The sequence below is a fragment of the Malaya genurostris genome, chromosome 2 (assembly GCF_030247185.1).
Source record: "Malaya genurostris strain Urasoe2022 chromosome 2, Malgen_1.1, whole genome shotgun sequence".
Classification (NCBI taxonomy): Eukaryota; Metazoa; Arthropoda; class Insecta; order Diptera; family Culicidae; genus Malaya; species Malaya genurostris.
The window spans coordinates 341,655,983-341,800,161 of NC_080571.1; the positions used below are offsets into that span (position 1 = coordinate 341,655,983).

At 37.1% G+C, this 144,179-nt stretch overlaps 11 protein-coding genes and 1 long non-coding RNA gene across 18 annotated transcripts in view; 4 read left to right on the forward strand and 8 right to left on the reverse strand.

Annotated features, from left to right (window-relative positions):
* The first annotated feature begins 8,723 nt into the window (after nucleotides 1-8,723).
* Nucleotides 8,724-23,412, forward strand: LOC131431844 (uncharacterized). Of its 3 annotated transcripts, none has more exons than XM_058597752.1 (4): nucleotides 8,724-9,293; nucleotides 22,058-22,335; nucleotides 22,516-23,150; nucleotides 23,238-23,412. In XM_058597752.1, the coding sequence occupies exons 2-4, from the start codon at nucleotides 22,075-22,077 to the stop codon at nucleotides 23,284-23,286; spliced, it is 945 nt and encodes a 314-aa protein (XP_058453735.1). In that variant the 5' UTR covers nucleotides 8,724-9,293; nucleotides 22,058-22,074; the 3' UTR covers nucleotides 23,287-23,412. The 3 variants fall into 3 exon arrangements, with proteins under 3 accessions (XP_058453735.1, XP_058453734.1, XP_058453736.1); XM_058597751.1 differs by having other exon boundaries at nucleotides 23,272-23,384; XM_058597753.1 differs by having other exon boundaries at nucleotides 23,234-23,374.
* Nucleotides 23,413-30,014: 6,602 nt separating this feature from the next.
* On the reverse strand, nucleotides 30,015-32,295 carry LOC131431845 (malectin-A). 2 transcript variants are annotated; one of them, XM_058597754.1, is made up of 3 exons: nucleotides 32,234-32,295; nucleotides 31,863-32,079; nucleotides 30,015-31,544 (listed from the first exon to the last, which is right to left on the reverse strand). In XM_058597754.1, exon 3 carries the CDS (start codon nucleotides 31,497-31,499, stop codon nucleotides 30,657-30,659), a length of 843 nt encoding a protein of 280 aa, XP_058453737.1. In that variant the 5' UTR covers nucleotides 31,500-31,544; nucleotides 31,863-32,079; nucleotides 32,234-32,295; the 3' UTR covers nucleotides 30,015-30,656. The 2 variants fall into 2 exon arrangements, with proteins under 2 accessions (XP_058453737.1, XP_058453738.1); XM_058597755.1 differs by having other exon boundaries at nucleotides 31,863-32,182; nucleotides 32,234-32,249.
* Nucleotides 32,296-42,232: 9,937 nt separating this feature from the next.
* Nucleotides 42,233-42,667, reverse strand: LOC131428005 (uncharacterized). The gene is made up of 3 exons (XR_009229332.1): nucleotides 42,546-42,667; nucleotides 42,379-42,492; nucleotides 42,233-42,306 (listed from the first exon to the last, which is right to left on the reverse strand). It is a non-coding gene; the product is annotated as an uncharacterized LOC131428005 (long non-coding RNA).
* A 5,113-nt stretch (nucleotides 42,668-47,780) lies between these two features.
* LOC131431846 (putative leucine-rich repeat-containing protein DDB_G0290503) lies at nucleotides 47,781-50,387 on the reverse strand. Of its 3 annotated transcripts, none has more exons than XM_058597757.1 (5): nucleotides 50,275-50,387; nucleotides 49,886-50,217; nucleotides 49,432-49,601; nucleotides 48,082-49,376; nucleotides 47,781-48,022 (listed from the first exon to the last, which is right to left on the reverse strand). In XM_058597757.1, the coding sequence occupies exons 1-5, from the start codon at nucleotides 50,290-50,292 to the stop codon at nucleotides 47,906-47,908; spliced, it is 1,932 nt and encodes a 643-aa protein (XP_058453740.1). In that variant the 5' UTR covers nucleotides 50,293-50,387; the 3' UTR covers nucleotides 47,781-47,905. The 3 variants fall into 3 exon arrangements, with proteins under 3 accessions (XP_058453740.1, XP_058453739.1, XP_058453741.1); XM_058597756.1 differs by having other exon boundaries at nucleotides 50,272-50,353; XM_058597758.1 differs by lacking the exon at nucleotides 50,275-50,387 and having other exon boundaries at nucleotides 50,101-50,217.
* Nucleotides 50,388-52,421: 2,034 nt separating this feature from the next.
* LOC131431848 (uncharacterized) lies at nucleotides 52,422-56,870 on the reverse strand. The gene is made up of 2 exons (XM_058597759.1): nucleotides 55,673-56,870; nucleotides 52,422-52,730 (listed from the first exon to the last, which is right to left on the reverse strand). The coding sequence occupies exons 1-2, from the start codon at nucleotides 56,664-56,666 to the stop codon at nucleotides 52,684-52,686; spliced, it is 1,041 nt and encodes a 346-aa protein (XP_058453742.1). The 5' UTR covers nucleotides 56,667-56,870; the 3' UTR covers nucleotides 52,422-52,683.
* A 3,462-nt stretch (nucleotides 56,871-60,332) lies between these two features.
* LOC131428006 (glutamate receptor ionotropic, kainate glr-3) lies at nucleotides 60,333-63,027 on the forward strand. The gene is given in 4 exon segments (XM_058591641.1): nucleotides 60,333-60,717; nucleotides 60,769-61,285; nucleotides 61,339-61,577; nucleotides 61,749-63,027. Coding segments are annotated over 4 exon segments (1,866 nt in total). The 5' UTR covers nucleotides 60,333-60,466; the 3' UTR covers nucleotides 62,608-63,027.
* A 2,793-nt stretch (nucleotides 63,028-65,820) lies between these two features.
* LOC131431850 (ubiquitin-conjugating enzyme E2 E1) lies at nucleotides 65,821-72,712 on the reverse strand. 2 transcript variants are annotated; one of them, XM_058597763.1, is made up of 5 exons: nucleotides 72,568-72,712; nucleotides 69,874-70,320; nucleotides 69,663-69,810; nucleotides 69,514-69,598; nucleotides 65,821-67,449 (listed from the first exon to the last, which is right to left on the reverse strand). In XM_058597763.1, exons 2-5 carry the CDS (start codon nucleotides 70,285-70,287, stop codon nucleotides 67,437-67,439), a joined length of 660 nt encoding a protein of 219 aa, XP_058453746.1. In that variant the 5' UTR covers nucleotides 70,288-70,320; nucleotides 72,568-72,712; the 3' UTR covers nucleotides 65,821-67,436. The 2 variants fall into 2 exon arrangements, with proteins under 2 accessions (XP_058453746.1, XP_058453745.1); XM_058597762.1 differs by lacking the exon at nucleotides 72,568-72,712 and adding an exon at nucleotides 70,866-71,032.
* A 6,860-nt stretch (nucleotides 72,713-79,572) lies between these two features.
* LOC131431852 (A-kinase anchor protein 10, mitochondrial) lies at nucleotides 79,573-82,680 on the reverse strand. The gene is made up of 3 exons (XM_058597764.1): nucleotides 82,503-82,680; nucleotides 81,325-82,298; nucleotides 79,573-81,265 (listed from the first exon to the last, which is right to left on the reverse strand). Exons 1-3 carry the CDS (start codon nucleotides 82,525-82,527, stop codon nucleotides 80,282-80,284), a joined length of 1,983 nt encoding a protein of 660 aa, XP_058453747.1. The 5' UTR covers nucleotides 82,528-82,680; the 3' UTR covers nucleotides 79,573-80,281.
* Nucleotides 82,681-119,019: 36,339 nt separating this feature from the next.
* On the forward strand, nucleotides 119,020-122,616 carry LOC131429369 (putative uncharacterized protein DDB_G0294196). Its single transcript, XM_058593446.1, has 4 exons — nucleotides 119,020-119,033; nucleotides 121,836-122,328; nucleotides 122,385-122,484; nucleotides 122,549-122,616. Exons 1-4 carry the CDS (start codon nucleotides 119,020-119,022, stop codon nucleotides 122,614-122,616), a joined length of 675 nt encoding a protein of 224 aa, XP_058449429.1.
* A 7,070-nt stretch (nucleotides 122,617-129,686) lies between these two features.
* LOC131431853 (ribosome biogenesis protein WDR12 homolog) lies at nucleotides 129,687-131,486 on the forward strand. Its single transcript, XM_058597765.1, has 3 exons — nucleotides 129,687-129,900; nucleotides 129,958-130,892; nucleotides 130,949-131,486. Exons 1-3 carry the CDS (start codon nucleotides 129,833-129,835, stop codon nucleotides 131,227-131,229), a joined length of 1,284 nt encoding a protein of 427 aa, XP_058453748.1. The 5' UTR covers nucleotides 129,687-129,832; the 3' UTR covers nucleotides 131,230-131,486.
* On the reverse strand, nucleotides 131,462-132,318 carry LOC131431854 (uncharacterized). The gene is made up of 2 exons (XM_058597766.1): nucleotides 132,044-132,318; nucleotides 131,462-131,991 (listed from the first exon to the last, which is right to left on the reverse strand). The coding sequence occupies exons 1-2, from the start codon at nucleotides 132,290-132,292 to the stop codon at nucleotides 131,521-131,523; spliced, it is 720 nt and encodes a 239-aa protein (XP_058453749.1). The 5' UTR covers nucleotides 132,293-132,318; the 3' UTR covers nucleotides 131,462-131,520.
* A 9,382-nt stretch (nucleotides 132,319-141,700) lies between these two features.
* The window catches only part of LOC131431855 (uncharacterized), a 3,689-nt gene continuing 1,210 nt past the window's right edge, over nucleotides 141,701-144,179 (reverse strand). The window contains exons 4-6 of the mRNA XM_058597767.1: nucleotides 142,443-144,179; nucleotides 142,189-142,388; nucleotides 141,701-141,990 (exon numbers count right to left, since the gene is read on the reverse strand). The exon at nucleotides 142,443-144,179 is cut by the window's right edge and continues 41 nt beyond it. Coding sequence (XP_058453750.1) covers nucleotides 141,884-141,990; nucleotides 142,189-142,388; nucleotides 142,443-144,179 — 2,044 coding nt within the window. The 3' untranslated portion in view covers nucleotides 141,701-141,883. The remainder of the gene's footprint in view (nucleotides 141,991-142,188; nucleotides 142,389-142,442) is intronic.

Genomic DNA, 144,179 nt, shown 5'->3' on the forward strand with positions numbered 1-144,179 from the left:
GAATAGGATTTAGACAAAATAGTTGATTCATTGCCTTGACATATTCTAAACAGTTGTTATAAAATCATTTTAAATCACCAAATAAAGGTCAACAGATTTCACGCGATTTTTTTATTTATAAAAATTATTAATTGATTATATTAGTTGATCTGGGCAGCCGGCCAGCGAGAAAAATATTTATTTGTTGTTTGAAATATTAATATCAAATGTTTTTTTACTATGTATTCAATATACCGATATATTCTATCTCTGTTATCAACTTTCTGCAATAGTTGATTTTTATCATTCAATTTATAATCCTGAGAGACAATCAATAACATGAAAGAAGAAAACATTACAAATAAAACTTTTCTCCGAAGCTAGACGGAAATTGATTGGTTGAATGAAGAGATAATTTAGTAAAATAGAGTAATCAGAAATGAAACATTGAAAATATCTGCTAACTGAAAAGAAAAAGAAACTCCTGCAATTGTCGCCTTTTACGACATGGAATCAGGAACCCAGTTGATCTATTCATGGTTCATTTTTTCCCGCCGGATTGCACACGGCATCTAGGCTGGTACTGTCCGGAGAGAGCCAATAGGTTCTATCAATCTCCTAGTGGACCTCAACCCCTGCTGTAAAGTTCTTTTTTTTGTGTGTAACAAAATCTAAGAAATTGAAGACGTTTTAAATATTACAATAGAACTGTTCGAATACACTAAACTATAACCGCTTGTTTATTTGATATACGTTTGTTTCAGTTTCCGTTCTATTATCCATCTCCCATCATAGAATTTCCGGCTGTTGAACTTGTTTCCAACATTTTTTAAACAGACGAAATAAAAGGTAAAATATCAATTAAAAATGATTTTAGCACACGCTTTGAATTTGGAGGTTATGTTAGTTATTTATTTATTTGTTGAAACCCTACCGGACAAGTGTTTACTTTCTGGTTGTCCACAGAGATTACCCAAGTAACCATGACGCATTATAACTTTAAATTATTCCGGCTTTAAAAATTCACGTAAAGAAATTAATTAAATGCAGCGGAGTTACACATGTTTTTACAATGCTATTATAAAGCTGAAAAGAGCGATTATTAGACACTTAAGGGATCTGATAGCTAAAGCAGGAATCGCACATGTGTGCAGTGATATAACATAATGCATATGGCTACTTGGGTAGAGCTTCAGGGATTTTAAGTAAGTGCGTATTATTAAATTTACTTTTTTGAAACCGACCCTTTCTAAATTTGCAGAAAAGGTAAATGCACATAATAGACTGACTCTTCTCAGGAAAGGAAGTATAGATTTTTCGACCGTATTTTCCTCAATCGCGTGGCATTTCCACAGCACAATCAAAAGTATTATGAATATAATTTTTAATTATTCAGCTGAGTTTTGATTTTAAAGAAAACCCAAAGAAACCAGAAAAATACTATTTCTCATTATCAATGCTTCCAGTACCTTTTCTTACGAAGGTCATTCGATGCGATCTATTGACGTAAATTCTGGAGCACACTCGCTCACCTTCTTGCATTTTTCGTTCTGTTTCAATCATCAGGCGCAACAACGCGAGAATCCGTTATATTTTCTTTGCTTTTGGGCCATGTAGTTTAGTGATTTTCTATTCATTATTTGTTTTTCTCTGCGTACGCGTTGTTTCTTTACGTTCGCGTACTCTTCATCGGCACGTCAATAGATAAAACCCAATTGCACGGTCGATTGACTTTAATGACTTTTTTTCGCACAAAGCTTTTATGTTTGGGGGGTGCTTTAATTCAGTGTATATTAATAACACTGGGATGGAAAGGTAATTTAATGCTTTAATTGTGAAATAAAATGAAAATGATGAAAATATTGCCTTGATGAAGCTGCAAGATGATTTATTTTCAAAGGGTTTTTTTTATACTCATACCTAATAGCTTCGTTAATAATCTCATTTTAAACTAAATGTGAGAGAATCGGGCTTTCCTCCAGATTGTATGATTATATTTTTACCATAAACCGAATTTCATTAATTAGAAACACATATTTAAAGATTTAGGCCTACTTTGAAATTGCTCTGCTTGCTCTTGCTTTTTAAATCTTGCCATCAGAAAAAAAAAAACGTTTGAATGTAATGTAACTCTCATCACATAAGTACTGTCTTATCAGATGAAGTATCCTAGGTATTGATACATTGATTAGCAAACCTAAGCAATCAAAAGTTCCACAATAACAAGTAACAAGAACAATTTCCGCGTGAACTTTTTGTTAACAAGAAATATTGATTCATTGTTTTTAAAATTACAAAAGTAGCTCATAAACGTCATATGGATTGAACTATGACAGATCCGAGTTCCAAAGTTACGAGTTAATGAATATGAGCAACAGTGAAATGATCTTTTGTTACTATAGTTTGTTCACGCCTAATGAAGTTTTGATCTGCAATCATGTGTATCATTCGATTTGGCTTCTAGGTTTTGATTGTTAACGACCAATAGAAGACTCATGTGTCTCCTTGATTATCGAAAATCTCGTAATTTTTACTCAAATAGTATCACTGTGAAATCCGACTTTGAAACCGAGAGTCGAAGGTCCGAGTGACATATACAGGGTGATTTTTTAAGAGCTTGAGAACTTTTTTAAACAATAAAACGCATAAAATTTGCAAAATCTCATCGGTTCTTTATTTTAAACGTTAGATTGGTACATGACATTTACTTTTTGAAGATAATTTCATTTAAATGTTGACCGCGGCTGCGTCTTAGGTGGTCCATTCGGAAAATCCGCTTTTTTATCGACAAATTTTGTTCAGCGATGAGGCTCATTTCTGGTTGAATGGCTACGTAAATAAGCAAAATTGCCGCATTTGGAGTGAAGAGCAACCAGAAGCCGTTCAAGAACTGCCCATGCATCCCGAAAAATGCACTGTTTGGTGTGGTTTGTACGCTGGTGGAATCATTGGACCGTATTTTTTCAAAGATGCTGTTGGACGCAACGTTACAGTGAATGGCGATCGCTATCGTTCGATGCTAACAAACTTTTTGTTGCCAAAAATGGAAGAACTGAACTTGGTTGACATGTGGTTTCAACAAGATGGCGCTACATGCCACACAGCTCGCGATTCTATGGCCATTTTGAGGGAAAACTTCGGAGAACAATTCATCTCAAGAAATGGACCGGTAAGTTGGCCACCAAGATCATGCGATTTGACGCCTTTAGACTATTTTTTGTGGGGCTACGTCAAGTCTAAAGTCTACAGAAATAAGCCAGTAACTATTCCAGCTTTGGAAGACAACATTTCCGAAGAAATTCGGGCTATTCCGGCCGAAATGCTCGAAAAAGTTGCCCAAAATTGGACTTTCCGAATGGACCACCTAAGACGCAGCCGCGGTCAACATTTAAATGAAATTATCTTCAAAAAGTAAATGTCATGTACCAATCTAACGTTTAAAATAAAGAACCGATGAGATTTTGCAAATTTTATGCGTTTTATTGTTTAAAAAAGTTCTCAAGCTCTTAAAAAATCACCCTGTATTATTCGACTCAGTTCGTCGAGATCGAAAAATGTCACATTTGCGCACTGTGATTATCGAAGTAGGCTCAACCGATGTTCACAACCTTAGATTTAAGTGGAAGATGTCAGAATTTCCTAGCAAATACCTGAGTTTTATTTATATTCAAGTGTAAAAAATTAGTACAAAAATTTCTATTTCATGTGTCTTAATGATTGACTGACATTATAAAAACTGACTTTTGAACCAAGGCTCTAAGGGCCGAATGTCATTCGTCATTCGCAAACTGTCTGTGTATGTGTCCATGTAACATTTTTTGTGTGCTCATTATTCTCGAGGATAACTGAACCAATTCTCACAATCAATTTCACAATTTTTCTCAGACGTGACTGGAAGGATTACAAAAAATGGATGAAAAAAAAATGAAACTAAAATTTGATATAGACCCGGCTTCCGCTAACAGGGTGAAACGTATAAAAAAAATCGATTTTCAAACTTTACTATGCGGGACCATGCACAAGTCGTAAATTGCTTAATATGTACTTTGGTAAATAAATTCTTCTAGTTTACAGATCATGTTAGCAGATGACCAAACGAACTCACTTCGATTAGTACCGGTTGTCAAAAACATCTAAATATAATTTTTTATATATTTTCTACTATTTTTTACGTTTCGCCTTCGATTCATCAGTGTGTCAGTAGTTTATGTTGAACTAAAACCAATGATAAACTCAAGATGGAATGCTATGTGATTTTTCATGTACCATTCAAAATAGAGCAGGGCAAAACTGTTCATTTAAAAAACCGTTCAGAACATGACAGTTCTACCGAAAGAACTAGTTCTTCGTTCATTCGTTCTTCAGAAATTTTGGATGTTTCTTCAAACACCGTACTTTTTCAGAGGTTGCCAAACAAAATACAAATTTTGCTGGATTATTAAAAACTACGACCGAATAGTTTACAATCTGCTTCGAAAATTTCGTACTTTTTTATGTCGTCAACTATAAAGCTTGCTTCAGATAGAATTGGAACAAAGACAATTGCCTGTATTTCAGATATTTATTATTGAATTCAAGATCTTTTTTTTTACAAATGTAGCGTTTTCATCATACTTTTAAGAAAAAATACGGATAAAATTATTCGTCACGGTTTTTTCCTGTAACACGGCTCATTAGGCGGCGCACACCTTCTTCGTCTATCGTTTTAGCTATCTTATTCCACCAGGTTGTCATTTGAATGAAGTCTTTGACAACCTTTCCCTTTGCCTTGAATCTCTTCATGATTGCCCAGTATTTCTCAATAGGGCGGAACTGGGGGAGCTGGGTGGGTTAAGGTTTTTCGGAACAAACTGGACCCCTTTCTCTGCATACCATTCTTGAACGACTTTGCTGTAATGACAGCTTGCCAACTCTGGCCAAAACATTACGGGATGGTCGTAGATTCGAATAAACGGCGAAATTCGTTTTTCGAGACACTCTTTTTTGGTATAATTCCGATGCCATTCACCCCGATTCTGCAATCCGACGGATTTGTGATACGAACGAATCTACACTTTCGTTCGAGTTCGAATTTTGCATTCTTGATTCCGTTCGACTTGTATGATTCGATCGGCTCTCGTTCGGGAACACTTGAAATTTCGAACACTAACCATCAAAGCTGTCAACACTAGTTACACGTTCTATATTATTTATATTATTCATTCCTTGGTAAACGAAACCGTCACACTTGTATAAACAAGTTAGAACGATTCTAAACCGAGCAGAAGTCGTACGTACGCAAGTCGATCGAGTAATGTTCGAAAATTTAACAACTCGAACGAATGATATTCGAGTTCTTACCCAACTCGAACGGAATGCAGAATGGAAATTGCACATTCGATCGGAATATTTCGAATCGATCGACGTACAGAATAGGGGTGATTGTCTTATTTGTAGCGAAAACTTTCGTTTTTTTGCCACAGCTGAAAATGCCCTGCCTAATCAAAAATTTTCTTGCAAATTTGTCGGCAAAAACAAATTTAGATTTGGCTGGAACATCCCCCCGAGCCGTTGCCAAGTAAAATTTTTGACCTGGGATTTGCCCGAAGTCAGCCTTGACATAGGTTTCATCGTCCATCAGAAGACACCAGTCGAACTTGGTCAGCACCTGGTCATATAGTCCCCGAACACGCATTTCGACCACACTATTCCGTTTTATGGTCCGATTTGGCTGTTTGCTAGTTCGATACGACTTGATTCCTTCCCGGAGTCGAGTTCTCCTCACGTTACTATGGGCAGCACCGAATTTTCTGGCCAAATCACGGTCCGATAGATTATGTTAGGATTCCTCTTAATCGTCTTCAAAATCTTACCACGCAGTTTCCGGTCAACAGTTCCACTCCGACGATTGGCTTGAGGCTTCCTAATCGTCGTCAATGTTTCCTTATACCGTTTGATAACGCGCCATACGGTATTTATGGGCAATTTCAGCTGTTTAGCTAGCCTAGATGCAGACCACAATGGATTTTCCAAATAACTGTGCATAATTTTCGGCTTCCATGTTGATTGTTTACAAAGTACAGTCGATTTGAGGAATGTCAAAAATCAAACGTGAAGCTGACGAAATTCCCGACACGTGGGCGCCAAGAACTTCCAAATCCGTCCACCAGGAGCGCCACATTATGAGCAAAAGTTTGTTTCAATTCTAAATGAAGCTTTATGAAGGTTAGACATTTTTATCTTTCATTATTCTGGATGTGGGATCCGGACAAAATTCAACCTTTTTCAATAGGATAGTAAGACAACTATTTGAATCAAAGAAATTCAGGTGATAGGACATTATTTGAGATTTTATAAGTTGTGGCCACTTTTTTCGGCGCTTCCGGAACCGGAAGTCGAGGACTGGTATAGCAGGAATGGATACGTTTGACCGTCAACTGACCAGGCCTCCGTAACCAGAATCCGACTCCAGATGAAATTCAGAAGTTTTGTAACACATGGGCTGAAAAGTGCCGGACCTAACACATAGATGGCGCTAGTTTTATTGCAGTCACCTTTTTTCAGTTGAAACTAACCTTTGAAAGACAGCTGTTAAAATTTCATAATATTCTATTCATTAGTTTGTGAGTTGTTGTGTTCAGTTCAGAACAATGGATCAGAACCAATTTCGTGTTTTACTTTTACACTGCATCTTGATGGGGAAACATACCGTTCAAGCGAAGCAATGGCTTGAAAAGTGTTATGAAGACTCCGCTCCATCAGAAACAATAATAAAACGTAGGTTTGCTGATTCGAACAGGTTTGCTGACAAACGTGGTCGTAGAGATACCGATGATACAGAACACAGTTGAGGCGGTAACACCAGAAAACATTAAAAAAAATCCACAAAATCGTTTTGAATGATCAAAAACTGAAGTTGCGTGAGTTAGCTGACATCGTACAGATATCAAAAGAACGTGTTGGCTTAATACTGCATAAGCATTTGACTATGAGAAACAGTGCGGTAAAATTTCATTTTCAATCGAATAATATAAGATGAAAATGAAATTTATGGCCGCTGACAGTCAGCATATCGCTACTAATTCATTTGACTTTTGCTGCCATTTTCAAGTGAAGCTCCCGGAATTCATCGTCAGTTGATTAATCGTACCTAGTCATTTGAAGTTTTGTTTGCTCAGTTTCGAGTGCCAAGTAGTCTACCTGCTTCAACACCTTCGCTCTTGGTAGTAAGCAAATTCGAACGAATAGAATTATAAATGGAGTAAAGTATTAAAAATGAAAACTGAAGGAGGAAACAATTAATTTATGTGTATTCTGTGATTGACATTTCAGCTATCTGGTTTGTCTATCATCTATTATCTTGAACCAATTCGAATGTTTACATGAACCTCATTTGAAGGCCGCTCTCACACTATTGAAATAGATATTTTGTTACTTCAAGAGATCAACTGACGGTTGTTAAAATGAGCCTCGATTGAAGAGAAACGAGTGATGAATTGAATGCTGCCCGTTCGGGCCGTCAGCAAACATTGTGTATGTCAGAGAGTGAAGTTTACTGCATTCGAGAGATCGTCAATGTGTTCCACATTCAGTTTCAATTGAATTGAATGAAGTTTTACAGCACTGATGAGAAAGCTCTGTTCAAAATTGGTGACGCGTTTGCTCACTGTTGACCAAAAACGATTCAATCAAAACAATGGCAAAACTATATGAATTGAACTTCGAATTGCTCCCACATTCACCGTATACGCCAGATTTGGCTCCTAACGACTACTGGCTGTTAGCAGACCTCAAAAAATGCTCGCCGGTAAGAAATTTTGCAAGAATGAAAAGGCTATCTCTGAAACTGAGGCCTATTTTGAGGCAAAAGATAAATCGTTCTGCAAAAGTGGTATTGAAATGTTAAAGCGGCGCTGGAATGATTGCGTAGCTCTTGATGGAGATTACATTGATGAATAAAGTTAATTTTGAACCGAAAAAATCGTGTTCTCTTTGTTACGCTCGGGACTTTTCCGCCCATGTGTTACACGACCGTTCATTTGAATCTAAGGTTGTAAAAATCGGTCACGCCATCTCTGAGAAAAGTGAGTAAGTAATATGAAATTGAAATTTCCACGCCAATCACTTTGTGATTCCGAAACCGGAAGTCGGATCAAGATGAAATTCAGGAATTTTCTATAGGACCTTTCATTGGAATCTAATTTTGTGAAAATCGATCCGAGGAAAGTTGAAAGTTTTTTTTTGCACATTTTACCTCATAATTCTGAAACCGGAAGTCAGCTTCAAACATAATTCAGAAATTTTGTACGGCACCACAATCTAAGTTCGTGAAAATCGGTTTAGCCTTCTCCAAGAAAAGTTAGTGCAAAATAACGTTACATAAACACGTAGACATTTGGTGTACTCGACGAACTGAGTGGAATGGTATGCGATACTCGGCCCTCCGGACCTCGAATCATAAACCAGTTTAAACAGTGATTTCATAACCTTTCTATATGAGAAAGACAAAAATCGATTTATATTGAAATTTTTAAAAGAGAATATACAATAATAACTTTTCAAAAGAATAACTTAGCTTGCCCCCCCCCCTAACAGGGGAAGGCTACGCACGAATGTACAAGCAATAACAACATAATACCAAACCGGGAAGCGAATCATACACTAAACCAGCAGCTAGAACAAAACGCTAAGCTCGTACAAAGCTTACTTGATCGCAAATATATCGCGGAGAAATGGCTTTCACCGGTTCATTCTCGATGTAGATCTTCACCGTGCAACATCTTCCGCCTGCGATCTTTGTTTCTCGGCATCGAGTTCGTCGCTTGTTTTGTTTCAAGTTTTTCGTGCTCTTGCTCGCGTCCGAAGAGCAACCAAATAAGCAACAATAATCGAATAGAAGTGATCCTCCGGATAATTGATTGTGTAGTGAGAACTGTTTTTTTTTTTTGTTGTTCTTCTGTTGCTCGTTCAGTTTACGTGCCTGGCATTAAAGTGTATCAGAAACAGTCCGTGCGGAGTTAGTTCTGGTGGACACAGCAACGTGCGGATAGTGATGCTTGCATTTATCTGTATAGCGAAAAAAATCAGTAGACCATTGCAATAACGGATCTGCCGTAGAACGAGAAATTGAAGCAAATTGGATTAGCTGTATAAGAAAAATAAAAGTATTCCACCAGATTTGGCGTCCTAAAAACAGAGGTCTTCGAGAGTACATTAACTAACGGGTGGTTCGCGGAAAGGAAGATAATTGGGAAGGCCCCCGACATCAAGTGACCATCTCGAGAACAATTATTTTAGATTCATATTGTTGTTTGTTCTCATTACGCTTTGAAAAGGTATGTTGGCTTGAACTTGTATCGTGATTCGCTGGTGGTAGGACGTTGAACAGTTGAATCTAGGTTCAACGTTAGCCCATAAAGAAAAACCGGCGGTCGTTGTAAGATTTATAGACATACCGAAGAATAGAAATGGTATCCATATTTTGCGAGACTTGCATAGCTGCTATGTGCACTGATCTACTTCAAACTCGCAAACGGCTAGCGAGTTGGCCCGGGAACGAAGATATGTCTCCGATAAGAGCGCGTTCTGCATCCATTCGGCTTTGTATCTTTTTTTTTGCAGACAAACAGCTGAATTCCTTTTGCTGTGCTATTCCTTGGCGGTTGGTTTGCAGTATAATGAAACTGTAATGTGTTACATGGTTTAACTATTGCTTGCATCCAACTACGGCATTATCGATATAGCATTACCGTATGTGTGCCAATGCATGCTCCGATGAGTAAAACAGCAATGATTAGAAGAACAGGGAGTGAGAGCAACTAGCGAAACGGGGAGTGCATTTGGCTTCTTGTGGAATCTTTCGTGTCGGTACAAGGAAATTAAATTTGTTTTCATCCTATTAAACGAGATAACACATCGTTCTATTTATTGTTCTGCTATGGATTGATGGGTAGCACTTTGAATCAGTGTCGGTTTTTTTCATAAAAATAATTGCAGAGCTAGAGATGGAGAACACGTTTGTTTGACCACAGCAGGAAATTGAATCGCGTATACCAATTTTTACACTACCGTTCTTCCAGAACTTCAATTCTTGTATTCAGATGTATGTGATTAATACAGGATCTGGGACGAACGTTGGTACGTTCACCTTGTTTCAAAGTAGAATTTTGTCAGTGGATTTATAATAGTAAACGGGATAACTTCTGTACAAATTTTACAACAATTAATACATATACTTTGTTGCTTTACGGCCACGCACAGTGGTTTGAATCGACAAAAACGTGAACTTAATTCTCTAGCTGCTAAACCGTTTATCCGATATACATAGTTCCTTTGATTTGATCACAATAAAAAATGTGCAAAGCCTACACGGAACCACCCGCGATCCCATTTCAACCAGAATATTAGTTGATTTTCTGAATTCGATTGGTTAAAATTTGGTACAACTAATCGATTGTTGTTTTAACTAAACTGTCATTTTTGTTTTTCGATTAGCAGAAACGATGGTTGAAACAACTAATTTAACTGTTTGAAAAAAAAAATGCTGTCAATTAGTGAGGACACATACCTTTCAATTTCAACAAATATTTTAGTTGAAATAACTGGTGTTGTTATTGAAACAAAATTCTGTTAGTTGAAAAATAAATCGGTTTAATTTGTTTTAGACATTGCAAATAGTTGAATCAACTCGAACAATGTTATTGATTTGCGAAAATAATCAAAATCTGATACACGTCATGATCTATTTGAAATAAGTTCGCACGGAGAACCCTTCGATCATAAAATTGCGATATCACAGTTTTTGATTTTTGTGATAGTTGATTAAACTAATTTATTTTTGATTCAACCAATATGGTTCTTGATTTGCATATATTCAAGTAGTTGAAAAATATGTTGTTTTGAATGCTGTCAAATGCCGGAGACAGTTGAAAGCAAAACAATAATTGCAATGCAAAATCAACAACTTTTTTAGTTGAAATCTGTTCGCGTCGCTTCAAAATGTCAATGAAAACAACATCGATGGTTGAAGCGTTTGGTGAAATTGTGTTCATTCGATTTGAGAAATTCATGATAACAAGTGTTTATCTAACAGCGGTGTTGTGATAAAGTTAACCTTGTTTAAGATGAAAAAGATTTGGTGACAAATTAGAAAATGTTAATGAATGATCATCTCGTAATCTTTCAGGTATGCGCAAAAATTTTAGGCTTCAAATTCGATCATTATTTACTTCCAGCAGACTGTTTTACTTCCAGCTGTATGTTACCGATAATGATGTTCATGCATTAGCAATAAAACGCTTTTTGACATGAATTTAATTTATAAAAGTAACAGGAGCGAAGGGTTTCAAACGCACAGAACGCGCTGCGATTGAATGGCGCGTTTGAATTGCCGTCGCAAAATTCCAATTCCCAACGGTTGATGCACCCAAGTTCATATAATCAATCATTTCCGATCGAATAAAAAGAATTTTTCGAATTTAGATCTTTACTGATCTCGACTTGACATGATCATGATCATACAAAAATCAAAATCACTTAGAGATCAGATCAGTTCTGATTTCGTAATGATAATTTATTCCTTGGTTAAGATCACTTGAAATCAGCAGTGATCGATGGTTTTCCCAGCCCTAATGATATTACATGTCAATATAAAATACTGTATATATCTTAACAACGATATTTATTTCGTGTACTACGATAAAAGTTCATTTCAACAACGTTTTTCCCTTTAGAGATAGAAAAACGATGTCTTCTACAAAGTTTTAGAACTTCAAACGAGAAAAAACTTTGCCGAAGAAGCGATAGATCAAAAAGTTTCGGATATATGAGGCATTTTCGTTTGAAATCACCTAAAATCAATTTTTTTACATAACTTTTTTTGGCAATTATTTTCAGTGTCTACTATGTTCGAAACAATTACCAAAAACGTAAAATTACACATTTTTGTTGAAGACTGTGAACGGTTTGGCCTTTTCCTTAAAAAGTTATTTAACATTTAAACTCTTATATACACTAACTTTAACTATTAATAGGAAGCAGGGTCGCAGACCAAAAGGCACCTACATATACTTTTTGGAAAGCTTAAATCAAGTAATATAAAGTTACGAAGTGTGTAGCGTGGCCCTTTTGAATTATGTGAATGAGACAACAAAATATAGAGTGCTTTTTTGACCATTTTCTTAGCTAAAACGACTATTTTTGGTTTATTAAAAGGAGCTTTGTTGGAAATGTTCAAAAATTGGAATCGGTCGTTAGTGGTGCAATGGTGTAATGATTGAATATAATTTCATGATGCATTCTTGTATGCAATTGAACAAACTGAAGAAGTTAACGTGCTCATTAAATTAATAGAATTTAATAGAATATTCCTTATCCGTTCCAATCCAACTCATTTCAAGGATGATATCTCACACCATTACCAGTACGCCTAAAAACAAATACGTTCTTATGAGTTAAAACATACACTGAGAAAAATAATGAAATTCACACTATTTCTAAATAAATAATACTATGGAATGGACATCAGTTGAATAAAAAATTTGATTCAAAACCATCCTCGATGTAAAATTAAATTGAAATACATTAATTTCAATTAATGTGACCGAGAGTGAGAGCAGCGCTGCATATTATTTTTAAAAACACAAAAAAAGTTGGTTGATGATAATATAACAATAAAATGCGTAAGTGGTTCAACGTTACATACAGGCAGACCCTGTCAGCTTGGAGAGAAATCAATCTTCAGTCCAGCAACGCCATCGCACGGCATCACATTGAACAATTGTATTGGAACGCAGTGCTGCTATTTTGGCGCGCACGAATTTGACATTTCTCTCCCCTACTTCTATGTACGAGATTCGATGCGGACTCGTCTGAGGGCGCCATGCTTGCAAAAAAGGATGTTGCCAGAAGGCACAAATCTCCAAATATCAAGGGGAACGTGCCATTTGAGCAAATTTGTTCTGATTCTGAACTAATCGGTTGCCTTACTGCAATTCTATTAAATTTTCTACTGAAGTCGGTTATATCTCGCGATTTTTTTTGTGATAACGGTCAATAAGACACCTATCAACATTCCTTTTGAAGAGCAATTCCGAAGACTCGGTACTCGCTGAGAGTAATACCATGTTCACATTAGCGCTTATATCACTTGATATACCGAGCTGATATGCATATCACGTGGGAGTGTTCACATATGATCGAAATAATATCGTTTGACAATCAAATTGTCATATTGAATGTTCCCATTAGGAGTAAGATCAATAATATTGCTTTTCTCTCCTACAATTCAATCAATAATTGAAGTTTTGCATCAAATGGTCTCCGAACGCCAGTATTCGTTGAAAAATTTGAAATTATGATTTTTTAATAACTATTTATTGGAATATCAGTTAAAATTAAATTATTAAGATTTAAATTGGGTGTTCAGCCACAAGTGGTGACTTTTCAGCCCTATTATATATATGATTTGGTTGTTACCATGAGGACATCATTTGCTTCCGCAATTCTGAGATTTTTGTGTAGGGAAAATTCTAAACCTACTTGTATTGTGTAATGTAGAAAAGGAACTTATATACTAACTTACTAACTAATACAGAGAGCGAATCGATTCAATTGAAGATTGCATCGATTTTTGTCGGAATTTGCTTATAATATTATGTGACATTACATCTAATGGTTCTATATTTGTGAGTCTGTGTAACTCATTTGTACTAAACCAGGGAGGACGCTTCAAAATCATTTTCAGAATTTTATTCTGAATCCTTTGAAGCGTTTTCTTCCTGTATGATTGTTTATTGTCACTCTCAAAGTAATGTTCATAAATGAGTACGTTCAATGCCATTATCCGTGTTGCTAGTTGCGATTTTTGACAACTCGACATGATATCGTACATGATATCCCGGATATCATGCAAAAATAGTGATACGCGTTGACATCAAATTGTATGGGATATCAAGTGATATCGCACATGATATCATCGAATATCAAGCATATCCGTATATCACTTGATATCAGCGCTAATGTGGACATACTATAAGTCATAATAGTAAGCTATAGTGAAAAGTCTTTCTTTCGTCTGTTGTTAAAACTAATGCTCTGTTTTTTATACCTCAACTGTAATTTCTTGCAAAAATTTCTGCCTAAAGGTGACTTATCGGTCGATATCACAAATAACGCTTGATATAAAGATAAACAATTTCATTAATGTACGTTTTTTCTAAGAAGATGGTCAAAAAAGCACTCTTTATTTTGTTGTCTCATTCACACAATTTAAAAAGGCCACGCTACACACTTCTTAAATTTATATTACTTAATTAAAGCTTTCCAAAAAGTATATGTATGTGCCTTTTTGTCTGCAACCCTGATTCCTATTAGTAGTTGAAGTTAGTGTATATAAAAGTTTAAATGTTGAATAACTTTTTAGGGAAAAGGCCAAACCGTGCACTGTATTCAACAAAAATGTGTAATTTTACGTTTTTAGTAATTGTTTCGAACATAGTAGACACTGAAAATAATTGCGAAAAAAGTTATGTACAAAAAATTGATTTTAAGTGGTGTCAAACGAAAATGCTTCATATATCCGAAACTACATGCGTTAGATCTTTAGCTTCTTAGGCAAAGTTTTTTCTCGTTAGAAGCTCTAAAACTTTGTAAAAACATCGTTTCTCTATCTCTTAAGGTAAAAAAGTTGTTGAAATGAACTTTTATCGTAGTAGGCTCTGCACATTTTTTATTGTGATCAAATCACGAGGTATATTTTTGTGAATGAGTTCTCCAAAGGAACTATGTATATTGGATCAACGGTTTAGCAGCTAGAGAATTAGGTTCACGTTTTTGTCGATTCAAACCACTGTGCAGCGCTCGAGAGTCTTCCTTGGCGTAGGTTTCGTCGTCGATCAGGATGCATCCATATTTATTCTGTAGAATCCGGTAATACAGTTTTCGCGCTCTTGTTTTGGCCTGAACTTGCTGTTCCAGGGATTTTTTTCGCCACCTTCTGTTTCTTGTACGTTTTCAGGGAGTTCCGAACTTTGATCCGTTGAATCATCCCGATGCTGGTGTTGATTTTTCCTGATGTACTCAACCACTTTTAAGTCCCGGCCGAGCTGGCTGGGACCCGTTTTCCTACCGGATCGTGGCAAATCCTTCATGGAAAGAGTCTTACCGAACTTCTCGATAATATTTTTGACACTTTCACCCGTTTTGCAATTTCGTTGTACGTGACACCACTTTCTGAGCACCAAGTGTGCAGAATTTTCTTTCGCGTTTCCGGATCAATTCGACTTATTATTGAAACGATAAACCGTACCGAAACCAATCGATTGCGCAGCTGGTATTGACATGTAAACAAACATGTCACCGCAAAACACGCTGCAAAGAATTAAGCCATTTCAGAGTAATAACTATTTGAATGTTGCTAACTACTTATCGATACACTCCTTATAAGAAAATATAAAGAAAATAATAAATGATTTTTCAAAAGTGTTAGACCCTACCCGCCCCCTATCAGTTAATACTGTATGTACAAACAATTACTGGGGTCAAGTTGTAGCACACTCCAGCGACTATCATGGTGCTCGCATAAGCTTCGATTTGCCAAAAAACAAACTACCGTGCGCAGCATACTGCCACTACACTGGAAGAGTGCTCACACTCCATGTGTGTAGATGTCGACTCGCTCTTGGAGTGATTCCTAACATAATGTGAAAGATTGTGGGCTGACTCGCAGCAGTAACCCACTCGCAGTAAATGTTTACTCCTGCTGACTCTCACTCATTGCACTCAAAAGAAAACACCACTCGTGTTCAAAATGTACCTTGGTCTGAGTCACTCATAAGCGTACGCGAAAGAGTGCAAGTAAGGCAGAATACGTCTTGCCATCGCTCAAAAATGTGCTGCGTGCACTGGGCTCTCGCTCTATTAGCAACACTGTCCACAGGTCAGCTTGGAAATAGACGATGGAAGTCAGCGGCATCCATCGGAATTCGAATTCAACTCACCACTCTCCAACACGAATGCCTTCATAAAGGGTTGTTTTCATAACTAAAAAAAATACTTCGTACTATTTAATTGTGTGTCAGAATGTTTGATGGAACTTATAAAGGAAGCGTGCCAATTTTATTCGTACTCACGACATCCAGTTATGTCTCTGACATTTCCCACCCTCCTTTTTATATTTTACACTTGTTCTATGGAGGTTCTTAAGTACTTACATTTTCTATAATTTCGATAAACAGTTTCTGTGATTACTGCAATCAGAAAACGTCAATTATAAGCACCAATTATTCTTTATGAACAAAAAATGTTTCTGAACAGATGTTTATATATTTAGTCGGACACCGGCATGCAACTTGCATCTGTGTAGTCAAAAAAATCACATCCCGTGTGACCCAAACGAGACCATGATGGGAACAAGTTTCACGTCAGTCTGAATTTGGAGTAACGGGTTCCTCCCGGTTGCTACCACCGACTAACGCCAAAAGACTGAGGAATGCAGTAACGAGAAAGACGTCCCAACCAAAAAAAAAAATAACCGGCGACAATAAATATTTTTAATGGTTGAAAAATACAAGTACTGTGAGCCGATTATCATAAATGTGTGAAGCAGCGGTGAAATTATTCTCGGCATGCATATTTATTTCTTTTCTGCCAAACACCAATTCTCAACCACGTACACTTATTGCTCCAGTGATCCATTTCGAGAAACAGTTACGGTTCTCAGACGAAAAATAAAAATTTACCATTGAGAAGCAACAGATCACGCGACCATCAACGCATGATCTTTGACTCGTGGTTTTGTGAGAGTATCCAGCCGAATGAAAACAATGATTCCATTAGCCTCACAAGTTTATACAATTTGATGATTATGATAATCATTCGAATTTCAATGCAGAATCTAGAAGGTTTAAATGCTGTGTTAAAATTTGTTAGGTTGATGAACTTGTTGTTTTGTTTCGAATCGAGGTTCTCACAAGACTAGTGGGGAAAACAAGAGTAAATTACTGTTCCATTTATTTATCTAATCATCAAATGGAGCGATGTGTAGATCGAACGAGTCCAGCTGGAAATTCGTTTCAGTAGGTTACTACAATGTTTTGGGATTTCCCCGACGCGATCGGTATCATCAGTCATTAAAATCGACGAGATAGCGAATTGATTTCGTTTGTCGATAAGCGTAAATCTCATTATTTTAGATCAAGAAATTATGCCAAGTATGATTGATATGAATTGAACATTTGGAAAAGTCAGTTCGAGTCTCATCTGGAAAGGTCGAAGGAATATTCGTAATACCAGTTGTTCGAGTTCTGTTCAAACAGAAGCTTAATTTCCGCGTCGGAGATGTAGTACCTTGATTTTGCTTTGCTGTTCCGTTCACTTTCGTCTATGATTGGGAACTCCGGTATGATCGATTATAGAGAACTCGTTTCGGTACAGACTATGTGATTTAAGACTTTTTATGTACATTATATAGGGAATCAATGAATTATATGGAAAATGGGTGGCCATCTGGGCCGGTGAAACGTGTTAAGCCTTGGTGGGTAATTTTGCGTACCGGGGGACGTCTTACAATTTTGGCAAAGATTTTCTCCATTCTAGTGAAAATGTTATTTAAATATGCCATCATATAGTTTTTGGACAGCTTAATTTGTTACTATAACCTCTAAAAAGTCCGCTGACTAAAAGCTCGGATAAAGGGACTGATTTGGCTTAAGTAAAAGTTCCAAAGTCCCAGTCATTTTTTTTCCAAAACAAAAATTTGTTTTGAGATTACACCAGAACCGGACGTTTCATACTGGAACTGAAACTGGAAACAGACGTATCCCCAGCAAGCCGTTTAAATTTTTTCTATCCGAATAGTTCTACCGACGACACGACCCGGCACTCCGAAGAAAAATCAGTATTTTTATTTGTAACTAACCTGATTAACGCCAGTATCAACGAGAGCCTCTATCTGATTGGACAAAATTGGTTTAATTGCAAACTTTACCAATGGTTTTGGAGTGTTCACAGTAAGTGGCTTCAAATGAGGTTCCATAGCCACCGAGTAAGATGAGTGTCCGAATTTTGTCAACGCTTTCTATGACTGCTCTATTACATAATAATTCCACTCGCTCGGTGCCAGTGTATTGCCCTGACAGCCGATCAATGAAACGGTTTTGTAAAGTTTGGTTTGCACGCATGCTGCTCGGAAAAGAAAACGGGTGCAAAATAGTTGCCCGCGAATTGCCCCGAAAGTGCATTCGACGACACGACCAGACACTCCAAATAAAAATCGGAATAATATGTGTTCGTGAGCGATTTACCACCAGTTACAATAGATATAGCGACCCCTTGTTATTTATTGAAAATACTATTTCCAGCAACACTTTCATGGTTGCTACAAACGTAACCCTAGGACAGGACCAGACAACTGGCTTCTTTTTCCAGAAAAATATTTCTCTTCTTATTTCGGTTGCTCCCTGCTGTAAATAATAAATGCCTCGGGATCACTGTTGCCAGTAGAGATAGTTATTCATTCTGAAAACTTTCTCCCCTTATAACATGCAATTATTTATCATTTGAAAACACTTAGACAAATGTTATATCGGTCAAAAATATAGCTCTGGATTCATTTTGATCAGATGTTTGTTTTGAAGAAAACGTTTAGTTGAAACAGTTTAGTTGAAATAAAATTTTTCTAAAACACTCAATTTTGGGTAATTAATTTTTGCAGCTTTATTAACTAAAGTAGGTATTCAACATATTCTATTTGAGAAAAATAATAACATACAGAAGTATCCAAAGATTCGGTGCTATTCTCAACCAACATAATCAATATTCTCGTCCATATCACACTTCGTGATTTCAGGCTTTCTCTTTGTATCATCCAGTGATTGTTAAATGTACTCGTATACTTTCTACATTGACAGGACTTAAAAACAAATTGAACTTAAATCCTATTGAGATTAATAATTTTGAAAAGATGATCCGAAAAATAAAATATCCAATATCAACCTACATTGTTACCGACGATACTGACAACACTTTTTCTACCACCCTGCAGTAATATTGATTTCAACAACTTGTACTTGCTTATGTCAATTTCAACCAATCACGAGCTGGTCCGAAATTGGTCCTAAAAGTGGATTAACATTTGTCAGGTCCTGTCCTAGACGTTACCAAGGAACCTATTTTTCCACACGAATAAACAAAAACAAACTATTCTTCCATTAGAAACTTTTTCGCTTGCCATCGCTAGCAATTCGTGGTAATATTATAAAATAAGTAAGTGATAAAATGTGTTGCATTATCTAGATCGACGGAATCATATATTTCGTTACCTAGAAAGTAACATTATTTTAAAACATGTAGAAATAGTAAAAAACATTTTTTTCTGAGTTTGTAGTGCTCTGTACTCATATCACAAATTCCCAAACAATTAAAAAACTAAAGAAAAAACCCTTTCCTGTAGGATACGTTTATCTGAATGCACATACAACAAATAGTACAAAGTGCAGGCGGCGACCATGGCAAGACAGGACGATTAAGAATGTTGGAATGTTGGAATTCATTCATGGAATTCAATCAACAACTTTCGACCTGTGTTGCCAGTTTTAATATCTTTTCAAGCAATTTCGTTTTGATATTACCAGTTACTGAGGGGTAGTTAAATTTGCGATACAGTTTTGATACACCAGTGGCAGGTCGTGTCGTCGGTGCATTTTTTTCGTGCGGTGCAAATCAATGAAACACAGTGCACCTGTTTTGATTGCCCGACTGCACGAAAAGAGCACGAATCGAGCAAAACACTCCACGAGTGTTCTCAATGAAATGAAGCTCCCTGAACTCAAGCACAGACGTTCCCATTCTCGTTCCGTAGAACGGCACACTATTAGTAAATGCTCTGCTTCACCAAAAGACGTGAGTGAATAATTCTTGATCGATACGAACGGAATCATTGTGGCGACGTAGTTCACGATTCTAAATCTGTCAAACGTTCTACTTTACAATTTTTTGTGATGTTTTTTCATTAAATGCCCTGATAACAAGTGTTTCTTTATGTTTATTGTCTTCTGTATTTTTTTTGTTTCGATCATAGCGGTTTGAGTCTCAAGGTTATTCGCTTCTTCGGACCAGAAAAACTTTCTGACCCTATGAGCAAGGTTGGGAATCGCACCCAGGTGGGCTGCATGGAAGGCATCGCCTAACTCATCACGCTACATCCGTCCACCAGTCTTCTGTATTGATTACTAAGCCGTTTTCACGTTTACGCTTGATAATATCTTAATGATGAATTTAACCGAAAAGTGTGATAAAAATCATTTTTTTTCCACACTAATCGGAAGTGAAAGTAAACAGCGGAACAGTCACTTGATGTTAAGACCTATTGAAAAATTGATTGCGAAGTACGTCCAAGTTCGGTAGTAACCAACCGGTTCGCAGGAATCACATTTTGTTGCCGTTTCGAGATTATTTATATGTTGCAATTGAACAACATACTTAGCCATGGATGACTGTTATTTAAAATCAACAGCCTTCGACCTGTGTTGCCAGTTTTAATATCTTTTCAAGCAATTTCATTTTGACATTACCAGTTACTGAGGGGTAGTTAAATTTGCGATACAGTTTTGATAGACGAGTGGCAGGTCGTGTCGTCGGTACCAGCCTAGATGCCGTGTGGAATTCGGCGGAAAAAATGAACCAAGAATAGATCCACTGGGTTCCTGCTTCCATGTCGTAAAAGGCGACAATTGCAGGAATTTTTTTTCCTTTAAGTTGTCAGATATTTTCAATATTTCACTTCTGATTACTCTGTTTTACTAAATTATCTCTTCATTCAACCTATCAATTTCCGTCTAGCTTTGGAGAAAAGATTTATTTGGAATGTTTTTTTCTTCCATGTTATTGATTGTCTTTCAGGATTATAAATTGAATGATAAAAATCAACTATTGCACAAAGTCGATAACAGACATAGCATATGTCGGTATATTGAATACATAGTAAAAAAAAACACTTGATATTAATATTTCAAACAACAAATTAATATTTTTCTCGCTGGCCGGCTGCCCAGATCAACCAATATAACCAATTAAAAATTTTAATAAATAATTAAAATAATAAAGCGGAAATAATACACAATCAAGACACGCGTGAAATCTGTTGACTTTTATTTGGTGATTTAAAATGATTTTATAACAACTGTTTAGAATATGTCAATGCAATGAATCAACTATTTTGTCTAAATCCTATTCACTCGTTTATTTTGTATCACGTAATTTGATTTACAAAAATAGGGTAGTTTTTATTCTTTGCGCGATAATATTAAAATTTTTCTTCAGTTTCTTCGAATAAGAGCTGTGAATCAAGACTTCCCGGGACTTCAATATAGGATATTGTTGAAACGTTCACTCGGGAACTCTGCGAGTTTAGTGGTGCATCCGAGCATCTTGAAACCGAAATATACTGAGTCGCGCGCGAATAATACCAATACTGAAATTTTTACTAACAAATATCCTTCTTCCGTGACACTTGTGGAGTGCGCCAGTAGTATATACGGCCTCTAGTAACAACAAGTGTTGGACTAACATCCCTTCCCATTCCTTGGACGAACTACGTTCGGGCCTGGCCGCCGTCGGTACTGATCAATGAATTCTAGAATTACCAGAAGATGTACATTGAGGGATGATTTACCAGTCCCAGGTCGGATCATCTAGAAACTCCCTGTACAATTTCAGCTAATCCCGATCAGTAATGGAGTAGCAACCAGGGGTGGTTGCTCAAGCTCAAGCTCAAATGATAAGTCGCATTAGCAGTTTAGCACTGAGTCTACATAATTAATCAATTTCGTGACGATGGACGGTCAAATAAGTGATGAAAAATATCAGTTAGTTTCAAAGTTAAACATCTCCGTGGTTACACTACTTTTTCCACTGTGCAATATCGATGACGAATAACACCAATTTACGTAGTACTAGGTTTTGAAGACACCAAATGATTATTGAACTCTTGTACCGTTAATCTCTAAAATTTCCGCAACAATCTCGTTTCCCTTTTTTCACCTTCGCCTAATCACACTTTTTAATTATCACTTATCCTACCTATCTTGCCATACATTCGCAGAGCCTGGTTCTGGTAGGATGCCATACAAAGCGAAACAGTATTGGATAACCACCCTGATGCTGGTGGCGGTCGTTGGTGTTAGCATAACGGAAAGTGCAAACATGAGATCAACCAAATCGAATGGCAGCGAGGGCGGTGGTGGCAACGGCAATGGAAGACAAAGACCATCCATAACCACATACGATCAACGGCAGACCGGCAAATACAATATTCACGTCAACATAAAAGATGTGAAAATCATCTCAGTCGATGGCGATAAGTTCGATGGTGAATTTGGGGTAAGAAAGCAAACTGACACAGACAAGAAAATATAAGAAAACCATTAAATCCTTCGCTGGCCTAGGAATTTAACTTACCCATCTTGCTATGCCCGTCCCTGCTATATGTTCTATGTCTACTTGTCTGTGATAAAGTTTTTGGGAATTTTTGTAATTTTGAATATTACTTTCGTTACTTAGGATGATACAATTTATGACTACGGAGATTATGATTACGATCCATCGCATCTGACTGTGAATCCACTTCCGATTTTTGGCGGAAGTACTAAACCTCCTAAATCCACCACTAAAGCCCCAGTCTCAATTACTTCAACCAAGCCAACGACAAGCAAAACGACGACTGAATCTGCGACGGAAGATCCTTCAAACAAACCAGCGACCGGAAGTGCTGAGGATCTGTTCGTCATGGAAGCTATTCCGTCGAAGCCTAACAATTCTTCTCACATGATGACCGCGACTGGAACAACTACCCCTCCATCAAGCAACATCTACATATTCAAACCTACACCGAACTATCACCCAAATCCAATCCATTACGACTATCAGGAAATTCCTGTAGAGGTTATCGTAGAACCGGTTCTAAAACCGAAATACCGCAACTCCAATGCACGCATAGTACCCAATCGACGGAACCGATACCGTAAGAATTCTCCTGCCAGAAACCCTATGGATAGCATGGCTCGCCATAGCCACTCGGACATCGAAGCTTTGCCGAGTTCTGCACAAAATGATTCAACTCATTTGGAGGCTGCACCTTGCCCAAAAGGTGAATACCACGATCGAACGGGCAAGTGTCGTATGCGGAAGTCCGGAATGTAAGTTTGAGTTGTATTTTCGATTCTGTGGTTGGTTTTCATTCATTCAAACATTTTTTGTTTTTATCTAATACGACTACAAGACAGTTCCAGGCTGATTAAACTATTGGCTTCCTTCAAGGAGAAAGATGACTGATGAGGAGGAGAGGACACAGGAGCTGACTGATTCCACTACTGGTAGAATTCGCTTAGTAACGTATTAACACAAACAATTTTCCCGTTAATGTCGACGAGATGCGTTTTAACAAAATAATAAAAATAATTCGATAAAATAAAATTAGTGTTAGAAATAAAACAATACAAATGTGATAAACCTGTTTTAATCCACCTAGTGGTGTAATGATGCAAAACATATTTTCATTTTTTTTGCACATTTACCCCATAACTCCGGAACCGAAAGTCAGATCTAAATGAAATTCAGGAATTTAGTATAGGACCTAAAAACCTTTCATTTGAGTCTAAGTTTGTGAAAATGGGTTGAGGTATCTCCGTGAAAAAAAACGTTACACACATACGCACATACACACACACACACACACACACACACACACACACACACACACACACACACACACACACACACACACACACACACACACACACACACACACACACACAAACACACACACATTTTGCGTACTCGACGAACTGAGGCGAATGGTATGACACTCTGGGCCTCGGTTCAAAAGTCGGCTTTCACAGTGATTGCATAACCTTTCTATATGAGAAAGGCAAAAATGAAATATTTTCTTCTATTTAAACGGTACCTAGCCAATGACAGTAGCTCTATTTTTTGTCAAACGTTCGTTAAGTTACTGGTCTTACAAGCAGGTTACCGTAGCAATTAGCAAGCTCTTGAAGAATAGCTCCAACTGAGATCCTTATACACACAACAAAATTATTACAGTGCAAACTTCACAGCTGATGGAATCACTGACTATCGCTGTGGAATTTAAGATTGCACTAGGAAGAATCACCCAACACGATACTGAATCACCATGACTTACCTCTTCGGTGGTCGCTATGTGAAAGGCCGAGCGAATGGTCTGCTCATCAGTCATATCCTCTTCTGGTAGATTGCTGATCTCATGCTCAGAGATGCCAGGTAAAAATTTCTAATATCTGCAGACAGGGTCTGTAAATCTGAAAAAAAATCTGCAGTCAGAAGTATGTCTTGCTGGCAGCAATTTCTCTATAAAGTATGACAAGCAAAACTGACTTGGCGAGCAAAAAAAAAAAAAAGGTCCCGGAAATTTCAAAAGTCTGTAAATATAGACGAAAGTCTGTGAGAATTTCAAAAATCTGCAAAAGTCTGCGAGAATTTCAAAAGTCTGCACAACAAAAAATGTCTGCAGCACTATACCCTAAAGCTGCAGATTTACAGACAAATCTGCAGACCTGGCATCTCTGCTCATGCTCGCAGTCTATGAACGTACACTGAGAAAAAAGATATAGTAACCGTAACCTGTTTCTCATGGTCATTTCAACTATACGCTTAAATAGTAGCAACGACCATGATATTTGAATATTCACCATCTATATTGTATAAAGTAATAGATAACAAAGTAAACAATATGACTAGACTGTTTTTGTATTTATGACTTTTATGACGTGGTCAATATGACAATGGTTGTCATCTTAAAAATATAAACAAATAGTTAAAATGGCAATCAGAGACAGTGTTACTAAGCTCGCTCATATTGTGCAGATAATTCTCACTGGTGTGTCACCAATCCATCTAAAACTCTCGTGAGAGTGTGCTCCCCATGGTTATTTCCATCCTTTATTTTGCTATCGCAGTGCTCTTCTGTGAGTGACGATGATACACCGAGCACTCCTATCGTGCATATTCCACCGCTCATTCTTTCGTTGGCCAACTCGTCGGCGTGCACACTCTTACTTACGCTGTTCGTCATAAATCAAAGACATCATATTAACAAGGTTGGTAAACGACTGGACAATGCGCAATTCAGGCCTCAATGTGGTTCTTAGCCTCTTGTCCAGTAACTCCTATCCCTACCTCCCCGCCGGCTGGGGTGCGAGTAACCATAGTAAAGATCGGGTAACCAATCCCGGTGAGACCTTGGTCGTATGCTGACAGAGGGGGGGGGGGGGGAGGAGGGGGGCGGCAAAGACCTACGCGACGAAATAAGCACTACGATTGGAAGCTTGGCACACGGTACTGCAAATCGCTTGGCTTCCCAGGATACGACCGAATGCTGCATAATGAGCTTCAAATCCGCGGCTTCGATGTCGTAGCACTGTAGGAACTTTGTTGGACGGGACAGGCGCGGAACAGACAGAACACGGTTTTCCGGAGGAAAAAGCGCCACCAGGAAGACCAAGATCGCGAAGCGATGGAACAGCTGTACCGCGCAAATGACACACGGAAGTTCTATGAAAAGGTGAACCGCTCACGTAAAGGCTACACGCCACAGGCCGAAATGTGCAGAGATGCCAGTGGTAACCTTCTCACGAACGAACGTGAGGTGATCGACAGGTGGAAGCAGTACTATGACGAGCATCTTAATGGCGAAGCACAAGATACAGAGAACGACACAGGAATCAAGCTGGGTGCACGCTCAGCCAACGACAGATTCCCAGCCCCTGATCTGTCGGAGATAAATGAGGAGATCGGCAAACTGAGGAACAACAAAGCCGCGGGCAATGACCAGTTGCCAGGCGAGCTGCTCAAACATGGAGGAGAGGCACTGGCAAGAGCGCTGCACTGGATGATTTCTAGGATTTGGGAGGAGGATTATACCGCAGGAATGGACGGATGGGGTGGTATGTCCCGTCTACAAAAAGGGCGATAAGCTAGACTGTTGCAATTACCGCGCAATCACATTGCTGAACGCCGCCTACAAGGTACTCTCCCAAATCCTTTGCCGTCGTCTATCACCAATAGCTAAGGAATTCGTAGGGCCGTACCAAGCGGGATTTACTGGAGCCCACGCCACTACGGATCACATATTCGCGATAAGACAAGTACTCCAGAAGTGTCGTGAATACAACGTACCCACGCATCACCTATTCATTGACTTCAAAGCGGCATACGACACAATCGATTGAGAACAGCTATGGCAGATCATGCACGAATACGGTTTCCCGGATAAACTGACGCGATTGGTCAAAGCAACGATGGATAGAGTGATGTGCTACGTCCGAGTATCTGGGACGCTCTCGAGTCCCTTCGAATCTCGAAGAGGGCTACGTCAAGGTGATGGACTTTCTTTTATCTTGTTCAATATTGCCCTGGAAGGTGTGATTCGAAGAGCGAGGATCGACACGAGTGGCACGATCTTCCGAAAGTCCGTACAACTTTTTGGCTTCGCTGACGATATTGATATTGTGACACGTAACCTTGAGAAGATGACGGAAACCTACATCGGACTGAAAGCTGAAGATAGGCGTATCGGACTGGCCATAAATGCGTCGAAAACAAAATACATGAGAGGAAGAGGCTCTAGAGAAGAAACACTACGCCTCGCACCACGAATATTGATAGACGGTGACGAAATCGAGGTGGTTGACGAGTTCGTGTATTTGGGCTCTCTGGTGACCGCCGATAATGACACCAGCAGAGAAATTCATAGACGTATTTTGGCAGGGAATCGTGCGTACTTTGGACTCAGAAAAACCCTCCGATCGAGAAAAGTACGCAACCGCACGAAATTGACCATCTACAAAACGCTCATTAGACCGGTTGTTCTCTATGGCCACGAGACCTGGACTATGCTGGCAGAGGACCAACGCGCCCTCAGTGTTTTCGAAAAAAAAGGTACTGAGGACCATCTATGGCGGAGTGCAGATGGAAGACGGAACGTGGAGACGGCGTATGAATCACGAATTGCAACAGCTGCTAGGAGAATCACCTGTCGTACGGACAGCTAAAATCGGACGTCTACGATGGGCTGGGCATGTCATAAGGATGTCGGACGACAGCCCAGTGAAAATGGTTCTTGAATCTAATCCGACTGGTACAAGAAGAAGAGGAGCGCAGCGAGCAAGGTGGATCGATCAAGTGGAGGGTGATCTCAGAAGCATCCGTGCCTTGAGTGGCTGGCGACAAGCAGCCATGGACCGAGTTATGTGGAGACGTATGCTTGATACAGCAAAGGACACCCCAGGCCTATAGCTGTTAGGTAAGTATATTAACAAGATATCCAGCTCTCACATTTTCGGAACAAATCTTTGGCAACATCCTTTTTAGCGAGCATGGCGCCATCAGGCGAGTCCGCAGAGTCTGACTAAACGCAACAACATAATTCTTGCTCCATGCTATCAGAAATTCGGATCAGCAATATGTGATTAAATATTCAAAAGTGTGAGATAACCATAAGTAATTTATTTAGTTTTATCATCAGAAATTCATTGCCCTGGTAGTACTAATCTCCAGAAATACAAACTCCAGAAAGTAATAAAACCCAGAAAAAAATTCCCAGAATGTACTAAAGTCCAGAAAACCATATACCCGAAGGCATTAGTCGCTAGAATATTGTTATTGGTGTAATGCCGTTTGGCATAATGGTTATTTGGCATACTGATCATATGGCATACCAGATCAACATGCTGTTTAATAGAATTTGTTCTAATTTACTGCGATTTTGAAAGGTCTAATGCGGCTACGCCTCATCGTTTTTTAATGACCTGCTGTCCGACCTCGCTGTCGCTCGTTCGGACTAACTGAGGGATAGCCCCTATTTTTGGGTAATCCAGGCAAACGCCCGCCACTAGACAGAGGTGATTTCTTTGGGGAAGCTGCCCCTCCTAAAACTGCACTATTTTCACGCGTTTCTCAATCGTATACACAACCATTTTCGTTTAGCGGAAGGATAAAACTAGAGATGCCAGGTGAAAATTTAGAACATCTGCAGGCGGGGTTACAAAAGTCTGTATATCGAAAAAAAAATCTTCAGTCAGCAAGCAAATCTTGCTGGCAGTAATTTCTCTATAGAGTATGACACGCAGAACTGACTTGGCGAGCAAAAACCAAAGTCGCATCAATTTCAAAAGTCTGTAAATTTGGACGAAAGTCTGCGAAACCTCGATTTTCAAAAGTCTGCACAACAAAAAATGTCTGCAGCACTATACACGAAATCTGCAGATCTGGCATCTTAGGATAAAACTAAGTTTCTGTTAAATCAGAAGTAACATTAAGGTTACCAATGTCGAAATAACCGCTAGTTCAAAAAAAAGTTAGATGGCGGACCCTGTAGACCGAAGTACCGCAGGCATGGTGCAGTATTTCGGACCTTACAAGCAGGTAACAAAGTTTATGCGAAGGTCCACCAAAGTAACTCAAAATGGAAATAGGCTCCTCAAATGGGGTTATCATTGAAGCTATCGGCGAAGTAAACTTTAACCTTCTTCTGAATGACTGGCATGGGAGAAGGAAACTCATCAGATCACATGCAAATCAAATTAAGCATCGCTATAGATCCAGATACCATCAAGACTTGAACCTTTTCTGGTATTCTGGAAATAACGAAGGAGGAATGTTGGCCACTAACATAGCAAGTGACGACATTTGCTGGTTGTTTGAGACAACCCTTGGACTTACCATAGCTAACCATAGAAACAGGAATATAGAATTTTCGTTTTGTACTTTGAATTGGATGAATAAAGACCCATTTTTTGGAATACGAAGATTGCTTCAATTATAATGAAGTACAACAATACTATATGCGGAAACAGATACCCAATTTAAAGAAGCTATGTTTGGGTTTGAACCCATAAACCCCCCCATGTAAACGCGTCTGATTCTTGTAGATGCTTTTCTAATAAAATATCTGTTCCATATGTTGTTTCTGTATTATTTTCCATTTTGGGGAAACAGTTTCTAGGTATTTGCTTCTTCTGGGAGATGGCATTCTGGAGAATGGTACATTCTGTTGTATGTCTTCCTACTAATTAGTACTTTCGTGAATATGGTTTTCTGGAGCAACGCTCCGTTGCTTTATTTTCTGGGAAATGGTTTTCGGGAGAAAGTCGTACAACCGTTCATAAAACTTAGATCCTTCATTATACGTGGAAAAAACAGAATGTTTATATTAATGAACTGTTGTTTGAACGAGTGCTCTAAAGCGGCCTTTGGAGGTTCAATGAGTCGGAAAGATCATGACAACAAGCATAAGCGTGCATTTTTTGAAGAAATATAAAGTGTAAATCGCTGCCTTCTGTGAGTTGTCATTTCGATTGTCAGCTGTCGAAGTCCTCGACAGCTATTTCAGGATCCTGAAACCGAGATAGCCAATACACAGATAACAGATATACAGGCTCACATATGAACTGTGTATAAAATTTGCAGATGTCACCACGATCGACAGCATTTCGGAACCGAAAGTCGAATCTGGACAAAACTTGATAGCAATCAATTCCATTTTAACGATTAAAGCTTTCTTTTTAAAAAATATATTTCAGGTGCACCGAGAATTAGATACATAAGTGGAATCAGTGTTTTTTGTTGTCTGAGGTCCCCTCCCGAAACAAAATCCTGAATACGGGCTTGTCCGCACATAAAGAGAATTATTCGTTTCCATTTTCCGTTTCCTCCCCCGACGGAAAATTGCCCCGGAGAGCTGTTGACCATGAAAGAGTCCTACATCGGCAAAGATTTTGGGGGCCCATGAAAATACCTCAAATTGAACAATTTTCTATAGACAAACCTAGGTGTACTTTGAAATTTGAAAACAGGGTTCCGTTAGGAGGCCCCAAATCCTTTTGTTACCCCCTCCCCCTCCCTTTTTGGCCCCCGAGGCTCTAGTTACGGCCCTGTTTACGACCAGTGAATATTTCTATCAATAAGGCCAAGAAATAAAAATACCAATTTCAAATATATTTTCAATTTTATTCGATCAGCGTCGTAGATCGTTACATTATTATCATTCCTAATATAAATAAATAAGCTAGCTTATTGTACAAACTAAACAAACGCTAGAAAAATGACTGAAGTTAAACTCTATGAAGGATTACTTTAAGTCTGTATTGCTTGTTACTTTCAGCAATATTTTAAAACTAATCGTAAAAACTAATGTAAGTACGACTCACAGCTGCTGATAGCTTGATTGAACATAAAATGTGGTCTATTGTGCATTATTATCTGATCTGTATCTATCAGAATATGTTATTAAACGATACATCTTTGAGCATTTGTCTAGTTTTTTTTTTTTTTTTGTTAAATAAAAGTCAATATCTACTGGTACTGGTAAGACTTGATTGTTGAGCTATTAAATAAGACAGTTCAAATTAGAAGTCTTGGTTGTCGAGCAAACCTATTTAGGTAACTGGGTCTCGATTTAAACTAAAGAACTGTAAATTAAAGGCAAGAAAACTAAATTTTCACGCCAAACTGACAAATATAACGTGCCGAAATGTCTTCGACCGTGCATTCGAAATACCAAGAACCATCTTAACTAATTAAAAATATACCAACAAACTTGTCAGCTCAATCAAGAACCATTGCATAACTACCGCTTAAAAATCAAGATGATGTTTCTGATAAAATCACAGTCGACACAAACAAAACAATAGTGGTATAAACGCTCCTATAGCAATAAAAACTGGCAACATCATAGACGATTCATCCAGTGAGTAAGGATTGGGTTGCTTGGGGCCGCTAGTCTTTCGTTGTTTTGCTTTTCCATCCGTTTGTGCGTCTCCATCTACGAAGACATCCCCGATCGGAGGATCCACGTGCTGCTCTTGCACTGTCTGTTCACTAGCGACTGGAGTTAACTTAGGAATAGTCGTTTCATCGTATCCTTTGATCAGCACGATTGCATTGATTTTCGGGTTATCTTTGTAACCCTTTAGGAACTCCAATTTCACCTTACCCCCTCGTATTTCAGAATCTTCTTCCTTAAAGTACAGTCTGCCCCGTGACACGGTGAAGTACACGTATTCGTCATGAGCCGTGCCTTTACCAACCAAGGAAAATATATCCAAATCGCTCACGACCATATGGCGGTTGTTGAGTAACACATCGAACACTTTCATGTTCGGTGCATTGAAGTACACCTCACAGAACTTCAAAATCAAAACATATTCGCCATCTCCCGCAACCGGTAAATCGTACCCGAACGTGTCGTGATGATACCGTTCGGTTTGATATAGCAACTCATCGTTCGGCTTGACACGATTGATCATCAGCAGTTGTTTACCATAGTCTGATTCGGTCCCAACCTTACCCATCAACGGGTCACGAGCATATTTTATTCCGTTGGAATCAACGTGAGCATCTCCTCCGGCATTGATTGCGAATATCACGTTCTGCTGAACTGCACATACCAACGTCGATATGTACGCAATGCTGCCTAGTATACATAGTGTGTGGTATAACGGCAGCATTGTACTAAGTGCAGAATAAATTGTTGATACAGGTGGCGATATTTTCTGAAAAAAGAATATGCATGCTCTTGTTAGTATTGCTAAAACCCGAGTGTTGCAGTTGCGATAAACATTTCACTTTTGATTAAGTCAATTATTTGATTACTATTTAAACCAATCTTGAATGGGAGCTTAAATTTACAAACTACTTTTCATTTATTGGCTCTGAACCAGAATACAAAAATGGTAAATTTTTGACAATTATTACTTATTCTATTAACGCATTAGTGAATTTGTCGAATTTCTAATCTACGTGCATTCCGAAAAAACTACTCCAATGATTGTATTCGTGTCTCGATTTTAGCATAAAACTCTACCACTTACTTGTTCTACTTAAATCCTTTCGTTTTGTTCTTCGACCCGTGTCAAGTTGTGAATCAAGTTGAGTTACTCTGACCTGCTATTAAGATTTATTTTCCAATAATACAAATCCAGTTGAATTCCAATCACTAATAGCAACATTACGTGGCATGCTTATTGATTTATCTTCTCATGATCAGCCCACTGATGGAACAGGTCTAAGTCGGCGTTTGATTTTTTTCTGTTAAAATTGAATTAAATGTACCAATGATTTTATCCTAACATATGGACACTTTGATAGGGAATATTTCTATCGAATTTCGCTTTAGATACCGAACCGAGATCTAGTGGTAAATTGTTCAGATATGTGACTTATTTATCTTAAGCGATATTACCTTTGCTGACAATATTTTCAGCTGTGTAACCAATCAACCAAGGCAACTCGAGACAGTTTTCACTACTACACTGATGGGTGACGTTTATTTGAGGAACAAGGGGTCGAGCAACATACAAAATCAACATTTGTAATATAAATACTGCACACAGAAAAATATGTAGGGAGTTCTTCGGACGATTTCTAGTTAGACATTAAGAGCTGAGGACAGTACCGTAAAGTGGTAGGTTTTTTGCTATTTTCCCGTTTCAAATTAAATTTTCTTGGAAACGGACCTGACAATGTCTTCAAAAATTAGTTGAGAATATTCTGTAAAATTTTCATAATGATTCATTGAGTTTAGCGGTCGTGTTGTATTTTTTTCTGACTGAAGAACTGTTGAAAATTGCATACCTCTACTTGTTCATCGAATATCTCGGCTTTGAAGGCTTGCATCATAAATCTACCGTGACAAAGTCTAGATAATTTAGTTTATATGCGATTAGTACATAAAAACATATATGTTATCGCGATAAAAATAAAGTCTTGTATTTTTCTGTGAAACAAAGTCAGTTTCAATGCATCCGCCATTTTTTTCGCTTTGGTTTCCTGATGGCATTCTGGAAAAGTAGAGAAATAAAATTGGGTCGACAAGGCTGCTAAACACACAGACATTCAATCTTTGTGAAAGTTGAATATTTTATCATTGTTCATTGGAATCCATGTAATGTCCAATCCATACGATAGATTAATGTGATAAAACTTCTCATCAAAATAATAAAATGTATGCTGGCAACCCGGTAAAGTTTCTCATATACGAGAGAGTACAAGAGAAATACGATGCGCAAAGGGAATTGAGCGAGCCACGTGGTCGATTTAAAACTCAACACGTGACCCTCTGTCCTCAGACCTTAATGTCGTTTTCACTTGAGAAAATAGAACTGTCCCGGGGTAGTTTCATCAAACAAACACTTTTCACAAAACTGTGTTGAGTACGCATTCAGCAACAAACAGCGAACCGGATATAGGAATCAGATTGGAAACTGACTAGATTTTCAGTTCAATGACGTTTAAACTAAGTTCGAAACTGGCTTCAAACATCGCTTGCCAGCAGTTATGTGGCGTTTACACTATTGCTGGTTGCCAGGAGCTGGCAATGTTTACACTTATTGCTGGTAATTTGTTACTGGCACAATATAAAATATATAGAAAAAAAAAAACAAAATATATTCTATTCTTTGTTTTGTCACACTTTACGCAAACGTATGCTGTTGATTGAGAAAATCATGAAATACGTATGATAAGTACAAGATGTTCATTCCGTCGCCAATATAGTGGCACCAGCATCGGAGCTAACAATGTTTTTAAATATCTGTATTTGGCGGAAAAATCAATCTGTACAATATCTATCTCGAAAAATCGGTATTTATCTGAATGAAAATTGAATTACCGGTATTTTAAGAGAGCATCAGCCAGAGTTTACGTTAGCAAGAGAATACGAATCGATACCAATGGCAAAGACCCCTGCGACGAAAAAGGACTTGCGATTGGAAGCTCGGTACGTGGAACTCTTCCAACATAGCCTCCCTTATCGTTACACCTGGAGATCATCACAGCAGACGGAATCGCAAATCGACCACGTTCTTATTGTTGGAAGGCATTTCTCCGACATTATCGACGTCATCGACGTGGTGATGGTGAAACTGCGCCCAAAACTCTCCGTCATCAACAATGAACGGTACCAACTATCACCACGGTACAACATAGAGCGATTGAAGCAATCGGATGTCGCCTCAGCATACGCGCAGAATCTCGAGGCAGCGTTGCCAGATGAGGGCGAGCTTGATGTGGCTCCCCTAGAAGATTGCTGGAGTACAGTAAAAGCAGCCATAAACAACGCAGCCGAGTGCTCAAGAAACACGGGAATTCTACAAAAAGCTCAACAAATCCCGCAATGGCACTGTAGTGCGAGCCGAAATGTGCAGGGATAAGGACGGGAGCCTCTTAACGGATAGACGTGAGGTGATTAAAAGGTGGAAGCAGCACTTCGATGCGCACCTGAACGGCGCGGAGAACGTAGGCATGGGGGTTCACGATGATGGAGAAAACGATTACGTCAGTGCAGCAGAAGACGGAAATGATCCTGCTCCCACACTGAGGAAAGGATGCCATGTACCAGCTCAAAACCAACAAAACAGCTGGTAAGGATGGCATCGCAGCTAAACTCATCAAGATGGGCCCAGAAAAGTTGGCCACGTGTTTGCACCGATTAATAGTCACAATCTGGAAAACCGAACAGCTACCGGAGGAGTGCAGGGAAGGTGACAAGGTGACGGACTCTCATGCCTACTATTCAACATCGTCTTGGAAGGAGTAATGCACCGAGCCGGGCTTAACAGCCGGGGTACGATTTTCACGAAATCCAGTCGGTTTGTGTGCTTTGCGGATGACATGGACATTATCGCGGGAAACTTGGGAACGGTGGTAGAGTTGTACACACGCCTGAAACGCGAAGCAACAAAGGTTGGACTGGTGGTGAATGCGTCGAAAACAAAGTACATGCCAGTAGGCGAAACAGAGCACGACAGGATTCGTCCAGGAAGTAATGTCACAATAGACGAGGATACCTTCGAGGTAGTAGAAGAATTTGTTTTCCTCGGATCCTTACTAACGGCTGACAACAATGTGAGTCGTGAAATACGAAGACGCATCATCAGTGGAAGTCGTGCCAACTATGGGCTCCAAAAGAATCTGCGGTCAAAAAAGATTCACCTCCACACGAAATGTACCATATACAAAACGCTTATAAGACCGGTGATCCGCTACGGACACGAAGCAATGCAAGCACTTGGAGTTTTCAAGCGACGCGTGCTAAGGACGATCTTCGGCGGTGTGCAGGAGAACGGCGTGTGGCGGCGAAGAATGAACCACGAGCTCTCTGCACTCTACGGCGAACACAGCATCCAGAAGGTGGTCAAAACCGGAAGAATGCGGTGGGCAGGGCATGTTGCAAGACTACCGGACAACAACCCTGCTAAACTGGTGTTTGCCAAAAATCCGTTTGGAACAAGAAAGCGGAGAGCGCAGCGGGCAACATGTGTGAACTCGGTAGAACGTGATCTGATGAGTATTGGGCGTGATCGAGGATGGAGACCGACAGCCACAAATCGAGTATTGTGGCGTACTATTGTTGATTATGTGTTATCTTAAATCAATATGATATAAACAGGTGGGGCAGACCACATGGCTTGCTTACGTAGGTAATCAAAAATTTGTAAATAGTTCGGTATGACGACATACATGAAAAATAAACATGCTTTGATTCAATGCCAACTAGTCCAAACGGTGTGACGAAAGCAAGCACGTGGTTTTTAGTTTTACTTGGCTTGCTGAAGCAAAGTTGATTTCACTAACACAAAAGAGTTGTGTTTGCCCCACCTGTTTCTACCACATTGATCTTAAATGTGATGTAGTGCAAATAAATGTATGTACACTCAGAAAAATCTTCACGTTAATGCTACGTGAAAACGTATGTGATTTTTATCCATAGAACTTTTCTTGTAATAATTATGTGATGTATAGATAGCACAGAATGAACTCATGAACTCTTAGTTCACCTTTGTATCACGTAATATCTATGTGACTATTTTCGTTGATTCTATATAATGTTTTTGTGAAATTTATACGAAGCTCATTTAAATTGTACTGTAAAATTAATTTCATCTGAATTTACTTTTTACCAGAATTTTACTTAATAGTCTATATTAAATCCTAATTGTGTATGTTGGTACTAAAAACTAATAAATTACATAGTCTATTGGACAAAACATTGCGATAAATTTTGTTTGCACGCAGACATTCTGAAAATTTTACTTTTAAATGACATAAAATTTCGTTTCTGTTGAATCGCTGGTGAAAATCCCTTCTAAGCAGCTAAACTGAAGCAAACGTTGTTTCCTTTAAGGAATGCATTCAGCTGGAACTAATAGTTCAGGATGTGATTTTGTTTTTTTTTTTTTTTTTTCAAATAAAATTTTTATTAGGCTCATTTGCTTTAGCTTAACGTGGCCGATTGTCTTGTTGTTAGGGGGAGAGAAAGGGATGCCGTATTACGGGGCGGCATACTCCCCAGTTAATAAGGGGACATAGGGAGGGTGGGACCTACACAGTATTGAATTGAAATTTGAATACATCATTGGTTTGTGGCATACATCTTTTAGACACATTTTGCGTTCGATGAATCTTCATGTTTTGCAGCTTGTAGCAATGAAGAGATTATTCTGGATTGGGATGCTTCGTTGGTGTGTTCTGACGTTGATGTGACGTTTTTGGGTAGCTTCCAGCAACTCAGTCAGTTCAAGGCAGGTGCATGCTCCGAAGCATCGTTTACACAGGCCATACTTCCAGCAACGTAAAGAAGAGTGCGGTAGAGCTGTAGACGAGAAAGAGATAGGGAGAGCACTAAATTTGAGCATTGATAGTTTTCAAGAAGTTATAGATGAGAGTCATATAAGGAAGATTTCGAGTTGCCAAGACGTCGCGGACTGGTACGAAGGGTGGTATACCTCGGGCCCGAAGGGAACCTATGAGTTGGGACCTGGCATCACAATACTCGACACATGTCCAAACAACATGTTCGATGTCATGATAACCCTCACCGCAAACGCAGACACCACTCTCGGCGAGCCCCACACGACGGAGATGCGCGCTGAACATATAATGATTAGACATGAGCCTTGACATTACACGAATAAAGTCTCGGCTCACGTCTAACCCCCGGAACCAAGCTTTCGTCGATACCTGTGGGACTATTGAGTGTAACCATCGTCCCAGAGTTCCACTATTCCATGTATTCTGCCAGCTGGCTAGAGTTTTCTGACGACAGCAACTGAAAAATTCATTGAAGCAGATTGGTCTTTCATAGATATCACCTTCTAGTGCGCCCACCTTGGCTAACGAGTCCGCCCTCTCATTGCCCCGTATGGAACAATGTGAGGGGACCCAAACCAAGGTAATCTGGTATGATTTTGCAGATAAAGCACTCAATTGTTCCCGTATTTTCCCCAGGAAATACGGTGAGTGCTTTCCAGGCTTCACTGAACGGAGAGCCTCAATGGAACTGAGACTGTCCGATACAATGAAGTAGTGATCTGTGGGCAGAGTGTCAATGATCTCAAGGGTATACTGAATTGCAGCTAGTTCTGCGACGTAAACTGAAGCTGGATCACTGAGTTTATAGGAAGCGGTGAAATTTACATTGAATATACCGAAGCCAGTGGACCCGTCTAGATATGATCCGTCAGTGTAAAACATTTTATTACAGTCGACTTCTTTAAATTTATTATTAAAAATTTTTGGGATCTCTTGAGGGCGTACAGGATCCGGGATTCCACGAATTTCCTCTTTCATGGATGTGTCGAAAAACACAGTAGAATTAGAAGTATCCACAAAATGAACACGATTGGGAACAAACGAAGAAGGATTTATATTCTGAGCCATGTAGTCAAAATACAAGGACATAAAACGGGTTTGTGAATTAAGCTCGACGAGCTTTTCAAAGTTTTCTATCACCATCGGATTCAAAATGTCGCATCGGATTAGCAGTCGATATGAGAGATCCCAGAACCTGTTTTTCAACGGTAAGACGCCCGCCAGCACTTCAAGACTCATCGTATGGGTTGATTGCATGCAACCCAAGGCAATACGTAAACAACGATACTGAATTCTTTCCAGTTTAATGAAATGAATATTCGTAGCGGAGCGGAAACAGAAACATCCATATTCCATTACTGACAATATCGTCGTTTTGTACAACCTGATCAGGTCTCCTGGGTGAGAGCCCCACCAAGTTCCGGTTATTGTACGAAGGAAATTGATTCTCTGTAGGCATTTTCGTTTCAAATACCTAATGTGACATCCCCAGGTACCTTTGGAATCGAACCAGACCCCGAGATATTTAAATGTGAAAACCTGAGCTATGGTTTCACCCCCTAGTTGAAGCTGTAATTGCGCAGGTTCTCGCTTCCTTGAAAATACAACCAGCTCAGTTTTCTCCGTAGAGAACTCGATACCCATTTGAAAAGCCCATGTCGACAAGTTGTCGAGGGTATCTTGCAATGGTCCTTGGAGATCGGCAGCTTTGGGTCCTATAATAGACACAACACTGTCGTCGGCAAGTTGTCTTAGCGTGCAAGATGTGTTGATACATTCATCAATGTTATTTACGTAAAAGTTGTATAAAAGGGGGCTTAAGCATGAGCCCTGAGGAAGACCCATGTAACTGAATCGCTTTGTCGTCAAATCACCATGCTCAAAATGCATGTGTTTCTCGGACAATAGATTATATAAAAAGTTGTTCAAAACTGGTGAAAGACCATGCTGATGCAACTTCTCAGATAGAACGTTAATGGAAACTGAATCGAATGCCCCCTTGATGTCGAGGAAAACTGATGCCATTTGTTCTTTACGAGCAAATGCCATTTGAATTTCTGTTGAGAGCAACGCTAGACAATCGTTCGTTCCTTTGCCCCTGCGGAACCCAAATTGTGTACCTGAAAGCAATCCATTTGTTTCGACCCAATTGTCTAGACGGAAGAGAATCATTTTCTCCAACAATTTCCGGATACAGGAAAGCATAGCAATCGGCCGATACGAATTGTGATCGGAGGCTGGTTTTCCAGGTTTTTGAATAGTAATAACTCTCACTTCTCTCCATTCGTGTGGGACAATATTACCCTCGAGGAACTTATTGAATAAATTCAGCAAGCGCCTTTTGGCAGAGTCGGGCAGATTTTTCAACAAGTTGAATTTAATTCTGTCTAACCCCGGGGCTCTATTGTTACACGACAAGAGCGCAAGTGAGAACTCTACCATCGAAAACGGTGTTTCGTTTGTATTCAATGTCGCGACGCGGGATATCTTCTGTTCCGGAACAGAATCAGGACATACTTTCTTAGCGAAATCAAATATCCAGCGGTTAGAATATTCCTCGCTTTCGTTCGCGTGATTTCGATTGCGCATGCGACGGGCCGTATTCCAAAGAGTGCTCATTGCTGTTTCTCTCGTTAATCCGTCAACAAACCTTCGCCAGTAACCGCGTTTCTTAGCTTTAATAAGACTTTTCATTTGAAATTCTAACGCCGCGTATTTCCGATAATTATCTGGAGTTCCGTTCTTTCTAAACGAGATGAAGGCTGAAGCTTTTTTCGTTTTCAGCTCTGAGCACTCTTTGTCCCACCATGGGTTGGGAGAACGCATACTAGTTTGCGCGCTAGGTACTCGTTTCGTCTGAGCTTGAATTGCGGTGTCAAGAATCAAGCCAGCCAAAAATGTATACTCTTCCTCCGGAGGAAGCTCCTGTGATGTTTCTAGTTTCTCAGATATCGAGCTCGCGTAACGTTTCCAATCAATGTTTCGTGTGAAATCGTACGAAACATTGATTGTTTCCGATGGTCTTCCACGGTTGGTGATAGAAACTATGATCGGCAAGTGATCGCTACCGTGAGGATCACAGATTACCTTCCACTTGCAATCTAACTGTAGCGAAGTCGAGCAAAGGGATAAATCCAGCGCACTTGGTTGTGCTGGCGGTCTAGGGTTCCGTGTCATTTCTCCCGTGTTTAGAATTGTCAAATTGAAGTTGTCACACAGATCTTGGATTAACGAAGAACGATTATCATCATATAAGCAGCCCCATCCTGTACCATGCGAGTTAAAGTCCCCTAAAACCAGCCGCGGTGAAGGAAGAAGTTCTATGATGTCTGCAAGCCGACGATGCCCTATCGAGACTCTGGGAGGAATGTAGATAGAAGCTATACATAGATCTTTGCCTTTAATATTAATTTGGCAAGCAACAACTTCAATTCCCGGTGTCGAGGGGAGGTTAATACGATAAAATGAATAGCACTTTTTAATCCCTAAAAGTACCCCTCCATAAGAGTCTTCTCGGTCCAGGCGGATTATGTTAAAATTATGGAAGTCGAGGTTGATGTTAGAAGTAAGCCAAGTTTCACTCAAGGAGAATACATCGCAATTATGAGTATGTATTAAGTGTTTGGAAGAATCAAGTTTTGGGATGATACTTCTGCAATTCCACTGAAGCACAATGATCATATTTTCGATTCTCAGTGGTAAATTATCCATCAAAAGATACGATCGCTGCAAGGAGGGGCCATTGTTCAGTCAACTGTTTTAAAAATGTCCTTACTGTTGGCAGTAGAGCAGTTAGGAAGCTTTTCAGAGGATCAGTAATATTGAAGGCTGTTAATATCCAGTCCACGATATCAGAAAATTTCAATAATCCAGCGTTTGTTGGATTTTCTGGTTGTGCTTTGGGGTCATTCGGGTTTTTTGATGCCCCAGGAAGTGCTGGGTACTCCTTATCATCCCTAAGTTTTTTGAACCCAGGAGGTGTTTGCTTCGGTTTTGAGTCAGCACTTTTTGTTTCCGTTTGGTTCTTTTGTGACGAAGAGGACAGTCTGAGGCCTTTACGAGGAAGCTTGGGAGAAGCCAGATTTTGTCTTTTCCTGCTTCCTTCAACCTGTGTGTAGGAAGGTCCTTCGCCTGGGTCGTCAGAGGTATCCTCTTCAACTGGCAAGATTGCAAACGGGTTCTCAGGGGTCGATGGAGTGGTTCTTTTTAAGATTTCCGCATAAGAACGTTTGGAACGTTCTTTCACGGATCGCTTCAATTTCTCCGCACGCTGTATGTACGTAGGGCACACCGAAAGATCATGAGGATTCTCCCCACAGTAGCAACACTTTTCCACTGCTCTTCTGCAGAGATCGTCCTCATGGGCCTCTCCGCATTTGCCGCATCGCAGTTTGTTGCAACAATAGGTTGCCGTATGACCTAGCTGTTTGCAGCTTGTACAATGCATTACCCGCGGTACATACAGCCGAACAGGTAGACGAACTCCACTCACTACCAAGTAATTTGGAAGTGCAGATCCGGCAAAAGTCACGCGAAATGAGTCCGATTGGTAAAATTTACCATCTATCGATTTGGAGTGCAATTGCTTGCACTCCAAAATTTTCACTGGATGAAGGTCGGGGTTTTTGAAACGGCCTACCCCGTCCTTCATCAGATCTTCGATTGTCAGACTTTCGTCACGGACCACACCGTCGATCTCCACCACATGAGACGGGACGTACACGCGGTACTCCTTCGTGAATAACTCGCTGGTAGCAATCGCGTTTGCTTGCTTCAGGTCGGACACAACAACGCGTAACTTGTTTGGCGAAACCTTATCTATTGTTTTTATTGCCGAGTAATGTTTTTCCAGGTCCCGAGCAATATTTAAAACTCTGAGAGACTTTAATTTGGGCCGGAAGTATACCACCCACGGACCCCCCGAGCCATCGTCTTGGTAAACTTTTTGGCGGGCAGGCAATATCTTAGAGGGAGATGGAGGCATCGGAGAGGGAGATGGCATCGGAGAGGGAGATGGTATCGGAGGGGGAGATGGTATAGGAGGGGTAGATGGCATCTCGGAAGCAAACTCAGCCTCTAAATGTTCTTCGTTCATTCGTTCAGCTTCGCCCTCCTCCGAGACACCCCCACTGTCATCAATATTCATATTTAAAGTGCGGGAGTAAAGAAGTCTCCCGCACTTGAAATGAGAAAGAAAGAAATAAAATGAAAAGAAAATATATGAATAGTAAAAGTTGAAAGAAAAAGTTTGAGAAAATACTTAACAGTATGTCACGGTAAGCTGTTAGGTGAGTTGCTCCTTCACTCCTTCGTTGTGCTTCAGCGTGACCTTGACTCAGAATTTGGCTGCTGCGATGCGGGTAGCAAACAATAGAAATAACTGCTGCCCGAGGATAGCACAATAGCGTCTACTGTCGATACCGATACAAAACCGGTGCACAGACAGAACTCACTTGCGGGGATGCTACTTTTTATCACTTTTATTTAATGCCTATACTACAGCCTCTGCTGTGATAGGCACCTTCGTCTTACCGATGTCGATTGTTAAAAAAACGCGTGTGCTCACTTCGAACATTCGGTTACGAATGATGTGATTTTGTTGATCCACTTTCAGAAGATTGATGTGCTGGAAAACAATTTAGAGGTTTTGCCTTTTGGACTCCACTGTAGAAAAAAAAAAACAAAATGAATTGTGTTTCAGTCTCGTATTTTTGATGCACAGAGTTCGCGTAATACCAATGGGTCATGCAAATAAATTGTTGAAGGTTGGTTTCGTCGAGCCATTCAGTAAACTCAAAAAATGGTACATTTGCTTATAAATTATTCTTCTGCTCGGTACTAATATTAGATCTGAAAGTATAATAAAAATTAGCTGTCGATAAAATCAATGAGCAATTGTTTACCCTAAAATCATTGTGATAAATACCGTAGAAGGGCCAAAAAGGATTTGGCCTATGGTGATCGAAGTTTTTCAATAGACGCCATATTGCGAGCACCAAATGAACATGACAAAATGAATTCAAGTATGTACGCGACACATAAAATATATGTGACAACAGCAATAATGTTTAGCAGATCATCTTTAATACAAAACATTTGTGACAATTTTAGCATGACGGTATTAAATATGGGTAGCATGACACGGATCCCAAGACCTCCGGCACGCCCAAGTGCATTAGATCTATCTCTTTGCTCAACATCAATTCGACTAGATTGCACCTGGAAAATACTGCCTGATTTACACGGTAGCGATCATTTACCAATCATCATCTCAATTAGCAGTAGCAATTGCATTGCTACTTCCGCTAGTATTCCATATGATTTGACAAAAAATATCGACTGGATTAAATACCAAAGTAGTATCTCTAGTATTTTGAATTCAATGGAAGAGCTCCCTCCACTTGAAGAATATGACTTCCTCTTTTGTTCGATTCTGGAGGCAGCAGAACAATCCCAAACTAAACGCTTTCCTGGGCCAACGACTAACAGAAGGCCTCCCAACCCCTGGTGGGACAAAGAGTGCTCAGAGGCTAAACTCGCAAAACAAAATGCTTGCAAGACGTTTCTAAAACGGGGAGGAGGAACTCCTCAGAATTTTGAAAAACTTATGGTTTTAGAAACCAAGTACAAGAGCATACTTCGAGCCAAAAAATGTAGCTATTGGAGACATTTTGTCGAAGGTTTGTCAAGAGATACCTCAATGAGCACTCTTTGGAACACGGCCAGACGAATGAGGAATCGTACCGTGGGCAATGAGAGTGATGAATACTCGAACCGATGGATATTTGACTTTGCTAGGAAAGTTTGCCCAGATTCTGTTCCTACGCAGAGCATTATACGGGAATCTCCTCCAAATAATGGTTTTATTAATAACCCATTTTCAATGATGGAATTTTCTATAGCACTCTTGTCTTGTAACAATAACGCTCCAGGGTTGGACAGAATTAAATTCAACTTGGTGAAGAATCTGCCCAACCTCGCAAAAAGACGTTTGTTGGAATTGTTCAACAAGTTTCTTGAGCAAAATATTGTTCCACCTGACTGGAGACAAGTGAAAGTTATCGCCATTCAAAAACCGGGGAAACCAGCTTCCAATCACAACTCATATAGATCCATTGCGATGTTGTCCTGCATCAGAAAATTGTTCGAAAAAATTATTCTACGACGTCTCGACACTTGGGTCGAGACGAACGGTTTGTTGTCAGATACTCAGTTTGGCTTCCGTAGAAATAAAGGGACGAATGATTGCCTTGCATTACTTTCGTCTGACATCCAAATTGCCTTCGTTCAAAAGCAACAAATGGCATCTGTATTTTTAGACATTAAAGGAGCATTTGATTCAGTTTCCATTGATGTTCTTTCAGACAAGCTTCACCAAAATGGACTCCCAGCGGTTATAAATAATTATTTGCACAACCTTTTGTCAGAGAAACACATGCATTTTTCACATGGCGATTTGGCAACACTCAGAAATAGTTACATGGGTCTCCCGCAAGGCTCATGCCTCAGTCCGCTCCTCTATAATTTTTACGTAAATGACATTGACAGCTGTCTAGTAACCCCATGTACACTAAGACAATTGGCAGATGATGGCGTGGTTTCAGTTACTGGACCCAAAGCTATTGATCTGCATAAACCATTGCAAGATACCTTAGATAACTTGTCCGATTGGGCTGTTCATCTTGGTATCGAATTCTCTGCGGAGAAAACAGAGTTAGTCGTCTTTTCAAGAAAGCATGATCCCGCGCAGCTTCAGCTCCATATGATGGGAAGAATGATCCAACAGGTTTTAACTTTTAAATACCTCGGGGTGTGGTTCGATTCCAAATGCACGTGGGGAGGACACATTAGGTTTCTGATAACAAAATGCCAACAAAGAGTAAATTTTCTTCGAACAATAACAGGATCTTGGTGGGGTGCTCATCCGGAAGATCTAATAAAATTGTATCAGACAACGATACTTTCAGTGATGGAATATGGATGCGTTTGCTTTCGTTCCGCTGCAAACTCTCATATTATCAAACTGGAGCGAATTCAGTATCGTTGTTTGCGAATTGCTTTAGGGTGCATGCATTCGACACATACAATGAGTCTTGAAGTTCTGGCGGGAGTTCTTCCATTAAAAGATCGATTTTGGGAGCTTTCATCACGCCTGCTAATAAGATGTGAGGTGCTGAATCCCATGGTAATTAATAATTTCGAACGACTAGTCGAGCTTCGATCTCAAACAAAATTCATGACAGTATATTTTAACCATATGTCACAGGAAATCAACCCTTCAAGATATATTCCTATCCGTGTCAGCCTCCTAAATGTCCCTGACTCAACTTTATTTTTCGATACATCCATGCAGCGCGAAGTGCGTGGAATCCCGGATCATCTACGTTCGACGGAAATCCCAAAAATATTTTTAAGTAAGTTCAGGCATATTGACTCTGAGAAAATGTTTTACACGGACGGATCGCGAATTGAAGAAGCGACAGGGTTTGGTATGTTCAACAATAATGTTTCGGCCTCATTTAGGCTTCAAGAACCTGCATCTGTTTATATAGCAGAGCTAGCAGCAGTTCAATATAGTTTGAGTGTAATCGTCACATTAATTCCAAACCATTATTTCCTCTTCACAGATAGTCTGAGTGCAATTGAAGCCATTCGCTCAAACATGACTGGCAAGACTGAACCGTTTTTCCTGGGCAAAATAAAACAGTGCCTGAACGACATATTGAACAATAATTATCTAATCACTATAGTCTGGGTCCCGGCTCATTGCTCCATTCCTGGCAATGAAAGAGCCGATATTTTAGCCAAACGTGGTGCTATTGAGGGTGAAATTTATGAGAGACCAATTGCTTTCAACGAATTCTATAGCTCGTCTCGCCAAAGAACACTTGCCAGCTGGCAAGCTTCTTGGGATAAAGATGATCTGGGTCGGTGGATGCACTCAATTATTCCGAAAATATCGACAAAGGCATGGTTCAGGGGACTGGATGTGAGTAGAGATTTCATTCGTGTGATGTCTAGACTCATGTCCAATCACTACACGTTAGATGCACATCTCCTTCGAATTGGGCTCTCCGAGACTAATCATTGTGCTTGTGGCGAAGGTTATCGAGATATTGATCATGTCGTTTGGACATGCGTGGAGTATCGTAATGTCAGATCTCAACTAATAAATTCTTTGCGTACCCAAGGTAGACTATCCAATATCCCAGTTCGAGACATTCTTGCTTGTCGTGACCTTTCATACATGAAACTTATTTATCATTTCATAAAGAAAACTGGAGTTTCAATTTAATAAAGGCCCCTTTCAAGACTTAGTTCTGATCCCAGCTGCGTCCATGAGTTCAACCAATAGCTAAATTAGAATAAAAATAATGTAACGATACAAACAAACTCGAAACAGTTTATGAAATTATTAACAAAATGTCTGAAAATAACAGCTTATTTTATAATTTATAGAAGTTAATCGTTTGGTTCAAATAATATTTCCGAGTAGATTTCATAATTAATGACGAGTTACCTAAGATGATATTTAAGTAATAAGAGAATATGTTTTAATAAATGCAAAACGTTGTGACTATGTTAGAATTAAATTAGGATAAGAATATTATGTAAAAGTGATGCTACGGCGAAGAAAAACTTATGTAAACTGCCTTAAGAAATAAACGTATTTATGAAAAAAAAAACAGCAATAATGCTGACATATGATTCATTTCATATTCAATCATGATCCGATGGTTGTTAAGAAGATCACGTAAACTCCGATGACAAAGCAATTTTGGGAATCTACGTGTTTTTTCACATAAGGTTAACGTGTGGATTTTTTTGAGTGTAAGAAAGCATATCTGTATTCCTGTATTAGGTTTTGCACGATGACGACACAAATGAACTGCCGATGAATCAAGTTCATCTTTGACAGTTGCCGTGTACTTGTTTTGTTTTGCGACTGCAAGTTAAAAATTGAAAAAAATGAATAAAAAGTGCCTGTTAAAAACGTATTACACAGTGAAAACAACTAAAAAGATTGCCCTGTATGTGTTTCCAGCATCAAGGAGCGATAAATGTATGAATCTGTTGAGTATGAGGCGACTTGCAATTTTTACATTCGAACGATGAACTTCTGATGAACTTTTAAACTGTAAACAAGTACACGTCGACTGTCAAAAAAAGTTCATTCTGTTCAGTTTTGTGAGGTTATGTCATGTTCGTGCAAAACCTAATTGAGTAGAAAAATCGGTATATTTGACAGTGCTAACCCACGACGTAAAATACACTGGTGGCGTGATAAGACAGTTTTGGTTGTGTTGGTAATTTTCTCACGAAATTGAGTATGGCGCGCCGGGATTCAAGCATGCAAACATAAACAAACGACCATTTCAGATCGGGATTTCACTTCTAAGTTACTCCAGTTGTCGCGCAGCCTGGCGAATCTTTGGCACTAATTGAAAATCTGGACATTTTTTCTTTAAGGGCTTGCAAGGTAACGTCGAAATATAGAAAATTTTACACACATCCGATTCTGTTCATTTCGTTGGAGGAAGGATTTGGCGGATCGCACTGTGGTATCTATTACAGTTATTATGGGTAATGGAGTGATTGTGCTGTGGGTGGCATTTCAAATGCAGGTGAAGAAAACGATTGAAACATCCCGGAACAAAACACCGCATTTCACTGTCAATATTTTCGCAAACAGAACCAACTCTAAATATTTTCATAAAAGCAACTCCCGGAACGTCATTTGTTTATGTTTTTTCTTCTTCACATCTCTCTGTTATTCCAAAATAAAATGACAACCGCACTAACACATAGAAAAACGTGATCACCAGGGTATTTTACATCATCGTGGTGCTGACCAGCATACTGGCTGCCAGCAGAGGTGTGAACGGGGCATTAGGGTGGACATTTCTGTTTTACGCTGGACAATTATATGCGAGTTTTTTTTCTTTCACCGCTTGACCACTTACTGAGTATGTAGCAGAAAATAAGTTTGGAGGTCGTCTCACAGAAGATATTTTATATGATCTGGGATCTATTCGTCCAATTAAACTACTCTGGACGTGATGATCAGAAGTGAATTGGATGAATCGAGTTCTATAGATTGTCGAAAATGCCTTTCGGTGATTAAAATACGCTAGAAATAACCGTTTAAACCATTTAAATTATATTAACAGAAAGAAACGAAAATCGCGAAAAACGTGTTCTTCTAGAACAACTGAATTCAACAATCCAACGATCAACAGAAAACAAATATAAATACAATACATTAATCCGAAGATCTCAAATGCGGATTCCGGAAGAACGGCTTTACCATACGAACTGATGAAGAGTGATTGGAAACGCTTGCTGTTTCCAACGGATCGTCGTCGATATTAATAGTGCTCTGGAATTAAATTCTAGATTGAAAAAAACTACCTTTTTTTGGATGAGGAAAACATTTACCGAAAGGCTCACGTTAAGATCTTCATTCGAGTCACGCTGACGGTTCGCTCCGAAGAAGCTCCTCGGAATGCTTGCCAGAGAATTTGGCGGCGGTGATCTGGTATTCGGAGAGTTTCTTCCGAAAAGTCTAAGCGGAGCTCGCTTTCGGAGGACGTTGGACTGGAATGTACTGTAGTTGGTTCCACTTGGTGTAAGATTTATTACATCTGTATCGGAAACTCGTGATTTCTTAGAGGGTGTAACATCAACACTACTTTCCAATTCGATTGGATGACATGGTGTTGATGTAACTTGAAGTGTACCGTGCTGTGTCATTGCACGGTTGTCGTGTTCTTTCTCTAAAAGTTGCTGCTCTAAGGAAGTCGCCTTAGACACTTGCTCTGCTAGTGCTGCCTCTAATTGAGTGATTCTAGCATTTAACTGTTCTGTGTTTATCAGCTTAGTCTTTAAAGTTTGCAATTCTTCTTCCTTTTCCTTGAATTGTGTTTCCATTGCAGATATTTTCAGAACATTAGTAGCTAAATTCTCATCTAATTGTGTTATTTTTAAATTTTTCGTTGTCAAGTCGTTTTGCCTATCATCCAGCTGATTTCGGAGCTCGTCATATTTCTGCTGTAGCTGCTGTTTTTGTTCATCGAACCGTTTCTGTTCACCGTTTAACTTGGCATGTAGTGCGTAGATTTCATTATTTCGATCTTCGAGAATATTCTTAATACCGACAATTTTATTTTCTAAATCTTCTGTCTTGTTTCTTTCACGATCCAAGCACTCGTTAGACTTTGTAAGCTCATTGCACATTTTCTCAATAGTCTCAGTTTGCCTTGCAATCTCGGATTTATATTGCAATGCATCCTCCATGAATTGGTTGTATTTTTGAACAGCATCCATATTTTCCTTTTCAAGGAGTATTCGGTAGGATTTCTCCTTATCCTGCAATTTGTCTTCCATCTCTTTCTCCATTTCCGCCAATCTGTTTTCTAGTTTGGCAACCTCGGTCGATATCAGAATCTTTTCCGCCAATACTGACTCTACATTGTTCTTGAGAGCTGAATTTGTTTGCATTTCATTAGTAATGCGTGCTTCAGCTTTGACCAACTGTTCGTTCAGTTGAGTTATGCGAGTCTCATACTCATTCAGCTCGGCTGAGTGAGAAGAAATCAACGATTGATGTGCCATTTCTGCTTTACTAAGCAGATCATTCAAAGCACTGTTGTTTTTTTGAAGATCACTAATCTGTAGCTGTAGTGCACAATTACGATCGGACTCTAATTTCTGGAAGGATGTTTGTTGATGTACTACAAATAGAAATAAGTTTGAAATTGAAATAACAGAAGTAAAGATAATACAAACATTCGTTCTCGATCTGATCAATATTTTCTTCCAATGCAGCTGCTGCTGTTCCAAGAGCTTGGGTGTCTTTGATCAGTTTTACGCGTTTCAAATCCAGCTCCTCTATCATGTCGATAGATATATTGTACTGCTGAGTAACTGTTGAAGTTAAATTTGTTTGTTCCTTTGCACTAAAATAAAAATGTTACCAGGATGATTTCGTTAGATGATACATGTTATTTGAAGTGTAGTGGTAGGATAAATAGAACTGATTCCACTTTTGTTGTGCTTCACTACACAGGGGAAGCTATATATGAATTACAGATGCAGGAAGTTATATGCAATTAGAAAGTTCTTCGATAACATGAATTTGAAATAAGTATGCTTTGATTCATTGAAAATTATATTGAATATCATGACGAAATGTAGCACTTATGTGACTACCCTACATAAAGGTAAGTTTGTTCAGACTTACGATTCCTGCAAGTACACTATCATTCGATTGCTACATGCTAAATCAAGCTGTAACTTCGTCTTGGAGGCAGCAGATTTTGCTAAAGCAAGTTTAAACACTTCAATTTGATGATTGACCCTAGCCTGCTGGATTCGACTTTTAACCAGCTCGGTAAGAATGGCAGTTTTATCATTTCCGTACCAAAAGTGCATCTCAGAAACTATATTTTGACTAACTTCATGGCTCTCCGAATCATTGGAATCATCACTGGAGGAAGCATGGTCATCATTATCGTTGGATCCATCGATCATTTCTGTTGCTTGTTCTTCTGATTGTTGATTCGAGTCGTTTATCTGTGAATAGGTAAGGTAGTAATTGCATTATAGCTCCCTGAATAAAGATTGAACTACTTGAGAAACTGAATCCATTTTCAACACTTGAAACACCAGAATCGCACAAATTAACAAAATTCTTCACATGTAAAGATCATGTCTCTCAGATGGGTCACTAGATTGAAAATTTTATGAAATTAAACCCTCCGCAGCGTTGCCAGGTCATTTTTCCAAAAATATGTATTCGGCGCAAAAATTTATCTGTACCATATCGGTATCAAAATCTCTTCTATATATGTACCAGGAAAATGTCACCAAGCCTTATTAAGGTGACCAAAAAAAATCCCACAACAACATTTTCTCAGTCTACTTCACTGTATTGCGGTTTAGAGGTCAAAAATCTGTATAAATTACGAGAAATCGGTATACCTAGCAACGTTGATCCTGCGATCAACCAACCAGAGTTGCCATTTAAAAATCTGTGTTTCAACTTGAAAAATCTGTGTACCATCTGTGTTGAAAATTTTCGATCATAATCTGTAAAAATATGGGAAAAACATTTTGAAAATTTGTCATTTTTTTTAAATATTCATGAAAATGCGTAGAAATCTTTGAATTTTGATGAAATCTGTGTTCCGTGACACAGAATCTGTGTTGCAAAATAGGCAAAAAAAACTGTGAATATGGTAACTCTGCAACCAACTCCCAGTGAATCTTGTCGAACCGTATCGGTCCGATTATCGAACCGATTGAGCACGATATCAGCCCGATCATAGCGCTTCGATCAGACTGTGATTAAACAATTCTGATCCATTTGCATCAACCGCATTAACCTTAAGTTCATTCGCTTCTTCGAGCCAGAAAAGCTAACTTTATTTTGCTAGCTGGCAGCCTTCAGGTAACTGTATGGCAGCAAAACCAATGCGGGAGCATATACTCTCACGCATTCAGTTTCTCTCTAATATAGGTCTCTCATTCAGCTATGTCAAGCAAAGCGTTCATAGCAGATGTTTTTTTTTTGTTGCTTTGTTCGTTTGAGGATTCACAATACAAGCCCTGGTCACACCTCATTAAAACGTTTAATTTTCCGCTTCGGGTGTATTGCTCAACTGTAACGTTTCATCACTCGTTTGTGGTGCGTGTCATTGCTAAACTGCCAGCACGATAAATAAAAAATGACAGTTTAGTTAAAACAACAACCGATTAGTACCAAATTTTAACCCATCAGATTCAGAAAAAAACTAATATTTTAGTTGTTTTGCGATGGCTGGCTTTACAGTGATCACGCAGAGAAATGAAGCATGTTTAAAATAATGAAACTGTTAGTAGATTTTTAAATTTAATTTATGATGAATTCTAACTATAATATGATTGGTCTGAACAATGTTTCCATTCAACATCAACAATATTCTTTGTTTGACTTGAAACAAAATTTTGGTGTAGTCAAATGAAAAAATATATTTTTTTGGGTGATTCTATTGTTGAAATAAACTAACTATTTATTACATGTCAACCAAAGTTGAGTTGATGTTATCGGCAATGTCTATGTTGATTCAATTCTGCTATACCTTTATATCAAGAAAAAATTGGTTAAATTTATGTATGATCTTTTTTGTGTTTAGATACAATAAAGACTGATATTCAAATATACCATATTAAGTTTATGTCTTATAAACCAGAGCAATTTTCCGCGTGAATAAACAGCGTTTTTTCTCTCTCGGATAGAATTTGTGCGCGTTTTGAAAGTAAAATTTGATATGCTTTTGGGTTTTGAACAATCATACGCTTGGATTGATTTATTTATTATTTGATTGCAGAAATTCTGACCGGACTGATGAAGCACCAAAACATTCGATACTAATTAAAATACCTGGGCTTCATTGTAGTTTGTGAATAATTTTTAAGAATTTGACAACTGAAAAGTTCTTACTTTTTATAAGTTCACTGTCCTAGCTGACTCAACTGTCCCTAACTGGAGTTTCGGATAATATCACAACGAAATTAACTTGATGAAGGTTGAACACTAAAAGAGGACCTGCCTCTGTTTATTGATGGTTTTATGTTTTGTATTGATCGACTTTTCGATCAATACACACTAAACACATGTTATCGAATAAGGTGTAACTTTTCGAACATTGTATTAAATAAAGGTGGACACATTCGAAGAGGCGTTACATAACAGCTCTTCCTCCTAAGGATTTCAATATAATACAAATCGAAAAGAATTGACATTAATCAATTCTGTTTAATTCAGTTAATAAGCTATATACATAATCATTATCTTTTTTTTGTATCCTTAATCTTTTCGATCGCCTAATTGGCGAAGATGAAATTTCACACTGTTTCCTTTTTCGAGTTTTCTTTAATTCTTCATTAGAAAAACCTCGAAAGTCTTCTTCGTCCACGTCATTTCTTGTTGTCGCCGATCCTGCCACAGTAACAGGAAAATGAAGATTCGGCCGAGCCATTAAGTTCGAATTTACCACCCTAAGTTGACTTCGATGTGCGGTGACCTTGACGTTTCCAATTTCCACCTGTGAAATAGTTTTAGAAACTTGTCTTAAAAATGTTGCCTTAATCCATCGTGCATGATTATGGTGATTGTGGTTTTTGTACCACACCTCATCTCCAGCCATCAGATTATCTAAAGGACTTGCTACATTGATAGCAAAATTGTCCTTTAAAATAACCACATCATTTGGTTTTCCCTGTGGTACATGCGATGTTAGTGTTGTTAAAAAATGTTTATATGTTTTTCTCGGATGGATTAGATCAATTAGAGTTTTAGGCGTGAAAGAGAAAATTTTCTCTGATGGGAATCGCCCATCACTAGTCATGCAGTTACGAAAGTTAAATAGAAATAAATTGATCTGGTCTTCCAGGTCCAACTCACTTATATCTGGTTCAAGCAAAAACTTTTTCAAAACCTCTTTAACCGTCCTTACCAGTCTCTCCGCTTGGCCATTGCTTGCAGGATTATATGGAGGACTTTTAAATACTTTAATACCTTGCTTTTCAAGAAAATGTGTAAGGACTGCTGAGTTGAATGGAGGACCACCGTCTGAAACTAAAACATCAGGCAATCCATAGCGAGCAAAATATGCTACTATCTTTTTCAAAACCTGGCCTGTATCTGTGCCTCTCTTCATCCACTCAATTTCCACCCACTTTGAGAAACTATCCACCAAAAGTAGAAAGGTGTGATGTTGAAAATGAAAGAAATCTATGTGTATACGACTAAAAGGTCTAGTTGTAGGAATCCATTTGGATTGTATCTTTTGTTTTGGTATTATCGCCATGCCGTTGCATGCATCACAATTTGAGACAAACTTTTCAATGTCTCCATTTATACCAACCCAATAAATAAATCGTCTTGCAAGTTGCTTCATTTTAACTACACCCCCGTGGTTAGCATGTAATAGTTTTAAAAGCTCGCTTTGCAGCGATTGTGGCACCATTACCCTGTCTTGATAAAGTAAGCACTCGTCAAACAATTCTAAATCATGCTGATTTGAAAATATGTTTGCAAAGCGCTTGTCAATTCGTTTTGGCCAACCACGTTTCATATAATCAATAATTTGTTGCAGAAATTTATCGTTCTTTGTCTGAGAAGCAATCTTGCTATGATCAATTGGCAATTCTTGCCCAAAATTAATACTTTTGATAATTTCTTTATCATAATCACTTGGAATCAATTGCTCTAATGGGAATCTGGAGCAAAAATCCGCGTTTCCCATTTGGGCAGAGGGTCTATATTTAATTTCAAAGTTATAAATGGAAAGTTCTAAAATGTATCTCTGTAATCTAGTAACATAAATTGAATGTTTACCTTCCTTCCCAAATATTCCTACTAAAGGCTTATGATCAGTATAAACATAAAAAAATTTCCCATAAAGATATTTATGAAACTTTTTAATTGTGGACACCAAAGCTAAAGCTTCTAAATGTAAAATTGGATAGTTCTTTTGTGCTGAATTTAAAGAAAATGAAGTGAAACAAATCGGTTTCTCAACTTCGTCAATAATATGAGCAATTACTCCACCTAAACCATACCCTGAAGCATCAGAAACTACTGCTATGGGCTTCAAAGGGTCATAAAACTCCAAAATATTAGCCTTTAACAAAGACTGTTTACTTTCCTCAAAAGCTTTGTCACAATTACTATCCCAAATATATTTAACATTATTCTTCAAAAGATTGTATAAATGGTACAGCTTTGAAGACAGATGTGGAATAAATTTATTATAATAATTTATAAGTCCTAAAAAGGACTTTAATTCTGTAACATTCTTTGGAATTTTAGCCTTCTGTATAGTAGTAATCTTTTCCGGACAAGGCATTAACCCGTCCTTACTTATTATATGGCCTAGATATTGAAGTTCTGTAACAAAAAATTTACACTTTTCAAAATTAACTTTAATATTAGCTTCAGCAAGTCTTTTTAAAACAACGAAAAGTTTTTGTTTGCAATCTTCCACACTATCTCCTGCAATAAGCACATCGTCCAAATAACAAAAAACATATTCTAAACCCTTTAATACTTGGTCCATTACTTGCTGGAAGATGGACGCACTAGATGATGCGCCTTGTGGCAGTCTATTGTAAGAAAATAAACCCTTTATAGTATTTATTACCATGAATTTTCTTGATTTCTTAGAGAGTGATAACTGGGTATATGCGCCTTCTAAATCTAATGCACAAAAAACCTTACAACCTGCTAAACCAGCAAATAAATCTTGAGCTGTAGGCAATGGGTAAGTATTTGGAATTATAACTTTATTAACAGATACCTTGCAATCTATTACAAGTCTGATTTCATTATTTTTCTTTGCTACCACTACTACTGGAGAAGCCCATTGACTGGTTTGGATAGGAGTAATTACTTTCTCTCTCTCCAGCTTATTTAAATACTCTAAAACTTTATCCCTTAAACGATAGGGAACGTCATATGCTTTTTTAAAAATTGGTATATCTGATTTCAGCTCCAAATCAGCTTCATAACCAAGAATTGGTAAAGAAAAATCTTTTTTAAATAAATTTCCAAACTTTTGTTTTATTTCAGAGACAATTATGTCACTGCTAATTTCAGAAAGATTATTAATTTTTGAAAAATTTGAGAAAAATATTCTCCAGCTTGGAATGAAGGCATCCAACCATGGTCTGCCAAAAAGAGGAATGAAACAATTTTTGCAATTTAGTACTAATAGTTTCAAATTCTCTTGTTTTTCCCTAAAGTCAACTTTGACTTTAACCTCTCCAGCTATTATCAGCTTCGCGCCATTGACAACAATCAATTGTTTAGAGGATTTTTGTAGAGGTTTATTAAAAAGAGAAAAATACTGTGTTTTACTAATTACAGAAACGGAGGAACCACAGTCAACCTCCATTTCCAGTTGTTTATTCTCAACTTTCACCTTTACCAAACATGGTTCATTTATTTTGTTAATCGATGTCACATTCATGCATTCCAAATTACCTTCGTCTGAATCATCGTTGTCAGACTCCTCAGTCCTCATACGGTTCATCAAATCTGAAATATTCTGCGTGCTCGTACCTGACGTCCCAGGTTTCATTTGCTCCACCAGCTTGACGGCCTCTTTCTTCATATTTTTCAACCTAAAGCATCGTTTCTTCAAATGTCCTTTTAACCCACAAAAATCGCAAATTCTAGTTTCAAAGCTTTCTCGAAAGTCTGCCGGCTTAAAATTGCTATTTGGTTTCCAAGTATTTTTCTGTTGATATCTATTATATCCAAAATGCTTTTGATATCGAGGATTTCCGTATGGCCTAAACCCTAGTCTATCTTTTACTGGTAATCTGCTATTTTGTTTCTGAGGAATTGGATTATTGGCAGCATTATATGCCGCTGCCAGTTTACCCATAGCTTTCCCCATTGTATTTCCATTTGAAGCCATAGAAACGACATTGTGAATAGAAAATGGTTCAGAAGATAAAGTTTTAACATTGTTTTTTGCCGCTTCCCAGGTCTGTATAATTTTTTCCGCAGACTCGAGGGTTTGATCAGCTTCGCTTAGAATTCTCTGCTTAAGCATAACGTCTTTCAAACCAGCCAGCAAACGATCTCGTATTGCCGTATCCTTAAACGCACCGTAAGCACACAGTTCAGCCTGCAGTTTAAGTGCAAGCAGAAAATCTTCCGCTGATTCATCAACGTTTTGAATACGCTGATTAAAAGAAATACGTTGGCAAACGCCAGAGGCAGTTTTATCTAATCTCATTTTAAGTCTTTCTATCATAGTATTTAGCGGTACATCCGTTAAACTACCAGTCGGAAATAAAAGTTTGAGTTCTGAGTAAACGTACGGTCCCACCAAAGTAACAAAATGGGCCTTACGTTCAGCTTCTGGAATTTTATTAGCCATGAAAACGAAATCTAATCGTTCCACCCAATGGGTGAACGATGTGCCTTTCCTAAAAGGCTCCAATGTTGAAGCAAATGATTGAGCCATCTTTTCGAAAATAAAATTGAAGCGAAAATCAAATAAAATTATTCAAAAATATATCACAACACCCAAAAGAAAATGTTCATTCACAAATATAAAAAAGCACAAAAATGAGAACAGAATTAAAATAAATTCTTCATTAGCTAATTAGCCTACAAACCTTCAATGCACTCTATTATTTAAAAAAAAACAGTCGGTTCGCTTAAATGTTATTTGCACTTCTAAAATAATTTATATACACACTATTTCGGATCGTTTAACGTAGTTTTTTTATATAATAATGATGATATTGGGCAAGAAATAAAATAATAGAAAAAAAAATCACATGAGCCCAAATTGAAATTATATAATTTTTCTTGTAATAAAAAAAAGAACAAAAAAAAACTCACCGATTGATTCCAAACTTAATGCAGTTTCTTTTTCATCAATATAAATTTTCGTTTTATTCGTCGATTCTTTTAATTTTCCGATTTTTTTTTATAGCATGTACCCGTATAGGAATGGACGGTCGAATAAACGTTTCCTTTTATTCTTTCCGATCGATGAAAACTCCAGCATGAAAAGATTTAAACAAACAAATGAATTAGAAAACTGAGAAAACAATAGCTTTTTGTTTTTTTTTAAATAGAACAATGAACCCTTTGTGTTAGTTTATTAGATTCAAAAGAATAATCACTTTTGTACAAAAAAACAAATGGAGGCAATTTCGCTTCCAAAAATGGCGCATCAAAAAAAAAATGTGCCGTTGCCACCGTACTCACAGTTTTCAAGAACCTGTATCCGAAGTCTGCCCAGAAGAAACCACGCCAAAAAACCTCAGCCGGAAATGTCCTACTGCGAATTTGGATTCCTCGGTTTCAATCACGCCGGTTCTACGATGTTCCTCGTCGCCACTTGAAAAGTTCTTACTTTTTATAAGTTCACTGTCCTAGCTGACTCAACTGTCCCTAACTGGAGTTTCGGATAATATCACAACGAAATTAACTTGATGAAGGTTGAACACTAAAAGAGGACCTGCCTCTGTTTATTGATGGTTTTATGTTTTGTATTGATCGACTTTTCGATCAATACACACTAAATACATGTTATCGAATAAGGTGTAACTTTTCGAACATTGTATTAAATAAAGGTGGACACATTCGAAGAGGCGTTACATAACAACAACGAGCATAAATCTAAATAAAGTAATATCAAAAATTACCTTGCAAATTATTTTAAAAAAATCATTTGTCTTAAAAACAAACAAAAATATGTGATTATAACAAACATAAGCGTTCATTGAAATAGCTAAATTTAAATTCATTTATTTCAACTAAATAGTTTGTAAATTAAAAGCGCTAAAAATAATTAACTTAAACTAGAGTTCGTTCATTTTAAACAATTTTTTTCGATTGAATTTACTGTGAAATTGTTTGACAAGAAATTGACAGGAACGCACATTAGATTTTACTATGTTATTTTTATCAAAATCTTGATTGAAACAAACTAAACCACTAAAAATTAATCATCATGTTTTGTAGTTTCAAGTCGCAATATTTGAAATATAAACCCAGATTTTGTTTTGTCACTATTTCAATAAAATTATTCGTTGTGTAAAACCTAAATTTTGTTATTTCTACAATATTTTTCTCTGTGTGATGAATATATAAATTTAAATTTTCAAGTTTTTCGGATATTCAGGAACTAGTGAATAACCAGTTCTTCTTGAAATTCCCGCATAAACTGTTGAAATTCGCTGGAAATTAACAAAGAGGCCTACCTTAGTCAGTAGTCAGTAGTTTGTTCTCGAAATAAATTTATAAAAATTGGAAACATTGTTCTGGTGTAAACCAATCATCGGAAAATGTGATAAAAAATACCTTTTACATACATTGTTTTACCGAAATATTTTCAATAATAGCATTGCACCATATAAAAGGGACGTGGACGAATTGAGCTCACAGTGACCTCATTTAAAGCGAGTATGAGTAAGCTGTAAGAATTTTCTAAGAAAATTTGTCACACACCCGCGCTCGCGCACGTAAGGAGTGTATCGAAAATAAGCTATCCACATGCATTTGTGTTGTACGCATGTATTTGTGATGGATTTTTAGGCTCAGATCACAGCATGCTGTGCGTTTGGCAGTCAGCTTTCGTCTGTTTACTTGTTTGTGCGGTTGAAATTCTGCGTTTTCAAAATGTCGCCCATTGAAAAGGAAGTGAAAATTAAAGTTCTGGACACATGGCTAAGTGAGAAGGGTATTACTATGCGAAAATTAGCGAAGCGGTTTGGAATTCATCATGCCAGTGTTAAAATCATCATTAATAAGTTTGGGGAACACTACTCTTTGGATGAGCTACCAGGAAGAGGCAGAAAATCCGGTTCTTTTAACCCGAAACTGGACCAGAAAGTGGTATCTCTAATCATGAAAGACAAATCAATGTCAATACGTGATTTGGCCGAAAAAGCAGGAACGAGTGTCAGAATAATCCATCGTATCATGAGCCGAAATCACCTGAAGACCTACAAGAAGCAGAAAATGTCGAAACAAAGTGTAGAACAGAAGAAGCGAGTAGCAACTAGGTCCCGGAAATTGTGTTCGGATGCATGCGTTTTGATGGACAATGAGACTTATGTACAGGAGGACTCAAAAACCCTTCCAGGTCCACAATACCTTACTGTCATCGTTGAAGAGGATGTGAGCGGTTCGGACAGGTCGATTTAAGTGAAGAAACTCGGTCGAAAGATACTGGTATGGCAAGCAATTTGTTCCTGTGGTTTGAAGTCAATCATTTTTTACACTACCGGAACTATAAGTGCACAAATCTTTTGATCTGAGTGTCTCCAGAAGAGATTTTATCCCTTCATATAAGAAGCATAGTACACCTCCACTGTTTTGGCCGGATTTAGCGTCGGCTCACTATGCCAAAACCACTCTCAATTGGCTTGCGGAAAAGGGTATAAATCTCGTTGAGAAAAATATCAATCCACAAAATTACTCTTCACTTCGACCCATCGAACGTTACTGGCAATCGTGAAGAGGGTCTTCAAGAAGACTGGTAAGGCAGCTGAGAACATGCAGGAGTTCAAAAAAAATTGGGCTCAAGCGTCCAAAAAATGCGATGCAACGCTTGCCCGGAACTTGATGAAGAGCGTTCGATCTGAAGTTCGAAAATTCTTGAAGGAGTAGCTTAAATTTCATCCGGTTTTCATTATGCTCAAGTTTAACCTCGTACATCAAGGGATCAATTTTCAGTTTGAATAAAATATCGTTTTTTATCATAATTTGAAAGAAAAATTTGAGGATAGCTTATTTTCGATACACTCCTTATACTAGGGCACACAAAGGATGATAGGGTAAACATTTGTTCAAACCCGAACCCGACCCGTGTATTTCACGTGTTGCCTGAGTCCAAACGGACAGTGCATATCATTGCCAACCTACTTTTCATACTGCAACAATCAACTTGATGAATGTACGAAGTTATTCTATTTTCCTTCACATGTTGCATCAAGGATATGTGCATTTGAACCTGTTGCATTCAGCATGGAATTCCATGGACCTTTCCCATAAGTAGAACAGTATTAAAAATTCATCTCTCATTTAAATATGAAATTTAAGCAGTGACTGTCGGTGTGAATGTAACCCTCCGTAGTAATAGTCGAAATACTTTCCAAGATGTATCATCTAGTGACTACACTGATCACATTTTCATTCTTAACTCAAACATTATCGTTTCGCGATGGTACCACGTTTTCCGAACTCATTGATGACGAAAATGAACTGGCCGATTTCAGTCGTCTTCTGTTGGATTTGGTTGTGAAAATGAAACCAGGTCACTGCTACGCTTTCATTACCGATTCCCTGTATGGGGTTACCCTCACGGATAGTTTGTTTCTAGAAATTCGTAATCATCCTCGGTTCGTGGTACAAATCCCAGCAGATGAAGATACGTTGAATCCAGGGGCACAAATTGTGTGCATGTTGGAGGAGATTCGTCAAATCGGATGTGGTGCTTACATAATATTACTCTCCAATGGAATCCAAATGGAAAGACTTTTAAGATACGGAGAAAGGTAGGAATCGCATAGAAACTTGTGTAGAAATAATTTTGAAATCTCATTCAGAACCCGTATCCTCAATACTCATGCTAAGTTTATTCTTCTGCACGACCGTCGACTATTTGTCCCTGGTTTGCATTATCTGTGGAAGCGAATAGTGAATGTGGTGTTCGTAAGACAGCTACCCTTTGGGAAGCCCAAGGATAACCATATCAATCAGCATTACGAAATTAGCACTGTCCCATTTCCGTTATCACTCAGGGAAGTTTTCGTATCGAGAAGATTGGACTTCTGACACGACGGGAAGTTCCGTTACGGAAAATTGTTGTTTTTCGATAAAACGATTAACTTGGATGGACAAATGATGAAAGTAGTGGTTTTGGAACATACGCCAGCCATCTTTCGCACTACGCACAACGAAACAGATGAACATTTGAAATTCTACGGACTGGAAGTGGAGTTGTTGAAAGCGATTTCCGAAGCCATGAAGTTTAGCATGGATTTGTATGAAACGGATGATGCCGGCACGGAAAAATGGGGTATGGTTGCAAATAACGAATCCACCGGACTACTCGGTGAAATGGTAATTAGTTATGGGTATCAAAATGCTTGTAATCAAGCTAATTCATGTTTTAGGCTGACGGTCGGGCAAATTTTGCATTGGCCGATCTTCATCACACGCAATATCATCTGGAAATTATGGATTTAAGCATTCCATACTACACAGAGTGTCTCACGTTTCTCACCCCAGAAGCGTTAACTGATAACTCGTGGACAACACTGATACTTCCGTTTACCGGTGGTATGTGGACTGGGGTGTTGGTGTCCCTCTTCTCCATTGGTTCGGTGTTTTATACGTTGTCCCAGTTACTGATGTATATTAGACATGACACAATATACCAACGAGATGTTGAAATGATTGCCAGAAAGAAGAAAACCAGAATAAAGTTCTGCCAAATGATAAAAAATGGCCGTAGAAAGATAATGTTAGTAACAAAAAAGAAGCAAAAGTATGAACTTGATATGAACAAACTTAAACTACTTAGAATGATCCCATTCAAACGTAAAGCGCAACCGTGGAATGATCCTAGGCCGCCCAGAGATATTTTCGACACATTCTCTGGCTGCATAATTTATACATACAGCATGTTGCTTCAAGTCTCCTTGCCACGCATTCCAAACGGTTGGACGCTGCGTCTGCTAACCGGATGGTACTGGATCTACTGTATTCTTTTGGTCGTAGCTTACCGTGCATCGTTAACTGCCATACTAGCAAACCCAGTCGCTCGACATACAATCGATAAGTTGAAAGACCTGGCCGAAAACTCAATCCAATGTGGAGCCTGGGGAGAACAGAACAAACTATTTTTTCAAACTGCTCAAGATAAATCACTGATGAGGATTGGGGCAAAGCTCGAACACACTCCAAATGCTGACGCAGCTGTCGATCGAATTGTTGATGGGAACTTTGCTTACTACGACAATGAGTACATGTTGAAACAGTTGCGTGCAACCCGCAAATCTCAGAAAGCCCGCGAAACACTTCACATTATGGAAGAGTGCGCCGTTCACATGCCTATATCCATCGGAATGGAGAAAAATTCCCCATTGAAACCAAAGATCGACAGATACGTTCGTGCGCTGATCGAAGCTGGTCTGACAAATAAGTGGCTAGCCGACGCGATCGAGGAATTCCAGTCCAACATTGAACTACCACCACAGGAAGCTACCATGGACTTGAAGAAATTAACGGCTGCCTTCATTGCCTTATCCATAGGATATGGCTTGGCTCTGATAGCATTTAGTATTGAAAAATTATATTGGCGATGCGTGGTAGAGAAGAATCCTGCTTACGATAAATTCATAATCGGAAAATTTTACAGGAATACTACAAAAACTAGGTAGTAAAATCAAATTGATAAGTTTGGGAAACATCATTCGGCATTGTTCAATCACTTTTAATATTAATCACTATCAATGATTGATTGCAGCATAAAACAAAACGAAAACCTCTTCTTAAAACTTAAACTCCTCTGGTCACATTCGAAGTTCAACAGGCCACTTTCCAATGCTGTCTAAAGCCCGACGACACCAAAAATCCAAAAATAATAAAGACGAAAATAATACGAACAAACACTTAACGAAGATTTCTACAAAAAATTATGATAGCAGCAACCGTGACGACGAGTCGATGAACTAAGGCACGATGGGTGAACCTATAGACATCACCCCACCAAGCCTCGTTGGATGGTAAAGGTAAATGATATCGGAGAAACTAAGCACAAGAAAAAAACATTGCACTTGTTTTGCTTATAACCAAAATATACGAGCTTGTCGAATGAATAAATAAATGGAGCAAAAAATCAGTCCACAAATTTTTCAAATTTTCCTAATTACTTATCTATCAGCATACCCTGTCAGCTTGGAGCGAAATTGAGTTCAGCAACGCCATCGTACGGCATCGCTTTGTACTTATCATGCCAATTGTATACACGCTTAAAAATAGTTACTCAAAAATGAGTAAGATGTCACTCATCTACAGAAAAAGTGGAACAACTCTAATTTAGAGTAACTCCGGAGTTACTCAAATTTGAGTTCTTCCACTGGAAACGATATTTGGGTAAAATCTACTCATTTACTGAGTAATGCTTTATTTGTACATGTACCAAAAATAGAGCAACTATCACTCAAATTTTGAGTGAAATTTTTTTTTCACATATACCAAATTTGCAAAAAAATTGCTCCTTTTCTGAGTGTTTCCCTGTATTAAAATATTAAGTAATTGAACTCAATACTATATCAAGTGGTGGTTGCTTGGAGTAGTGTGTTAATCGCAAATTAACATACATGTCAGTTATGCTCAGGCACCAATCATACACTTATTCCTCATAAATGACATTTGAGCATATTCGGTTTGATTCTAAAGCACAACACGGAGATTATCATTCCGGTTTTTGCAGACAAAACACCGTTTGTGTTGAGCGACTCACCTTCGAAATACGCGATCTCACTAACAAAATATACAACCTGTTGCTACAAATGGTTATTACAACTTTCAGACTGATCTTGCGAATAGTAACAAAAAAACGAGTTATTGTGTTAAACTCAAATTTAGAGTAGGATTTACTCAATATCATTGATGATAACTACTCAATTTTTGACGTTTTCATGTATCATTTGAAAATGAGTAATTAGTACTCAAACTTTGAGTAACTTTTTCTAAGTGTGTAGGTACGCAGTGCTGCTATTTTTGCGTGAACGAAAATTCACCTATTTTTCACCTATTTCTCGGTTGATTTTCAATGGGCCGTATGAGCAAGTGACAGTTTCTCTTCCGATTATTGTGACGCGATTATAACAGTTATCGAAGAAAAATGTCGACAGTCCGACTCACAGGAAGGAGGTGACTCCAAATCGTGACGTTAAGCAAAACAATTCGGCCAGAGTACGATCGCGTGGTTGGTAAACGACTGGACAATGCGCAATTCAGGCCCCAATGTGATTCATAGCCTCCTATCCCTACTGTGGTGATTTTTAACATGTTCACCTTCCATTTTTTGCGATACAACTTTTCGGCTTGAAAATCGTTCCAAGAATGATCAGAGTAACCGCCAACCTCATGCGCTTCGCTTCGTTTTTTCGGACCATTTTTGCTTCGTATTGGTTAATATAAACCATTCTCCCTTTCATTCAGTCACTTGCCCAAAGATGCTCTCTGCGTTCTCTGTCCCTCTTGTATATTAAGAAATTCGCTCTGTCCGGTTTTATGAACCTCCCCTCCCAATTTATTCCGTTCATTTTTTTCAGTGCTACCAGTTTCACATATCCCTTTCTTAAAATATCCCTTTTTTATCGCTTTTGCTTCAAAGACAAGTCACTAGCCCTTTCCGTAGCAACATCGCAACAGATGTCAGTTACAAATAGAGAAGAAGAAGTTTTTACCCAGACTGACAAACTGTGTTCCATTTCGCGAGCTTTTGTTATACGTGAATTTATTTTGGATTTGTTTCAGATATAGTTAAGTATTTAGTAGAATTTTGATATATTTATTTTATTTTATTTCTTATTTCCTACACCTACCTCCCCACGGTGCCGGCTGAGGTATGAGTAACCATAGGAAAGATCGGGTAACCAACCCCGGTGGGACCTTGGTCGTATGCTGACAGGTAAGGGAGGGAGGGGGCTTGCCTTCTCTTTACAGAGAGCGAGCCTACCCGAGCGTCTGTTCCCCATGTTGGGGCGGCTCGAAACAGCGTCTGTTCTTCATGTTAGGAACGGCTGATTACCGTCCTTGTGTCAGTGTGGGACTCTAAACAGTGCTGACACGATGGCGCTCCGGCGAGACAGGAGGTTGGTGCAGGCCTAACAAGCCGCCCGGAAAAAGGAAGTTACGAACTCAGAAAAACCCTTCGATCGAGAAAAGTACGCCACCGCACGAAATTGACCATCTACAAAACGCTCATTAGACCGGTTGTTCTCTATGGCCACGAGACCTGGACTATGCTGGCAGAGGACCAACGCGCCCTCAGTGTTTTCGAAAAAAAAGGTACTGAGGACCATCTATGGCGGAGTGCAGATGGAAGACGGAACGTGGAGACGGCGTATGAATCACGAATTGCAACAGCTGCTAGGAGAACCACCTATCGTACGGACAGCTAAAATCGGACGTCTACGATGAGCTGGGCATGTCATAAGGATGTCGGACGACAGCCCATTGAAAATGGTTCTTGAATCTAATCCGGCTGGTACAAGAAGAGGAGCGCAGCGAAAAAGGTGGATCGATCAAGTGGAGGGTGATTTCAGAAGCGTCTGTGCCTTGAGTGGCTGGCGACGAGCAGCCATGGACCGAGTTATGTGGAGACGAATTCTTAATACAGCAAAGGACACCCCAGGCCTATAGCTGTTAGGTAAGGTAAGTAAGGTGAGGTGGTGGATTCTTTGCTCACGTCGTCCTTCCGTAAAGTATGTGCCGAATCAACATTTTCTCTCTTCTCTATCCTTCTCTGTGAACAATAAAATTAAGGAGGTCGGTATTGGTGGCTATCATGTGATTAAAAGGTTTTGGAAGATCAGTTTTTCGATATTCTGGGAAATGTGATATATTAAAAAGAAACTAGATTTGGATACACATTGACTGCTTTTAATTATCTGTATAGTTTAAATATTGGTTTTCCATAACTGCTCATTTGTTCCAATTTACGCTTCATTATTCGTGGCTTGCGAACTCCGCAATGATGTTATTTTTTCCGTGTGCTTTTCAATTGTTTCAATTGCCAATTAATTGTTTAGACATTATAATCTCAACCCAACATTAGGAGGGGCTGTACTAGTTACTAATGCAAGTTCTTCTAATCTGTTCCTATCCGTAAAGAAACCCAACAAACAATTACGCGTAGGATTGGATTCTCGTTCCAGTGGAGTCAGCGAAAAGTTTTAGCATGATATGAAATTTTCAGCCAGAAGAGATCTAAAAGTAGTCCATCGGGAACAACTGTGTGACATAGAACTAAACACAAGCGGGTTGGCTGAGACCGGTAGCTAACTAATAGAAGGTTGTTCCAGCTTGATACTTGACACTTATTTTGTTGGTTTTCAATTCGTTTTTACATATCACATTATTCACATTCTTTTCAGCGTTTGTTCTTAGAGTTTTTGGTGAACTTGTTTTGAAATAACATGGTGTTCCATTTGAGCTAGGGACCAGACTATTACTGTTTTGAGCTGCAAATCGAAGTTTTCCGTTTTCATTAGAAAATAGGTGTACAGAACATCAATCGTTACTACATAGGAACAATAGTTTGAATAAACTTCTGAGAACGTTCCGGCGCCAAGTTTGCTGTATTCTGAAAATGCATCATTCGCGTTTTGTTCGTTTGATCAGTGTAATTCAGTCTTTTGTGGAAAATGTGCAATTGCATCACACTCGTCCTCATCTGTTTCAAAGAACTCAACGTCAAACGTTCTCAAGAATTATGCCTTCTGTAAAAGATTCAAAGATAGCTAGACGAAATAAACATAACTAACGGAAACGAACATCCACACGCTTTTCATGTTATTCCGTAAACTGCAGTCCGTTGCTTACACGTATTAGTTGGTAGAATTAACCTAATTAAATGATTTTAGTCTAACGAAGTATCGTTCGTCCTATAACTGAGTTCTGTATGTTTAAGGTCTTGTGGAAGATCGAAAGCGACGATGAGTTTCGAAGATCATTACAGGTGTTGTTAATGGTATGCCAAATGGATTCACAATTTAAAAATAACCTTACTAATCTGTTCTCTATGTGAAACAATCCTATTTTCCTTTCATCTCGATTTAAGGGTATTTCGGAGACAAAAATCTAGCTTCTGAATATCAAAACAAACATAAATCAGTTGACTACGCTTATCTTTTGACCGTTATTCCATTTCATTTAGGCATACGCATTTCTTCGATGAATTAATTTAGGGGTTATTGTGAGAGAAAAACAGGCTGCCTTCATGAAAACACAAAATCGAACGGCGCTGCAGAAGAGAATTCCAGCGGCTGATTTTTAATTTTACGAATGATAGTTATAATATTTCGATCTGTTTGAATTTGAAATTCTCTTGTTACAGTGTGTTTGCTTTCTGCTACTTATTTCTTTTTTTTTTGCGTAGGATATCATTAGTTGTAGTATTTTTCTTCGTTACGGATAGATTTATAAATATTACTGATTTTCACGTAAAAATATACAGAACGTCAGTGCTGGGAAATCACGTAGCATATCTAAAAATAAAAATTAATATGAAAAAGTTATCAATGCTTGCAATATTAATCAGTTAATGGAAAATTTCTGAAGCCGATTGCAATCAACTTCAGGGGTAAAATCAAAAAGTAGAACACTCCGATAACATGAAAAGATTTCAAAGAATTTGTTCGGTGTTGGTTCCTAATAAAGATCAATCTAAGCAGTTTCTCGTGCAATTGCGAATTCAAAAGTGTGACGATTGCTTGAACTGTTTGAAAATGTCAATCATTAAAAATTTTGATATCCTTTTTCCACATCAATGGATCGAACAACCCCATTGGGCTGACCCTTGTAGTTTTTTTTGTTTTCATTTTGATACGCATATTTCTCGGTTGATTTTCCAGAATGCCGTAACAGCAAGTGACAGTTTCTCTTTGTTCACTCTCTCTTTCGATTATTGTGATGTGATCTAAAAAGATTTTCTTGGATTTCACAGTTCTGTTTGGAAGTCGAACGTTTCGAGCATCATTCTATGCAAAGAGTTAAGTGATAAACGTGTAAACCGCTTGGTAATTAATAGAAGAGAAAGTAAACAAAGAGAAACTGTCACTTGCTGTTACGGCCTTCTGGAAAATCAACCGAGATTTGTTTTCAGAGTTACATATTATAATAATAGTAACCTATAGTGAAAAGTTTTCCCTTTCGTCTGGTGTTAAAACTAATGTTCTATTTCTTATACCTCGACTGTCAATTTCTTGCAAAAGTTGTTGCCTAAAGGTAACTTATCGGTCGATATCACAAAAAACCCGTGATATGAAGATAAACAATTTTATTAATTTGAAATAGTTTCCACCTTTGCTGTCAAACCGTTCGTTTGAAGCTAGTTTCGAACCTAGTTTTAACGTTGTTGAACTGAAAATCGAATCAGTTTCGAACCTGACTTTTATATCAGGTTTGCTCAAACCCCCGTTGCAAAGTGCGAAATCAACATAATTTCGTGAAAAGTGTTTGTTTGATAAAACTACCCTGGGTTAGTTTCAGTTTTCTCAAGCAAAAACGACATATGTATATCAGATCAACGGTTTAGTAGCTAGAGAAATAAGTTCAGGTTGTTGTCGATTCAAGCCACTGTGCACTGATATCGTCGAGTTTTTCGCTGATTGACTATTCAGAGTTGCTTTAGATATAATATTAAGAGCATCTCAACTGCATAATAACTAAACATCTCCATTGTTCACAGCGAAGGATAAAGAATAAGCAGTTGACATGTTGATGCTTTACATACATGCCGGAAGAACGACGGACAACCTAGAAATTTGAGTAGTATGTAGGAAGTCTAGAATTCGCTCTAAGCGAACGTTATGACTTTGAGATAAGATTAAACCACTAATGAATAGTTGGTTTTTACTAAAAAGTGCAAAAAAGGAAATAAAAATGAGAACAATCTCACCGACTTCACCTTTTTAAACACAATATTAAAATTTTTCCTTTGAATCACTTGCCCTCATACGAAAAAAAACACCTCTGCTTAGAAAAGAACCTTCACATAATAACCTTCCTTTAAAGTACTAGCAAAAGTTAGTTTTTGAGCAGTTTTTGACGGTAGCGAAAACTTTTCGCATCTGTTGCACAAAAACATACAAAATGTTATACGAGACAAAGACTAGGTCTATTGTACCAATAGTAATCTCATGTCATTTAGCCGCTTACTCAACAATCGTCATGTTATTTTGCCGATTACTCAACCTTCAATCAACAAATTGTGATAAAATCGGGTACAACATTGCTTCGGCGCGACACGAAAACACGAAGCAAATGCACCTATTTTTATCTTCCCCTTAAAGAAAATCTATCGAACAGAGACGTCTACTGGACTACTGGAGCTGAGGTGAAAGGAGATACCGATACCCTACATGTTTCAGTTTTATTGTAATCTGCGAAAGTGCTGCCAACTGGTATGTGGCATAATAGTTCAACATAAACTGTTATGCACTAACGAGTATAAGACGAAACGTAAAGAAAACTTAAAATGGTCTTGTGCCCTTAGCACAAATTTGTACTTAACGCACATACTAATAAATTTAAAAAAAAATTGTATTTACCTCTTTGTCCACAGGCGAGCAATTCGATCATGCTCTTCCCGATTTTGCAGATATTGTGTGGCAATACTTCCAACCAGCGGATCAGCTGTAAAGATTAGTATTAAAATACACCTATAAAATGCAAAGTTTTGCAAGTAGATAGCAAATACCTGGATTGCAGTCTGTTAGAAGCGAACAGATGGACAGCAACACCTTAGAAATAGTCAGTGCGGGAGACCAGTTGTCCTTGAGGATATCCAGACAGATCACTCCTTGACTGTTGATGTTGCAATGATATATCCTCGTTCTAAATGTGACCTATATGGGATACACAAGAAGTTTGCATCGCGTTGTCCCTTAATAAAGAAATGAGAGCTGTACCTTTGGAGGTTTGAAAGGGTATTCCGGTGAAAAATGAATGTCTAGGAAAAACACTCCACCTTCGTATACCGAACCCGGTGGTCCAAGAATGGTCGATACCCATTCGTACAGATTGTCTCCTTTCGGGCCCGCACTACAATTGGGCGGTGGGTCAAGTGTGATTTCGGCCAATTCCTTCTGAATACGTTTGGCCGATGTACCCAGTGCCTTGGAGATTTTTGGGTTCGACTTAGTTTCTTTAGTCTCTGGCTTAGGTACCGACGGAGTTTCCGGAGTGGTGCTACCACCGCCATTACCGTTGCGACGCCCGCCGCCCGAACCAGCGTTTCCTCCACCTCCTCCGCTACCGGCAGCACCCCCCGCCGCACCAGCTGCTGCTCCTGCAGTGCTACTTGAACCGGCACTGGTCGACATGTTCTAGGTCGAAGTGAAAAATTGCACTCGAATCTATTCCCAAAACCGAAAAAGAACACAATTATTACGATAAAAATAGTACATTTGATTTTTTTCTTCTTTCAACCGTTCGGACAGTTTTCAAATACAACAAAAATCATGACTAGCAATCAATCAAAGAATAAAGGGAGATATCCTTATATAACAAAAACCATTGAACAAGATTCTGTGAGCCACAGAAAGAAGAACGAGATTTCTGAGAACTTTGCTTCTTTGTTTTCGGCTTTTTGCAACATTTTCATCACTACATAGACGGCTGTGAATGAGGCCGATTTTCCTTCCTACTCTTCAATCGATCAAGTGCGGAGCACCGAGCTGTTCGACATTAGTTCAAGTCCATTATCAAGTTACAATATGAAAGTACCACAAACAAAATCTTCGAAATGTTAAACTGATGAAAACACGTCCTATTTTCAAAAGGAAATACAGTTGCGATGAAAAAATTCTTGCATTTTCCAATAAATCAAAGCGGCCATTTTGAGACGGATTAATCCAACTTAATTTTAATATTTTTCGGTTAAAACCACACAGATACCCACGATTCTACAACTTCCAATGATCCAGAAACTGATCTAATAGTGGCCCGACAGATTCAATAGCTTTCCGCAAAACAATAGCACCGGAAAACAGCTTCCTCCTACGAGCAAGATATTTCTTGCCTGTCCTCTATCACAGACTCGACTTTTGCTTTAGCTCTTGTTCACCCCATTCACCTCCCTTCAGCTGTATTGTATCTGACTCTCGCACATCATATGCACGGTCAAGACGTATACATCACCAGGGTGAAGGCTTTTCATAATGTTTGAAGGACGTCGTTTAGGGTTGTTTGGGCACTTGTATTCAATTAAAACTAATGTTTTGATTTCAGGAAACAATGCATTTCAAAAATAAAATGAATGATATTCTTTCCTACAAGCAATTTGAATGTAAAATTTAAAACCAATTAGACATTTTTGTTTGAAGGGCGTTTTTCCTGGAAATTGTCTCCAAACGAACGTTTTGGTGCACGAAGAATTGGAACTGGGCTCGGTCATGCAAATAGACCTCACGCGTGATAATATTATTGTCAATCCAAAGTATTGTTAATACCACTCATTCGGCTGGGCAAAAACTCAACTTGTTCTGCGTTTTATCGCTACAATGAAAAGAGCGCGTAACATTTGAAAAACTCATAGGTTAGAAAAAAAACACCACCGTTGAGTACTTCGTCTCCGTGAACATCTGCACCACATATGTCGAAAGTCTTAATAAGCTAATGATAGTTTCTTTTTGCTTACCATGTTTTCTGTTAACTACCCTCCTTGTTTATATTTCAGTTGGTTGTATAAAATAATACCTGAAACTTTAGATTTTCAGATAACGGAAAATTGATAACATTTTAAATCGCTTTTCAAATAAACAAGAACAAGGGAAAGAACAGTGAGAAGAGTTCACCTATTTATAAGGCTTTTCTTCACCTATCGACGTATTGAAATGTCACAAAAAAATAAAGTAAACAGATAGCAAAGAGAAACTAATTCAAACTTTGAATTGCTCGTGATCTCCATGTGTGCCTAATTTGACACATATGCATCTCATCAGTATTGTTGGTAACAAGTGAAGAAATTTATCCCGAAATAATTGCACCTGCCGAAGATCACAGATAACAGATAACAGCAAAACAGAAATTTTGCGTGACGTGAATGTAGCACCTAAAATAGCATCGGGAAGTAAAAGCAATTACACACAACACGGAATCCTTGCCTTATCAGTGTAATTCCCAAATGATCGTTCTTTAATGAATGATTTCAATCTAATATCTTAGAAGTTTGAAGGATGTTCAAACACTTCCTTGAAATAGAGTGGGCAGCAATGTAGCCTAAAAAATACGGTAATTCAGAAGAGTATATGAAGTGAATTTGTATATCACAAAATGTGCATTACATTTTCATATAAACCATTTAAATTAAATACAAAAGTTGAAGCACAAATTATATTTTCATTATCAATCAAATCACTACTAACCGGCATTTCTCGAATGCGGAATGCCGTTACCTTTCTAAACACCGACTGTTTCAGCTCAACACACATACTACTGCAAGGATCCGTCAGAGAGTTCATCAACTCCTGGCACTAACACATCATGATTAGCATACAGGATGCACATTATTCCTCCAGTAAATAGAATTGCATGTGCAGTTTTTAGTATTCTCGGCAAACACCTGAGAACACGAACGTATGCTGAATAATGTCTCAACTTACCCCTGTATTTAACAATGTAATATTTAAAAAGCCACCGTAGGTCTACGATTTTTAGCGAAAACGCGATTTCTCATTAGTATTCAGACAGAAATCAATCACCCGTCACTGAAGTCAGAACAAACACAATCTAAACATATTCACAGTAAAAAATACTATAGTTTCGAATTGACCGCTTTGTTTTTGCACTGGCAAATATTTTCATCAGAGTTGCCAACCAATATTGGATGCAGAGATGCCATTTATACAGATTTATCTGAAATATACAGATTTTTACATTACAGAATACAGATTTTCTAAATTTAATACGGATTTCCCAAGCAACGAAAAAAAAGCTTTTTCGTATGAGCAATCCATTAGTATTTGATTGCAGTGACGAGAAGCAAAGTCTTGCCATTAGATTTCTTATGTGGAATTTAACCGACGAGACGACCAGACACTCCGAAGAAAAATCGGAATAAAAAGTGTTCGTGAGCGATTTACCGCCAGTCACCACAAATGTAGCGACCCCTTGATAATGATAAAAATAATATTTTTGGGCAACACTGTTTAAGTTGCTATGAATTAGTAACCAAGGAGCCCCAGAAAAATAAACAAATTGTTTGAGAAATTTGTGGAACAGATCTATAAATTTTAATTTTCTGCACTCAGCTCCACTTCCTGAGAGCGTTCCAGGAATATGGATCAACCAAATCGACGAGTCTAAACGCTACCGGAATATCAGTGAAAGACTTTCGATAATTTCAAGATCATTTTGTTTATTTATTTTGTATGTCCTTTCGCTTTTAATATATCATCATTCATCGTTAGTAGTATGAAACTGTTGTTTTGAGTGTCAAATCCCGTAGAATATATCATCACACACAGTACCAAACGGCCAATTTTTACCCACGAATTGTAATTTGACACGCAAAATGATGCATCATTTTTTTCCTCAAATTATCTTCGATTATCACATCAAAACCACTTGCTTGCTGGAGCACTTGCAAATTATCGCGAGAAGACGATCTTAAAGCCGATCGGTAATCCCAATTTTATTTTTCCGAGATTTGCCATACGATTCGGAATTGGTTTTGTTTACATTCTTCATGGCTTTGTCGTGTCGTCGCTCTAGCTATAGTGAAATAGATCGGATTTTGATATCGACATATATTGGAACTGTTTTTTTTAGTTTTTCTTTTGACTTAATTGAAGGATTGATTAGGACCAAAATTCATCCATCTCAGCTCGTCTTATACGACAGCTGATAGAAATTGTACTGCTAGAAAAAATCCAAGACACGGTGCAGTACATTTTGGAAACGAATTTTTATCAGCCATCATTTCTCGTAGATATAGGATTTCCACTACAATTGAAACAAGCCTCTGGTAGCGGCCAAAATCGTCTTGTGGAATGGCATCAAAATTTGTATTGTTTACATTCTAAAATCTGTTTAAAACCAGTAACCAAGGTTATGGTATCTGTTATTCAAAATCAATAATTTATCAACTTGTGCTGCCAGTTTCAACATTTTTTCAAGAGATTTCTTTTTGACATTACCAGTTACTGAGGGGTAGTTAAATTTGCGATACAGTTTTGATAGGCGAGTGGCAGGTCGTGTCGTCGATTTAACCCTTCTGTTCCAACAGACAGATGAAAAGAATTATTGCTCATTTAATCTACCATACTACAGCCATAATGTGTTGAAATAACATCTTTTAACATCATTTTATTGTTGAAATTTAATTTTATTAGTTAACACCGATAAATACTGAGTTTTCATACAGATTTCCTGTGAAAATATCTGGCATCTCTGATTGGATGGATTAATCTACACTTTTAAGGACTATTCACACATTTCAGTTCCGTGACGGTTCAGTGAAAGTGCCTTTAGTGCCCCATCAGTGTCGGAAACTTTCCGTTCTGTTTCCGTTCCGGCACAGCAAATGCAGTGACATACCGACTTCAGCAAAAATAAAAAATATCGGTGACGACGGATTTGAGTTTGCCGGACGGACGCTACACTAACGGCGAGCTGCACTGAAACGGCACGGTGCCGGATCGGTATGAATGGGCGCATAGAAAACGAATATCAGTATCCGTGCACGGTATCGTGCCGGCACTGAACCGGATCGGATATGTGTGAATAGTCATTTATTTGTCAATAGCGGTGAATAAACCATCGACCAACATTCACTTTAAGAAGAACGGAAAATAAAAGATTTTCCTCTAGTGTGGTGTAGACTGAATAGCGGACCTTACACGATTATTAAAAGTATCATTACTAAAAAATAATATCATTTTAATAAACGTGTATGATGCAGTAAGAGCAAATTCAGCAGCTGCCAGATTCATATGGGTGGTCTATAATATAACTGAAACTGAAACAAACATATCCCCAGCAAGCCGTTTTAGTTTTATTTATTCGAACAGTTCTACTGTCAAAATTTACAACTGGTATACGCTGCCGTCCTATTTTTTCTATATTTGAAACACAGATAAAACGCTGCTGGGACTGCCATTTTTTTTTGTTATAAATTCTAGATGTAAATTTTAAAACTGACATAAGTTATGCATCTACCACTAGAACACTCTTGAATTATTTTTGTCATTTTTAATTATGACTAAGTAATGATATTTCCAATTTGCATAGAAAACTCGTCATTACTGCACCAAACACGTTCATTAAAATGACATTATTTTTTAGTAATGACCCTTTTAATGACCGTGTAAGGTCATAAATGACAAAAATAATTCTCGTGTAAGGGCCGCTAATGGTTTAATTGTTTGGTATCGTTAATAAAATGTGCACAAGTTACCATATCATGCCTTTTCAATATTCTCCGAGAACTCAACATTATAAATTTTTTTTTTCATTAAATTTACTGAAGCGACGTCAAAAATGGACAATCGTTCATCAGTACTGCATCCATGAACTTTGCCTTATGTCTGTCTTATGTTAAACCAAGTTGCCTTGGAAGCATGTAAACAGTACTACTGAAGATTTTTACTTTCAACTGGGCGCAGGTCTATTTCGGGTTTCTGAAAATACCAAGTAGAGGAAAATTATTAAAATTCTGTGACAATCAATATTTCTGCAGTTAACTAGAGATTTAAATATAAAATAGATAAAAATGATACAAAAAATAATTTGGTTCCCAATCCCAACGCGGTAGAAAGAAATTGTTTATTCAAGACCCTATCGTTCCAACATTGGGTAAGCAAAACAACAACAAAACCTTATATATCATTGCTCAAAAGGAGAAATAAAGTCGACTGGTAGAGGAATGAAGTTTTTGAGTGCGAATTTTGATCACAAGGGATCAACTTAAATGTGAACTTAACCGACTGTGCACAGTCAGATCAAATACCAAGTTCTTTTCTAGCCGGAAGTCTTCTGCGTTGTGTATCATAACATCCACAGTAGTTCTGTTGGCAGAGCGATTTCCCCGGATTGGGAAGGTTGTGGACGGATTTATAACTGATTTATATTTATGACGCCAGTTTTAGGATTTCATTATTGTCATTTTACTAATCATTATTTTAAGAAAGTTTTTTTTTTGTTTCAATTATAGAGGCTTTAACATCTTAGGTCATTCGCCTCTTCGGACCAGAAAATCTTTCTGACCCTATGTGCGGGGTTGAGAATCGAACCCAGGCGGGTTGCGTGTTTTAAGAAAGTCTTTTTGTTGCATAATGGAGAAAAATTATGAACTAGGTGTGTTTTCTTGTGGCGTATGTGGACAACGCTATGATTTTTTTAGGAGCTCACTCAAAAGTAACTTTTCGAGTCATTTCTCGTTCTGGTTTTACTTCTTGTGTGAGAGACAAAAACGAAAACATTTTAAATCAAACAGTTTATTCGAGGTCAAACAGTTTATTTGCGACTCTCAAGCGACGACTTTCCACGGTGGAAATTACGACAAAAAATAAGTTTTGGTGATAAAGATGTTCATGGCTGTGTTTATTACATTTGTTAGTATACATTTGTACCGGGTTGACGATTCAATACATAGGGCACTGGTCTTACAAACCAGTTGTCGTATGTTCGAGCCCCGACCTGGATGGATTCGTTATGTCAGTAGAATAGTAGCACCAGCCATGCAATGGTTCTGTACATTCTGAATCGGCTGCGAAATCTGTTGAAACAGAAGTTCAAATTCCACTACAGGAATGTAACACATGGATCAATAAATCCCGAGACTAACAATGGAAACAACATTTTTTTTGCAAAATTTTTTTTTATTCATCAACATAATCACCTTTTAGGGTGATACAATGGTTCCCACGTTTTTTTTCCTCGATAAACTGATTTCTGAATCATCGACTCATTGCTGTTTTTGTTCCATCGAAAGCAATCGCGGCACCCATTTGGAAAAAACCTTTTTCATGCTCAATTTTTCATGAAGGATAGTAAATACACTTCCATATGATATCTGTGTCATCTCAGCAATCTCACGGAGCTTCACTTTACGATCTTTCATTATAATTTTTGTCACTTCACTCACATTTTCCGGTGTAACGGCTTCCACAGGTCTACCCGAGCGTTGCGCGTCATTTGTGTCGGTACGACCACGTTTAAACTCGGCGAACCACCGACAAATCGTTGCTTTTGATGGACAAATGTCCGGATAACATTTTTCAATCCATTGTTTCGCTTGCACGGTGTTTTTACCCATTAAAAAACAATGTTTTATCAAAACACGAAACTCGTTTTTTTTTTCATTTTTTAAACAAACTACAAAACGACTTTACTTTTTAGTATTTGCTTCCATGATTATTAGACTCCTAAGTCCTATCACCCAGTAATAACTAAGCGATACCTAGATCTGGATTCTGGTCCTGAATACTGGATTAGAATATTTAACTATCGTACAAGGTTTTTGGATCAGAATACCGCATATGAACCTGGATTCTTGAAAGAGATTCTTTATCCGAATATGGATTCTGAACTTGAAGCAGAATTCAGTACTTAAATTCGAGATCTGGATTCTAGACCTTAAGTTAGATTGTGAATTTGAACTCCTGACAGAGATCTTAACCTAGATTCTGAACCTGGATTCTGCGCCAGAATTCTGTTTTCTGAACATCTGACAGAGTTTCCGAAACTAAACGTTGAACCCATTTTGCACTTGAACTGTGAGCCTGAATTGGATTCTGGACCTGAGTTCTCTAAGATTTCTCAATTCTAAACTTGAAACTAAATTATTAACAGTGATTCTAAACATAGACCAGGAATCTGAACCAGGACTCTGGGATTGGATATCCGATAAGATTTCTGGATCTGAATACTGAATCTGGACATGGTTTTTGAACCAGAATTCTGATGACAGAGATTCTGAGATTGAGGCAGAAATCTACACTTGGATATTTGAGCATGGATTTGGATTCTAGACCGAAACCTGATTTCTTGGCTTGAACTTTCGATGAAGGTTTCGGGTCTAAATCTGGAGGATTCTGGTGCTGGATTCAAGATTCCAAACAAGATTTTTACTCAAAAAATTTGACAGAGATACTGGGAATGCACCAGAATCGTGAACCTGAAACTTGATCCTGATTTTGGATTCTGAACCTGCTGTTTTCAGAAACATAACTCTGTACTTGGATTCTTGGTCAACATTTTAAAGCATGATTAAGGACCTGGTTTCTGGATCTTAGTTCTGGACCAGCATTCTGACCTTGGATCCTGATTCTGTATTCTGAAACCGATACAGAATTCTTTATTTGCATTCTGAATCTGGACCTGGATTCTGTACATGGATTCTAAGCAAAGATATGGATTCCATACCAGGACTCCGTACTATAATTGGAACTCAGAATCTAGACTTGAATTGAGTAACTTGACCTAACCTCTGATCATGAATTTGTGATCTGTGTGCAGATTCTGAACCTAAAATCGGGACTTCGATTCTGGACCGAGAGTCTTAGTCTGGATCTGAATTCTGAAATAGGACTCAGATTCTGGACCAAAATTATTGACAGAGATTTTTTACCTGCATCTAAATTCTGGAATTTAATGTTCAACCTGGACTTTGGTTCTGGGCCGGAATCCTGACCCCGGATCAGCTCGTGACAGAGTTTTTGAACCTGAAATTAAATCCTAAACCTTAACTCTTCACCTGAATTCTGGACTTGAATTAGTTTCAGAACATGGGCCTGGCTTCATGAGCGAAAATCGAGCCGAATTTTAGGCCTGCATTTTGGACCTGCTTTATAGACCTGAACTCCTGACAGGAATACATATGTTTTCGTGTGTTTTGAACATAAGTTCTTATACCAGGACTAGATTCTGGGTCCGAATTCCTGACAGAAATTTTAGATCTGAACCGGGAATTAGGATTCTGAGTCTGAATTCCCAACATGAATTTGAATTCTGGATCTGATCTCAGGATTCTGAAAATCATTCTAACCATCTGGAACGTGAACCTGATTTTTTTCTGTATCTTGTATGAATTGAGTTTGGAATACATAAATGATATGACTTTCTAGTGAAACATTGAAACTATTTACACTCATTCTTATTTGATGCACTATTCACATCATTTTGCAACTGGTAGATTGTAATGGAATTGTTTTTCGCAATGATATATTACCCACAAGTCTATATAAATTTGTCATGAATACATTTCACTCAGGGCCTTTCGCAGAACGATTTTTAAGTATCGAAGCCCACTATTTGCGACTCATTAACAATTTTGAGTTTACTACCCACTGAAAATGGGCTAATGTCCACTAGTGGGCTGTAGGGATCAGTTTGGGAATCACTGGGCTAAAACATAGCCGATTCGCACTCTCTCATTTTGATACTAACGCAGATGGCGATAGCACCCAGTCGACGCCGCTCTATTGATCAAATGTCGTCACGTGAAGAAAGGCATGAGATAGGAACTTATGAGCACTTAATTATCTCAGCTTTCGATCGATCACGGACTCAATTTTTTTTCTCTGTCATCAAACTCGGAGTAAAAAACAAAAATACCAATATTAAATAACAGTTTATACTTCAGAGAATTCAAGAAAACAACAGTGTACATTATATGTTTTATTAATCTTTCTCGTTTTATATATTAGTACATAGCAGTCGGCACAGACTAATAATAAACCTACGAAATGGAGATAGCTTACAAAAATCTGTTCGAAGATACAATCATTATTTCTTTTTTTGATTTTCCTAATTCTGCTTGCGTTCTTTAAATGTTTCCGATATGAATTACCGTTTGATTTTATTCCATTTCACCGATAAGTCTTAAATTTGTTTACTTCCTACCCCTATGCGTAATCGAAATAAACCAGATTGATCTGTATTCGAGAGACAGTATCTTTTACTTAGTTCATCAAATTGCGTTTCAATAATTGAAAAACCCGGTCATATATTGTTCAATTCTTCAAGCACCATAGAGTTTCAGACATTTGCTAATAAGAGAGAGTATAGTAAGAATGTATGAGTAAAATGTCTAAATGCTCATATCTCTTTTTATCGATATTGAATTGTACGTGTTTTCAAATTTAAATACAACCTAAAACAAACTAACAAAACAAAACGAATATAGAATCTTTAAAATAAAGAATCAAAAATTGAATATTTAATATACGGTAATGTAGAAAATAACTCCAAGTAGGATAGTAAATACTGTTTTCTCCCTAGAACGAAAATAATACGTACGTACGGTTGAATCACTCTTCCTCGAACTTTGACTGTTCTTTGAGATATTGGCAAAAGTTCGTTATTTCGCCACAATCACGTCTCGTGTGCGTCTTCTGTTCCATGGTTCATCGTAATGCTGGTAATATCGTTGACAATCATTTCGGCCACCTGCCATGCTAGTTCTTCTTGTGCTTTGTCTTCGGGAAGATTAACCAGCTTTCGCATTGCTCTTTTGAGTCTGTTCTTGCTCCATCGGTCGTCACCCTGAGGTGGTTCAGCAATATCCGAGTCTCGCTCGTATCTCCCAAGTGCATCAACCCTTCCAAATGTTAGTCCCGATGCAGAATTTCGTTTCCAAAGCAAATCCGGATTGTACAGTTGACGGGAATCGATTTGCATAATGTCAGTACCGGTAGAAGTTGAGCCACAGCCAACCGAAGTAGGGCGCTTTCTGTGGAAATTTGCATCCGACATCGCCAATAATGTGTTTTGAGATGAAACAAAAGAGGAATGTTTCGATCTGTTAGTACTATCGTTTGTAACATCGGAATAGGTCTTGCGATGGCCCCGTTTATGTCCGGGAGTGTTTGTACGATCAGTCATAAATACTTGTTTTGGGCCGGCTAAAATTCCCATATAATTGCTCGTTGTCTCGCCCGAAGCAGTTATTTTAATTCTTCCTAGCAGCTCCGATAGATAATTTTTGTACAGAGAAGATTTCAAAAATTCCTGAAAATATCGCCTTTCCAGGAATCGTTCAATAATTCTTGAAGGTAGCTCAAAACAGTTTTTAATAGTGGTCGTGTCTTGAGAACATATGTTCTCTTCAAGTAAAAATCGAACTTTATCACTCAAATTTAATGGACATGTCGCTTGAAGCGAAAAGTACTTCTCGTATAGCACCAACGCATCAGCCTGACTCTGAGTACCTTCGGCACTTTTCCGAAAGTGGCTCGCCGTAACACAAAATTCCAAAATGTGTCGCTTGTTCTTTTGCTCCAGGAACTCCATAAAATAAAATAGTGCCATTTCACTGCACAGAATATCTCTCAGCCCAAGAGAATTGCTGGATAGAACCTGCAAAGTGATAAATTGAAACCAAATTCTTTGCCTGTGCAGACGAAAAAAAAACATACCTCAAAAGTATACTTCAAATAAAATCCACTGTTGAGAAATTCATTGAGATAATTTCGCTCCAACACTTCCAACAAATATTGTTGAGCTGTTTCGAAGATTCGTTCGCTGCATGTCCCACCACACAGTGCCAAGGATATGCTGGACAAAACCGTTGCTGGCACTTCGATATGGTAAGGCGAATTACTTATCAAGTATTTTCGATAAATTCGAACCGCATCCGAATCAATTAGCGAATTGTAACCACTCGTCGATTTCTTAGGTTCTTCCAGTTTTAATTTGTTCTTTTCAAAAATATGCGTCTTTTCGTCATCCGTCAAAGATTGGCGCAACGCTAAATCGCGCATATCGATGATACGTTTTCGATCGTCATTGTCTTCGTACATGGAAGGTTCCGGTTTTTTGTCTTCTTCAACGACTACTTCCAGTGGAATCGTACAAGGAGTACAAGCACCCGATGTTCGATCACTTTCAGGGTCTGTCATGGCCATGGTCGAAATTCCTGTACCTTCATCGAAAACATTTTCCGAAAACGTGGATATCGAATCACAGTCCACGCTGCGCAATGATAAACTGTCGAATCCATCGGAAGAAACGCTACGATCTAGTGTTCGACGATTGACAGATTTACCAAAGATTTCGTTCTTGTTCGCCGATTTCAGGCTTTCCAATGCAGCTGCTTTAAAGCTCTCTACATCCAACCAAAACTTGATCAAAGGAAGCGCTTCTTTGGTCTCCAAAAACTGCACAAAATAGCAAAAACAGCTTTGTTCGGCTAAAATATCCATTAGATTCCGCGACAACCGCGATTTCATCTCTGCAGTGTCCGGATGCTGTTCCATATAGTACTTCTCGGCTTCCGCAAGAGCTTCTTCATCAGTGGTAACATCACTGTGGCAGATAGTAATTGCATCAATGTCTATACTGTCTTCAGATGACGGAATTATGCCGATTCCGGATTTTTTCCTGACAGTGGCTATAAAAAAATACATAATGTTATTGCAATTCGATTCTTTCGCCTCGGTTGTTACAAAATGGGAATATGAACACAACGGATAGATCAGCAAACGAAGGGAAGGCAAGTGCCAACGACCTGATTGATGGAGAAAGCAGGGAAGCAGCGATGAGTAATAAATTACCTTACTTTCCGTAGATGATGACGACTCGATGGTAAACTTACCTGACTTTTTCAGAAATTGAAGCATCGTGTGCGTATCTCTTTTTTTTCTAATTGATGATACAATTTTAATTTGTTTTTAAAATTGAATTTAAGTAGAAAAAACTCATGATCTCGGTACTTTTGCGATTAAAAATTCATAAACTTGTCCCTTAGCTGAGATTCGAAAGACGTAATAAGAAAAATTCCTGAAATGTCAGGCAAGGCCAAAACAGAAATACAAATTCCGGGCTCCCAGATAAGAAATTATGATTGAAAATTTTCATCCCACTTCAGCTGATTTTTAAAGATGGGCGAATTATTATTAAGTAAACATATCAAATTTTTCTTACCTTTTATTAAATTCTTAAGCAAAAATACATTTGCTTGTACAAATTTTAATTCTGCCAAATTTCGATATTAGTAATATATGAAAATTTGAAAGGCGAAACAATCATTTTATTTGTTCTCACTCAAAGGGCAGATCACTTATGACAAATTTCGCACCAACTCGAACAAATGTAGGAATCACCCTCTTTTATTTCAATGAAGCTTTCTGGACATGTAGACTTTGTCACAAAAACCCACTTAATATACCTTATTTTTCTAAAATTGATCTACACTGTCTTTTGAACAGGGCCAAAGTTTTATAACCATTATCTTTACGTTTCATCTTAGACTCCTCAGTGCATAACAGTTTATGTTGTACTGTTCTGCTAGGCAGACGTAAAGTTAATGCTATTTGCAATGCGGTTATATCACAGACTAACAGACAGGACACTCAAATTAGATTCTTCAATCATTTTAACGGTCATTTCGAATATTCCTTTATTTGGGACAGTACTCACATGGGTCATGATGGCGCCACGTTACCCTATCAAAAACATCCCGTCTGTCATCTAGACTGTGTTTATTTTTTTAATTTACCAACAGAGTTGCCATTCATACAGAATTACCTGTAATGTATTAGCGGCCCTTACACGAGCATTAAAAATGTCATTTTAAATGATGACTAAGTAATGATGTAATTCAAATTTGTTAGAAATCTCGTCATTAGTGCACCATTACACGTTCATTAAAATGATATTATTTTTTAGTAATGACATTTTTAATTACTCGTGTGAGGGCCGCTATTGATTTGTATACGTACATGCAAATTTCATACAGGATACAGATTTAATACATATTGCCAAAACTATATACAGAATTGTGCCTACATCTCATCCTTCAACGCAATACAAAATCGAGCCCGTTTAGTTGCAATATTTACTTGCTTCTGATCTGAAAATTACCAACACAATAAAAAATAGTCTAGATGAACAATGTTGAGTCCAATAAATGGTTACCTTCCAACATCGCTAAAAAGTTAAATATATTATCAACGTAATATAATAATTTACTGTGACGATTCATTTCCAAATATTATGATGAAATCAGGCATCCCTGCAAGCAGCTGATCGGTGTTGACAAACGAGGGGAACTAGCTAGTAAAATAACTTTTACATAACACAAGGGGTGTACCGATAGTAAATAGTTCGCGCAGTACAATATAGGTGGAACTAGTGCATCACGAAAAATTATTTTTATAAGAATTTACTCATACTGTCATGTCTGTTAGTCTGTGGTTATATATAGCACTAAAGCGCCAAGTGCTTCCTGGCAAGCCGAACTAAAACAAAGGTAATCCCCAGTGGTGTATCAAAGGGGGGGGGGGGGGGTGGGTGGTAGTAGCACTCGTCGCGGGTGCATCATTTTTAGGGGGGCGGCAAACCAATCCTTGTAATTTTTCCGGATAAGCAGTTCAGCTTTTCCTAACTAAACCGTGCAAAAAATCTCATTTTGTTCCGGGTGCGAAATTTCATCGGTACGCCAATTAATTAAAATAAAATTTTAAATGTAAAATGAACATTCCAGTTAAAACTAGTATCATTGATTTATTTATTTCAACATTATGTTGGCTGTTGAACTAATAGGCTAGGAAATGCAAAATAAGAAAAAAATATGTCCCATGACGAAAATATTACAAAACATATACGCCGAAGAATGGATGAACTTACATGTTATTTACAGTAGAGCACACAATTCGATTTTCCGCAGAAAATCAGATTCCAGCTACAACGAAAGGAATAGCTCAATAGAACATTGAATATTTAAAGAAATATATCATACCGGAGTCCGATCAATTTCATGCAGTAGAATAACGTTGTGAGGAACTTTATCAAGTAAGAATACTCTGGGGGATTTCTTGTCACGAATAATCGTCGAACATTGCACAATTTTTTTTCTTAATATCACGAAACATATCGCTTTATTCAGATTCAATTTTTATTTGCAACTAACCAGTGTCTTTTTATCGAAAACTTAAATAAACTGAAAGAAACCTTTCGAGTGCGAGCACAAAAAAAACTGCCTCAAAGCGCGTACGCGGTACTAATTTTGGAAAAATGCTAAGATCGAATTGTAAACAATAGTAAGCTGACTTATTCTCGCATTGCGCATAGTGAAGGACACTACTACCCTCTGTGTTAAAAAAAAATCACACCATTCCATTTTACCGATAGCGAGTAATCGTGATCACGCGATAACAAGGGGCGAATCACTTTAACTCTCGCCTAACTCAGACAAATTAACCCATCTAATTCGAAATATGAACTATTCTTCAAAGGAGAATGAAACTAACATTGACAGCACAAAAAAACATCGATTAATGCTTAGAGTTTGGTTTTCAATTACTATTTAAAAATTATCATGTAATCGCAGATCAATTTGGGATAAGTCGATGAACTGTGGATTTTTTTTTTGTATTAAGTAATCCATCGGGAGATAAAAGTGAATACTTAGTGAATTGTAGACAGCGTGTAGATAAAAGAAACTCAAGATAAAGTTAAAAGAAGTTTATTATTTTGTACTTTTCTGTCACCGTGCAAGACTCAGGAATGCAGAAACGCCACTGTCAAAACAAAGTTGCTCAGCAGAGGAGCCAGATCTGCAGATTTGTCTGTCAATTTGCAGATTTCGTACATAGTGCTGCAGACAAATTTTTCGCAGACTTTCGTCAAAATTTACAGATCTTTGAAATTTCACGGCTGCTCGGCCATCCATGGAAGTTGACCGTCAATGTCAATTTCCCTCTCTGAGCAGCCTAGATAGCCGTGTAGTGTCGGTAGCGGTTTCCCAACTGGCTAAGAATAACGCTACGGTCCACCTGTACCGGTGGTATAAGTCTACCAAACAGGTAAGCCGTGTGGCATCCGGCGGAATTATTTTTTACCAAGAATTGATCCACTGGTTTCCTGTTCCATGTCGTAAAAGGCCACAAAAATAGGAACTCCTAAGTCAAGGTGTATTTCCGTGCCGATGGCTGAATGGCTGCAGGAGGTTAAACAATGCAGTCGTGAACGGAATATCTTGGGATTTTCCCTTACTGTGTTAAGCGAAGCTCTGGCACAGTGGACGACTTCTTTCTTCGCAACTCGTGGGATTTAAATGATTAAAACATTAAAAAAAAATCCTTACATGGTTCGCTATAGGCGATTATAAGCCAATATATTTGGTTTCTTGTAGTTGTTATACGGTAAGTGCTGGAGGTGGAGTGTTCGTTACTTTAATTGATAATGGTTAGAGTAGCACAAATCAATCTCCAGCATAAACGTACAGCAACTATGAATCTATCCAGACTTCTGCAAGAAGGTAAAGCTTCTTTAGCTTTGGTTCAAGAACCATATTTCCAAAAGGGAAACTTCTACGTTGGAAAATTGTTAAACCCAGTCTTTGTTGCCTTTAACAAGACCGGAATGACTAATCCACGTGAAATGCCTCGAGCATGCATACTTGCAAATAGTGCTCTCGATGTCTCTCTCATATCGGAGCTCACAACTCGGGATATTTGTGCTGTCACAGTTGGTATGACTACTGATGGCATAGACAGGAAATATGTCTATTGTTCGGCATATTTGCCGCATAACCAACCTTCACCAAGCGATGACTTCAAAAAGGTTGTATCATACTGCTGCAAAAGTGATTTACCGCTTGTAATCGGCAGTGACATAAATGCTCACCATATCATTTGGGGCAGCACAGATATAAATTCGAGAGGCTCTGATATGATGGAATTTGTGAGCAGTACAAACCTGCACATAGTCAATGCAGGAAACCGTCCAACTTTTGCGAGATCTGGCAGAGAGGAGGTTCTGGACGTAACTCTCTGCTCTGATAGAATTGCGCATGAGTTGGTGAATTGGCTCGTCTCCGATGAGCTCGAACCTTCGTTGTCTGATCATAAGTACATATTCTTTGATCATTCAAACGTTAAATTTGATATTATCACATATCGTAATCCCAAATCTACAAACTGGGACCTCTATGAAGAGGGCTTGGCGACTAGATTTTACGGGTACCAATCAACAATTGAAACCCCAATTGATTTGGAAAATGTTGTCGACGAGACAAACTCACTCATAGTTGCAGCATATGAAGAGGCTTGTCCACTTCGGATTGTGCGAGCTACTAGAGGAACTCCTTGGTGGAATGCTGAACTTGCTAGACTAAGGAAACTATGCAGAAGAGCTTGGAACCACCGTCGCAGAAATGGGTCGGAGGCATTCGTGTTGGCTCGAAGGGCTTACAAAAATGCTCTTCGATCGTCTGAGCGAAGTGGTTGGAAAAGCCTCTGCACAAATGTCTCTAGTCTCAACGAGGCTAGCAGATTAAATAAGTTACTTTCGAAGTCTAAGGACTTTAATGCCAGTTTCTTAAGAACTTCAGATGGTGAACACTTGTCTGATGAAGGTGATGTACTTCACTATCTTTTTAACACTCACTTTCCAGGATGTATGGATCCATCACCGACAGCTCTTCCCGAGACTTTTTCAGGTAGTTACGATTCTTGGGCCCTGGCTCGAAGCGTTGTGACGATTGAATCGGTCAAATGGGCAGTTGAGAGTTTTGCTCCGTACAAGTCTCCTGGAAAGGATGGAGTTTTCCCAGTGTTACCGCAGAAAGGGTATGAACATTTCAAACATGTTTTGAAGAAAATACTTACTTTTAGTCTTGCGACAGGATATATTCCAAGAGCCTGGCAGGAAATAATTGTCAAATTTATTCCCAAAGGCGGTCGCGACACTTATGAGGAAGCGAAGAGTTTCAGGCCTATCAGTCTAAGCTCATTTCTTCTTAAAACAGTGGAACGCATAGTCGATCACTATATCAGAAATGTTAGTTTGGGCCTGCATCCGCTACATGGAATGCAACATGCTTACCAGCGTGGAAAGTCCACTACAACCCTGTTACATGATGTTGTGTACAACATTGAAAAAGCTTTCTCACAAAAGCAATCTTGCTTGGGAGTTTTCCTAGATATTGAAGGTGCCTTTGATAACGTGTCTTTCAATTCAATTCTGGAAGCAGCCCGTGGTCATGGCATACCTTCAAGTATCACAAATTGGATACACCCAATGCTTAGCAATCGACTTCTTTGTTCATCGCTTCGGCAAGCAGAGATTAGAAAGCTGAGTGTCTGTGGGTGTCCTCAAGGTGGTGTACTATCCCCACTTTTATGGAACCTAGTCGCTGATGGTTTGTTGAGGAAACTTAATAACCTTGGATTTCCGACTTATGGTTTTGCCGACGATTATCATATATTGATGACCGGTATAAGCATTAACACTCTCTTTGATTTAATGCAGCAAGCCCTGCGATCTGTTGAACAATGGTGTTGTCAGGTTGGATTATCTGTAAATCCGGGCAAAACATCAATGGTTCTTTTCACTCATCGTAGGATAATCACAGGAGCTCGTCCGTTGCAGTTCTTTGGTTCAGAGGTCACTGTGGTCGAACAAGTTAAATACGTCGGGGTTATTCTTGACTCAAAACTGAATTGGTCTGCTCACATTGATTTCAGAATTAAAAGAGCTTGCATGGCTTTCGGCCAATGTAGACGAGCTTTTGGAAAATCATGGGGACTCAAACCCAGATATATTCATTGGATCTAAACAACTATTGTTAGACCAATTTTAGCATATGGATGTCTTGTATGGTGGCAGAAAGGAGAAGTCGCGACAGTTCAGTCAAAGCTAAATCATCTCCAAAGGATGGTCCTAATGGCGATGACAGGAGCATTCACGACAACTCCTACTGCTGCTCTAGAGGCGCTACTGTGCATTAAACCACTACATGTGTTCCTAAAACAAGAAGCATTATCTTGTGCATATCGTCTTAAGGTTACAGGGCATTGGAACAGTAACCCATTAGATTATGCTACCAGCCACACTCGCTTGTGGTCTCAAATGGTTACGTGGGATGAGTATTTACTCGCTCCTAGTGACCTAACTCTCACATGCAGTTTTCCTTTCAAAACATTCAATGTGAGCTATCCTTTTCGTGAGGAATGGTTGTCTGGTTGTCTGGAACGACAACTTGATGAACACATAGTTTGTTATACGGACGGTTCTCTGTTGAATGGTCGTGCTGGTGCTGGTGTCTACTGTCGTGAAATGAGGCTGGAGCAGTCTCATTCACTTGGTAGATACTGTACTGTGTTTCAAGCAGAAATCTACGCGATTCTGTGTGGAGTACAATCGGCACTTCAGCAGAGGATCTGTGGTAAGCGAATTTATTTTTGTTCCGACAGTCAGGCAGCCTTAAAAGCACTCAGTTCGAATGACTCACGGTCGAATCTAGTGATCGCATGTCGAACTCAAATTGAAGACCTCAGCATTTCAAATGCTGTTTACTTCTTATGGGTACCCGGCCATTCTGGTATTACTGGAAATGAATGGGCTGATGAGTTGGCTAGAGCTGGTGCAACGAATGATTTCGTTGGTCCTGAACCAGCTTTACCACTTTCAACTAGTTGGATAAAGCACAAGATTCGTTCTTGGGCTGTATCCAAACATGCCAGCTACTGGCGCAGCTTGCAAACTTGCGCTCAGACAAAAGCATTTCTACCAGATTTAAATCTGAAAATGTCAAAGTGTCTACTGCATTTCTCCAAGCATCATTGCAGTATTCTGGTCAGAGCTCTGACTGGACATTGCAAACTCAATTATCACATGGCTACTATTCAACGTGCTGAGTATTATTCGTGTGATTTGTGTGAATGCGATTATGGTACTTCATATCATCTGATATGTAACTGTCCCGCATTGACGCAGCTACGTATCCGGGTTTTTGGTTCTCCATACATGGTTGAGTCTGTGTATGCGGAGCTAAAATTGAAGGATATTCTCTCGTTTCTTACCCAATGTGGTAAGGAGCTATAGTCAGAAGGGTTCATCGTTCTTCCTGGAGTGAATGAATCCCTTCTGTATTTACCTTAAATAGGGTTTAGCAGATTGTTTGGCATCTTTTAGGGGGTGCCGAATTTACTTCTGCTCGTACATACTGCGAATCGTTCTGCATTCTTCCGGGAGTGCAGAATGGTGTCGCTTTTGTAAGATCTTCAAATCCTCTCGGGGGTTGGAGGTTTTATTAACAGCGGACTGTTCGGGACCTCGTAGAGGTTCAGAATTTACTTCTGCTTCCACTAAATGTGATCCTCAGCAGATTGTTCGGCATCCCTTAGGGGTGCAGAATTTACTTCTGCTTTTATGTGTTTTTGTGTCGTCAATTTTTCCCATCCTCCTAGTCCAACCCTTACCATTTCCTTTCAATCCTTCCCTCTTATATATCGGGAAAATGATGCTAAAAACAAATTGATGGCAAGGCACAAATCTCCAAATATCAAGGGGAACGTGCCATTTGAGCCAATTTGTTCTGATTCCTGATTCCACCGTGCAAGACTCAGGAATGCAGAAACGCCACTGTCAAAACAAAGTTGCTCAGCAGAGGAGCCAGATCTGCAGATTTGTCTGTCAATTTGCAGATTTCGTACATAGTGCTGCAGACAAATTTTTCGCAGACTTTCGTCAAAATTTACAGATCTTTGAAATTGTCGCGTACTTTTTTTTTCCTGCCAGATCAGTTTAGCGTTTCATATTTCATAGAGAAATGGCTGCCAGGAAGACAAACCTGCTGACTGCAGATTTTATTTCGGATATACAAACTTTTCCAACTTTGTCTGAAGATATACCACAGACTAACAGACATGACAGTATGAGTAAATTCTTATAAAAATAATTTTTCGTAATGCACTAGTTCCACCTATATTGTACTGCGCGAACTATTTACTATCGGTACACCCCTTGTATTACGTAAAAGTTTTTTTACTAGTTGGTTTCCCCTCGTTTGTCAACACCGATCAGCTGCTTGCAGGGATGCCTGATTTCATCAAAATTTTTGAAAATGAATCGTCACAATAAATTATTGGATTACGTTGATAATATATTTAACTTTTTCGCGATGTTGGAAGGTAACCATTTATTTGACTCAACGTTGTTCATCTAGACTATTTTTTAATGTGTTGGTAGTTTTCACCCGAAATTAAGTGGCGGCAGACCAGAAGCAAGTGAATATTGTAACAAAACGGGTTCGATTTTGTATTGCGTTGGAGGATAAGAAGTAGGCATAATTCTGTATATAGTTTTGGCAATATGTATTAAATCTGTATCCTGCATGAAATTCGCATGGACGTATACAAATCAATACATTACAGGTAATTCTGCATGAATGGCAACTCTGTTGGTAAATGAAAAAAATAAACACAGTATAGATGACAGACAGGATGTTTTTGATAGGGTAACGTGGCGCCATCATGACACATGTGAGTACTGTCCCAAATAAAGGAATATTCGAAATGACCGTTAAAATGATTGAAGAATCTAATTTGAGTATCCTGTCTGTTAGTCTGTGGATATACCGGCGTCAAGTCAGGCAATAAAATCCCAGGCACCAAAATAATTTAGTGCCTGGAATTAAGCGATTGTTGCGCCACGTGTGTCAAATTTTGAAACCGTCAAGCTAGGCACCAAAATTCAGGCACCAAAAAATTTTTGTGCCTGAGTGTAATATTGCATACTTGATAATATTTGCAATTATATAAATTTAATTTTTCAATGTTTTTTATAGAATTCAGTATTCAGCACAAGATGTTCATCGCATACAAAAAATCGCAAGAGGAACGTTCTATCAGCTATAAATTTTTTTTTCGTATATGAAAAGATAGTGGGCCGTATGAATAAAATGTAACAAGAATAATTTTGATTGTGTTGATTATCTATAGCGGCCCTTGTATGAAGAATTCATTACCTTTTCGGACCAGAAAAATCTTTCTGATCCTATGTGCGGGTTGCGAATCATTACTGCCCTTACACGTTGATTAAAAATAACATTACTTAGAACAAATAATAACGCATAAAACATGATACGATTTCTTTGTTTCCGCTGTTGAAACCAAGTTATCAGTACTGTACATTAAAAAAAACTACACAACTCAACAACCAAAGCGACATTGACTTACCCAGTAATACAATCCAGTCCCGTGTTCCATACACATTGTGGGATCTGTTCCGGTAGTTCTGTTGCGACGACATCTGACTGACCAGAAACATTTTCGAAAGAATCGTCTGTGCCGAAATTATGAGCACCGAATCGCACATTCAGATAGCCAATGTTGGTTAGAATCCCTCTCAGCAGGCCGTTCAATTTTGTTGGTTTTTGAGCGCTTGTTGAACGACATATTGCACGAAATATTCGTTCAATTTGCTGTAACGGTTTGTTGTTGTTATTTCTCTTGCAAAAATAGTGTGAAAATTAAGTGTTACCTTTACATAGAAAGAAAATTTGTTGTTATTCTACGTGAAGTAGAAGTATTGTGCAGGTATGTAGTGTTAGTTTAAACAAATAAGTGGAAAAAACTTCAGAAATTCTGCAGTAAAACAAGTCCAACGGGGCTCCAACTCCTCATGTTAAAAATGGCTCAACAATGGACCTATGTCTGCCGGGTTTGTTGAACGAAAAAAAGGCATTCGGTTCAACGGTCTGTTTCAAAATCGGCAAACAAAGGTCCCGTGTTGGCCTCCCGTTGAACGATTGATTGGACTTTAATTGGACCAATGATCCAACGTATTGGACCAATAAAGGACCACCGTTGAACGTTTTTTTCTAAGAGGGATGTCACTCGGCATTTCGACAGCACTGAATGGAATCTTCGACGGCGTCTAGACTCCACCGGTATGTCAATGTTCTAGACCAAGGGTTGAGGGTAATTCCGTAGGATCTAAGGAAAACAAATAATGCATTAATTTGTGGAAAAATTGCCAAATTACAAAATACTTACTCGTCACCGAAGTCTTGACGGCAGCTGTTGTTTGTAGCAGTCGCGCGGTTGTAAATGTGCCCTTCGATTTTGGTATCGCATTCCTGGTACGACCATCAGTTGTCCACGAGCGTGTACATGAATTTTGCAGTTAATCATGTGTGTTGAGAGATGATAATAAGTGATGAAAAAAATTGTAATTCGAAATTTATGTTATAACTTTTGAACGACCCGATAAATTTCGTTCAAAATTTCGTCAGAGTTAGCTAAAAATATAACAAATCGAATGATCGCTCATCTAGAAGTGCCTTTTTGGGTGCCTTCATACAAAAATTTTTAAAATGGAAAAATATCTCTCATATGAGAACAAAATTTACGTTTTCGACTATAACTTTTGAACGACCCGATAAATTTCGTTCAAAATTTCGTCAGAGTTAGCTAATAATATAACAAATCGAATGATCGCACATCTAGAAGTGCCTTTTTGGGTGCCTTCATACAAAAATTTTTAAAATGTAAAAATATCTCTCATATGAGAACAAAATTTACGTTTACGACTATAACTTTTGAACGACCCGATAAATTTCGTTCAAAATTTCGTCAGAGTTAGCAAATAATATAACAAATCGAATGATCGCACATCTAGAAGTGCCTTTTTGGATGCCTTCATACAAAAATTTTTAAAACGGAAAAATATCTCTCATATGAGAACAAAATTTACGTTTACGACTATAACTTTTGAACGACCCGATAAATTTTGTTCAAAATTTCGTCAGAGTAAGCTAATAATATAACAAATCGAATGATCGCACATCTAGAAGTGCCTTTTTGGGTGCCTTCATACAAAAATTTTTAAAATGGAAAAATATCTCTCATATGAGAACAAAATTTACGTTTTCGACTATAACTTTTGAACGACCCGATAAATTTCGTTCAAAATTTCGTCAGAGTTAGCTAAAAATATAACAAATCGAATGATCGCTCATCTAGAAGTGCCTTTTTGGGTGCCTTCATACAAAAATTTTTAAAATGGAAAAATATCTCTCATATGAGAACAAAATTTACGTTTTCGACTATAACTTTTGAACGACCCGATAAATTTCGTTCAAAATTTCGTCAGAGTTAGCTAATAATATAACAAATCGAATGATCGCACATCTAGAAGTGCCTTTTTGGGTGCCTTCATACAAAAATTTTTAAAATGTAAAAATATCTCTCATATGAGAACAACATTTACGTTTTCGACTATAACTTTTGAACGACCCGATAAATTTCGTTCAAAATTTCGTCAGAGTTAGCTAAAAATATAACAAATCGAATGATCGCTCATCTAGAAGTGCCTTTTTGGGTGCCTTCATACAAAAATTTTTAAAATGGAAAAATATCTCTCATATGAGAACAAAATTTACGTTTTCGACTATAACTTTTGAACGACCCGATAAATTTCGTTCAAAATTTCGTCAGAGTTAGCTAATAATATAACAAATCGAATGATCGCACATCTAGAAGTGCCTTTTTGGGTGCCTTCATACAAAAATTTTTAAAATGTAAAAATATCTCTCATATGAGAACAAAATTTACGTTTACGACTATAACTTTTGAACGACCCGATAAATTTCGTTCAAAATTTCGTCAGAGTTAGCTAATAATATAACAAATCGAATGATCGCACATCTAGAAGTGCCTTTTTGGGTGCCTTCATACAAAAATTTTTAAAATGGAAAAATATCTCTCATATGAGAACAAAATTTACGTTTTCGACTATAACTTTTGAACGACCCGATAAATTTCGTTCAAAATTTCGTCAGAGTAAGCTAATAATATAACAAATCGAATGATCGCACATCTAGAAGTGCCTTTTTGGGTGCCTTCATACAAAAATTTTTAAAATGTAAAAATATCTCTCATATGAGAACAACATTTACGTTTTCGACTATAACTTTTGAACGACCCGATAAATTTCGTTCAAAATTTCGTCAGAGTTAGCTAAAAATATAACAAATCGAATGATCGCTCATCTAGAAGTGCCTTTTTGGGTGCCTTCATACAAAAATTTTTAAAATGGAAAAATATCTCTCATATGAGAACAAAATTTACGTTTTCGACTATAACTTTTGAACGACCCGATAAATTTCGTTCAAAATTTCGTCAGAGTTAGCTAATAATATAACAAATCGAATGATCGCACATCTAGAAGTGCCTTTTTGGGTGCTTTCATACAAAAATTTTTAAAATGTAAAAATATCTCTCATATGAGAACAAAATTTACGTTTACGACTATAACTTTTGAACGACCCGATAAATTTCGTTCAAAATTTCGTCAGAGTTAGCAAATAATATAACAAATCGAATGATCGCACATCTAGAAGTGCCTTTTTGGATGCCTTCATACAAAAATTTTTAAAACGGAAAAATATCTCTCATATGAGAACAAAATTTACGTTTACGACTATAACTTTTGAACGACCCGATAAATTTTGTTCAAAATTTCGTCAGAGTAAGCTAATAATATAACAAATCGAATGATCGCACATCTAGAAGTGCCTTTTTGGGTGCCTTCATACAAAAATTTTTAAAATGTAAAAATATCTCTCATATGAGAACAACATTTACGTTTTCGACTATAACTTTTGAACGACCCGATAAATTTCGTTCAAAATTTCGTCAGAGTTAGCTAAAAATATAACAAATCGAATGATCGCTCATCTAGAAGTGCCTTTTTGGGTGCCTTCATACAAAAATTTTTAAAATGGAAAAATATCTCTCATATGAGAACAAAATTTACGTTTTCGACTATAACTTTTGAACGACCCGATAAATTTCGTTCAAAATTTCGTCAGAGTTAGCTAATAATATAACAAATCGAATGATCGCACATCTAGAAGTGCCTTTTTGGATGCCTTCATACAAAAATTTTTAAAACGGAAAAATATCTCTCATATGAGAACAAAATTTACGTTTACGACTATAACTTTTGAACGACCCGATAAATTTTGTTCAAAATTTCGTCAGAGTAAGCTAATAATATAACAAATCGAATGATCGCACATCTAGAAGTGCCTTTTTGGGTGCCTTCATACAAAAATTTTTAAAATGTAAAAATATCTCTCATATGAGAACAACATTTACGTTTACGACTATAACTTTTGAACGACCCGATAAATTTCGTTCAAAATTTCGTCAGAGTTAGCAAATAATATAACAAATCGAATGATCGCACATCTAGAAGTGCCTTTTTGGATGCCTTCATACAAAAATTTTTAAAACGGAAAAATATCTCTCATATGAGAACAAAATTTACGTTTACGACTATAACTTTTGAACGACCCGATAAATTTTGTTCAAAATTTCGTCAGAGTAAGCTAATAATATAACAAATCGAATGATCGCACATCTAGAAGTGCCTTTTTGGGTGCCTTCATACAAAAATTTTTAAAATGTAAAAATATCTCTCATATGAGAACAACATTTACGTTTTCGACTATAACTTTTGAACGACCCGATAAATTTCGTTCAAAATTTCGTCAGAGTTAGCTAAAAATATAACAAATCGAATGATCGCTCATCTAGAAGTGCCTTTTTGGGTGCCTTCATACAAAAATTTTTAAAATGGAAAAATATCTCTCATATGAGAACAAAATTTACGTTTTCGACTATAACTTTTGAACGACCCGATAAATTTCGTTCAAAATTTCGTCAGAGTTAGCTAATAATATAACAAATCGAATGATCGCACATCTAGAAGTGCCTTTTTGGATGCCTTCATACAAAAATTTTTAAAACGGAAAAATATCTCTCATATGAGAACAAAATTTACGTTTACGACTATAACTTTTGATGACCCGATAAATTTTGTTCAAAATTTCGTCAGAGTAAGCTAATAATATAACAAATCGAATGATCGCACATCTAGAAGTTCCTTTTTGGGTGCCTTCATACAAAAATTTTTAAAATGTAAAAATATCTCTCATATGAGAACAAAATTTACGTTTACGACTATAACTTTTGAACGACCCGATAAATTTTGTTCAAAATTTCGTCAGAGTAAGCTAATAATATAACAAATCGAATGATCGCACATCTAGAAGTGCCTTTTTGGATGCCTTCATACAAAAATTTTTAAAACGGAAAAATATCTCTCATATGAGAACAAAATTTACGTTTACGACTATAACTTTTGAACGACCCGATAAATTTTGTTCAAAATTTCGTCAGAGTAAGCTAATAATATAACAAATCGAATGATCGCAAATCTAGAAGTGCCTTTTTGGGTGCCTTCATACAAAAATTTTTAAAATGTAAAAATATCTCTCATATGAGAACAAAATTTACGTTTACGACTATAACTTTTGAACGACCCGATAAATTTCGTTCAAAATTTCGTCAGAGTTAGTAAATAATATAACAAATCGAATGATCGCACATCTAGAAGTGCCTTTTTGGATGCCTTCATACAAAAATTTTTAAAACGGAAAAATATCTCTCATATGAGAACAAAATTTACGTTTACGACTATAACTTTTGAACGACCCGATAAATTTTGTTCAAAATTTCGTCAGAGTAAGCTAATAATATAACAAATCGAATGATCGCAAATCTAGAAGTGCCTTTTTGGGTGCCTTCATACAAAAATTTTTAAAATGTAAAAATATCTCTCATATGAGAACAAAATTTACGTTTACGACTATAACTTTTGAACGACCCGATAAATTTTGTTCAAAATTTCGTCAGAGTAAGCTAATAATATAACAAATCGAATGATCGCACATCTAGAAGTGCCTTTTTGGATGCCTTCATACAAAAATTTTTAAAACGGAAAAATATCTCTCATATGAGAACAAAATTTACGTTTACGACTATAACTTTTGAACGACCCGATAAATTTTGTTCAAAATTTCGTCAGAGTAAGCTAATAATATAACAAATCGAATGATCGCAAATCTAGAAGTGCCTTTTTGGGTGCCTTCATACAAAAATTTTTAAAACGGAAAAATATCTCTCATATGAGAACAAAATTTACGTTTACGACTATAACTTTTGAACGACCCGATAAATTTTGTTCAAAATTTCGTCAGAGTAAGCTAATAATATAACAAATCGAATGATCGCAAATCTAGAAGTGCCTTTTTGGGTGCCTTCATACAAAAATTTTTAAAATGTAAAAATATCTCTCATATGAGAACAAAATTGACGTTTACGACTATAACTTTTGAACGACCCGATAAATTTCGTTCAAAATTTCGTCAGAGTTAGTAAATAATATAACAAATCGAATGATCGCACATCTAGAAGTGCCTTTTTGGATGCCTTCATACAAAAATTTTTAAAACGGAAAAATATCTCTCATATGAGAACAAAATTTACGTTTACGACTATAACTTTTGAACGACCCGATAAATTTTGTTCAAAATTTCGTCAGAGTAAGCTAATAATATAACAAATCGAATGATCGCAAATCTAGAAGTGCCTTTTTGGGTGCCTTCATACAAAAATTTTTAAAATGTAAAAATATCTCTCATATGAGAACAAAATTTACGTTTACGACTATAACTTTTGAACGACCCGATAAATTTTGTTCAAAATTTCGTCAGAGTAAGCTAATAATATAACAAATCGAATGATCGCACATCTAGAAGTGCCTTTTTGGATGCCTTCATACAAAAATTTTTAAAACGGAAAAATATCTCTCATATGAGAACAAAATTTACGTTTACGACTATAACTTTTGAACGACCCGATAAATTTCGTTCAAAATTTCGTCAGAGTTAGCAAATAATATAACAAATCGAATGATCGCACATCTAGAAGTGTCTTTTTGGGTGCCTTCATACAAAAATTTTTAAAACGGAAAAATATCTCTCATATGAGAACAAAATTTACGTTTACGACTATAACTTTTGAACGACCCGATAAATTTTGTTCAAAATTTCGTCAGAGTAAGCTAATAATATAACAAATCGAATGATCGCAAATCTAGAAGTGCCTTTTTGGGTGCCTTCATACAAAAATTTTTAAAATGTAAAAATATCTCTCATATGAGAACAAAATTTACGTTTACGACTATAACTTTTGAACGACCCGATAAATTTCGTTCAAAATTTCGTCAGAGTTAGCAAATAATATAACAAATCGAATGATCGCACATCTAGAAGTGTCTTTTTGGGTGCCTTCATACAAAAATTTTTAAAACGGAAAAATATCTCTCATATGAGAACAAAATTTACGTTTACGACTATAACTTTTGAACGACCCGATAAATTTTGTTCAAAATTTCGTCAGAGTAAGCTAATAATATAACAAATCGAATGATCGCAAATCTAGAAGTGCCTTTTTGGGTGCCTTCATACAAAAATTTTTAAAATGTAAAAATATCTCTCATATGAGAACAAAATTTACGTTTACGACTATAACTTTTGAACGACCCGATAAATTTTGTTCAAAATTTCGTCAGAGTAAGCTAATAATATAACAAATCGAATGATCGCAAATCTAGAAGTGCCTTTTTGGGTGCCTTCATACAAAAATTTTTAAAATGTAAAAATATCTCTCATATGAGAACAAAATTTACGTTTACGACTATAACTTTTGAACGACCCGATAAATTTCGTTCAAAATTTCGTCAGAGTAAGCTAATAATATAACAAATCGAATGATCGCAAATCTAGAAGTGCCTTTTTGGGTGCCTTCATACAAAAATTTTTAAAACGGAAAAATATCTCTCATATGAGAACAAAATTTACGTTTACGACTATAACTTTTGAACGACCCGATAAATTTCGTTCAAAATTTCGTCAGAGTAAGCTAATAATATAACAAATCGAATGATCGCAAATCTAGAAGTGCCTTTTTGGGTGCCTTCATACAAAAATTTTTAAAATGTAAAAATATCTCTCATATGAGAACAAAATTTACGTTTACGACTATAACTTTTGAACGACCCGATAAATTTCGTTCAAAATTTCGTCAGAGTAAGCTAATAATATAACAAATCGAATGATCGCAAATCTAGAAGTGCCTTTTTGGGTGCCTTCATACAAAAATTTTTAAAACGGAAAAATATCTCTCATATGAGAACAAAATTTACGTTTACGACTATAACTTTTGAACGACCCGATAAATTTTGTTCAAAATTTCGTCAGAGTAAGCTAATAATATAACAAATCGAATGATCGCAAATCTAGAAGTGCCTTTTTGGGTGCCTTCATACAAAAATTTTTAAAATGTAAAAATATCTCTCATATGAGAACAAAATTTACGTTTACGACTATAACTTTTGAACGACCCGATAAATTTCGTTCAAAATTTCGTCAGAGTAAGCTAATAATATAACAAATCGAATGATCGCAAATCTAGAAGTGCCTTTTTGGGTGCCTTCATACAAAAATTTTTAAAACGGAAAAATATCTCTCATATGAGAACAAAATTTACGTTTACGACTATAACTTTTGAACGACCCGATAAATTTTGTTCAAAATTTCGTCAGAGTAAGCTAATAATATAACAAATCGAATGATCGCAAATCTAGAAGTGCCTTTTTGGGTGCCTTCATACAAAAATTTTTAAAACGGAAAAATATCTCTCATATGAGAACAAAATTTACGTTTACGACTATAACTTTTGAACGACCCGATAAATTTTGTTCAAAATTTCGTCAGAGTAAGCTAATAATATAACAAATCGAATGATCGCAAATCTAGAAGTGCCTTTTTGGGTGCCTTCATACAAAAATTTTTAAAATGTAAAAATATCTCTCATATGAGAACAAAATTGACGTTTACGACTATAACTTTTGAACGACCCGATAAATTTCGTTCAAAATTTCGTCAGAGTTAGTAAATAATATAACAAATCGAATGATCGCACATCTAGAAGTGCCTTTTTGGATGCCTTCATACAAAAATTTTTAAAACGGAAAAATATCTCTCATATGAGAACAAAATTTACGTTTACGACTATAACTTTTGAACGACCCGATAAATTTTGTTCAAAATTTCGTCAGAGTAAGCTAATAATATAACAAATCGAATGATCGCAAATCTAGAAGTGCCTTTTTGGGTGCCTTCATACAAAAATTTTTAAAATGTAAAAATATCTCTCATATGAGAACAAAATTTACGTTTACGACTATAACTTTTGAACGACCCGATAAATTTTGTTCAAAATTTCGTCAGAGTAAGCTAATAATATAACAAATCGAATGATCGCACATCTAGAAGTGCCTTTTTGGATGCCTTCATACAAAAATTTTTAAAACGGAAAAATATCTCTCATATGAGAACAAAATTTACGTTTACGACTATAACTTTTGAACGACCCGATAAATTTCGTTCAAAATTTCGTCAGAGTTAGCAAATAATATAACAAATCGAATGATCGCACATCTAGAAGTGTCTTTTTGGGTGCCTTCATACAAAAATTTTTAAAACGGAAAAATATCTCTCATATGAGAACAAAATTTACGTTTACGACTATAACTTTTGAACGACCCGATAAATTTTGTTCAAAATTTCGTCAGAGTAAGCTAATAATATAACAAATCGAATGATCGCAAATCTAGAAGTGCCTTTTTGGGTGCCTTCATACAAAAATTTTTAAAATGTAAAAATATCTCTCATATGAGAACAAAATTTACGTTTACGACTATAACTTTTGAACGACCCGATAAATTTCGTTCAAAATTTCGTCAGAGTTAGCAAATAATATAACAAATCGAATGATCGCACATCTAGAAGTGTCTTTTTGGGTGCCTTCATACAAAAATTTTTAAAACGGAAAAATATCTCTCATATGAGAACAAAATTTACGTTTACGACTATAACTTTTGAACGACCCGATAAATTTTGTTCAAAATTTCGTCAGAGTAAGCTAATAATATAACAAATCGAATGATCGCAAATCTAGAAGTGCCTTTTTGGGTGCCTTCATACAAAAATTTTTAAAATGTAAAAATATCTCTCATATGAGAACAAAATTTACGTTTACGACTATAACTTTTGAACGACCCGATAAATTTTGTTCAAAATTTCGTCAGAGTAAGCTAATAATATAACAAATCGAATGATCGCAAATCTAGAAGTGCCTTTTTGGGTGCCTTCATACAAAAATTTTTAAAATGTAAAAATATCTCTCATATGAGAACAAAATTTACGTTTACGACTATAACTTTTGAACGACCCGATAAATTTCGTTCAAAATTTCGTCAGAGTAAGCTAATAATATAACAAATCGAATGATCGCAAATCTAGAAGTGCCTTTTTGGGTGCCTTCATACAAAAATTTTTAAAACGGAAAAATATCTCTCATATGAGAACAAAATTTACGTTTACGACTATAACTTTTGAACGACCCGATAAATTTCGTTCAAAATTTCGTCAGAGTAAGCTAATAATATAACAAATCGAATGATCGCAAATCTAGAAGTGCCTTTTTGGGTGCCTTCATACAAAAATTTTTAAAATGTAAAAATATCTCTCATATGAGAACAAAATTTACGTTTACGACTATAACTTTTGAACGACCCGATAAATTTCGTTCAAAATTTCGTCAGAGTAAGCTAATAATATAACAAATCGAATGATCGCAAATCTAGAAGTGCCTTTTTGGGTGCCTTCATACAAAAATTTTTAAAACGGAAAAATATCTCTCATATGAGAACAAAATTTACGTTTACGACTATAACTTTTGAACGACCCGATAAATTTTGTTCAAAATTTCGTCAGAGTAAGCTAATAATATAACAAATCGAATGATCGCAAATCTAGAAGTGCCTTTTTGGGTGCCTTCATACAAAAATTTTTAAAATGTAAAAATATCTCTCATATGAGAACAAAATTTACGTTTACGACTATAACTTTTGAACGACCCGATAAATTTCGTTCAAAATTTCGTCAGAGTAAGCTAATAATATAACAAATCGAATGATCGCAAATCTAGAAGTGCCTTTTTGGGTGCCTTCATACAAAAATTTTTAAAACGGAAAAATATCTCTCATATGAGAACAAAATTTACGTTTACGACTATAACTTTTGAACGACCCGATAAATTTTGTTCAAAATTTCGTCAGAGTAAGCTAATAATATAACAAATCGAATGATCGCAAATCTAGAAGTGCCTTTTTGGGTGCCTTCATACAAAAATTTTTAAAATGTAAAAATATCTCTCATATGAGAACAAAATTTACGTTTACGACTATAACTTTTGAACGACCCGATAAATTTTGTTCAAAATTTCGTCAGAGTAAGCTAATAATATAACAAATCGAATGATCGCAAATCTAGAAGTGCCTTTTTGGGTGCCTTCATACAAAAATTTTTAAAATGTAAAAATATCTCTCATATGAGAACAAAATTTACGTTTACGACTATAACTTTTGAACGACCCGATAAATTTCGTTCAAAATTTCGTCAGAGTAAGCTAATAATATAACAAATCGAATGATCGCACATCTAGAAGTGTCTTTTTGGGTGCCTTCATACAAAAATTTTTAAAACGGAAAAATATCTCTCATATGAGAACAAAATTTACGTTTACGACTATAACTTTTGAACGACCCGATAAATTTCGTTCAAAATTTCGTCAGAGTAAGCTAATAATATAACAAATCGAATGATCGCAAATCTAGAAGTGCCTTTTTGGGTGCCTTCATACAAAAATTTTTAAAACGGAAAAATATCTCTCATATGAGAACAAAATTTACGTTTACGACTATAACTTTTGAACGACCCGATAAATTTTGTTCAAAATTTCGTCAGAGTAAGCTAATAATATAACAAATCGAATGATCGCAAATCTAGAAGTGCCTTTTTGGGTGCCTTCATACAAAAATTTTTAAAATGTAAAAATATCTCTCATATGAGAACAAAATTTACGTTTACGACTATAACTTTTGAACGACCCGATAAATTTCGTTCAAAATTTCGTCAGAGTTAGCAAATAATATAACAAATCGAATGATCGCACATCTAGAAGTGCCTTTTTTGTGCCTTCATACAAAAATTTTTAAAATGTGAAAATATCTCTCATATGAGAACAAAATTTACGTTTACGACTATAACTTTTGAACGACCCGATAAATTTCGTTCAAAATTTCGTCAGAGTTAGCAAATAATATAACAAATCGAATGATCGCACATCTAGAAGTGCCTTTTTGGATGCCTTCATACAAAAATTTTTAAAACGGAAAAATATCTCTCATATGAGAACAAAATTTACGTTTACGACTATAACTTTTGAACGACCCGATAAATTTTGTTCAAAATTTCGTCAGAGTAAGCTAATAATATAACAAATCGAATGATCGCAAATCTAGAAGTGCCTTTTTGGGTGCCTTCATACAAAAATTTTTAAAATGTAAAAATATCTCTCATATGAGAACAAAATTTACGTTTACGACTATAACTTTTGAACGACAAGATAAATTTCGTTCAAAATTTCGTCAGAGTTAGAAAATAATATAACAAATCGAATGATCGCACATCTAGAAGTGCCTTTTTGGATGCCTTCATACAAAAATTTTTAAAACGGAAAAATATCTCTCATATGAGAACAAAATTTACGTTTACGACTATAACTTTTGAACGACCCGATAAATTTCGTTCAAAATTTCGTCAGAGTTAGCAAATAATATAACAAATCGAATGATCGCACATCTAGAAGTGCCTTTTTGGATGCCTTCATACAAAAATTTTTAAAACGGAAAAATATCTCTCATATGAGAACAAAATTTACGTTTACGACTATAACTTTTGAACGACCCGATAAATTTTGTTCAAAATTTCGTCAGAGTAAGCTAATAATATAACAAATCGAATGATCGCAAATCTAGAAGTGCCTTTTTGGGTGCCTTCATACAAAAATTTTTAAAATGTAAAAATATCTCTCATATGAGAACAAAATTTACGTTTACGACTATAACTTTTGAACGACCCGATAAATTTCGTTCAAAATTTCGTCAGAGTTAGCAAATAATATAACAAATCGAATGATCGCACATCTAGAAGTGTCTTTTTGGGTGCCTTCATACAAAAATTTTTAAAATGTAAAAATATCTCTCATATGAGAACAAAATTTACGTTTACGACTATAACTTTTGAACGACCCGATAAATTTCGTTCAAAATTTCGTCAGAGTTAGCTAATAATATAACAAATCGAATGATCGCACATCTAGAAGTGCCTTTTTGGGTGCCTTCATACAAAAATTTTTAAAATGTAAAAATATCTCTCATATGAGAACAAAATTTACGTTTACGACTATAACTTTTGAACGACCCGATAAATTTCGTTCAAAATTTCGTCAGAGTTAGCAAATAATATAACAAATCGAATGATCGCACATCTAGAAGTGCCTTTTTTGTGCCTTCATACAAAAATTTTTAAAATGTAAAAATATCTCTCATATGAGAACAAAATTTACGTTTACGACTATAACTTTTGAACGACCCGATAAATTTCGTTCAAAATTTCGTCAGAGTTAGCAAATAATATAACAAATCGAATGATCGCACATCTAGAAGTGCCTTTTTGGATGCCTTCATACAAAAATTTTTAAAACGGAAAAATATCTCTCATATGAGAACAAAATTTACGTTTACGACTATAACTTTTGAACGACCCGATAAATTTTGTTCAAAATTTCGTCAGAGTAAGCTAATAATATAACAAATCGAATGATCGCAAATCTAGAAGTGCCTTTTTGGATGCCTTCATACAAAAATTTTTAAAACGGAAAAATATCTCTCATATGAGAACAAAATTTACGTTTACGACTATAACTTTTGAACGACCCGATAAATTTTGTTCAAAATTTCGTCAGAGTAAGCTAATAATATAACAAATCGAATGATCGCACATCTAGAAGTGCCTTTTTGGGTGCCTTCATACAAAAATTTTTAAAATGTAAAAATATCTCTCATATGAGAACAAAATTTACGTTTACGACTATAACTTTTGAACGACCCGATAAATTTCGTTCAAAATTTCGTCAGAGTTAGCAAATAATATAACAAATCGAATGATCGCACATCTAGAAGTGCCTTTTTGGATGCCTTCATACAAAAATTTTTAAAACGGAAAAATATCTCTCATATGAGAACAAAATTTACGTTTACGACTATAACTTTTGAACGACCCGATAAATTTTGTTCAAAATTTCGTCAGAGTAAGCTAATAATATAACAAATCGAATGATCGCACATCTAGAAGTGCCTTTTTGGGTGCCTTCATACAAAAATTTTTAAAATGTAAAAATATCTCTCATATGAGAACAACATTTACGTTTTCGACTATAACTTTTGAACGACCCGATAAATTTCGTTCAAAATTTCGTCAGAGTTAGCTAAAAATATAACAAATCGAATGATCGCTCATCTAGAAGTGCCTTTTTGGGTGCCTTCATACAAAAATTTTTAAAATGTAAAAATATCTCTCATATGAGAACAAAATTTACGTTTACGACTATAACTTTTGAACGACCCGATAAATTTCGTTCAAAATTTCGTCAGAGTTAGCTAATAATATAACAAATCGAATGATCGCACATCTAGAAGTGCCTTTTTGGGTGCCTTCATACAAAAATTTTTAAAATGGAAAAATATCTCTCATATGAGAACAAAATTTACGTTTACGACTATAACTTTTGAACGACCCGATAAATTTCGTTCAAAATTTCGTCAGAGTTAGCTAAAAATATAACAAATCGAATGATCGCTCATCTAGAAGTGCCTTTTTGGGTGCCTTCATACAAAAATTTTTAAAATGGAAAAATATCTCTCATATGAGAACAAAATTTACGTTTACGACTATAACTTTTGAACGACCCGATAAATTTTGTTCAAAATTTGTTCAGAGTAAGCTAATAATATAACAAATCGAATGATCGCACATCTAGAAGTGCCTTTTTGGATGCCTTCATACAAAAATTTTTAAAACGGAAAAATATCTCTCATATGAGAACAAAATTTACGTTTACGACTATAACTTTTGAACGACCCGATAAATTTTGTTCAAAATTTCGTCAGAGTAAGCTAGATGTGCGATCATTCGATTTGTTATATTATTTGCTAACTCTGACGAAATTTTGAACGAAATTTATCGGGTCGTTCAAAAGTTATAGTCGTAAACGTAAATTTTGTTCTCATACAAAAATTTTCAAAATGTAAAAATATCTCTCATATGAGAACAAAATTTACGTTTACGACTATAACTTTTGAACGACACGATAAATTTCGTTCAAAATTTCGTCAGAGTTAGCAAATAATATAACAAATCGAATGATCGCACATCTAGAAGTGCCTTTTTGGATGCCTTCATACAAAAATTTTTAAAACGGAAAAATATCTCTCATATGAGAACAAAATTTACGTTTACGACTATAACTTTTGAACGACCCGATAAATTTCGTTTAAAATTTCGTCAGAGTTAGCAAATAATATAACAAATCGAATGATCGCACATCTAGAAGTGCCTTTTTGGATGCCTTCATACAAAAATTTTTAAAACGGAAAAATATCTCTCATATGAGAACAAAATTTACGTTTACGACTATAACTTTTGAACGACCCGATAAATTTTGTTCAAAATTTCGTCAGAGTTAGCAAATAATATAACAAATCGAATGATCGCACATCTAGAAGTGCCTTTTTGGATGCCTTCATACAAAAATTTTTAAAACGGAAAAATATCTCTCATATGAGAACAAAATTTACGTTTACGACTATAACTTTTGAACGACCCGATAAATTTCGTTCAAAATTTCGTCAGAGTTAGCAAATAATATAACAAATCGAATGATCGCACATCTAGAAGTGTCTTTTTGGGTGCCTTCATACAAAAATTTTTAAAATGTAAAAATATCTCTCATATGAGAACAAAATTTACGTTTACGACTATAACTTTTGAACGACCCGATAAATTTCGTTCAAAATTTCGTCAGAGTTAGCTAATAATATAACAAATCGAATGATCGCACATCTAGAAGTGCCTTTTTGGGTGCCTTCATACAAAAATTTTTAAAATGTAAAAATATCTCTCATATGAGAACAAAATTTACGTTTACGACTATAACTTTTGAACGACCCGATAAATTTCGTTCAAAATTTCGTCAGAGTTAGCAAATAATATAACAAATCGAATGATCGCACATCTAGAAGTGCCTTTTTTGTGCCTTCATACAAAAATTTTTAAAATGTAAAAATATCTCATATGAGAACAAAATTTACGTTTACGACTATAACTTTTGAACGACCCGATAAATTTCGTTCAAAATTTCGTCAGAGTTAGCAAATAATATAACAAATCGAATGATCGCACATCTAGAAGTGCCTTTTTGGATGCCTTCATACAAAACTTTTTAAAACGGAAAAATATCTCTCATATGAGAACAAAATTTACGTTTACGACTATAACTTTTGAACGACCCGATAAATTTTGTTCAAAATTTCGTCAGAGTAAGCTAATAATATAACAAATCGAATGATCGCAAATCTAGAAGTGCCTTTTTGGGTGCCTTCATACAAAAATTTTTAAAATGTAAAAATATCTCTCATATGAGAACAAAATTTACGTTTACGACTATAACTTTTGAACGACCCGATAAATTTCGTTCAAAATTTCGTCAGAGTTAGCAAATAATATAACAAATCGAATGATCGCACATCTAGAAGTGCCTTTTTGGATGCCTTCATACAAAAATTTTTAAAACGGAAAAATATCTCTCATATGAGAACAAAATTTACGTTTACGACTATAACTTTTGAACGACCCGATAAATTTTGTTCAAAATTTCGTCAGAGTAAGCTAATAATATAACAAATCGAATGATCGCACATCTAGAAGTGCCTTTTTGGGTGCCTTCATACAAAAATTTTTAAAATGTAAAAATATCTCTCATATGAGAACAAAATTTACGTTTACGACTATAACTTTTGAACGACCCGATAAATTTCGTCAGAGTTAGCAAATAATATAACAAATCGAATGATCGCACATCTAGAAGTGCCTTTTTGGATGCCTTCATACAAAAATTTTTAAAACGGAAAAATATCTCTCATATGAGAACAAAATTTACGTTTACGACTATAACTTTTGAACGACCCGATAAATTTTGTTCAAAATTTCGTCAGAGTAAGCTAATAATATAACAAATCGAATGATCGCACATCTAGAAGTGCCTTTTTGGGTGCCTTCATACAAAAATTTTTAAAATGTAAAAATATCTCTCATATGAGAACAACATTTACGTTTTCGACTATAACTTTTGAACGACCCGATAAATTTCGTTCAAAATTTCGTCAGAGTTAGCTAAAAATATAACAAATCGAATGATCGCTCATCTAGAAGTGCCTTTTTGGGTGCCTTCATACAAAAATTTTTAAAATGGAAAAATATCTCTCATATGAGAACAAAATTTACGTTTACGACTATAACTTTTGAACGACCCGATAAATTTTGTTCAAAATTTGTTCAGAGTAAGCTAATAATATAACAAATCGAATGATCGCACATCTAGAAGTGCCTTTTTGGATGCCTTCATACAAAAATTTTTAAAACGGAAAAATATCTCTCATATGAGAACAAAATTTACGTTTACGACTATAACTTTTGAACGACCCGATAAATTTTGTTCAAAATTTCGTCAGAGTAAGCTAATAATATAACAAATCGAATGATCGCACATCTAGAAGTGCCTTTTTGGGTGCCTTCATACAAAAATTTTTAAAATGTAAAAATATCTCTCATATGAGAACAACATTTACGTTTTCGACTATAACTTTTGAACGACCCGATAAATTTCGTTCAAAATTTCGTCAGAGTTAGCTAAAAATATAACAAATCGAATGATCGCTCATCTAGAAGTGCCTTTTTGGGTGCCTTCATACAAAAATTTTTAAAATGGAAAAATATCTCTCATATGAGAACAAAATTTACGTTTTCGACTATAACTTTTGAACGACCCGATAAATTTCGTTCAAAATTTCGTCAGAGTTAGCTAATAATATAACAAATCGAATGATCGCACATCTAGAAGTGCCTTTTTGGGTGCCTTCATACAAAAATTTTTAAAATGTAAAAATATCTCTCATATGAGAACAAAATTTACGTTTACGACTATAACTTTTGAACGACCCGATAAATTTCGTTCAAAATTTCGTCAGAGTTAGCTCATAATATAACAAATCGAATGATCGCACATCTAGAAGTGCCTTTTTGGGTGCCTTCATACAAAAATTTTTAAAACGGAAAAATATCTCTCATATGAGAACAAAATTTACGTTTTCGACTATAACTTTTGAACGACCCGATAAATTTCGTTCAAAATTTCGTCAGAGTAAGCTAATAATATAACAAATCGAATGATCGCAAATCTAGAAGTGCCTTTTTGGGTGCCTTCATACAAAAATTTTTAAAATGGAAAAATATCTCTCATATGAGAACAAAATTTACGTTTACGACTATAACTTTTGAACGACCCGATAAATTTTGTTCAAAATTTGTTCAGAGTAAGCTAATAATATAACAAATCGAATGATCGCACATCTAGAAGTGCCTTTTTGGGTGCCTTCATACAAAAATTTTTAAAATGGAAAAATATCTCTCATATGAGAACAAAATTTACGTTTTCGACTATAACTTTTGAACGACCCGATAAATTTCGTTCAAAATTTCGTCAGAGTTAGCTAATAATATAACAAATCGAATGATCGCACATCTAGAAGTGCCTTTTTGGGTGCCTTCATACAAAAATTTTTAAAATGGAAAAATATCTCTCATATGAGAACAAAATTTACGTTTTCGACTATAACTTTTGAACGACCCGATAAATTTCGTTCAAAATTTCGTCAGAGTAAGCTAATAATATAACAAATCGAATGATCGCAAATCTAGAAGTGCCTTTTTGGGTGCCTTCATACAAAAATTTTTAAAATGGAAAAATATCTCTCATATGAGAACAAAATTTACGTTTACGACTATAACTTTTGAACGACCCGATAAATTTCGTTCAAAATTTCGTCAGAGTTAGCTAAAAATATAACAAATCGAATGATCGCTCATCTAGAAGTGCCTTTTTGGGTGCCTTCATACAAAAATTTTTAAAATGGAAAAATATCTCTCATATGAGAACAAAATTTACGTTTTCGACTATAACTTTTGAACGACCCGATAAATTTCGTTCAAAATTTCGTCAGAGTTAGCTAATAATATAACAAATCGAATGATCGCACATCTAGAAGTGCCTTTTTGGATGCCTTCATACAAAAATTTTTAAAACGGAAAAATATCTCTCATATGAGAACAAAATTTACGTTTACGACTATAACTTTTGAACGACCCGATAAATTTTGTTCAAAATTTCGTCAGAGTAAGCTAATAATATAACAAATCGAATGATCGCACATCTAGAAGTTCCTTTTTGGGTGCCTTCATACAAAAATTTTTAAAATGTAAAAATATCTCTCATATGAGAACAAAATTTACGTTTACGACTATAACTTTTGAACGACCCGATAAATTTTGTTCAAAATTTCGTCAGAGTAAGCTAATAATATAACAAATCGAATGATCGCACATCTAGAAGTGCCTTTTTGGGTGCCTTCATACAAAAATTTTTAAAATGTAAAAATATCTCTCATATGAGAACAAAATTTACGTTTACGACTATAACTTTTGAACGACCCGATAAATTTCGTTCAAAATTTCGTCAGAGTTAGCAAATAATATAACAAATCGAATGATCGCACATCTAGAAGTGCCTTTTTGGATGCCTTCATACAAAAATTTTTAAAACGGAAAAATATCTCTCATATGAGAACAAAATTTACGTTTACGACTATAACTTTTGAACGACCCGATAAATTTTGTTCAAAATTTCGTCAGAGTAAGCTAATAATATAACAAATCGAATGATCGCAAATCTAGAAGTGCCTTTTTGGGTGCCTTCATACAAAAATTTTTAAAATGTAAGAATATCTCTCATATGAGAACAAAATTTACGTTTACGACTATAACTTTTGAACGACCCGATAAATTTCGTTCAAAATTTCGTCAGAGTTAGCAAATAATATAACAAATCGAATGATCGCACATCTAGAAGTGCCTTTTTGGATGCCTTCATACAAAAATTTTTAAAACGGAAAAATATCTCTCATATGAGAACAAAATTTACGTTTACGACTATAACTTTTGAACGACCCGATAAATTTTGTTCAAAATTTCGTCAGAGTAAGCTAATAATATAACAAATCGAATGATCGCAAATCTAGAAGTGCCTTTTTGGGTGCCTTCATACAAAAATTTTTAAAATGTAAAAATATCTCTCATATGAGAACAAAATTTACGTTTACGACTATAACTTTTGAACGACCCGATAAATTTCGTTCAAAATTTCGTCAGAGTTAGCAAATAATATAACAAATCGAATGATCGCACATCTAGAAGTGCCTTTTTGGATGCCTTCATACAAAAATTTTTAAAACGGAAAAATATCTCTCATATGAGAACAAAATTTACGTTTACGACTATAACTTTTGAACGACCCGATAAATTTTGTTCAAAATTTCGTCAGAGTAAGCTAATAATATAACAAATCGAATGATCGCAAATCTAGAAGTGCCTTTTTGGGTGCCTTCATACAAAAATTTTTAAAATGTAAAAATATCTCTCATATGAGAACAAAATTTACGTTTACGACTATAACTTTTGAACGACCCGATAAATTTCGTTCAAAATTTCGTCAGAGTTAGCAAATAATATAACAAATCGAATGATCGCACATCTAGAAGTGCCTTTTTGGATGCCTTCAAACAAAAATTTTTAAAACGGAAAAATATCTCTCATATGAGAACAAAATTTACGTTTACGACTATAACTTTTGAACGACCCGATAAATTTTGTTCAAAATTTCGTCAGAGTAAGCTAATAATATAACAAATCGAATGATCGCACATCTAGAAGTGTCTTTTTGGGTGCCTTCATACAAAAATTTTTAAAATGGAAAAATATCTCTCATATGAGAACAAAATTTACGTTTTCGACTATAACTTTTGAACGACCCGATAAATTTCGTTCAAAATTTCGTCAGAGTTAGCAAATAATATAACAAATCGAATGATCGCACATCTAGAAGTGCCTTTTTGGATGCCTTCATACAAAAATTTTTAAAACGGAAAAATATCTCTCATATGAGAACAAAATTTACGTTTTCGACTATAACTTTTGAACGACCCGATAAATTTCGTTCAAAATTTCGTCAGAGTTAGCTAATAATATAACAAATCGAATGATCGCACATCTAGAAGTGCCTTTTTGGGTGCCTTCATACAAAAATTTTTAAAATGTAAAAATATGTCTCATATGAGAAACAAATTTACGTTTTCGACTATAACTTGTGAACGACCCGATAAATTTCGTTCAAAATTTCGTCAGAGTTAGCTAATAATATAACAAATCGAATGATCGCACATTTCATACAGATTTAATTGTTTATTAATGTCATTCCTAAAATTTGTACATTTACAGGCAGATTTGTCATCGGGTCTGGAACGGTTGAAAACCGAGTCCCACCCAGTAATCGTTAACGATAATTTTTGAGCGAAAAGGTTCGCATTGATATAGAGTCGGATTGTGCTACCTGTAGAGTACACAGATATTCGGATTGTAATTCGAATTTTTGCATTCGGATTGTGTTTCGAAGCTTTTTTCGAAGGAGTTGGAAAATTGTTGCCTGTAAGCAGACCCTATCAGCTTGAAGCGATATCAATCTTCAGTTCAGCAACGCCATCGCACGGCAGCACATTCAACATATCATGTCAATTGTATGAGTGCGCAGTGCTGCTATTTTGGCGCGCACGAATTTGACATTTCTTTCCCCTACTTTTGTGTACGAGATTCGATGCGGACTCGCCTGAGGGCACCAAGCTCTCAAAAAAGGATGTTGCCAATGATTTGTTCGGGAAATGTGAGAGCTGGATATCTTGTTAATATGAAGTCTTTGCTGTAAGGTAGGTATTTCTCTTATTGCTATAAAAGGCTGTCCGCATTAAGCCGATCCGAGCTCTCCGGCGTTTACTTTTTCTCTGCTTCGGCTATGGCTGAGCTGCACATGCACACAGCCGCATGTGCAGCTCAGCCATAGCCGAAGCAGAGAAAAAGTAAACACCGGATCGGTTGGATCGGCCTAATGCGGATAGCCGTTAAATATGAAGACAAACATTAGAAAAAATCCCAAGTGCAAATCGGTACTAACATGTGATTAGGGCATATCGTGCGATATGCTCTTTTTAAAGTTACGAAAAATAATGCTCATTACTCAAGTTTTAAACATGAAATTCAACCATATTGCGCACAATTTCCTAGATTGGGCCTCTATTTAAGAAATTATATCGATTATTGTTTTATCCAGATCGAAACATTGTTTCGACATGGTGTAAAATAGGAATTTGTTCCTGAGGCGACGGAAAGCCAACTAGCCCAAATAAAATTCACATTGTGTATCGTTTCATAACATTTATTTTAAGCATGCACTCTTTCTCTTTCCGTCTGCCTTCTTCTTATCACAAAGCTTCATCGTTTATCCACAACTTTCTATATTAGCTTCTCCTTTCTCTCATCTCAATTCTTTCTTCACTTCTTCTTCTTCTTCTCACTCTATTTGTAGTAGACGACAGTCTACTACTTGAATTGGCACAGCTGAAAATGCTATAATGCCACCAATTATTTTTTATAGTCTGTTGACTTTAGCTTATAGTTGACTTTAGCTCATAATAATTGACAGTAGGACCTTGTTGCTAGATTTGTTTGTTAATTTCTTTGAGGAATTTTACAACATTCTTTAAAATGTTTACATCTTTTAAAAGGAATATTTGGTCAATATTATTGTATTTATCTAGACTATACTTCATTCTTAGAGTAGTATATTTCGTGCAAAACAGTATCAGGTGTTTTGCATCCTCTATTTCATCGCATACGTCGCACCAGCAGTTATCTTCGATTCTCATTCTATGTAGACAGTGCTTAGAGTAATCGTGTCCAGCAAATATCCTGTTCAGTGTGCGTGTCTCATCATTGTTCAGGTTTAAACCCTGATGCCATGGTTGTTTCGGTATCGCATTTTGTAAAGAGAAAAACTTTCGTCCTTTCCCTAGTTCTGATGTGTAATTCACGTACCATTGGCTTTAACTCGGCTCGTCTTATTCGTCTTCTTGTTCAAACTTGACGAACTGAGCAAATGTGTGTGTGTGTGTCCGTGTGTGTGTGTAACAAAAATATGCACTAACTTCTCAGAGATGCTTGAACCTATTTTCACAAATCTTGATTTGAATTAAAGTTCATACTGTCTTTAAACCTACTGTGAAATTTCATCCGGATCCGACTTCCGGTTCCGCAGTTGCAGGGCGATGAGTGTTTCTATTTGCTTTTTGTTGATACTTAGTGTGAGCTGTTCGTTACTCATTTGGAACAGTACTGCTTTAGTTTTTTTCGGATTGATTTTGAAACTCAGTTGCTCTGTGATTTTTTCGAAATTTTCCAAAAATGGTTGGCCTTTTAAATTTATTTTTTCGATGTTTCTTCCTTCAGTCAAAATTTCGAAGTCATCTGCAAATTGAACCAATACAACGCCTTCAACCTTGATCTCGTGCAAGGGAAGCGTGTAAATATTGAAAAGAGTCGGTGAGAGTACGTCTCCTTGGGGTAGCCCATTACTTACAATTCTACTAATTGTTTTGTTTCGCATGTGAAAGTTAATTCTTCGGTTGTGAAGAAAGGATGATATCCATGATTGTATTTCGTTCGGTACTTCGATTCTAGATAGGCTTTCAATGAGTATGCCCGTTTTCACTGCGTTGAATGCGTCGGATAAATCTATGCACATTAGAGCTGAGATGAGTTTTTCTCTTTTGTTTCTTTTGATCTTATTCACCACGTAGGACACGCATGTGGTTGTTGATATTCCTCGTCGGAATCCAAATGATGTGTCAGCCAGTAGCATATTATCGTGAAGGTGTTTCTGCAGGATTTCTAATACCGCCGTATTTGTGATCTTTGTGATAGTCCAGACGAGCGAGATTGGTCTCTTGTTTTCTGGTGGATTGATCTCGACCTTGTTTCGGGATAGCCACCACCTTGATAGTTTTGAGGTCGTCTTTTACTCGTCCAGAACACCACATACGGTAAATTTCGTCCATTATTACTTTGGTTACTTCTGGTTTCAAGCATCGTAGCTCTGTGTAGCTAACTCGATCTTCGCCTGGTGCTGAGGTTTTCTTTTTTGATTTTAATATTTTGTTCCATTTCTCTGCTGTTAGAATGGGGTGGTCTGTCATTTTTCCTTTGGGATCTTCTGTAGTGATTTCAGTTTTTCCAAAATGTTAGTATTTACCTTGCGTTGTTTTCCGCCCCGTTAAACGACCAATTTTACTCCATAGTTCGTTTGCGATGGATCTATTTCGTCAGGGAATTCATCGAATTTTTTTGTCGTGAATACGACTTACTTTACTATGGGGCGCCTTTTCAAAATTTACCCTCTGAGAGAGTGATAAGTTTTTGATCGTGAATATCTTCTGTTGTATCTAATGAATCAACATAATTCTTGCAACATGCCATCGGAAATATGATCACAATTTTATGATAAAATTTTCAGTTGTGTGACATAATCTTAAATAGTTCAAAATTAAACTTTTCTTTAATGTTTGGTACAAACGAGTGTCAAAGAGGATAATTCATATGGCGCGTTTGCCTTTCTCGTATTTTGGAAGCTCATAGCTCAGTGATCTGTAGAAGGATTTATATAATCTAACTACCAATAGAATCGAAAATTTTCAACTTGAACGTGTATTGCAACAACATTGAAGTTTTTCAATAGTACACTATTGAAAAAGCTGTTTGATTTAACCCATGACAGCACCAGCCAATCAGAACGCGAGATGTCTGCATCTATACAAGAGCATCCATATAAAAGTTGAGTGCTTCATTTTTCCTACCATTTGCTGAGCATCTGTTCCCGAAACAAGACACACGAGAGCAACATCGTGGACCTGTCGTCTCACTGTTTCCCGTTCTGCGTACAGGAATTCTGAAAGGCAGCCGAAAATTCCAGCAAATTCAAATAGCACTTTTAAGTGCTAAAAATAATCATAAAGAATTAGTTGAATTTTATCGCTTTCCTACCATTTTCCGAGCAACTGTTGCCGAAACAAGGCACACACGAGAAGTTAAATTAATTTGCACCGTCACTAACACATTCAATTACGAACGGCAATGCGAAAGAGGAAGTGATGATGTTGAATACATCTTTATACTAGTACACAAATATGCCGTGCGAAAGAGTTGCCAAGTACAGATCAATATGTATTTTTTTTTTGTCGTGAATTCTTTAGTATGGGACGCTTTTTGATCATGATATCTAACACATTCAATTACGACAGGACAGTAACGCTGTCTCGCAATACGAAACAGAAAATTTTGATTTAGAAACATCTTTATACTAGTATACTTTATACAAATTATTAGAACAAATGTTTTCACTTGATTTGCGCATTCTACTTTCTAGGCGTATCAGAACTGGCTAAATTTAAAGCAATCCTAAATATTTCTTTATCACAGTTATGTGGTCGTCCTGAAAAGGACGGGGTTTTCAACTCCTCGTCGTTACGGATGGACAGCTGCAGATGGCGAGGGATGATTTTCGTTTTCTTGTTGTCGCGGGCAGCATTACCAGCCAATTCCAACACTTCGGCAGCCAAGTACTCCATCACTGTCGCCAGATAGACCGGTGCACCGGAACCGACACGCTCTGCGTAGTTTCCCTTCCGGAGCAGACGATGGAGATTTTGCCAACTGGGAACTGCAGACCAGCACGGTTCGAGCGGGACTTTGCCTTGCCCTTAATTGTTCCTCCTGTGTGCGTGTTTCCGCGTGAAAATTCCACAAGAAGCTGTTAACCGTTAGACAGCCAGTTCAGTATTACTGACTGCCGCTCTACTAACTCTCTCTTTTATATCGTCTCACTGTTTCCCGTTCTGTGAAGGGGAGGTCCGTACACCGCTACCAGTATAAATTGAAATGTGATGTGAGAAATAGCGTCATTTGAGTTAAAGCAGCTACTCTGTACGTACGAGACACCGTCAGAACGATGGCACCGTAAACAGGTAGAAAAGCAGATTTGTACCGTCACTAACACATTCAATTACGAACGGCAATGCGAAAGCGAATGTTGAACACATTTTTATACTAGTATGGGACCGTGTAAAAATATGCCATGCGAAACAGGGTTGCCATATAAACAGGTTAATCTCTTTTATTATTATTATTATTATTATTATTATTATTATGATTATTATTATTATTTTTATTATTATTATTATTATTATTATTACTATCATTATTATTATTAGAATAACTCTTGCATAGCGAAGATCGTCGATACATTTCAGACCAGCCCATTGCAATTGTCTCGTACTGAAATTTCGAGAAGAATCAGATATCTTCGAACTTTGTAGCATCAATAAAAATAAACTACAAATTTGTCGTACCTAGCCTGCTATATTAGCAAATTATAAAAGAATTGTTTCAAGTTTGGAATATATAGTTGTAGAATAGTAGCTGTTTAATGTAACTAATCTGTATTTTAATGTAGGTGCATCGCTTCAAACTCTATTAGTGAAAAAGAGGAAAGCTTGCACAATTCATACAATCAATCAACTAACTGATATTCGGAAAAGTGATGGGAGCGTATCAGTTTTTTCGTATTCACGACATCCTGTTATGTCTCTGACATTACCCATCCACCTTTTTTTTTATTTCCAAACGTTTCAATCTCTGAAAGTTTGCTGATTTTTTTAGGGTAATCAAGTTTTCTATGCTTGAGCTTCTGTTGAAGGCCCTTCTAGCTTCCGTTTTTGTCTGCCACGCTTCGTCAACTTCATTTGACCACCAATACTTTGCCGTTTTTGCCTTTCTCATATAGAAAGGCTATGCAATCACTGTGAAAATCGACTTTCGAACGGAGCCTCGGAGACCCATAGTGTTATATACCATTCGACTCAGCTCGACGAACTGAGCAAATGTCTGTGTGTGTGTGTGTGTATGTGTCCGTGTGTGTGTGTGTGTGTGTGTGTATGTGTATGTGACTTCCGGTTCCGGAGTTATATGGTAATATGTGAAAATTTGAGAAAAAGTTTACACTCAATTATCTCTGAAGCAACTCAACCGTTTTTTGCAAACTGAAATTCAAATGAAAGGTCTTATAATATCCTAAACATTTGTGGATTATTTTATCAGGATCCGACTTCCGGTTTCGGAACTAATGCGTGATAAGTGAGAAATTACCAATTTTATAAGTATTTTTACACGAACAATGGTTAAAAACAGGTAAAACTGCCTGATAAATTCTTCTAGTTTGCAGAGTTTGTTGGTTTGTGGACATGAAAACTCAATTCGGCACTACTGGTCCCCTCTTTTCCTGTTCCGAGAGCACCGAAAGTGGAGAAGAAAAACTCCTTAAACTAAATTCACTTCGATTTCTCTGCGATGCTTGAACCGATTTTGACAAATCTTGATTTGAATTATAAAGTTCATACTGTTTTCAAACCTACTGTGAAATTTCATCCGGTTCCGCAGTTGCAGGGCGATGAGTGTCAAAGTTTTCAAATCGCCATATAGAGTGACAATATGTACAACACGGAAAGAAGAAGAAAACATAAAACGAACAAGGCGTGATTTGTTCTATTTCGTACACGTTGTGTAGTGATGTCAATAATAATAAAATAGGTTCTATAACATTTCCCCGAAAACCATTCTCCAGAACATAAAAAACCGAAGCTTTTTCCCCAGAAATTTATTGCCCAGAAAGTACTAATCTCCAGAAATACAAACTCTAGAAAGTAAGAAAATCCAGAAAAAAAATCCCAGAATGTACCAAAGTCCAGAAAACCATACACTCGAAGGCATTAGTTGCTAAAACAGTATTATTGGTATAATATCGTTTGGCATGATGGTTATTTGGCATAATAGTTATTTGGTTAACAGATCAACATGCTGCTTAATAGAATTTGTTCTAATTTACTGCGATTTTGAAAGGTCTAATGCGGCTACGCCTCATCGTTTTTAATAACCTGCTGTTCGACCTCGCTGCCGCTCGTTCGGACTTAACTGAGGGATAGCTCCTAGCTTTGGGTAATCCGGGCAAACGCACGCAACTAGACAGAGGTGATTTCTGCGGGGGCGCTGCCCCCCCCCCCCCCCCCCCCCCGCAGTGGCCGGCGCTTCCGACGGCGGGTCGCCGGCGCACTCGCGGCCTTCGGCCGTCTCGACCTGAATCATCTATGACGAACAGAATATTGTGTAAGCATTGAATAAAATAATTACATATATAAAATGGTAGTGTGCTATTTATCACTAGACCGAATTAACGACGAAAGGTTAGCTTGCTACTATAAACTATATGCAGAAACAAATACCCAATTTAAAGAAGCTATGTTTGAATTTAAATAAATATAGCTAAATGATTCCATACCCGTTATATAATTTGATTATTTTTTATCAAACTCGTTATTTTCAGAACCCTCTTTTTCAGACTAACATAGCTTGAAATAAGTATAGTTGCCTTGGAATTTACAGTTAATGAGTATTCACGAAATTTTCGCGAAAATTATTTTCGTTGGACTGGTTCGTTCTAGTCAGGCGCGTACCCAGAAAAAAAATTCGGGGTGTGTTTTCATAATATTGGGGAGACCGGGGCTAAATCGGACAATTTTTAGAAATTGTAAAAACATCCATTAAAACTGGATTTTTATCGAAATCATTTCTACCGCGTCATCTCCAAGCGCGTTTACAAAGTCAATCTATGAATTAAAATATTAGCAGGTTGATAAGATATTTCAGCTGTCCAGTTTAACAACGTGTCCGGTCTAACTCCTGTATCCCCTAATAATTTCTTAAGTTAAGTTCGGAGGGGGGTTTAATCTCTCCCCCCATGTATACGCGCCTGATTTTAGTAGATGCTTTTTTGGTAAAAGATCTGTTCCTATGTTGTTTCTGTATTATTTTCCATTATGGGGAAACAGTTTCTAGGTATTTGCTTCTTCTGGGAGATGGTATTCTGGGGAATGGTACATTCTGTTGTATGTCTTTCTACTAATTGATACCTTCGTGACTATGGTTTTCTGGAGAATGGTACATTCTGGGGAAAATACTTCGTTGCTTTCTTTTCTGGGAAATGGTTTTCGAGAGATTGTCGTACAACCAATAAAATAATAATAGTAATAATAATAATAATAATAATAATAAAAATAATAATCCTATTACATGTTTTATGCTGTTTAGCTTGACTTACATATGCAGAAGTAACAAAAACGCAGGTTCGTTTCGTTTGTTAGATTTCGTTTAATTGATTTAATCGAAATAGAGTATGAGATAGTAGGTACAGGTTTAACTACGTTCAAAACTGTTCCAATTTGTAGGTCATATTTGTTGGTAGTAAACGAACCAACTTTGGCTATTCCGTTTATCTGAATCCGGTCTCGGAAGAATTGGAAATAGTGATCAAAAACTGCAAAAAGGATCTCACTTACTTTTCTTGGACATGGCCAAATCGATTTTCACGAACTTGGGTTCAAATGAAAGGTCTTGAAGTCCGATACAAAGTTCCTGAGTTTCATAAGAATCCGACTTCCGGTTCCGGAGTTACAGGGTGATATGCACCAAAAAAGGAAAAAAATAGTCACACACGTTTCTCAAAGATGGCTGAACCGATTTAAACAAACTTAGATTTAAATGAAAGTCTTATAGCCTTTTACAATTTTCCTGAGTTTTATTTGGATCCCACTTCTGGTTCCGGAATTACAAGGAAATATGTGAAAATTTATGAAAATATATGCAATGAATTTTCTCGGAAATTTCTTGACCAACTTTCACAAACTAAGAAGCAAATAAAAGGTCTTGAAACTCTTTAAAAAATCCCCGAAAAGTTGATCCAGATCCGACTTCTGGTTACGGTATTACAGTGCGATTGGTGAAAATTTATATTACAGAAAAATATATATTATATTATAGAAAAATGTCATCAACACCAACACCACCAACACCACCAACACCAACACCACCAACACCAACACCAACACCAACACTACCACCACCACCAACACCAACACCACCAACACCACCAACACCAAGACCAACACCAACACCAACACCAACACTACCACCACCACCAACACCAACACAACCAACACCAAGATCAACACCAACACCACCACTACCACCACCACCAACACCAACACCAACACCACCAACACCAATGGATTATCAATTATTTCAACATCACCTACAAGCACAACCTTTTTATCAACCGCTTCTGCAAATGCAGCCAGTGCATCCGTGGCAACAGTGGCACTGGCTGCAGCAGCAGCAACAGCCATGGCTGCAGCAACATCAATGGTTGCAACAGCCACTTCCGCTACAGATGCTTCAACAGCCACAAGAACCGCAACAGCAACAACAGCAACAACCGCGAAAACGGCAACAGCAGCCACAACAACGGCAACAACAGCCACAACAACGGCCACAACAACGGCAACAACAACGGCAACAACAGCCACAACAACGGCCACAACAACGGCAAAAACAGCAGCGGAAACGGCTGCAACAATTTGATTCGGATCAAATTGTAAGTAGCTGTAATAAATTTTGAAATTTAAGTAATTCATATCGATTTAATTTTAGAAAAAGGATTTGATAAAGTTACGAAAAATGGGACGGAACTTTCTGACTTTCGGGCGTCAAATAAGACGCAGGATAAAGCTGGCTTCGCTGCCGAGAATTGGTCAGTTTTTAAATATATAAATATAATATGTGATTTTATAATGATTGTTTATTTTTCTTTACAGAATCAACAGAGCATTTAAATAACATTAACTGTATGGTCAAACGACTGTATGACGATTTCAACTCTTAAGTTATACAAATATATATATATATATATATATATATATATATATATATATATATATATATATATATATATATATATATATATATATATATATATATATATATATATATATATATATATATATATATAAAAATGCAGAGATCATTCTTTGTAATCGCATCACGTAAGAACGGATGGACAGATTTACATGATTCTTTTTGCCTTTCTCATATAGAAAGGTTATGCAATCACTGTGCAAACCGACTTTTGAACCGAGGCCCGGAGGGCCGAGTGTCATATACCATTCGACTCAGTTCGTCGAGTACGCAAAATGTCTGTGTGTATGTATGTGTGTATGTAACGTTTTTTTGCACTAACTTTTCTCGGAGATGGCTGAACCGATTTTCACAAACTTAGATTCAAATGAAAGGTCTTGTGGTCCCATACAAAATTCCTGAATATTATTTGGATCCGACTTCCGTTTCCGGAATTATGGGGTAAAATATGCAAAAAATTGAGAAAATAAGTGCACTAACTTTTCTCGGAGATGGCTGAACCGATTTTCACAAACTTAGATTCAAATGAAAGGTCTTGAGGTCCCATAAAAAATTCCTGAATATTATTTGGATCCGAGTTCCGGTTCGGGAGTTATGGAGTAAAATGTGCAAAAAAAGAAAATATATGTTGTAACTTTTCTCATAGATGGCGTGACCGATTTTCACAAACTTAGCTTCAAACGGAAGGTCCTGTGGTCCCATACGTAATTCCTGAATTTCATGCGGATCCGACTTCCGGATCCGGAAATATTAGGTAAAGTGGGTTAAAAATTGTATACCATCACTGAAATTTTCTAAATCGACCTCAAATCTTTTCCAATTGATAGTTTTTATCAGTAGACGGTCAAACAAACCGATTTCGGTTATTCTTTTAAGAATCGGAGAAAATTATTTTGAAGAATACCACAGTATTATATATGATAGTATGATTGATATGAGAAAGGCATCATTACACCACTAGGTGGAGTAAAACAGATGTGATCAGTTTTACCCCCACCGGGTTCGTACATCAAAAAAATTAGAAAAAATTGCCGGAAAAGTGGGAAAAATCCATAAAGTAGTTTTGTATGGAGAATGGAATTTTCTGTTAAAACAGTCGTCAATGATTGCTAGATCATCAATAGGTATTTGGCGCATAACGAGTTGCATAAGTGTTCGGCCGTTAAAGAAAAGAATACTAGATCATTAATAAAATTATTTGGCGCACACGTATAACAGACATAATTGGTCAAATATGATTGAACCATTGTTACGAAAATTTTACAGTAATCTACTTTCGTGACAAATTTTCAGTTTCATCAAAATTTCTTTAAAAAAATTGGGAACTTCTGAGAAAAGCAAGATGTGTATATTGCTTCGGGGTGGGTTTATTTCATCTTCCCCAACAAGAAAAGTTTGTTCTGTTGTGTCGGGTGAATATTCAAGTATAAGTATTTTTTTTAAAACGAACTGTTCAGTATGCTTTGTATGCTGCTTAAGCATAATTTTTTTACGAACTTTCGATTAATTGGACTAAATACAAATTATAAATATATTCTACTCTACCGAACCCATTCTATAAGTGAAACTCTTCAACATTGTGTTAAGTTTATCAATGCAAAATTCTGGTTAGTGGTCGTTCAAAAGTTATAGTCGAAAACGTAAATTTTGTTCTCATATGAGAGATATTTTTCCATTTTAAAAATTTTTGTATGAAGGCACCCAAAAAGGCACTTCTAGATGATTATTTCAGGATTATTTTGTGAGGAAACGCGCGGTGGTTTGATGATGCTCCTGGAAAATGTTATTCATGATGCTTTTACTTACCCTGAACAAGTAAAACGAAGATTTGTTAAGGTAATAGATGTTGTATACGCTAAAGGTAAAATCTAAATTTTTTAAAATACTGTAGTATGATTTTAAAACGCATTTTTTCGCAGATTTCGCATCAAGCTGATAGTTGCATTCTGTTCCTCGTCGTATTTCTGGATTAATTGAAAAGGAAACGCGCGATGTTTTGAAGATGATCCAGGAAAATGTTATTCGTTATGCTGTTACTTACCCTGAACAAACAACACGAAAATCTGTACGCTAAAGGTAAAATCTAAATTTTTTAAAATACTGTAGTATGATTTTAAAACGCATTTTTTTCGCAGATTTCGCGTGAAACTGATAGTTAGTTGCATTCTGTTCGTCGTCTCCGGATTAATTAATAAGAAAACGCCTGGTGTTTTGAATGTGATCCTGAAAATGTTTACCAAGAAGGAAGATCTGTTGTATAAAAATTATAACATTTATTGGCTTATTGTATCAACAGCAGTCTGGATTTACTGATATTGATGGGACCTTTCGAAGACGCAGTAAGAAGTTGTAATTTTGATTTTACATTTTTACCTTTCTCATATAGAAAGGCTATGCAATCACCGTGAAAACCTTATAACCGAGGTCCGCAGGGCCGAATGTGATCATTCGATTTCTAATATTACACTTAATTTTACATTTTAAAAATTTTTGTATGAAGGCACCCAAAAAGGCACTTCTAGATGTGCGATCATTCGATTTGTTATATTATTAGCTAACTCTGACGAAACTTTGAACGAAATTTATCGGGTCGTTCAAAAGTTATAGTCGAAACCGTAAATTTGTTTCTCATATGAGAGATATTTTTACATTTTAAAAATTTTTGTATGAAGGCACCCAAAAAGGCACTTCTAGATGTGCGATCATTCGATTTGTTATATTATTAGCTAACTCTGACGAAATTTTGAACGAAATTTATCGGGTCGTTCAAAAGTTATAGTCGAAAACGTAAATGTTGTTCTCATATGAGAGATATTTTTACATTTAAAAAATTTTTGTATGAAGGCACCCAAAAAGGCACTTCTAGATGTGCGATCATTCGATTTGTTATATTATTAGCTAACTCTGACGAAATTTTGAACGAAATTTATCGGGTCGTTCACAAGTTATAGTCGAAAACGTAAATTTGTTTCTCATATGAGAGATATTTTTACATTTTAAAAATTTTTGTATGAAGGCACCCAAAAAAGCACTTCTAGATGTGCGATCATTCGATTTGTTATATTATTAGCTAACTCTGACGAAATTTTGAACGAAATTTATCGGGTCGTTCAAAAGTTATAGTCGAAAACGTAAATGTTGTTCTCATATGAGAGATATTTTTACATTTTAAAAATTTTTGTATGAAGGCACCCAAAAAGGCACTTCTAGATGTGCGATCATTCGATTTGTTATATTATTAGCTAACTCTGACGAAATTTTGATCGAAATTTATCGGGTCGTTCACAAGTTATAGTCGAAAACGTAAATTTGTTTCTCATATGAGAGATATTTTTACATTTTAAAAATTTTTGTATGAAGGCACCCAAAAAAGCACTTCTAGATGTGCGATCATTCGATTTGTAATATTATTAGCTAACTCTGACGAAATTTTGAACGAAATTTATCGGGTCGTTCAAAAGTTATAGTCGAAAACGTAAATGTTGTTCTCATATGAGAGATATTTTTACATTTTAAAAATTTTTGTATGAAGGCACCCAAAAAGGCACTTCTAGATGTGCGATCATTCGATTTGTTATATTATTAGCTAACTCTGACGAAATTTTGAACGAAATTTATCGGGTCGTTCAAAAGTTATAGTCGAAAACGTAAATTTGTTTCTCATATGAGAGATATTTTACATTTTAAAAATTTGTGTATGAAGGCACCCAAAAAGGCACTTCTAGATGAGTATTTCAGGATTATTTTATGAGGAAACGCGCGGTGGTTTGATGGTGCTCCTGTTACTTACCCTGAACAAGCAAAACGAAAATCTGGTACGGTAATGGATGTTGTATACGCTAAAGGTAAAAACTAAAATTTTTCAAATACTGTGATACGATTTTAAAACCGTGTATTTTTTGTCGTGAATACGACTTACTTTACTATGGGGCGCCTTTTCAAAATTTACCCTCTGAGAGAGTGATAAGTTTTTGATCGTGAATATCTCCTGTTATATCTAACGAATCAACATAATTCTTGCTACATGCCATCGGAAATATGATCACAATTTTATGATAAAACTTTCAGTTGTGTGACATATTCTTAAATAGTTCACAATTAAACTTTTCTGAAATGTTTGGTATAAACGAGTATCAAAGAGGATAATTCATATGGCGCGTTTGCCTTTCTCGTATTTTGAAAGCTCATAGCTCAGTGATCTGTAGAAGGACTTATATAATCTAACTACCAATAGAATCGAAAATATTCTACTTGAACGTGTATTACAACAATATTGAAGTTTTTCAATAGTACACTATTGAAAAACCTGTTTGATTTAACCCATGACAGCACCAGCCAATCAGAACGCGAGATGTCTGTATCTATACAAGAGCATCCATATAAAAGTTGAATGGTTCACTTTTCCTATCATTTGCTGAGCAACTCTTCTCGAAACAAGACACACGACAGCAACATCGAGGACCTGTCGTCTCATTGTTTCCCGATATGAATGCACGAGACACCGTCAGCACAATGCCACCGAAAAAGGCAGCCAAAAAGTCCAGCAAGGCCCATTACCGAAACAAGACACACACGAGAACCATCTCAGATCTCAATATTTCCTACCAAAAGATTCATCAAGATGGGAGTTAAAATAATTTGCACCGTCACTAACACATTCAATTACGAACGGCAATGCGAAAGCGAAAGTGATGATTTTGAACACATCTTTATACTAGTTTACAAATATGCCGTGCGAAACAGAGTTGCCACAGATCAATATGTATTTTTGTCGCGAGTACTTTAGTATGCGGCCGAAAACAAAAATTGTTAGAACAAATGTTTCCACTTGATTTGCGCATTCTACTTTCCAGGCGTATCAGAACTGGCTAAACTTAAAGCAATTCTAAATATTTCTTTATCACAGTGATGTGGTCATCCTGAAAAGGACGGGGTTTTCAACGGATGGCCAGCTGCAGATGGCGAGGGATGATTTTCGTTTTCGTTGTCATGGGCAGCGTTACCGGTCAACTCCAACACTTCGGCAACCAAGTACTCCATCACTGCCGCCAGATAGACCGATGCACCAGCACTGACACGCTCGGCGTAGTTCCCCTTCCGAGGCAAACGATGGATTCTGCCGCCAACTGGGCACTTCAGACCAGCACAGTTTGAGCGGGACTTTGCCTTGCCCTTAATTGTTCCTCCACAGCTCGACGACCCATTCAGTATTACTGGCTGCTCTGCTAACTCTCTCTTTTATATCGTTTCACTGTTTCCCGTTCTGCGTATAGGAAAGGAATTCTAACAAAGGGGACGTTCTACCGTGCTACCACTAGCACGTATAAAAGGAAATGTGATGTGAGAAATAGCGTCTAGGGATGTCGGAAAATTCGAATTACTCGATTATTCAATAATCGAGTATGATTTTGAAACTAATCGATTGAAATTTATTCGATTATTTGGGTTATTAATCGATTACTCGATTATTCATTCGATTATTACTATGGGATTTTTTTTAATTATTCGATTAGCTCAATAATCGAATATTAGTTTTAAGCTATTCGATTAAATATTACTCGATTATCTGGGTTATTAATCGATTACTCGATTAATCGATCAATATTACGACATCCCTAATAGCGTCATTTAAGTTAAAGCAGCTACTCTGTACGTACGAGACACCGTCAGAACGATGGCTCCGAAGACAGGTAGAAAAGCAGATTTGTACCGTCACTAACACATTCAATTACGAACGGCAATGCGAAAGCGAAAATGATGATGTTGAACACATCTTTATACTAGTATGGGGTCGTGTGAAAATATGCCTTGCGAAACAGGGTTGCCATATATACAGATTAATCTGTATTATCATTATTATTATTATTATTATTATCATTATTATTATTATTATTATTATTATCATTATTATTATTATTATTAGAATCACTCTTGCATACCGAAGATCGTAGATACATTTCAGACCAGGCCATTGCAATTGTCTCGTACTGAAATTTCGAGAAGAATCAGATATCTTCGAACTTCATAGCTTCAATAAAAATAAACTACAAATTTGTCGTACCTAGCTTCCTATATTAGCAAATTAAAAAGGAATTGTTTCAAGTTTATAATATATAGTTGTAGAATAGTAGCTGTTTAATGTAACTAAACTGTACTTTAATGTAGGTGTATCGCTTCAAATTCTATTAGTGAAAAAGAGGAAAGCTTGCACAATTCATACAATCAATCAACTAACTGATATTCGGAAAAGTGATGGGAGCGTGTCAGTTTTTTCGTATTCACGACATCCAGTTATGTCTCTGACATTACTCACCCGCCTTTTTTTCGCAGATTTTGCGTCAAGCTGATAGTTGCGTTCTGTTCCACGTTGTATTGCCGGATTAACTTATAAGGAAACGCGCGGTATTTTGAAGATGTTCCTGAAAATATTTGCCGACAAAGATAATCTGTAATCTAAATTTGAATAGAAATTATGTACTAATTCAAACAAACTCGAAATCGTTTATAAAATTATCAACAGAATGTACAAAAATAGCAGCTCATTTTATAATTTATATCAGTTAACCATCTGGTTCAAATAACATTCTTGAATACACTTAATAGTAAACGATGAAATACAAAGAAAGGAATATGTTTTATTAAATTCAAATCGTTGTGACTGTACTAGAATTATATTAGTATAAGAGTTCTTTGTAAAAGTGATGCTACAACGAAAAAAAATCTTATGTATACTGCCTTAAGAAATAAACGTATTAATGGAAAAAGGGGGATTTGTGATATGAAAAAATATTTGATTTATTGGCTTATTGTACCAACAATCGTCCGAATGTGCTGGTACTGATGGGACCTTTCGGAGACGAAATAAGAAGCTGTAGTTTTTATTTAACATTTTTTTTATTTTAGCATATATTTCCTGTTTGACAGTTTCAAATTTTGACACGCAGATGGCGCATCAATCGCTCAATTCCAGGCACCAAATTTTTTTTTGTGCCTGGGTTTTTGTGCCTGACTTGATACAAACTGAAGATATTTGAAATGTTTACCTGGCATCTCTGTTGCTCAGCGTGTTTTTCAGGTGACGATTACGATTCTTGAGCACACCGGTAGTTTTGTATATTAATAATTAATATTCCGAGATCGATTTGGAAAGTATTCCCTTCCGGGAAGTGAACGGCAACGACACGATGTCTTTGAAAATCACAGGCAAATCCGAAGGACAGCTTCAGATACATCTGATCACTAAACAAAAACAGTAAGCTAGGAAATGCACTAGGCCATATTAAGAGGTTAAGCATGTACTATGTTTCAGATTTGCTGTTCCCGACGTTCCGTACTCGATCCGAGCGAATGTGAATAACAAAGAATTAAATGTGTTGATCAATACGTTATTGAAAGATTCTAACAATGCGGAAGCAGGTAAAGTAGAATTTGACTTTCTACTGAACGGAGAGTTTGTTAGGATTCCTCTTGGGCAACATTTGAAGGAACGAGAAATTTCGTTCGAAGACACAATTGAATTAGAATATGTGGAGCGTTATCCTGCTCCCGAGCCTCAAGATTGTTTACTACACGATGATTGGGTTTCAGCAGTTGAAGCGAGAGATAACTGGATTTTAACAGGGTGCTACGACAACACCTTGAATATATGGACTGCAAAAGGCAAGCATAAGTTAACTATTCCGGGTCACATTGCTCCCGTTAAGGGAGTAACATGGATTTCCTTGGATGAAGAAAGGGGAGTGTTTGCGAGTGCTTCACAAGACCAGATGGTCATGTTATGGGAGTGGAATGTGGCTGCCAATTCGGTAGAATGTGTGCAAGTTTGCAAGGGTCACGAACGAGGGGTGGATTGTATAGCAGCCAATCAAAGTAAAACAAAGATGGCAACAGGAAGTTGGGATACAATGCTGAAAGTTTGGTCCACGGATGTACGAGAAGATGCTGATACGCAACCATCTACAAGCAAAAGACAGAAGTTGGACCAAGGAAATGCAAGAACACCGCTGCTTACTTTGGCTGGTCATCGCGAGTGTGTATCTGGCGTACAATGGATCGACGATAGCACCATTGTAACTTCTTCATGGGACCACACGATCAAAATTTGGGATCTTGCTCTGAGCGGGGTGAAATCGGAAATTTCTGGTCAAAAATCATTTTTCGATCTAAGTTATTCGAAGCTGAATGGTTTGATTATTGCTGCTTCACCAGATAAAAACTTGCGGCTGTATGACCCGAAGTCTAATCGTAGGTTTGCTATTAGAAGGTGTGGTTAAATCTTTCAACGAATTTTGTTTTTTCAGAGGGAACTATCGTGAAGAATACATACCTTGGTCACACACAATGGGTTCAATCAGTCTGCTGGAGCACGACCAATGAATACTTGTTTGTATCGGGTGCATATGACAATCACGTTAAACTTTGGGATTACCGAAGCCCCAAGGCACCAATTTACGAATTAATCGGACATGAAGATAAAGTGCTGGCGTGTGATTGGTCGAATCCCAAGTTTATCATTTCTGGCGGATCAGACAACTCAGTGAGGATCTTTGTGTCTAAAATATCTATGCCAGCGGAAAAATAGTCTTCAGCGTAGGGTATCTAGCAATGAATTTAACGGAATATTACAAATTCCGGATTGTATGGTTTTGCAACAATCAATGAGAAGAATTTTGCGATATTCTATTTCATATCATCTTTCCATTCCTATCTATCGCAACAAAAACTGCAATTAAAATTGCCCGACTGGAACAACGGATGATATGAACTCTTAATGCTAGAGCCTTTTATATTGAATAAAATATATTGCTGGAATATTTCACATTCTATGGATAATTTAAATTCAGTTTATTTCAGCTTTTTTTAAAATATTAAATTAGTTATACTCTATGCAAATATGATCTTCGATCGACTCTTCACAGCTATCGTTGGCACTTGATGGATATTTTTGTTTACATGTCTCACATTTAATCATTTCCGAATATATTGATTTATCGGGGTTTTCCAGAGAGATTGCTCTTCTATCCAGTGGATCATCATTGAATCCTGAATCCTCATGTTTTCGTAATTCGTCTATTGTCTCTCCTGTGTCCCACCAATGCTTTTCCGTGTTTGATAGCTCGGGTTCCCAGTAAGATTCCAAATCTCCGGCGAAATCATAGAACACCTCAACCTGATGATGGTCATTTGAACTAACTACGCTCATTTGCTCCAGTTGTTCTTCTTCGAAGCGTTGCTTGAAAACACCTTGGTTCCCGCGGAGCATTTCCCGAAAGGCACAAAATTTCTGAATGTTTTGATAGCACTTGTAGCACACCCACGTGCGTAATTCATCTACATCTATTATCTAAACGACAAACAATATTTAAATAACTTCTTTTTTAATCAATACAACTTACTTTAATCTGGGTACATTGATACACTTTTTCCAGAAAAGTGGCTTGTTTCTCATATAGAGCCTTCAGTGACCACATTCGGCTCTGGTACCGTAAACAAAAACGACATACAATCTCGATACTAGTCATATTGAAGTTTGTTTCAAAACGTTCGAGAGGATATGTGAATGTTTCAAAAAATGTATACAAAAATTTTAAAATATAAACAAGAAACAAACTATTATCTTTACATAAATAATCTCTTGAGCTCATCTGAGCGCGCAATAAAGCAATAAAGTAACAAAAAAATTGACAGCGAGATGCCAGGTAAAAATTAAAAACAAAACACGCACAAAAGAAATATCAGCTGTTTTTCGAAGAAGGGCGAATCTAACATTGACAGCAAATGGAGAAAAACGTCGATGAATGTTTCGACTTTGGTTTCAAATCCTATTTAGGCTGTGAACCATTTCGCGGTTAATTTTAACTTTTGGTTAAAATCTGACACGAGTGGTTAATTTGATGTTGTCAAAAATAACCCTGCTCGAGAGCATGATTATTTTTGACAGATCGATAGTTATTTTCCAACACTGAAAAAAATCTCGCAATGAAAATTCTAATACTAATTCTTTAGTTGAAATTATTTCCAGTAGAAAATAAACCCAAATAACTTTCTGTCCGTCAAATTTTGAAATGGGCCACAGTTTTAGTCAAATTTAACTACTCGACACCAAATAACCACTCAAGTGTTAGATTTCAACCAAAAGTTAAAATTAACCGTGAAATGGTTCACAGCCTTAGAAATTTTCGTATATTCTCAGATCAATTTTTGATTAGACGAAGAGCTGTTGGTTCATCTTTAAAATGCTTGCAAATTTTACCACTTTCCTTCTATATCTACTGAATAAATCAACATAAAAGGAATTTCGCCGTTTTTCGATTTGTTTACTTTTATGCTTCCTGTGTGAATTATGAAGTTACGCCCTTGCGTATTTTTCGTGAAATTAGTTGGTTTTCGCGACTAAGATAAATTAGCGAGTAATTTTATCGTCCCATTCAATATTTCCAGTAGTAAAAGGTTCGGAAGCCATCTAAAATGAAGAAAATAAATAGTTTCGCCCAATGTTGCTTGAATATCAAAAATGCAATGAACGCCAATGATCATCGTTCGCTTTTCTTCGCCTTTGTTCGATAATCGCTCTGATATTCGGACTTGTCCGTATATTCGGGTGCGAACGAAGCCGACGCTGCTTCGTTGCTCGCACGAAGATCTATTCTTTGCAGTTGTTATTCGCATTGAACATACCCCCGATTGACTTAACGCGAACATGGAACGAATATTCAGGTAGCGATTATCGCCAAAACCTTATTCGCGATGATCGTTCGTGCTGTCTCTAAAACAAGCAAATTAAGACGTTTCCCCCTGCATTAGTACCATAATCTTATGTGTATGTGATGAACCATATTTCAGCACTCTCCCATTGCTGCTACCTCACAAGATATGATGAATTTATTAGATGAAGAATGCTTCACGAAGAATGGAAACCAATGATCATCGCAGTGACGCTATTCGAACCAATTCGAAGAGTAAAGTAAATAAACGAATGACAAACGAATGTATAAAACGAGCATGCACGATGTTTACCAGCAGCGAAGAATGTATTAGTAGATTTGGGTTCTCTACGATTATTGCTTGTTCATTTTCACCCTTCTCTCTTTCGTGCAGTGAATAGTTCAACGTTGTTCGAGACGAGCATATTTTTTTTTCATAAATACGTTTATTTTTCAAGGCAATTTACAAAAGTTTTTCTTCGCCGTAGCATCACTTTTACATAGAATTCTTATCCTAATATAATACTAATATAGTCACAACAATTTGATTTTAATAACACATATTCCTCTTATTTTTTAAATATCATATAAGGTATTTCGTTATTTATTATTAAATCTACTTAAGAACATTATTTGAACCAAACGATTAACTGCTATAAATTATAAAATAAGCTGAAATTTTTATACATTTTGCTGTTGATTTCGTAACGTATTTTGAGTTTGTTTTTATCAGCACATTATTTTTATTAAAATTTTGTTATTGGATGAACTAATGGATTGAGACGGGCTTATTTGAAGACAGGATATTCGCATGGAGGATCGGTGAACGAATTAGTTACACGAAGAATATTTGCAACATTGGTTTCGCCCTTCCTTACTAGCGATTGAAGTATCACCCTGTTTGTTGGCATGGAACACGGAGGGCGAAACTTACGTAAACAAATGGAATGGCAGTTTCGCCCTTTATAGTTCTTTGTATTACAAATATTGAGATTTTTGCAAAATCCGAATTTTTAGGCAAAATTTGTAGGATTTTGAAGCTTTTATTGGTAGGTGAGAGGAACTCGATTTGTTTACTTTTGTAAGATTCGCCCATCTTTGAAAAACAACTGTTCTGATCGACAAATTTCGGGTTTCTTTAGTATACTATTCGGTTGATTGACCAATATAAAGATTTCAATTCCAATAACACTGGTGTTGACAAAAGTTAACATACACACTCAGACAAAAAATATATGGAATTTCATAATGATTTCGTATGATTTTTAGCCACAAGAATTTCGTAAGCGAATCATTAGTCCGCCTTAGGAAATCCCAAAAATAGGAATTCCAATAAAACGCCTTATGATAATCATACGAAATTTTTAGGAACATTATGCGAAATTTCTATGAAAAACCGAGGGGGATGACAGTAATTCATTTCACTGTTTCTAATGATAAATATACTAGCGTTTTATTTAACTTCGCTTAACTTGATTCTCATACGCGTCATTTTTTTCCAATATAAAAAGAATATGAAAAGTATCTTTTTGGGTATATCATCAATTTATCTACACTATTCATGAATAGTTTTTAGCATGCTGCATATGTAGCATCGTTACTGTTATGACAACACGTATAATAATATTATTGACAGCAATCAGTGAGTTGATTTCATTTTCAATAGAAATCTTAAACCAGTTATGGTCGAATCTGTTAATTAAACACAAACGCTTCGTAAGGTTGAAAGATGGTAAGTCAACTTATTAGCCTATTCATTTCTAATTCAACCTATTATTCTAGGAGTAATAGCTTGTAACTCCATGTATTGAAAATGTGAACATTGAAACTATTCGTCAGGACGCAAGGATGAAGTTTCAAAGCACGGAAGGAAGAAGTTTTAAAGCATTTTGCTCTCTAAAAAAACCCTAATGTCATTAGATGTTGAATGTACTAGGTGTAAAACACATTCCTAATCATTCTTCTGTTCCAGGAAAGTACATTGAGTCTGCAGGAGCTATTGATGTATTCAATAGACCAACACGGACTTTTATTTTCCTATTTGAATACTATAGATAAAATGAGCTCAATAGCAAATTAATTACCGCATGATTCCGTCTATTTCACTCGAACAATGCCTCCTCAAAATGTTGTTATTCAATAAGAAAATATTGGAATGAAATAAGAATATAAAAAAAACTTTAACATGTAATTCCAAATATATATAAATTTGTAAACAATAGTGTGTCGTTATATTATATGAATAAAATCTATCAGTTTTCAATGACAAAACTATTGCCGCAAATTCACGATGTAAAAATTATGACCGCTTTGCCAAAACTAGCAAGTAACTTTTTATCTTTCATTTGATTTCCTACCAAATGGAAAAAGAGTTCACGGTTCGAACCTTACTAGTAAGGACTTAAATAGCAAAATTAAAATTAAAGTAGAGAAAAGTCTAAGCAATAAAACATTCAAGTTGACAGAAAAAACTTTGTTACTGAGTCGTCAATCGTTTCTTTCCATTGTGATATTTGCGTTAATATTTTGTGGAGATGCATGCGGATGTATCATGTCTTTTTTGCATTAATGTAGAATAATGTGCATTTCGAAGAGTTTTTAAGTTGTCATAGTAGCAATATGAGTGTATTTTCATCACAAGACTGATTTCTCAACTGGAATCGGAATTAACTCATCACTGTCATCCCCCTTGTGAAAAACATAACTTCTCTCATATATTGTGAAGTTATTCGTATGAAAACTATAATCACAGACTAACAGACATGATAGTATGAGTAAATTCTTATAAAAATAATTTTTCGTGATGCACTAGTTCCACCTATATTGTACTGCGCGAACTATTTACTATTGGTACACCCCTTGTGTTATGTGAGTTTTTTTACTAGTTGGTTTCCCCTCGTTTGTCAACACCGATCAGCTGCTTGCAGGGTTGCCTGATTGTATCAAAATATTTGATAATGAATCGTCACGATAAATTATTGGATTACGTTGATAATATATTCAACTTTTTTAGCGATGTTGGAAGGTAACCATTTATTTTTCTCAACGTTGCTCATCTACATTATTTTTTATTGTGTTGGTAATTTTCATCCGAAATTAAGTGGCGGTAGACCAGCAGCAAGTAAATATTGTAACAAAACGAGTTCGAGCACTCATTACGCAAGAGCGACTAGCCTGCGGTCTTGAAGACGTTATTTCCCAGCTGAGAGCTTGTACGCTCGAAAGAAATCAAGGTCCCTGAACACAAGTTCTGAATCTCGTTTTCGTTTCCTTCGCATGAAAACAACCATCATTCCTGGCTCTTCCGGAACCAGTTTGGCAGTATAATGACTTCCGATTGGAATAGTTTTGAGCCCAATTTAGCATTTTTAAAGTTCTTTGCATCGCCGCTTTAACTGGCGGTATAAAATTGTTTACACTTTTCACCCTGTAATTTCGGAACCGGATGAAATTTGGGAACTCCATACGCAGAAATTGCTCAACTCGATAAACTGAGTCGTATGGTATATGATGCTAGGCTCTCTGAGATTTAGTGCAAAACACACACAACATTTCTCAACTTAAAGAACTAAGTCGATTGGTTCATGACATTCGGTTACCTGAGCCAATTTTTCAAGTGATTGTATAACCTAACCTCTATTTGAGAAAAGAAAAAGTACGGGTGTGTAATGTCAGAGACATAACTGGATGTCGTGAGTACGAATAAAACTGACACACTTTCTTTATACTTCCGAATTCGAATTGGTAGTTGATCGATTGTGTGAATTGTGCAACTTTCCCCTTTTTCACTACTAGAATTTCAAACGATGCGCCTAGACTAAATTACAGATTAGTTACATTAATCATTTTGAAACGCAATTAAATATAATGAAATAACTAGATAGTTATTTATAATAAAAATTTGCCGTATAGAGTACAGTAAAGCAAAATTTCGCATAATTCTTTGAGAGTATTATTATGGTTCCGAAAAGAACCTAATAGAATTGTAGAATAACGAATTGGACCTGAGTTCAAGAACTAAATTTAGAACCAAGAACAGAAGTTCTGCTTTCATTGACGACTGCTCCACCTGACGATTGAAGTCCAAATGAGAGCACGACCTGAGCGTTTGAGGTTTGGCACCACGCTAAAGGTCTGCTCTCATTATTGACGACCGCTGATCTCGACGATTGAAGTCCAAATGAAAGCACGATCTAAGCGTTTGAGGCTTTCTACCACGCAAAAGGTCTGCTTTCGTTGACGACTGAAGTCCGAATGAGAGCACGACCTGAGCGTTTGAGGTTTGGCACCACGCTAAAGGTCTGCTCTCATTATTGACGACCGCTGCTCACGACGATTGAAGTCCAAATGAAAGCACGACCTAAGCGTTTGAGGCTTTATACCTCGCAAAAGGTCTGCTTTCATTGCCGACTGCTCCACCTGACGACTGAAGTCCAAATGAGAGCACGACCTGAGCGTTTGAGGTTTGGCACGACGCTAAAGGTCTGCTCTCATTATTGACGACCGCTGCTCCCGACGATTGAAGTCCAAATGAAAGCACGACCTAAGCGTTTGAGGCTTTATAGCACGCAAAAAGTCTGCTTTCATTGCCGACTGCTCCACCTGACGACTGAAGTCCAAATGAGAGCACGACCTGAGCGTTTGAGGTTTGGCACCACGCTAATGGTCTGCTCTCATTATTGACGACCGCTGATCTCGACGATTGAAGTCCAAATGAAAGCACGATCTAAGCGTTTGAGGCTTTATACCACGCAAAAGGTCTGCTTTCGTTGACGACTGCTCCACCTGACGACTGAAGTCCAAATGAGAGCACGACCTGAGCGTTTGAGGTTTGGCACGACGCTAAAGGTCTGCTCTCATTATTGACGACCGCTGCTCCCGACGATTGAAGTCCAAATGAAAGCACGACCTAAGCGTTTGAGGCTTTATAGCACGCAAAAAGTCTGCTTTCATTGCCGACTGCTCCACCTGACGACTGAAGTCCAAATGAGAGCACGACCTGAGCGTTTGAGGTTTGGCACCACGCTAAAGGTCTGCTCTCATTATTGACGACCGCTGCTCCCGACGATTGAAGTCCAAATGAAAGCACGATCTAAGCGTTTGAGGCTTTCTACCACGCAAAAGGTCTGCTTTCATTGACGACTGCTCCACCTGACGACTGAAGTCCAAATGAGAGCACGACCTGAGCGTTTGAGGTTTGGCACGACGCTAAAGGTCTGCTCTCATTATTGACGACCGCTGCTCCCGACGATTGAAGTCCAAATGAAAGCACGACCTAAGCGTTTGAGGCTTTATAGCACGCAAAAAGTCTGCTTTCATTGCCGACTGCTCCACCTGACGACTGAAGTCCAAATGAGAGCACGACCTGAGCGTTTGAGGTTTGGCACCACGCTAATGGTCTGCTCTCATTATTGACGACCGCTGATCTCGACGATTGAAGTCCAAATGAAAGCACGATCTAAGCGTTTGAGGCTTTATACCACGCAAAAGGTCTGCTTTCGTTGACGACTGAAGTCCGAATGAGAGCACGACCTGAGCGTTTGAGGTTTGGCACCACGCTAAAGGTCTGCTCTCATTATTGACGACCGCTGCTCACGACGATTGAAGTCCAAATGAAAGCACGACCTAAGCGTTTGAGGCTTTATACCTCGCAAAAGGTCTGCTTTCATTGCCGACTGCTCCACCTGACGACTGAAGTCCAAATGAGAGCACGACCTGAGCGTTTGAGGTTTGGCACCACGCTAATGGTCTGCTCTCATTATTGACGACCGCTGCTCCCGACGATTGAAGTCCAAATGAAAGCACGATCTAAGCGTTTGAGGCTTTCTACCACGCAAAAGGTCTGCTTTCATTGACGACTGCTCCACCTGACGACTGAAGTCCAAATGAGAGCACGACCTGAGCGTTTGAGGTTTGGCACCACGCTAATGGTCTGCTCTCATTATTGACGACCGCTGCTCCCGACGATTGAAGTCCAAATGAAAGCACGATCTAAGCGTTTGAGGCTTTCTACCACGCAAAAGGTCTGCTTTCATTGACGACTGCTCCACCTGACGACTGAAGTCCGAATGAGAGCACGACCTGAGCGTTTGAGGTTTGGCACCACGCTAAAGGTCTGCTCTCATTATTGACGACCGCTGCTCACGACGATTGAAGTCCAAATGAAAGCACGACCTAAGCGTTTGAGGCTTTATACCTCGCAAAAGGTCTGCTTTCATTGCCGACTGCTCCACCTGACGACTGAAGTCCAAATGAGAGCACGACCTGAGCGTTTGAGGTTTGGCACCACGCTAATGGTCTGCTCTCATTATTGACGACCGCTGCTCACGACGATTGAAGTCCAAATGAAAGCACGATCTAAGCGTTTGAGGCTTTATACCTCGCAAAAGGTCTGCTTTCATTGCCGACTGCTCCACCTGACGACTGAAGTCCAAATGAGAGCACGACCTGAGCGTTTGAGGTTTGGCACCACGCTAATGGTCTGCTCTCATTATTGACGACCGCTGCTCACGACGATTGAAGTCCAAATGAAAGCACGACCTAAGCGTTTGAGGCTTTATACCTCGCAAAAGGTCTGCTTTCATTGCCGACTGCTCCACCTGACGACTGAAGTCCAAATGAGAGCACGACCTGAGCGTTTGAGGTTTGGCACCACGCTAATGGTCTGCTCTCATTATTGACGACCGCTGCTCCCGACGATTGAAGTCCAAATGAAAGCACGATCTAAGCGTTTGAGGCTTTCTACCACGCAAAAGGTCTGCTTTCGTTGACGACTGCTCCACCTGACGACTGAAGTCCAAATGAGAGCACGACCTGAGCGTTTGAGGTTTGGCACGACGCTAAAGGTCTGCTCTCATTATTGACGACCGCTGCTCCCGACGATTGAAGTCCAAATGAAAGCACGACCTAAGCGTTTGAGGCTTTATAGCACGCAAAAAGTCTGCTTTCATTGCCGACTGCTCCACCTGACGACTGAAGTCCAAATGAGAGTTGCGAAAAAGCCAAGCAAAAGTAAAGAGTTTTCCGCGTTGTTTTCAAAATTTGAGAAAACTTAATATTTGAGTTGTTTGTGGTTATCTCACACCCCACTTAGAAAAAAAACGTTCAACGGTGGTCCTTCATTGGTCCAATACGTTGGATCATTGGTCCAATGAAAGTCCAATCAATCGTTCAACGGAGGGCCAACACGGGACCTTCGTTTGCCGATTTTGAAACAGACCGTTGAACCGAATGCCATTTTTTTCGTTCAACAAATCCGGCAGACAGAGGTCCATTGTTGAGCCATTTTTAACATGAGGAGTTGGAGCCCCGTTGGACTAGTTTTACTGCAGAATTTCTGAAGTTTTATCCACTTATTTGTTCAAACTAACAATACATACCTGCACAATACTTCTACTTCACGTAGAATAACAACAAATTTTCTTTCTATGGAAAGGTAACACTTAATTTTCACACTATTTTTGCAAGAGAAAAAACAACAACAAACCGTTCCAGCAAATTGAACGAATATTTCGTGCAATATATCGTTCAACAAGCGCTCAAAAATCAACAAAGTTGAATGGCCTGCTGAGAGGGGAGGGACTGTTCAAAATATTATAGTAAATTCCTGATCACATTTTTGATGAAATGGTGAAAGAATTATGTTGCTGCCTTTAATACAAGTCGAGATATTCACGATTAAGTTCTGCCCATTCTTCCATATGGCTAATTTTGAAAAGGCACCCTATAGTAAAGTAAGTCGTATTCACGACAAAACAATACCTAGTCTCATACACATAATTTGTAGTGTAAATGTAAGACACTTTCATTAGCTTTAAAATGCGCCATGTTGTTTTAAAACAACATACCGCTAACGCAATAAAGCTATTTACGCGTTTCCTTCAGTTATATTGAAGCAAGAAATTACTAAATCGACCCTGCATTCTTAAGGACTATTCACTTATTCAGATCCGTAACGGTTCACTGAAAGTGCCTTCAGTGTTCTGTTTTTGTCGGAACCCTTCCGTTCCGCTCTCGTGCCGTTTCCTTTCCGGCACAGCAAAAGTAGTGACATACTGACTTCAGTGAAAATAAAAAATATCGGTGACGACGAATTTGAGTTTGCCGGACGGACGCTACACTGACGGCGAGCTGCACTGAAACGACACGGTGCCGGATAGGTGTGAATGCGCACATAGAAAACGAATGATAATATCAGTATCCGTGCACGGTATCGTGCCGGCACTGAACCGGACCGGATATGTGTGAATAGTCCTTTAAGGATTATATTACTGCTGAGATGTAGTTTCCCGGATATCAAGAGCAGCTCAAAGCTATAGGATTTTCGCAGATCAAGAAGAATTTACAACAGTATTCAATGTCACTTTATTTCAATTCATTAATTGAATCGCGCAAGAACACATCGACATTTTAGAAAAAAAGTATGAAATAGAGTTTATAACAAAACAAAACGAGACGGTTTTCCTTATCCAAAGGAACAACTCTCGGTCAAGAGTATAACAAAATATGTAACGTCTTTCTTGTCATAAGTATCTAAAAGATCAATGAATACGCCTCTCCTTTCGATAGAATTTCTCGGGGAATCACATAACCTAGCTCTAACTGTTGGTTGGCTAGTTTATCCAGTACATTGGTGAAATCTGAAAATAAATTGAATTGAAATAAATGTGATTATTTTCGCTGATAAAATTTTAAACATCATTGGAAGATGATTTCCAAACAATTAAAAATCTACAAAGGATAGTATAGATTAAATTGTTTGCGAAAGTTTGAAAATACAATGAGTTTTTTTTAATGTAGGTACTGATCGAATGAATGTGAAGAAACAATACAAATACCTTTAACGGTGCAAGTGTGTGCAACGTACGGAAAACTAAGCGCTTTCGGCAAACTTCGAATAGACTCACGCTTCACTGAGGACACATTCCCAAAATCGATAAACTGTACGACAGAACTAGCGTCCGGCAATTTCATAATACATACTGCTCGATACCAGAGCTTATCTGCGTCGAAGACTGCAACGCACATTTCGTCGATTCTGTAAAAATGGGAATGTTATTTGGATTGTTTCACCATCAGCGCAAAATCTTACTCTGGACAGTATCCATCTCCTCCTATAAGAGAAGCGTGCTTATTAACTTCCTCAGTCAAAGTTGAATACCGATTAATATTCCCTTCGTTCATCTCGCAAACCGTTAAAAGACCCCGCTTCAAATCTCCGTCATCTAAAATAGTAAGCTTAACGTCGCTTCTACCAGCAGGTAGTTCTATCAGTTTCAAATCATTAATCGTTATTTTAGTTGCAATATTTGTCTTAACGATATCCATTTGCTTCCCTTGCGCTTCTTCGCAATTGTTTGGTGTTGGTTCAGATGCTTGGCAAATATTTTGTATTTGTTCTACAGTCTCAGAAGCAATCTGCACTGATTTTTCCAATAGTGCAATTCGTTGTTGAAATGCTTGAATTTCAGCACGTTCTTTCTGTGCCTCTTCATCTATTTTGTGTAGGGTTTTATCGTGATGTTCCATCAACATTGTGGCTAACGAGCGGTTTGTATTCACGTCGATCAGTTTGACGCCGTACATATATGAGCCACCCTCGAACATCAAACGGAAGTTCCGTTTATCCAATTTATAAGCATCCAGTTGATCGAGCACGATAGCTCTGTCTCTTACGTTCGCCTCATTCATATCGCGAATTTGAACTTTTATCGTGAATACTGGAAGATTACTGATGAAGCTATTAGCTGCGTACAGCTTCCCGAATGGTATCTGCTTTATGCTACCGTTGTCGAGGTCCAACAATTCTACCTCGGACGATGGCAAGCTCTTCATCACACGAGCCCGATAAGGCATCATGATGTCATCGACCCCTATGATAACTTCATTAACCACAGGAGCGGAAGTAAGCGGTTTCAATCCCGTTAACATCGTTTGAAGTAAATCAGTATAAATATTAATTTTATCATGAGGACAAATTATTACTGAACTGATGTCCAGCACAGAAGCAATCCTCACAACGCATTTATCCTGCGGAATGTGGGGCCAATAGTTGATGCCAACTTTCTTTAAATCGCACACGAATTCGGTAAATTCTACTTCGGCGAGGGGTCGCTTTCCTTCGGCGTCTTTCAGTAAAGCTTTCATCGAGCGTTTCTGCTGATCGTAACTAACACGTTCGAAACCGAATGCAAAACTAGGAAAATAACACAATCGTTTGAACTCCACCTCGTTCATGATCACTCTTATTATTTCCATTTGAACCACCAGACGGGGTTTTTGTTTGTATTCATCCGACAGTGTACGAATTTGCTGATCTTTAAGTACCAAGTCGATGGTTCCATTGTCAACAGTGTATACCAAATAATTTTTTTCATGCTGATCTAAGATCAATCCCCTGGACCAGCCAGCGCCGGAGGAATTAATGCAAAACAATTCTGAAACCTTAGGATCATTTTCAACTGGAAAATTGGGTGCTACTTCAACCAGTTGGGTAAAGAGAATCTTCATGATTGGTTTTACTACCACCGATGACAACATAACCAGAGCTTTTTTAGACGATAGGACAGAAACGATTCCACCGCTACCACATTTATCCTCTCCATTTCCCAGCATATCAAGCAAATGGTTCTCAATGGGAGTTTGCTCCATTTCCACAAATTTACATTCCTGTTCGGAGCGGATTACTTTAACATGAATGCGTTCACATAATTCCAAAGGGCGATTCAAATTGACAATTTCAATTTGAAATGCGAATGCGCGCAGATTTTTCATCAAAAGTAATGGAGCTCGAAGCTCTGACGTGGGTAAAATTATCTCGTCTCCATAA

Bases quoted from the DNA above. Each gene is read 5' to 3' on its own strand.
- LOC131431844 (XM_058597751.1), top strand. From the start codon at position 22,075: ATGCCATACAAAGCGAAACAGTATTGGATAACCACCCTGATGCTGGTG. The intron at 22,336-22,515 runs GTAAGAAAGCAA...TTCGTTACTTAG, and splicing joins AGTTCGATGGTGAATTTGGG to GATGATACAATTTATGACTA. The intron at 23,151-23,271 runs GTAAGTTTGAGT...GCTTCCTTCAAG, and splicing joins CGTATGCGGAAGTCCGGAAT to GAGAAAGATGACTGATGAGG.
- LOC131431846 (XM_058597756.1), bottom strand. From the start codon at position 50,292: ATGGATTCAGTTTCTCAAGTA. The intron at 49,602-49,885 runs GTAAGTCTGAAC...TTTTTATTTTAG, and splicing joins ATAGTGTACTTGCAGGAATC to TGCAAAGGAACAAACAAATT. The intron at 49,377-49,431 runs GTTTGTATTATC...TTCTATTTGTAG, and splicing joins TGATCAGATCGAGAACGAAT to TACATCAACAAACATCCTTC.
- LOC131431852 (XM_058597764.1), bottom strand. From the start codon at position 82,527: ATGCTTCAATTTCTGAAAAAGTCAG. The intron at 82,299-82,502 runs GTAAGTTTACCA...ATTTTTTTATAG, and splicing joins TCAATTTCTGAAAAAGTCAG to CCACTGTCAGGAAAAAATCC. The intron at 81,266-81,324 runs GTATGTTTTTTT...ATCACTTTGCAG, and splicing joins ATTTGAAGTATACTTTTGAG to GTTCTATCCAGCAATTCTCT.
- LOC131431848 (XM_058597759.1), bottom strand. From the start codon at position 56,666: ATGGCTCAATCATTTGCTTCAACATTGGAGCCTTTTAGGAAAGGCACA. The intron at 52,731-55,672 runs GTAATTTGGAAT...ACTATTTCACAG, and splicing joins CAACGATGATTCAGACGAAG to GTGGAAATTGGAAACGTCAA.
- LOC131431853 (XM_058597765.1), top strand. From the start codon at position 129,833: ATGTCTTTGAAAATCACAGGCAAATCCGAAGGACAGCTTCAGATACAT. The intron at 129,901-129,957 runs GTAAGCTAGGAA...ACTATGTTTCAG, and splicing joins CTGATCACTAAACAAAAACA to ATTTGCTGTTCCCGACGTTC. The intron at 130,893-130,948 runs GTAGGTTTGCTA...TTGTTTTTTCAG, and splicing joins GTATGACCCGAAGTCTAATC to AGGGAACTATCGTGAAGAAT.
- LOC131429369 (XM_058593446.1), top strand. The intron at 122,329-122,384 runs GTAAGTAGCTGT...ATTTAATTTTAG, and splicing joins AATTTGATTCGGATCAAATT to AAAAAGGATTTGATAAAGTT. The intron at 122,485-122,548 runs GTCAGTTTTTAA...TTTTCTTTACAG, and splicing joins GGCTTCGCTGCCGAGAATTG to AATCAACAGAGCATTTAAAT.
- LOC131431845 (XM_058597754.1), bottom strand. From the start codon at position 31,499: ATGCTGCCGTTATACCACACACTATGTATACTAGGCAGCATTGCGTAC.
- LOC131431854 (XM_058597766.1), bottom strand. From the start codon at position 132,292: ATGAGCTCAAGAGATTATTTATGTAAAGATAATAGTTTGTTTCTTGTT. The intron at 131,992-132,043 runs GTAAGTTGTATT...TTTGTCGTTTAG, and splicing joins ATCAATGTACCCAGATTAAA to ATAATAGATGTAGATGAATT.
- LOC131431850 (XM_058597763.1), bottom strand. From the start codon at position 70,287: ATGTCGACCAGTGCCGGTTCAAGTAGCACTGCAGGAGCAGCAGCTGGT. The intron at 69,811-69,873 runs GTACAGCTCTCA...TATCCCATATAG, and splicing joins ACCCTTTCAAACCTCCAAAG to GTCACATTTAGAACGAGGAT. The intron at 69,599-69,662 runs GTATTTGCTATC...TAATCTTTACAG, and splicing joins TCTAACAGACTGCAATCCAG to CTGATCCGCTGGTTGGAAGT.